Raw genomic sequence first — 107,129 nt, forward strand, 5'->3', positions numbered from 1 at the left:
TTGATATACAACGAAATATTGAGATACGATGGTTGCGATGAGTGTTAGTTGTATAGGCGACCGATAAATGGCGTTCAGTCTGTTTGTTTGTTGGTGCTGCATGTTAACACGTCGTTGTTTAGTTCGTTGTATTTGCGCCTATTTTTCGTGTTATTTTGTCTATTTTATTATTAACCATGGGTTTCAAAGCTAAAGACAAAGCAGGTGATAAGAAAAAACCCAAGAAAATTACTTCGATGGAAGCAAAACATGAAATTATAGCAAAGCATGAACGTGGCGTTCGTATCGTCGATTTGGCAAACGAGTATGGTCGAAATCCTTCTACAATATCCACGATCATCAAGCAGAAGGAAGCTATAAAAACCTTTCAAAGGCATCACCATTATTTCTAAACTACGAACTGATAAAAAAATAAATAAAAATAGTTTAGCAATGTTATTTCATTTGTGTTATTACGTAGTTTATTAGTGTACATACGTAAATAAAAAGAGAACAAATCGTTCCCTGCCACAGCCCTTCCCTACCTCCTCCCCCTGCTGGCCTCACGTCATCTTTCGTTGTGGTAAGTAAAATTCCTTTCTTTTTTTAATTGATTTTATTAACATTTATTATCATTTATCACATTGCTATGTTATTTTATCATTATGTGTGTTATTACTTGTTTATTTGTGTATAAATTGTGTATATTATATGTAATTTAGCTGTGTTTAGGTGTGGTTTCATATTACATTATTTTTAATGGGAAAAAATGCTTTGAGATACAACTGTTTTGATATACGACGATGGTAACGGAACAAATTAAATTCGTATGTCAAGGTTCCAGTTACTGGATAATGTCTCTCTTTGGATACTTCGATTTTGCCAAATCTTGAGGCTACAAGAACAGTTTGATTACTATTTACGTATCATATAGACTAATTAAAGTAAACGTATCTTTAAATAGGCTTATATTATTAGTATCAACAAAACATTTACTGGCATGAGTCAGAGGCCGTTTAATGAAACGAACACTTCTCTGTCCTTAACTCGGAGCGCTCTCTCTCTCTCTCTCTGATCAAATTACTGGATAATGTCTCTCCTTGGATACTTGGAATTTGCGTTGTAATCTAACCAGAAACTTCGTTTTGTTATTATTACTGGAAACAAGCAATGATTTTTTCATTATTTGCGCTTTTGGACTGTTATATGTAAACTCTGCGCACCGCAAGCTAGTATGTATTCATTCGCTCGGAAACTAGTTCCGCATATGAGGCGTCACTAAAAAACATTGAAAAATATGACATAAAAAGTGTCGAAAATCATCATAACCTCAAAATTTTTGTTGTAATCTAACCAGAAACTTATTTTTATTAATATACTGTGCTAAACTATAAAGGATTTTTATCATAGTATGCGTTTTTTAAAAGCGTCGTTAACTCGGAGCGTCGGAAGCGTCAGCGTCGTAACCTCGGAACAAGCGTCGTAACCCAGGACGGATTTTTCCATTGAATATTTAAGAAAAAGCGTCGTAACCTCGGAACGACGTAAGCCGGAACCGTCATAACCCGGGGACCGCCTGTAATGCTGAATGAATAAATGAAAGGTAAGTAAGCTTTACTGTATGGTGCTTTTAGGCAAGAAATTCAAACCAAAGACTATGGGAGATCATATTACAAAAGCTAAGATACATTCAAAGGTTTGGAAGGTTGGCAATATGGTAATCAGCTCATGTAAGAAAACTAAGCATTTAACAAAACTTAATTAGTAGGAGTTAAACTATACAACTGGTGCATTGTTCTGAAAGTTACTATAATAAAAAAATTAAACCATCACCTATTAGCAATGCTTCTTTCCTGACGTAATTAAACCTGAACGCTAGAGTCATTTGTACTCTAACAAGAATGGTAGAAATTAGTTATTTTCAAGTGACTAATAAAACTTTAATGAAAAGTGGGAAATAGTCAGATAGCTAAGCTGGAAGTGACCACATGAAACTAATGAAAGTACAAGGCACGAAGAAAAGAAGCTAAAGCCTGGAAGAGTGCTGCAAAGAACCTTTTGTACTGCTTACAGTTTGCTGTACGCAGCACACTGTAGATCATTGGCAACTAAGGAACATTCCTCTTCCTTTTTAAACCTGCTGCATCCAGGATGGCACTTCAAAAGGTAATACAGTACCAACCTCCTATATAATATTGTGCAGCCGAATATTGTACAAGTATAGCTATACTATGATATTGATTTCAGAGTCAAGTCTAATTATAAAATAGTTTCACTGTTCTCTTTGCTAATTCATGTCATAATATTAAAGTACAATACCTCCTTAAGCACCAGAGATCACTTATACACCACCCTCTTTATTTCTATTTACCATTTTAAGGTATATTTAGTTACATGAAAAGTCACACAAGACTGTGAGAACATTAATACTGATCTTAAATCCTAGAAAATGCTTACTGTTCAGATTTACCAATTTGGAAAAATCTTTGTTGATTCCAACTAGGAGTGAGTTAAGACAATACCTCAGCATTTGTCTAAGTTTGACAATGTTAATTTTCATCCAAAAAGTCTAAAATTCAGTATTTTGTCATTAAACTACAACAAATTGATTTAGATGATTGCCTCCACTTAAAAAACATATAATATACAGATTATGAAAAATGACAAATTTTTAACCAATTTGTATTTTTCATAACTTACATCTCAGAAACTGTCAAGAAAGGTTCTGATAGGAGGGAAAACTGCAATCTACAAGTGGAAACTAGTCAAAGATTTGGAAACTTGAGACTGAAAATAATTACCAGGACAATCACTTGCGTCAGTTAACATTTTGCAAACAATTATACAGTAATTTGACTAATTTATTTAGCAATACAGTACATATTGCATAGCTCTCAACAAAGTAATTTGAATTTAACACAAATTATGAGAAGATAAAAAGTATTCATCTAGCATGGAAATAGGCAAAGAAGGTTAGAATTTAATACCTTAACTTACCTCCTTCCATTAAAGATTGATAATGACATGTCTTGACAACAAAAACTACAAGATTTTTACTGTCAAAACCTAAGGCTCATGTAGTCCCTTTGATTTCAGTCTTCCTGAGTTTCTCGTGGATTTAATGCATAGGTGCAATAGCTGCCAGTCAATTACTGTCATGTATAAAAAATCATAGCAACAAAGTTCAACGAACCTTCAGCTGACCAATCTACCATTTTTAGTTGCACTGCAAAACTAAAAAATTTTCAGTCAAGAGAATTACAACAAACAATCACTCTTGCATTTAGTTCCCATTTTTTAAGGTCAGGCTACATTTTGAATGCAGTACACTTTACAGTCACAAATACTAAATGTAATATATTTTCTATCTTTAAAGTGGTTAAATTACATTAAAAAAATACTGTATCACAAATACTCATTGGCATCACTTGAAAAATCATTAAAGCTTGTCTCACACGCAGTTCCATTCCATAATAATCTTTAACTCTTTGCGGATAACTGAAGTTCCTAGAGAAAAGTGTGCATTGTTCAAAATATTACACAGGACATTCGATTCAAAATATATATATATATATTGTGCATTCATTCAGTTAGCCGCCATTTTACTGTGTCATACTCTACAAAGAGGTAAACATTTATCAGGCGACATCACAAAGTTTTACCATGATGCAGTGTTACCTGCTTCGTTCATCTGTCACCCATATAAGCTTCACATCAAGATTCCTTTGGCGAACTAAATCCTGGAGTTCTTGATACTCACTCATTGTGGATTCAGCCATGTGACACAAGCGACCAATGGTGCGAACTGAATTTTCATGGAGCAGCAAGAGACGTACTGTATTCAGTGTGATTGTCGTAGACACATTAAACCATACGTACTGAAAAGTTTAAAAAAGGCAATTTTATTCTCAAATCCATGCAACATGTTCCACAATACTGAGGAACACAAATATTTAAAAAATTCACCAAATCCATAAAGCAACTGTAAACTTATGATAAAAACTTTTCTGGGCTCAGCTCGTGTCGGCCTATGAAAGTATCCTTAATATCATTCTTTCTAGGTAAAATTAGCCTAAAATTACCAGAGAAAAACAAAATTAAGAAAATGTCAGTAAAACTGACTCGCTCACTCTTAAAAAGAAGTGTCGGTATGATATAGGGGCGAGTGTGGAACACTACCACGAGCCAAACACCAATTAGAACTTCCTATCAGAATCCCCCCAAGAGAGAGCTGATACCAACGGGCGATGCAGCCTCTACTACTACTACTAGAGGACGCCACGGACAGCAGCGCCCCTAGCGGACATCCTTAATTTTTAGCGCTAGCGACAAGTCGCCATTTTCTTGTGCTCGTGCTTTATTGGATTTTATCCGTACTATCTACGATGGAACGCTCTGCAATTGCCACGGCTAAGTTAAGTAACTCATAAGTAATATTTTACCACAGTTTTATCTTCCGGGTACCAGTATTTTCCTCTTAATAGGTCATATACGGTTCCCCGGTTGTCTCGTGGCGGCCATGCCGCCTCGTAAGAATTCCCGGTCCTCCATACTGGGACTTCTTATACTTATGGGCTTACTTTATCACATTCATTGTTTTACATCGAGTTTTAGCTAGTTCAGCCCTCCTACCATTCTCTTAGCTTGGTATTTAGGGCTATTATTAATTTTTCCGGCCCAGCATCCCGGCTCTTGCTCTACATCGGCTATCGCTGGCTCCGAGTAGGCTTCTGTTTCTTGGAACAGTCTGCCTCCTCCTGGGCTTCTTTCTCTTTTACTAAAAGTGTCTCTTCCACCTTTCGATGTATATTTTTTATTTAGGGTGTTAGGCTAGCCTAGGTGCTTGTTCCGTGTATTGGTACAGCTTGGTTCACGTGGCCCTACCACGGTTGTGTTGCTCGCGGCCTAGGCCACTTGCGGTCACGTGTTCCATAGCACCTTACCCTGCCCCTTCCCTCCCTTTCTGATATAGGGAGGAGCTGGGGGACCCCTTGGTTGTTATGACAACCTCATCACCTTCTCTCATCCTTTCGGAGGTGACCAGGGGTTCCTCCCAGCGGGGGGTATAGGGCGACCACATGAGGACCGGGTCTCCATGGGTCTCCATGCGGGTAGTTGGTGAGGCGGGGAGGAGTAGGCCATCCCTCCCTCCTTTCTCGCTCCCGCCGTGTTTCGCCGAGACCTTCCTCCCCCCCTCCCCAGTTGCTCAGCCACCTCCCTTACGATACGAAAGGAGCCTTCCGTCGCAGCCGGGGCACCTTTGGTTATAGGTTACTGGCTCCGCTAGCGGGCGGGGTGGGTACTACGAGTGGTCGGTTGCTTGCCTACTATATCCTTATATATCTCTCCCCCGCTACCGGAAGGGAGCTTACCCCTTACCTACGCACTCTTCTAGTAGACGGGCGGAGAGAGGTTGTTTTATTATTGTTATTTTAAGGATATTACCCTTAATTATACAATATTTTACAATGAATTGTGTGTTATTATTATTATTTTATCAAACCATCCCCGCCATTTTCCGTCGTGGTTTCCATTACCACCACTCCTAGTTGGTTGCTTTTTGTGCTTCCGCATCGGCGGAGCCATAGCCTATATACCAACCTGGTTACCACACGTATTTGGCGGGGCTCTGGTTTTATCTAACTTTATCGCTCCGGCACCAGCGGAGCATATGTTAGGCTGTAAGTGTTTACTTGGTACTCATGTACTTTTTCACTTACAGGCTACCAACTGCCAGGTCCCAGCCTGTAACGCGACGCTGTTCGACCCCTGTGGACATGATGAATGCAGGTCTCACGCCCCCTGTGCCACGTCGTTCAACGAGACGATCGTCTGGCATCCTGAAGCCTGCGCCATCTGCTACGACCTGGTCGGTCAGCTGGGAGATGGGGTAAGTCCATTATAGGCTTACTTATTACTTTACTAACAACTTCTAGTCGTAAGTTTGTTAACCCCGTTCCACAATTGACAGCTAATCTCACCTTTCTTTCAGGCTACCGGTGTGAGGGAAGTCGCCCTCGCCACCCTGAAAGCGTGGGTGGGCGGCTTCGGGAAGAACGCCGCCAAGGGCCAGCCCTACATTTTGGACAGGAAGCTGGCCGTCCAGATCTTCCCCGCGGGCAAGTCGACGGGTTACGTTGACCCCTTGTCCGCTGCCCCGCTGATAGCCTCCATCCAGCAAGACCTCCAGCAATCATTTGGGGTCGTAGCCTCCCAGGAGTCGGTCCCGGACGTCGCTGCCCTGGACCTTAACCTTGAGCCCATGGCGGTAGGTGGGGAGGATTTGTTGGTTGAGGTAGGTATGTCGGGCGCCCAAGGTCTTTCCTTGGGCGCTCCTGGATCTTCTCCTGTCCCCTCTTCTTCCGCTTCATTCCAAGGCTTTGCGGGATCTGAGATCCCTATTCGCTCTCCCGCTCTCTCTGTACCTCCTAAGGAGAAGGGAAAGAGAGAACCGAAGACTCTATCTAAGTCGACTTCTAGGAAAGTCGCCTTCGTCTTCTTCGGCTAGGAAGTCGTCGACTTCCTATGCCGATGCGGTGAAGGCAAAGCTGAGCTCTTCTCAATCAAAGAGCTCCAGAACAAGCAGGCTTCGAAGGAGAAGGCTCGCGCTCCCGCCGAGTCACTGCCTTCTCCCGCCTCCACTGCTTCCACTCCGGCTATGCCGGTAGGGGTAGCAAGCACCAGCACCTTTGATCCCTCTACTTTCTCAGCAGGGGTGATGGAACAGGTGGGCGTGCTAGTAGGCTCACAAATCTCCGCACTGGGAACGCGGTTCGAGCAGATTTTTTGCGCAGTTATCAAACAGTCTGTCTCAATCTGGACAGTCAAATCCAGGATCTCTCTAAAACAAGAATGACGAGGAAAATGATGGACCGAGTATGCGGGATAGCTCAGGCTCCTCCCCCAGTCTCCCAGCATCTAGCACGGGGATTCTTCAACTCCCGCCATATGACTCCTTGCCAGCGTTTCTCTATGGAGAAACCCATGGAGAGTAGCTGCCTACGCTCCATTCAAAGACGGAATGATCTCTATCTCGGAGTGTGGAACTCGAAGGATTGAGGACTTCGAGTTCTACCCTCCGGGTCTGACGCAGCCTTTCATCGGGTATGCTAGGCTGACGCCAACGGCTCTGACGAGAGAAGACAAAATCTCTAAGGAGTCAGTCCTTTATAGTAGAGATCACGCCCAGCGGGAATGGGTTCACTGCCTTGAGGACTGGGAGTGTACTATCAACACCCTAACAACTCCAAAACTCCAGGCCTACAAGAAGTCCCGTTTCACTATTTTCGCGACGAAAGAGGAGGTTTCTCTTCCGTTCGCCACGAAATTAGTGGAGAAGTCCCTTCAGGCAGTCCTCAAGGATGAGCCCATTCCACAGTTGAGGGAGGCGGAGTCTACTTCTCCGCTCTTCCCGGCCTTCGGAGAATTGTGGGAAAACTTGCCAGCTACGTTCACGCTGGGTAAACTCAAGCCGGACTGCGCCATGGACCAGTTCGGTGAGAAACTACCTAGGCTGCCGGATTCCCTAATCCAGGCAGAGTTCGATGCGCGAACTAGGTTTGGCAGGTCCCTCAATTCCCTCATCATCACAGAAATGGCTGCCCTTTCTTACGCTACGGAACCGCTGTTCAAGATTCTGGCGAAATCTCAGTTTCAGACGGTTCTAACGGACGCTTTTGACTTCTTCCAGGCTCAGGAGGAACTGCCGGAAGCATGTCTTACAGAGTGCACCATCAGGCATGAGCCTAATAGACTCTTGGCTGCAAGCATGTGGGGGAGCGGATCTCTTCCCAGAGTCCGCGGTGAACGAGGTACACCACGAAGCTGCTAGACTCAACCAGAGCCTTAGAGCTAGGTGGGGTATTTCCTCAAAGAGGAAACAGGAATCCGTTCCCACTGCTGGCAAGAAACCAAAGAAGGCTGGTAAGAGGTTCCAGCCATATAAAAAAACTCCAGCAACAGCAGCAATTTGTGCAGGCAGTCCCAGTTACCCAACAGGGACAAACCTTCCACCTCTAAGCAGAACCAACCTTTCCTCCTGGTGCCCCAGCAATCTCAACCATCCACTTCCTACGCTATCTCGCCGGCCTTCAACCCTGCTTATGAGGCTCAAGGATACTCCCCCCTCAACCGAGAGGTAGGGCGAGAGGTTACTTTGCGTCAGCGTGGAGCAGAAGGGGTACGAGGAGTAGACAGTTCAGAGGAGGGCGTGGTGGCCAACCCGCCCATCAGCAATGAGGCTCCCCAGGTAGGAGGGAGCTGTTCCTCTTCCGCCACAGGTGGGGGTTCAGCAATTGGGCACAGAGCATAGTGTCCAAAGGATTAGGCTGGAGTTGGATCAAGATCCTCCTCCAATCAAATCATTTCATCAGATACCGTCAAGGAATTGATAGATTACGCGGAAGAACTCCTTCAGAAAGGAGCTATTGCGAGAGTCAAACATCTAAAATTTCAAGGTCGCTTATTCAGCGTGCCAAAGAAAGGCTCAACAAAAAGAAGGGTAATCTAGACTTGTCAAAGCTAAACTCTTTCATTCGCTGCGACAAGTTCAAGATGCTTACCCTCTCGCAAGTAAGGACCTTACTTCCGCGTGGAGCCGTCACATGCTCCATCGATCTTACAGACGCATACTAATCATATCCCGCCTTAGCCAAGGCACTTCCGCCCATTCCTAGGATTCAGGCTAGGAAATCAGACATTCTCATTCAAAGTGATGCCCTTCGGTCTGAATGTAGCCCCCAGGGTATTCACAAAGATAGCAGAAGTGGTTGTACAACAATTGAGAGCTCAGGGAATCATGGTAGCGGCATACCTCGACGATTGGTTGATCTGGGCACCAACAGTCGAGGAATGTCTCAAAGCTACCAAAAAGGTAGTTCACTTTCTGGAACATCTGGGGTTCCAGATAAACAAACGAAATCCAGACTTACTCCGGAATCTCGTTTTCAGTGGCTAGGAATCCAATGGGATTTGTCTTCCACAATCTATCAATTCCAGTGGTCAAACGGAACGGAAATAGTACAAAATCTGTCAGGCAATTCCTCAAATGCAGACAAACGTCAAGAAGAAACCAGGAGAGAATCCTAGGGTCTCTTCAGTTTGCTTCGTAACAGATATCCTTCTGAAAGCAACGGCTGAAAGATATAAATCGAATTTGGCGGTCAAAAGCAAACTCCAAATATCGAGACAAGTTGTCAGTAATTCCACAGATCCTCCGCAACCAACTACGGCCTTGGTCAAAAGTAAAGAACTTAGCCAAGAAAGTACCCCTTCAATATCCCCTCCCAGTGCTAAACCATTCACACGGATGCATCCCTGTGGGCCGGGGGGGGTGGGGGGGATACTCTCAGTTCAAACAGGTTCAGGGGACTTGGTCAGTTCAATTTCGCCAGCTCCACACGAAAACGTGTTGGAAGCAATGGCAGTATTTCTTACTCTGAAGAGACTGCTTCCCCTGAAGAAGTCTCATCTAAGGCTAGTTTTGGACAGTGCAGTGGTAGTTCATTGCATCAACAGAGGAGGGTCCAAATCCAAGCATGTGAACCCCATGTCATGATAGCCATCTTTGCATTAGCAAACAAACACAAATGGCATCTGTCTGCCACTCACCTGGCAGGAGTAAGAAAATGTGATAGCAGACGCCCTGTCCCGGTCAGTTCCTCTGGAATCAGAGTGGTCTCTGGACGTCGGGTCATTCCAGTGGGTAAGCCGGAGAGTCCCAGGTCTCCAAGTGGATCTCTTCGCCTCACAAGCGAACCACAAGCTCCCTTGCTATGTGGCCCCCAACCTGGACCCTCTGGCTTATGCCACGGACTCCCTGTCGTTGGATTGGAATCAGTGGAGGAGAATTTATGTTTTTCCTCCAGTGAATCTTCTCTTGAAAGTCCTAGACAAACTAAGGTCTTTCAAAGGGATAGTAGCTCTGATTGCACCGGACTGGCCCAAGAGCAACTGGTATCCTCTTCTTTTGGAATTGGGTCTCCGACCTCAACGGATCCCCAATCCCAAACTATCACAATCAGTACAAATGAGGACTGTGTTCGCTTCTCAGGAACTCTCCAGACCCTAACTTTATGGACTTCATGAAGTTTGCGGCTAATAAAGATGCTGACATTGATCCACAGAATATTCTCTTCCTAGAATCAGATAAGAGAGAGTCAACCATTAGACAATATGACTCAGCTGTTAAAAAATTAGCAATCTTTCTTGAGAGAATCGAACACTACAACCATGACAGTTAATTTGGCTATATCCTTTTTCAGATCCTTATTTGAAAAAGGTTTAGCAGCTAGCACGATTACCACTCATAAATCGGCTTTGAAGAAAATCTTTCAAGTAGGTTTCAGATAGATTTGACTGAATCTTATTTCACATCTGATCCCTTAAAGCATGTGCTAGACTTAGACCTTCCCAGAGCCTACTACAGTTTCATGGTTCTTAAAATGATGTCCTCAAACTAGCTTCAGATACTGACAACTCATCTTGTACATTCATAATGCTCCTGAGGAAGACATTATTCTTATTAAGCCTAGCCTCAGGAGCTAGAATTTCAGAACTGTCGGCTCTATCCAGGGGGGATGCCCGGGTTTTCATGTGGAATTCCTCCCCCATCAGGAGAAGTTCTACTTGCTCCGGATCGTAGCTTTTTAGCCCAAAAATGAAAGATCCTCTTGCAAGGTGGTCGCCATTGGAAGGTTATCCCACTTCCACAGGATCCTTCTCTCTGCCCAGTATCAACTCTTAGAGCCTTTCTATCTCGTACTTCTTCTAGATCCTCAGGTGCTCTCTTCATGAGAGAAAAAGGTGGTACTTTATCAGTTTAAAGGCATTAGACAGCAAATCCTTTACTTCATTAAACAAGCCAACCCTGAGTCATTTCCAAAAGCACATGATATCAGGGAGTAGCCACCTCAATTAAATTATTTCAACATATGAACTTTGAGGATCTTAGAAAGTATACTGGATGGAAATCCCCCGACAGTCTTTAAACGGCATTATTTAAAGTCCTTGGAATCTTTAAAGTTTTCAGCAGTAGCAGCGGGAAACATAGTTTCCCCTGATACTGTTTAGTAGTTGTAGTATAGATGCTTCCAGGTCTTTCCTTTCTACCTACATCAGCCAACATGCCTCACCCTATCGTCAGGCTACTCAAACATCATAGCCTTAGCCGTTGTATATATAGTGGATTGTCCCTTATTTTTTTGCTAGGGACATCCACATTTGTACTGATAATGTACTTCAGTGTACCTACCCTTATTTTTATGCTAGGGTAGGACACAATATGTTTGTATATATTCACCATTTTGTATTTATGATGAACTTCAGTCACAATGTGTTTGTATATATTTTGGAATATTTGTATTGATGATGGATTTCAGTGTACCTACCCTTATTTTTATGCTAGGGTAGGACACATGAGTTTGTATATTTTGTAATTTTGTTAAGTAAATCTCCTTTTTCCTTATTTTACATGCATCTCTGTAATTTAACTGTAATTACCATTTAAGTACTTTAAGATTACTAACATTCTAATTATTTTACTGTTTAATATAAGAGTTTAGTTGTTTAAGTGCTTAATTTGTATGCTGTAATTGATTTACTTATATTATATCCATCATTTTAAACTGTTTTTCATTGTTCCCTTTTTTCCCATCTTGTCTGTTTCTCTGGTACTCTTTCATAGGCCGACACGAGCTGAGCCCAGAAAAGGGATTTTGACGAAGGAAAAATCTATTTCTGGGTGATTGGCTCGTGTCGCCCTATGAAACACCCCCCCTTTTTATGGTTTGTTTTCCCCCCCTTGCAGGACAAGATGTATTTAACTGTGTTTTAATTAAGGATGTCCGCTAGGGGCGCTGCTGTCCGTGGCGTCCTCTAGTAGTAGTAGTAGAGGCTGCATCGCCGTTGGTATCAGCTCTCTCTTGGGGGGATTCTGATAGGAAGTTCTAATTGGTGTTTGGCTCGTGGTAGTGTTCCACACTCCGCCCCTATATCATACCGACACTTTCTTTTTAAGAGTGAGCGAGTCAGTTTACTGACATTTTCTTAATTTGTTTTTCTCTGGTAATTTTAGGCTAATTTTTACCTAGAAAGAATGATATTAAGGATACTTTCATAGGGCGACACGAGCCAATCACCCAGAAATAGATTTTTCCTTCGTCAAAATCCCTTTATCGTTACAAAATTTTATATTCACTCTCCCATCATCAAAATGTATCTCAATTATCAAGACTAATTTCAGTTTTGTTTGGAAGAAAAAACTAAGCAACAAACCTGAAATAAATTTTACTTACCTCCAATTTTGTTAGAGGATTCTCATCCAGAAGTGTCTTGAACATGTCATCATGAAGCCATTCAAGTTCACCATCTAAATGTAAATTACGAACTGCTGGTGCATGGCTCAAAAGAAAACGTAGACGTGAATCGCTGACCACACCTGTTATGCTGAGGTTTTCTAGGTGCGGGTGTGCAGGAGCCTGGATCTCAAAATCCAAACAGTCATCACTCTCATCCAAACTATGACGGGCCTAAGCCAATAAAAATTGGATATTTTCTTTAAGATACTGTTAGAGCTTAGTACGTATTAATTTCCTTTAACAATACGTAAACTGTATCAACTAAATAAGCATCATTCTTCAAAACAAAGTGCTAACACCCAACCTTTTCAAGTACTTGAAAACAAACAACTGAATAACAGCAATAACTCAAGAACCCCTAAATCAACACCTTTTCATCAAAGCTAAATAATTTTTTACCAATAAATTTGGAGTACTGTATTTCATAATGATGAAACAGATTCTTAATGCAGTTCTTGTTGCCTATTGGAATAGTACACACATTTTAAAGAGTACAGTAGTATTAGTCTCCAAACCACACAACCAGATAAATGACACTCATTATCAAGGCCAGTGGCTCCACACAACACACAATGCACACTTACCTTTCCAGCTTATGCTAAGCTCTGTTTGAGATAACTTGCCTCTTCAGGTAAACATCAGCATAACATGAGCCTAGAATATTGTGGAAAAAATATATCCATACTTCATTTTGTGCTGACACAAATAGGGTGCCTGTTCGAAAGGGTTGCAGAAATGCCAGCTGTAACACTCATAAAACTAATTTTCATCCTTCAAGTGCTCTTTATGGTTGATGTAAAGCTGAACTTTACACCCTCATTCTTGAACAAGACACTAGTTCCTGAGAGCTAATTTCCTTACATTAAACCTTCAGGTACATGTGACGTCCATGAGAAATTTGTAGAGTCCAGACTTGTTCAAACTGATTTTAGTATGGTCTTTGACCCCACACCATCAATACAGAAGCTTTGCAACTTACAAGTTTGAGGCTATGTCATACTTTATCTCATTCACAGTATATCAGGTGACATGCCACAATAAAGCATACTACCTACAATGTGCCTTTTGTAGCACACTTTAGAAGTACTATTTCTTTGCAGCGTCCTCAGGTATTCCTTTGACTTCAAACTTTCCTCCATTCCTTTGGTCACTTCCCACATAGCTGCCCAACTAATTTAGCATCACCTTGCCCTGATTTTCACCTCTCACTAAAACAGAATCCTCTTACCAAGCCCTTGGAGAGTATATAAATGTGATTCAGTAGTTTTATAATGCTGTAATTATATAATTATAATAATTTAAAGCCTGACAACAGCAATTTGCTATTGCTGGCATTTTTATTGAGCCTAGACCTATCTTACCTACTGTTCCACAAGGTAGCATTCTGGGAGTATATTGTACGGTATAAAGATAAAAATATTCTTGCAGTATTTAACTACCATCAAGTGCAAAATGAAAATTTCTGTTTAACTCAACATATCTGGAATAGATAAGAGACTGGTGTAGTAAGTGGGACAAGTGGCTAATTACAGCAAAAACTAGGATGCAATAAAACCAGGTATTCTCACAAGGTATTCTTGCAATGTTCTCCCTCTCTTGTTATTTGACAATAAAGGAGAAAAAGTGAGCAAAACAGTTACAGATATATGACAACTAAGTAGGAAGAGACCATAAAGACTAGAGAAAGCAAAGGTGAAAACCAATGCTGTCAGAGGTCTAAAAGAATCAAGAACCTTCAGTATCATCTATAGTGCATTGCACTAGGCACACTGTAAGTGGTATGTACTCCCTAAATGCAAGTGTTAAGTTCCAGAATAACAAAGGTATATTGAAATATAAAATCTTAATTGCCACACCACTAAATATTTATGGTGAGTTTTACAAGTTCATAAAATGATTAAGCTTTTCCTTTATTAAGCTAATCATCTAAAATAACCAAATCACACGATATTAATCACAGAGACAACAGAAGTAAAAGAAAACCAGGGACAAAACCATAATCCTCTATTAGCTTACCCTAAAGACACGCTCCGAATCTGCCTTTTAAAATAACCAATTCTTGTTAGCATTTTTCCTATACAGTATACAAATGCAATATTGTATAAAAACAAAGGTTTAAATGCAGTAAAAATGAAATAAGATATAGCAAAGCAACATTAGCAATAGCTATTAAATTTGCTGGAGGACTATAAAAAATATTATCAATTAGGACACACACTATTAAACCATCGAATATTTTACATGTTTTTTTAAATTAACATTTTCAGATTCTGATGATGAAGACTGTCATCATCCATTTTTCAAGCAATGAGATCCTGATGAAAAAAAACTGTCATCATCCAAAGAAATTTTTTTAATAAATTTACCATAAAATGTAAATACGTCAAAGCAACAAAAACTGAATATGTATAGGACATATGGAATTTGTTGTTGTCATGGAAACTGCTATGCCAAGCATACAGCCTGCGAGTGCTCATACATGACACCACTCAAGGACCAGTCTGAGAGACCGATTGATCTTGCTTTGATTGCTGTGATTCATTTATTTTTTTCACATTCCTTACTATTTGTTGTTTGACACTAATTTTTTTTACTGAATTATAGTTCAGTCGTTGCCGATTAGAATAAAAATGCCAAAGTGCCAAAAAGCACTGTCTCCTTAAGGGAAAGAGACCCACAAAACTAAGTGGTGCTACATCAGACTGACCAAGTAACAACATAACGGTGCCAACTAAATTTCCTTATTCGCAATTAATGAATACTGGTTGCTTCTTTCATTTCTCCTTCCCATGTGCAGCTTGCAAAGTCCCTCTGTAGACATGTAATGTAAAGACACCTTCCAATTATATCACACCCAAAGAAAGTATTGGAGCATCAAGATGGGGAAGGGTTCCCATGGACTCTCACTAACATGGAGGAGGCAGACGTAGAGCAATTTAAGAGTGCCTCCTCCTCCTATTCATTGTGCAACATTATCTGCAAGATCTCCAAAAATCACATCAGTGTTGAAGAAGCACATTGCAATGATCAGGTTGTTATGGTGAGTGAGCAGAAAAATTTTATTTTTATAATAAAATAAAATTTTATATATTATACTTACTAAGTACTAATTACAAAACTGTTAGTTTCTACTTATCGTGGCAGATCAAAATTTTAAATTTGCGGCTGCGCTCTTTTGTTTTGGTATAAACAAATAGCACCCACTTTGGGGAAGAATAAAGGCACAACACAGCTCGAAGAGCTCGATTCGTTTCTGACCTATGTCCATGAGAGGGGAGGAGGGAGGTCTCTGATCATGTACTTACTTGGTAAGTACATATGAAACTTTATTATAAAAAAAATGTCATTTTTATACAAGTATCTTAAAAAGTAGCTACATAGCTGAATCCACATTGACAGGCGGTGGGATACATTAAGGTGACCAGATGAGAAAAAATACAGGGTTAATTTTTTTCGGTTCAGAGGTGTAAAAACTAAAAATTATATTGTTAAGATACAATAAAGTTTTGTACATACTTACCTGGCAGATATATACTTAGCTATAGACTCCGTCGTCCCCGACAGAAATTCGAATTTCGCGGCACACGCTGCAGGTAGGTCAGGTGATCTACCGCCCCTGCCGCTGGGTGGCAGGAATAGGAACGATTACCGTTCTAGAACCAGATTTTCTCTTCCACCTGTCCTCCTGAGGGGAGGTTGGGTGGGCCATCAATCGTATATATCTGCCAGGTAAGTATGTACAAAAACTTTATTGTATCTTAACAATATCATTTTTTTGTACATGGAACTTACCCAGCAGATATATACTTAGCTGATTGACACCCTTGGTGGTGGGAAAGAGACAACTATTTACTGAATAGACAGGTAAACAACATAACGTTGTAGGTATAATAAATAAAACCTTGGTTCCTACTTGATCAGGCGGAAGCCTCCATGGCTAATGCCTAGGAATCTGCTCGCCTCAAGAGCCTTCAAGCGAAGGATTGACCTAGTGGCTAAAGTTCTTGTGGGGTCTGTCGATGGGGTCTTATCCATTTTTTCACTCGACAGAGCCTCTTACATGACAATATGCCTATGCCTAGTGGCATAATTAAGGAGCACAACACCGATCCCGATCACCTGATCCTACAAACTAGGGTTAGTGCTTAAGTTGAAAAGAGTTATCTACAAACTCCTTTCAAACAACCCAAAGAAAAAACACGACGTTAAATAAAATTTAACTCACTAGTTAAGGATCAGTATCTGCTCCCTATCCCAGCAATGTATCCGCAGACACGTATCAACCAAGAGAGAAGGATCCCTCGAAGGTTATCTTGACATCCTTCGGATAATGGGAAGTCAACACAGAGTTGCATCTCCCGTATGTGACAGCTAATATGTCCTTATGACATATTGTTAGGGAAAGAACAAGAATTCGGAAAAGCTCGCACTTCATGCGCTTTTAATTCTCAGCTGTTTGAAGGAATCATCAATGCACTTATCAAGTGCTTAGGAGATCACAATGTCTCAAAGAAGGCCAGGGCGTTCTTTGATATAGATCTCTTCTGGGTGAAGCCTGGAGCCTGGCTAGCGCTTGGCAGGCGCCTAGCGCCTGTCTAGCGCCCCTCGCGCCTGGCTGGAGCCTTGCGCCTGAATGGCGCCTAGAGCCTGGCTGGAGCCTCGCGCCTAGATGGCGCCTTGCGCCTGGCTGGCGCCTTGCGCCTGGCTGGCGCCTAGCGCCTGGCTGGTGCCTGATTGGCTCCTCCTTCCTGGCTAGCGCTCGCGCCTGGCTGGAGCCTTGCGTCTGGCTGGTGCCTTGCGCCTGGAAGGCACCTGGAGCCTGCAGAAGACTTCATGATTACTGTCTATGAGTCTGCATGCCTCAAGAGTTTCAGCGAGGTAGGACCTATGACTGACAAACCCTTCTGGATCATGTCAATGGGGCTAGCCCGCCCCTTACACGACAGAGCCTTCTCGGATCGTGCCAATGGGGGCTGACCCACTTACATGGCAGAGCCTTACCTGTATCATATCAATGGGGGACTAGCCCTCTTAAATGACAGAGCTTTAGGTTTCTCTTTAACTGGAAGGAGCCTTGCGTCTGGATGGATCCTCAATCCTGACTGGAGCCTAGCCTTGAAGGAGCCTGGCACCTGGATGGCGCCTGGTGGCTCCTAGAGCCTGCTGGCTCCCATAGAGCCTGCCTGGCTCCTAGAGGCCATGCCTGGATCCTAGAGCCTGGCTGCTCCAGAGGCGGCCTGATACTAGAGCCTGGCTGGCTCCTAGAGCCTGGCTGGCTCCTAGAGCCTGGCTGGCTCTAGAAGCCTGGCTGGTGCTCCTAGAGGCCATGGCTGGCTCCTAGAGCCTGGCTGGCTCCTAGCCTGGCTGGCTCCTAGAGCCGGCTGGCTCCTAGCCTGGCTGGCTCCTAGCCTGGCTGGCTCCTAGAGCCTGGCTGGCTCCTAGAGCCTGGCTGGCTCCTAGACTGGCTGGCTCCTAGAGCCTGGCTGCTCCTAGCTGGCTGGCTCCTGAGCCTGGCTGGTCCTAGAGCCGGCTGGTCCTAGACCTGGCTGGTCCTAGAGCCCTGGCTGGCTCCTAGAGCCTGGCTGGCTCCTAGAGCCTGGCTGGCTCCTAGAGCCTGGCTGGCTCCTAGAGCCTGGCTGGCTCCTAGAGCCTGGCTGGCTCCTAGAGCCTGGCTGGCACCTCGCGCCTGGCTTGGCTCCTCCACACTTGCTGGAGCTTCGAGCTTGGAAGAGTCTCTAGGCTGTCTGACGATGTCCACATCGGACACTCTTATATCTGTCCGATTTGTTCGCCTCTGGCGCATTGCGCCAGTTGGAGGCCACCCGCTCCTTCTCAGTATCCGACCATGACAGAGTTCCGTGGAACTGTCCGCCTCTGGCGTTTTTCGCCTGTATTGGCATTTGGCGCTTGGCTGGCGCTACATTGTCCGAGAGTCCTGAACAACCACATAGTTTATCAGGAGACTGGAGAAGGGTGGAAGAAATTCTTCCCCTTTGAGCTTTTGGCCCTGGCCAGGGGAGGTGATTTTAGTCAGCTACACCCAGAGACGACAGGATATCTAACAACACGAGAGAGAAGAGTCTTCCTCCGAGGAGGATCCTTCGTGAACACTTCTTTTTTGCCAACGAGCTCTTCGTTACATGTTGATGAGGTTCCTCGTTGCAGAATCTTCCCTATCCTTGCCCGAAGGAAGGGAAGGAGTCTGGAAGTCGAAGGAGACTCTGAGCTGAAATTGGGCGGAACCCTGATTTCTAGCTCTTATTGTATCCTTCTGAATACCTTCTGGGAAGCATTTGAGCCCCCTCATCGCACCCCGAAGACTCTGTAGGCAAACGTTTATTTTAAACCATATCTTCTTCTGTAGATGAAAATGTAAGTACCCTGCCTGGGCAACTAAACTTCTCTCTGAAAGCGTTGCGTCAGGAATAGAGGGATTTATTTCTTTTGCCCGACATACTATGCTGGCAAGAACCCATTGCCGAGTCTCCATTGAATCTGATGCGAGATTCCAATGCACCAAAAAATTCACTTGTGTTCTTGGTCGTTTAGGGCTAAGAGAAACAAAGAATTCCTTCATAAAACTTCCTCAAAGAAGTCAGATGAGGAGCAGTTCCATTTTGTCGGAACACAGGAATCTGTTGGCCACACAAAAAAAAATCCATTCGAAGTACATGATCCTACTCTTGTCGTATTGCGGTATCGTATAAGATCCCGAGATCTTAATCCTCTGTTATCTCTAATTCCCTTTGTAGAGACAGAGTATGGCCTTTAACTGCGTTCTTTGATAGCAGATATTATAACATAGGTGATTCTTCCCTCTGAAAGTGAAGAAAAAAACCTCGCTATGTGGTTCACAGAGGTATCGGAAGAGGACAGTTTCCTCATTAACCCTAACGATCTGCAGCAATTCTATGTCTTAGCCATGACTATTGTCATTTACCTTGAAAAAACCTCTCATTCATGTCCACTTCTGGTCAGTCTGCACGCGGACAGACTCAGAGTGGAGAGGTTTTATAGGTCTATTTATAATAGATTCTGATAGAATATCCAGATACTCTTGGAAAAGCCTTACGAAACATGCTGTGAGAAGAACGTGACTTCTGTGAATCCAACCTCTCTAAGGCCAAAATGAGGCATACATACCTCTCTTCCTTTGACGCCCAATTATCTTAATATCTGTTAAGAATTTATAACTAGGGGAAAAAAGGCTAAAGTTTATTCCCCTTCTTTAAAATTTAAAAGATGTCTTATATTGCTACCTCTCTTGGTTCGAGGAAGAAGCAGTCTAAAGGAAGCCTGTTCGTCTTCTACCTTACAAAGAGATCTATGAAGAAGACTTTCCGCAGGTTCTCACAACTCTTTTCAATAAATGTTAGACATACGTTAACAGTTATTATCTTCGATCGAGAAGGTTCTCACGGACATGCAAAATCTTGCATCGAACCTCTTAAGGATCGTTACGTTCCGTGTCTGTTCCCAAATAGGTTCTTCTTTTGTTAACACGAACCGGGCGAAAAAAGAGATTCTCGATGCTCTTTGCGATATGAGAGAGTCGTGGAATTGGCCTAAGTGATTAAAATAAATCATTTCATCATTCCTTGTAAGCGACGACCCCTTTTCGATTAAATGGGTAACGAAATCAGGAACGAATCTTGCCGTTACCGAGCCTGCTGTCCGAGAGGCTACTGGACTCTTAAGTTAATAACTCGCTAAAACGAGAAAATATCTTGGATGGTGCTTCTGGCACAATTTGCGCCAGGCTGGCGCTTCCTTCTAGTTCATTTTTAGGTTATGTGCCATAACATCTATGCCTTTATGGTACCCGACATCCTTCCACATGTTAATTCCGTTCTAGTGGGAAAAAAAACTTTTATATAGTAGTATAGTCCATTCAGGAAACAACTTCTGCCACTAAAGAGAATGTTTCCATCCGACTCACCCAACTTCTCTTGAGCAATATCCGAATTTAAAAAGGGTGTGTGCGTTTCTCGAAAGGATGAGAGAATTATTATATATCGCGCGCTGCCGTATTAGAATCCTTTATAATACTGTCACATTGTGGTAAACAGCATTAATCTAGGAAACCTTTGTAAGGATACTAGGAATTCTGTAGTTAACCTCGGTATGTGCATAAGACTTGACCATACCGTAGTCTTAAAGTGAATTCTCTACACATTCATCTTCTCACTAAGCATGTACTCTAATAGCCATGCTTTTCGTAAGCATGAGAGCATTATACAATATCACTAAACATGTACTCTAATAAGCCATGCTTTCGTAAGCATGAGAGCATTATACAATATAGAGTTTCGCTGCGTTTTAGAATCCTTTAAAAATGTTACCTACGGTAAAACAGCATTGAAATGTAATATCTTTCTTATTGAAAGCTTCTTAGCCAAAAGGCAGACAATATTTTATTTATGTTTGCTTAACTATCCCCTCAATCCGAGGCTAAAACCACGATTGTAGGGGAGAGACACGGTTATTCATTCCATCCCGCAGGAGAGAGACATGTTACCGCCACTCTATGACCTGACACCTACATGATACTGCGTTGGTGTCTAAGCGATAGCAGCTCGTTAGCCGACTGGCCTTACTCTTCCAGAGTTGCCAGCTACTCCATTTAATAAAGGAATCTTATAACATTATTATCGAACTTCAGGAAGTTCTATAATGCATATCTAAGCGAAACAAGACTTCGATAAATCTAGAAGCTAAGTAGGTGTTGTCTTAACAATCCCTTTAAGCGTAGTCCTTCCTAGGAAAATTCCTGGAAGGATACTGGTAATTGAGTTGCTCAGCAAAGAAGTAACTACGGTATGTGATTATGATTTGCCATATCGTATTCTCATACAGCAGATACTCTACTACCTTCTTTCCCTGCGAGGCAGATAGAGAAAGGATATTCTGGCGCCTGGATCCTTGCACCTAGCGCCTGGAATGTTCCGCCGCGCCTGGAATGTTTTCGCACGCCTAGAAAGGAGACGCGCTCCTGGAACGTTCCGCTTGCGTGGAAGGTCCCGTGCGCCCTGACAGTTCCGAGCGCCTACTAGACCCTTTTAGAAAGAGAGCTCTTGCCCGCCCGGAAACGTTCAATGGAAGGATCGTTCTGATTGCCACTCTACTGTAGGCTCCTTGGCTCTAGCCGTCTGTTTTTCTGGCGCAATTTGCGCCAGGCTGGCGCTTCGTCTCTTTGAAGGCGCCTTGCGCCAAGAAAAATTTTCTAGAACGCGGCTCGCGCTAGTCTGTTAGCTGGAACGCGGCTTCCTGGCTGGCAGCGGCTGGCTCTTGCTCAGTGTTCTCTTAGTTTTCAGAGAACGCGCTAGATCACTCCAAACATACATTCTTCGTCTTTTCGGATGTAAGATGAAGAGACGCACACTTTTTTAGGATGCCTTATCAATAGCTATCCTTGGCAGTCTGGGACGTTCTACAGAACCTGCCGAGGGACGCTGACCGTGGGGTTCTCCCTAACCTTCCTGCGGCTGTCGACTTTCCTTTTCCTCCTCCACTGGGTCTGGGAGTTTGGGAGGAGAGGGTCTAGGCCTGGAAGCGCTACGGAGCCGATCAGACGCACCCTCCACTGCACTGGGAACCCCTATATTCACTTCTTACCTTTTTAGAGCTCGCCTTTTGAGCTCCATCCATTTATCTTCAAATTTGCACATATGAATTTGTAGATTCTGTGGAGAAGGTGGTGATGAGGATGCAACAACTACTAGAATTGTCAATACTCTAACTGCTCGTTAGTACGAGAGCTCTTAAAGCTTCTAAAGGAAGCGTATCTAGTTATATGCTTTCTGACTTCCTAAAGTAGGAAGTTAGATCTTATATTTCCTTCATCAAGTTCTAACACTTATACACGTATTAGTGAAAAAAAAAAATCAATATTTCCCTTATTGCAAAATATAAGTGTCTACCGAAAAATTCGGTAGTTTCACGTAATATATTCTTCGAAATTTTGAAGCCAAATTCATTAAAAAGTTAATAAAAGCGTATGCCAAACCAAAGACCCAGTACTTCCCTGCAAAAGACAGCCCAGAAGGTCGATGGCGATGAAAAAACGAAAATCAAGTCAGGAGGTAGCAACAACGTATGTTGACACTACCGCGACAGAGAAAATCTGGTTCTAGAACGGTAATCGTTCCTATTCCTGCCACCCAGCGGCAGGGGCGGTAGATCACCTGACCTACCTGCAGCGTGTGCCGCGAAATTCGAATTTCTGTCGGGGACGACGGAGTCTATAGCTAAGTATATATCTGCTGGGTAAGTTCCATGTACAAAAATGACATTTTTTCGTCATTGAAAAACTAAAACAGGGACACTGCCCTTACCATTCATAAAGCAGCATTCAAAAGTTTCTCTCACCCTATTTATCCTAAATTGCAAAGGAATTGAATGAAAATTCAATTGATTAACAATGAGTTTTTTCCTCTGATCAAATTAGCTGAGATCAAGAACACCCATAAAATCAGCTGCAAAAAATAGGTATCAGCCAGACACTTCACCCAAACTAAGGCCTTCTCCTTATTCCTGGCATTCTAAAATAGTGGAAATAAGAGCTCATAATGATTATAATCAAAAGGGACAGTGTTTGGATTTGAAATATTGAAAGTATTCCAATTTCTGACTGTTATTTCAATATTTACTGTCATTTGTGCTTTTTCAGGGTCCTAAAAACCCTGAATTTTTTATATTGAATCTAAATCAAGGTAGGCTATAATTTAATGACTACTTACCAATGACTGAACAGTATTAAAATTATCTACAGGCAAAACACCACTGGATGACAGAGAGTGGTACTGGCTGGTTGTTGGTAGGAAGGCAAGAAGGGAGTTAGGGACGTGCATGACAATACTGACGTCATGATGGTTCGGTGGGAAATTTGGTTTTGTGTTCTGGGAAGGTAATCTCGCAAATTATGCCATGCAAAGCAGTTTATCATTTCCTTAGTTATATACACTGCACTGTACAGTGCGAATAAGTACAGTGTACACCTATGTATAGTTTGGTCAACTTTTTATTTTTCTGTAAGACCTTTATTCCAATTTTAGATCTTTCAGTGAAAACTGGGGACATTTTAGGGGACAGCAGTGGGACAGGTCACTGAAAACGGGGTTTCTGGGGGACATCAGGTCACCCTAGGATATATGGACATAAACTACTCAAAAACACTCTATGATAGCCAGTGAGAGCGCTACAACAGGTAGAAACTGCCTCTGGTCAGTGCAGATCTCGACCTGTAGTGGCATGGCGGTATAGCCTTGGGATGCCTCTACTCCAGTGAGAGCTTTGCAATGAATGAGTACTTTGATGGCTATCAAAGCTTAACAATCTAAAACAAATGACCTCGCCCTGGGTGCAGTAGCACAAAACTGACCGCATAATCTTGCTTGCCTACCAATTTGGTAGTCCCAAGTTTGATTCCCCACTCTGCCAACATGGAATCAGAGGAATTTATTTCTGGTGATGAGAAATTAATTTCTTGATATAATGAGGTTTGAATCCCACAATAAGCTGTGGGTCGCAATGCTAAATAACCAGTTGGTTCCTAGCCACATAAAAATATCTAATCCTTTGGGCCAGCCCTAGGAAAGCTGTTAATCAGCTCAGTGGTCTGGTTAAACTGAGATATACTTAACTTTAACCATGCCATCCATGGATAACAGACCTCGAGTACTGTATTTTTCATACACTGTCTCCACATCACGTAAGTAATGCAGAGCGAGCACTGATCTGCACCTCCAATAGTGGACTGAACGATCATGGAGAGCAAATTGTTACATTTAAAAACCAATGAAGTGGAGACTGCCCTTATCTCATGAGCTTTTCCTTTAAATTTAAAGAAAACATCCTCTTTAATTCCTGAGTGCAACTTGGGTATTGCATCTCTCAAAAAGAAGGCCAAAGCATTTTTGGACAATGGACCAGAGGTTCTGAGAGAGGCCTCTTATCCTCTTAGTCTTCTTGATATAGTGCTTAAACACACTACTGGACAGAGAGCTCTCTCCTGGTCTGCTGGTCCAAGTTCTTGATGGTGAACGAATGGAGCCAGAGATTGGATGGAGTTTTGTTCTTTGCCAAGAATCCTAAAGTAAGGGAACAGACCACATCTCCTCGTCAAAAGCCCACCTATGTACAAGACATTTACAAAAAACATAGGTTGGCAAATATCCCTGTACATAATGTAAAACTTCTCAGCCAAGATATAGACACACTTTTCCCAAAAGTATCCATAAAAGATGTAATAATGTTATGGAGGAGTGATAATGGTGTAGTTACATTTCACAATGTCTTCGAGGGTTGCATATGAGAGAGAGAGAGAGAGAGAGAGAGAGAGGAGAATTGGGGAGAGAGAGGAGAGAGAGATCGTAATTGGTGGATGGATAATAAGGAGTGGTTTGATGACGGGTGTGAGCGTGAGTTGTCTGTTGGAGCGGTCGCTGAGGTAGTCGATGGCGAGAGTCTGTTAAGTAGAGTTGTAAGGAGTCAGTAAATCGGAAAAAACGGTTAGTCATAGTAACCAGCATTACATATTGGGTGTTTTCTTGATTGATATTTATGTTGTATGGTTGTTGTGTGTGTCCGTCTGGTAGTTGTTGAGCTGAAGAGGTTTGTTTTACTACTTGGTTTTGCATTTTGATGGTTTTGTGAGTAGTCTGTTTAGACAGTGTTGGAGGTTGTGGTTTGTTGTGCTGGTTTTGAGTTGTATGATTTGTCTTGTTGTTTTTGAGCTGTTGGTATTTGTTTGCGTATTGATTGGGGTGTTGTTTTTTAGGTTGTTGTATGGTTTTGGTGATTGTCTATCTTGGGTAATGAAATTTAGCGGCTATTGTTTCGACGACTAGCCTATATCCAGCAGATGGCACAGTGTCTAGCCCTGAATATATAGTTTGAGGTGAGTACATGTGTTTGTGTTTTGTGTTCTGTACTTCAGTAAGCCAATTGTCCTGCATGTATTTTGTAATGTGAAGAGGAAAGTGTGGCAGAGGGGAAAGTTCGTCAGTCGGAACAGTCAAAGTGTGGGAGATCTTGTTGCTTTACTTGTAATCCCAATCCCGCACAACTTTCCTAAAAACAAACTTGGGCCATTTGCTAGCCACTTCCCCCATACAATTGAATAAAATAATGCAACTTGTAGAGCTCTGAGTAACTAATAACGTCTTTTCCTTTGGTGATAACTTATGCTGTCAAAATTTTGGTTGCAGTATGGGGAGATCACTTAGTCCTGTGTTAGCAAACTTATATATGGAGTGTTTTGATATACGAATTATAAACCCCATCAAACCTGCAGATATGATTTGGTTTCATTATGCAGACGACATCTTAACATATACTGAAAAAGTGAGTAGGCCGATTTTGATGTCTTTCTACAAAAATTAAATCCCTTGGTCCTCAGCATAATATATAAAGTAGAATGGGAAAATGACAACCAAATCCCCTTTTTAAATGCCTTGCCATCAAAACTAATAACAACTACAAATTCACTGTCTACAGGAAAGCGACATTCTCACTTTCACACAAATTTTTACAGCTATCATGACATTTTAGTTAAAACTCAGCATAGCAAGTAACTTATTTCTTAGAGCCTTGAGAATTTGTTTCCCAGATTTTCTTAAAGAACTTGAAACAATCAGATATCAACTTATCTTCTTAAAATACCCAAAGCACCTAATAGAAAAAGCTATACATAAAGCAAAGAACACTTTTTACAAAGTCACACATAAATGGGATCTCTTCTCTCCTATTTATCGTGATTTTTTGTTTTTGTTTTCTAACATTTTTAAAACATGTCATGATCAAGTTCAACTCATCACCTTTAAAATAAAAACCAAATTCATTAAGGTGGCTTGAACGATAATGTTATGGGGAGCAACCAAAGAAAATATATATTTTCATTATAAAATTTAATTGGATACTTACCCTCTGTTAAAGTTAGCTTATATCTCCACTCTGATAAACAAGTCAGCATTCAAACAAAAGATGATGATCACTTGGCTGACCCGGAAGACTGTCTAGTATCTAGTTCACCTGTTCTCTACCAGGTATGTTCAAATGTTGTAGCTTTAGTCAGAATTCTCCTTGACAGCCCACTAAGTGTGGGGAGGATGGGTAGAGTCTACTTTAACAGTAGGTAAGTATCCAAATAATAAATTTTATTATGAAAATTAATATTATTTGAGATAAATCTTACCTACTGTTAAAGTTAGCCGATTCCCACAATGAGATAAAGAATGGTGGGTAGTGCATAGACAAATTCCGCTTTCAGCCAAGCAAGCTAAGAGCTTCTCCTATGAAACCCAAAATATTCTTACCTGATCTGGAATCCTACCTGGATAATACTGCCGCCAGAAGGTGGATTCTATTCAGGGTGTAAGGCTCCCATGTGTGTGCAGTCAGGAGCAGCCTTGCAGTGAAAACCAGTTTGTTTTCAGTCATAATGAATAGAAGTGGCATGGTGGGACCCCTGTGCCCGAGTCCAAAACCCAAAAAATGACAGCCAAGTGTACAAATAAATACCCATGATGCAAAAGTATGCTCCTGCACAACAAATGTATCTTCATGCTTCCTAGAACATCAACATCCGGGATTAAAAATAAAGAGGCTAAAAGATTGCTCTTTCATTTGGTTCAGTTCAGGAAAAGACTTTATCCACAATTACCAAAAGGCTGAGGGCTTTACAATTTTCAAACAATTTATACATCTTTAAAATAATGAGCAGCAAAAACCAAATTGCACTTCCACTGAGCTGCATTAATTATGTTGTCATGAGACAAATTCTTAAAAAAATCACAAGTTTTGAAAGTAAACTGTATTTTTCCTAACTATGCAAATCTGAGGTCCTTTACATAAGGAATTACTACCAGCACCAGCTGGACCGGTCGTAAGATTTAATTACAAGGTAGTTCGGCAGTAACTGCTTGTCCGATGGTCGGGTGCTTTAGGCCCAGGAACAGAGTGAGGGGTGGCATGAGGTGGGCCTTTATGTAAAGGAACTCAGGTTTGTGGAAAAATGCAATTTACCGTATATACTTGCGTATCTTGCGACTTTTGACGACCCAATTTTGGAGCTAATGTTCAGGGGGTCACATCATACATGATATAGAATTTGATATGTCATAATCACACATAAGTATCGTATGATTCATACATGAGATAATGAATCGATTATGTAATAATCACACATAGTATCGTATGATTCATACATGAGAATATAGAATTCGATTACGTAATAATCACACATTAGTAACATATGAAAAATAAAAAAAACATAATGGACATGCATTTTTTCCATGGATCTTTTAAAAACTTATGATTTACTTCACTGCATCCTATAATATATGTATTTTCATATTGCTATTTGTTTGTATTTTAAAATATAAACATAGCAATCACAGTTTTGGTTTGGAAATCAGCTGAGTATGATTGCGAGGTAAGTTTGTTTTGCTATACTGAACTTAAATTAAAGCAACTTTCTTGCTTCTAGTTAGCGCAAATGAATCTCAAGATACTCTATTTATATGGGACATGGTTATTTTACATTATACGAAATGTTTTCCAAGTCGAAATATCACTTAAAAACGTATTGTTTGTGAAAGAAATTGTTATTTTTTTCATCAGTAGATGGTGCTGAGGGTATGTTTATTGCAAAAACAAAAATTAACAGATTCCATTCAATATTTTCACTTGTTCTCATCAGAATAGTACGAGCTTTATGTATTTATCTTTCATTGGAATGAAAACAGTAAAATGTGTTCTTTCATGCCCAACAGCTCTGATTAAAACACATTTCTCTCAAATTTTGTTTACGGTAGAGTTTGATGGTACTATACCGAAGTTTGCGACAGTTTCATCCACATTGCCGATGCACGATAATGTCGTTAGTGGATAAACATTCTTTCCCCAAATTCAGCTAAAACTTACAGATTAAATTTAGCAGTATATGCCCTTGCCAATCTTTTATTTATAGCGAGTAAGGATATAATAATGTAAAAATATATCACTCCTATTCTTCTTAACGTCATTTGTAACATAATTACGGTAATTTTTTACTATTGCACGGTGGTTGAAATGCAAGCAAAGAGGCTGTTTTTATCAGAATCGGTTGTTCATAGCAAATCAGCTGTTTCTGGCTGTATGTGTTTTCAAAACAAGTATATCATTACTAATGATACTTTTGGCATTCTCTTTTATTTTTTTAAACTTAACTAGAAGATGAGATAGTTAAAGAGATGGAAGAAAAGGGGTTAGCCTAACTAAAAATCGGAATAGATAGAGGAGGAAAAGAGGTTAGCCAACTCTTTTTTGGTCTCAAATTTAACTCGCATAATACGTGAGATATGTGATAAAATAACTTTTTAAAAGGTGAAAATTTGGGGGTCGCATGATATGGGAGATCGTGTGTTACACGAGTATATTCGGTACTTTCAAAAATTGTGATTTGTTCAGACACATTATACAAACCATCGGTCCTTTACATAAGGAAGACTCACTTATCGGTGGGAGGAATCCGAGTCTTGTGAACAGACTGGTGTTTGCCCAACCTGGGTTCCCTCCCTGATTGAAAGAGTAAAGGGGGGGGAACCTAGTCTCTGTCCAACTGATTGGAGTGAGAACTGCAGGATCAACGGCCAGACCTCTGGACCAATTCATAAGAGGGAGGGATGCGTACCTCTTATGAATAGCAAGCAAGAACTTATGTCATAAGTAAGAAGCCAAACATAAAGCACTGGGTTTGTCTCTTACTGCTGTCTGCTTCCCCCCTCGCTAGGGAAGGGACGGATAAGTGCTTCTATCCCTAATTACGTAGCTTACCTGCACCGTCGTCCTGTCCAGCATGTGACGACCGCTACCCTCTGCCCGCAGGGAGAGGGAAAAAAGGGAGGACAGAGGAGCCAGTCGCACACTCATTCATTCTCCATTCATGCGATATCACAAGGACAAGATGCAACCTTGTCCTGTTAAAGAAGCTGGGTAAGCTACACAACTTGTTGAGCAGCCATCATGGGTCCCAATGAAAAAGTGTCCAAGGACCTATGGGCAATATCCCGAAGGTAGGAGTTGAAGGTGGTCTGGTTGGACCACATCACCGGCTTCAGCACCTGTGCAACAGACTCGTTCTTGCAGAATGCAAGGGTTGGACCAATACCTCTAACTTCGTGGGCTCTCGAATGAAAGGTACTGGTGTCGGCACTCCTCTCGGAGTCATATGCTTTCCTGATCACCTCATGAAGCCAGAAAGAAACAGTGTTCTTGGACACTTCTTTCTTGGTCACCCCGGTGCATACGAAGAGGCGTCGATTCTCAGGCTTGAGTTGTCGAGTTTTCTTCAGATAGCGCCGTACCACTCTAAAAGGACAAAGCGGCATCTCTTCCATATCCTTACCAGTGAAGTCCTCTAGGGAGGGGATCGTGTAGGACTCGAACCTGGCATCAGGGACCGAAGGGTTCTGAGCCTTCGCTACGAAATCCAGGACGAAATTGAGCTCAACTGATCCCCATCCCCTCGAGTGTTTGACATCGAAGGAAAGACCATGAAGTTCTCCTACTCTCTTCGCCGATGCCAGGGCCAGCAGAAAGACGGTCTTGAGGGTCAGATCCCTGTCTGATGACTCTCGGAGAGCCTCGTAGGGTCTACAAGTCAAACTCCTTAAGACACATCCCACCCCGGGGGCCTGAGTTCCCTGGGAGGGCAAGACCTCTCAAAGCTCCTCATCAGGAGAGATATTTTCATGGAGGAGGAAATATCAACTCCTTGCAGCTTAAGGACTAGGGCCAGGGCGGCTCTGTATCCTTTGACTGCAGAGACAGAGAGGAGCTTCTTTCGGCGAAGAAAGATGAGGAAATCCGCTATCTGCTGAAGCGTGGCTCTGAGCGGAGAGAGACCCTGTCTACACCAACCACAGAAGACAGACCACTTTCCCTGGTATACTGCTGCAGAGGACTGTCTGAGGTATCCAGCCATATCTGTTGCTGCTCGGCGAGAAAAGCCTCTCGCTCCCAAGAGACAGTGGATAACAGCCAGCAGTGAAGACACAAGGAATGTACTGCCTGGTGGTACCGTTCCATGTGCAGTTGGCACAGCAGGTTGTGCCGTGGGGTTATCTCTTGCGTTGCCTCCGAGAGAAGAGCCAGCAGGTCCTCAGGCCATTTGGGTGCCACCAGAATCATCCAAAGATTGCTGGTGACCTGCACCCTGCTGATCACCATGCAAATCATGCAGAACGGGGGAAAGGCGTAAACTACGAGGTTGTCCCACGGATGTTGGAATGCATCCTCTACAGCTGCCCATGTGTCTGGCACAACTGAGAAGAAAACCTGCAGTTTTCTGTTGCGCCGGGTGACGAACAGATCCACTACTGGACGCCCCCACAGGTCGAACAGCCTTTCCGCCATATCTGGGTGAAGAACCACTCTGTCCCAATCACTTGATTCTGATGACTGAGCTTGTCTGTCACTACGTTTCTCTTGCCTGGAACGTATATGGCTGACAGCTCTACCGAGTGCGCTACGGCCCACTCGTGCACCTGCATCGTCAACTGGTGCAACGGGAGGGACACTAGGCTTCCCTGTTTGTTGACATATGCCACTACTGTGGTGTTGTTGCTCATCAACACCACCGAGTGCCCCATGAGTCGTTCCCAGAATTCTTGAAGCACAAGAAACGCTGCCTTGAGTTCCAGAAAGTTGATGTGAAGGTGTTTGTCGTGATGGTTCCACACTAACAGAACCTGAATGTATTTGGTCATGCTCAAGGAAACGAGCCTTCACTTCTTGGACATTAACATTTTTTTTAACCTCAGCTTTTAGACAGACTGATGGTTCTGGGGTCAACCAAGGAGGCAACTTAGAGCAATATATTGTCTTAATTTTTTGGTCTTTAACAGACACACTGTCAACTGCACCATTAAATCTTACATGAAAAGGCTTGGATTCTTTACTATTTGCAAACTGCTGTGGATCATTTTGGTTAAGAATAGATTCTGCAGGGTTTTCTGAGGAAGCTCTAAATTTGACCATATACAACAGTCCCAGTTCCTCTTCATGCAAGTCTAGAGGGAGCTCTTCAGAGTCGGTATATAGACTTCAACTGGAGATGTCTTAAATGCACCAGAGCATATTCTTAGACCAGTATGATGACTATTCATAACTCCCACTCCTTAAGTTTGCTTGCACTTGCCAAAGAGTAGATTTGGCAACCATACTCAAGATTTGATTTACAGAGAGTCATATATCCATAAAAGTGACCTCCTATCAGCACCCCAGTTAATACCTGACCACTTTTAAAATGTTAAGGGACTTCTTTACCTTAATTTTCAAGGGGTCAATATGACTAGCCCATGTTAGTTATGATGACAATGATGATTTAGCGCAGTCCGACGAATGATGATACGCTACAACGGCACAGCGAAGCATCTCTTCCCATCTCATACAATATATGTTACTATATTAATAATCTTCCTCTGACATTTAGGCTCTTCCCCATAAGATTACAGAAGCAGGGCGTTAGGACCACTGCAATAAATTATGTGTATACAAATGTGCACTTCAAAAATTACTAGAAACACTACTCTTTAAACAAAAGTTAAGAGAACTGTGTGAGAGTAGGTCCAACAAATATGCATTATTATTATTAATAGGTGTTAGTTTTTCCAGACCTCTGAGTCTCAAGTAGACTCTTCTCGGGCTGGTTCTCAGGGATCAATCCTGAGAAAAAAAAAAAAAAAAAAAAATTAGACTTTATTTGAGAAACCCGTCTTATTTAAAAAAATTTATGATTTTATTAATTGAAAAATCCCTGCTTTCCGCAAGAATATTTTTCATTTCTGAACTCCGCAGATAAATAGATCTTTGCTGGGTCCAATTTGGGCACTCAACAAGCAAATGCTGCACTGTCATGGGTATTTGACATCTGTTACATTTCACTGGGTCAGCATGTGGTGTTGACATCAAGTGACCATGTGAGAATCTGTGTGTCCTATACGTAGCCTTGTTAGGATCACCTCTTTTGCTCTTTCCTCCTGTGAGGATGTCCTCCATGCATAGACTTCAGTTTTTATATTTTTAAGTTTGTTTGTTGTTGGCACCGAGGCCCATTCTTCTTTCCAATCCTGGTAAATTAATGTTTTAACTGATTTTACCCAGTCTGACACTGGGGCATATGAAATTGTTGGAGGGATAGTGCAGGCTAATTTTGCAGCAGAGTCTGCATATTCATTTCCTTTTATTCCCACGTGTGCTGGGATCCAACATATTTCCATTGATATTCCTGATTGGAGGAGTTGATGAATTTTTATTTGAATTTCCTGTACTATTTGGTTTCCTGATTTATACTGTCCTATTGCATCTATAGCGCTACGTGGAGTCACTGAAAATTACAGACACACTTGCTTTTTGCCTCAGATATCATATCTAGAGCCATCTGTATGGCTGTGACTTCAGCAGTAAATACTGATGATATTGAAGGTAGGCTTTTTTTACTTAACATATTTTTCGAATATGCAGATGCTCCTACTCCAACATTATTTTTGGAGCCGTCTGTATATATCATAAATTTGTCGCCTTTTCTTCTAATGTGGTTCCAAAGCATGTTGGCGGTACATTTCCGTACTTGTCATTTGTTTTTTGAGTAGGTAAGACAGGGAGGTACATATCTTACTCTATTTAAATCCATGGTGGTGGCAATTCCATTGGTGGGTGAAAAATTGGATTCATATTATGTAGTTCATTATGTATCTAGCTCTTTTTGGAAAGAGCTTGTACTATTAACTGCTGTTACTTGATTACAGTTTTGGAAGCAGTAAGTTGCAGGAGACGATCCCGCTTGCATTGAAAGACCTCTTTGTATTGTTATTAAATTACGGTGATGTGTTTTAAGGGCAAAATACCTGCCTCCACCAAAAGTGAGTTTGTTGGGGACGATCGGAAAGCTCCTGTGCACAATCGCACGCCTTCATGGTGCACTGCATCGAGAGATTTTAATGCAGATTCTGAGGCGGATGAATATATTAGACAGCAGTAATCTATTATGGATAAGACTGTTGCCTTATATATCATTAATAAAATGTCTCGCTTTGCTCCCCAATTAGTGTGTGATAACTTTTTTAATATGGCAAGGGCTTTGATGCCCTTGGCTCTAATGTATTTGATGTGCTCTTCCAATTTAAATGTTGATCAAATATTACTCCTAGATACTTGATTTTGTACAAAATTGTATTTCAGTGCTATAAAATGCAGTTTGATTGTTTGGTTCTTCATCCACCTTTTGTCTTTGTAGAAGACGATTGCTTTTGTTTTATCAGTTGAAAATTTAAATCCAACTGAATTTGCCCAACTACATATATTTGAAATGGCAGTACTAAGAACTCTCTGAGCGTGTCTCAGATTACTACTCGTATAGTAAATGACAAAGTCATCAACATATAAACTGTTTTTTTACACCACTTGGTAAATTTATAGTAATGTCATTGATTGCTAAAGCAAACAATGTACAGCTCAAGACACTACCTTGAGGGATTCCTTCTTCCAGTTTATAGGTTACTGAGTAGGAAGTTTTCTACTCTTACTTGAAAAGTTCTGTTTGTTAAGAAGATTAATAAATATTGGTAAGTGGCCTCTTAGTCCCTTGGATTTGGAGTTTTTGCATGATGTTATGTTTCCATGTTGTATCGTATGCTTTTTCTATATCAAAAAAAATATAGCTACTGTTAATTTCTTTTGTTCAAAGCCTTTTTTGATATGATCTTCTAAATGTGTTAAGGGATCTAGGGTTGATCTGCCAGCTATTGAACCAGATTGTGTTGGTGTTAAAATGGATTCTTTGGTTATTACATGCGTTAATCGTGCATTAACCATTTTTTCTAAGATTTTGCATAGGCAACTTGTTAGAGATATCGGTCTATAATTGGATGGATTACTTGCATCCTTTCCTGGTTTGTTTATTGGAATAATTATGGCATGTTTCCATTTATCAGGAAAGACACGTTTTAGCCAGATACTATTGTAAAATTTTAATAATATGATTTTAGCTATAGGAGCTAATTTTTCTATCATTTCAAATGATATTTTATCATATCCTGGTGCAGAGGGATGACAAGAGTTGATGGCATTATCTAGTTCATCCATGTTAAAAATATAGATTTATTCCAGGTCTTCAAGAGTTTCAAAATTGAGTATTATATTTTCTTTTTGTTTTCTGATACTTTGAAAATGTGTATCTAGGCTGGAGTAAGCACTGATGTTTTCAAAATGTTTCCCAATTATGTTTGATATTTCATAAGTATCATGGTATATTTTTCCATTTAAATGTATTGCACTTCTTGGAGGTCTTATATGTTTTCCATTGATTTTCCTTATCTTTTCCAGCCAGACATCCCTTGTGGATGTGTTTGAAGATATGTTTGAGGACATATTCCTTCCATGATGCGATTTTTTCAGCTATTACCGTTTTTCTAAATTTGGCTGTATATTTGTTATATAGTGGTTTAATGTGGTTAATTGTTATGTTTGTTATAACTATTTTGTTTAATATGTTATACTATAGGGCATTTTGTTGAGTGATTTAAGGCGAGTTTTTGAGTCTGTTTAGATTGCGACTCAATATATGTTTATTTTACTTAATGTTGTTAATGTTGGATTCCACCATGAGACAGGGGATTTTGTGGAATGTGTTTTGGTTTTTGGAATACTTTTATCTGCAGCATTTATTATGAAGTTTGAGAAGGATTCCACATGTAGTATTGTGATCTTCATTATGTGGGAATGGTGGTATGTTTCGTGTGTATAGGAAATATTTATCCCAGTTAGCTTTTTGGATATTATATCTTGTAGGTGGCAATATTTTGACATTACTTAAGTAGTTCAGAATGATTGGGAAATGGTCACTTGTGTATGAATCGTCTAGGACGTTCCATTCAAATTTCTCCGCTACATCATTTGAACATAATGAAATGTCAATTGAGAAAAGGTTAGGTGTGTATTTGAAAAATATGTTGGAACTTCACTTTCATTGAGACATACAGGTTGTGTTTCATTATAGTATTCTCTATGTTGATTCCGGATGTGTCAGTGGGGTTATTATTATCCCATAATGGATTATGTGCATTAAAATCTCCTACTATAAGTAGTGGTTCCTGTATACTTTTGCTAATAAGTTCAGAAAAATCACTGAAATTTGCATTGAAATTTGGTTGGTTATATAAATTACAATAGTAATTTTACTTTTATCAGGCATATACAGTTTAATTGATGTTATTTGATATGGCATAGATGGTATGTCAACAGGTTCATATGTAATGCTATTATGAACGTATATGGCTGTGCCTAATTTTCCACCGTCAGTTGGTGAATAACAGGCAATTTTATAGTGTTGGATATTTTGTAGGGTTACTTCCTATATGTTGTAGACATATGCACATTGGGTTGTGGTCTCGTATGATTCTTTTGTTTTTTATTCACCCCCAGACGTAGTCGGGTTAAGAGACCATTTATATTCCATTGAATGATTTTATATTCCATTATTGGGAGGAATTGGTGTTAAATTCTGTAAATTGATTGCTGATTTTACTTTATCTCGTAGTTTATATGCATTGAATTTATTTGTGGTTTTTAATCGTTGTATTTGTATGTTGGTTATTAGATTCTGCAGTTGTTTGTTTTTCATAGTTGAATATTAATAAGTCTATTTTTGATTTTATAATTTCCTTTTGTATTTTTAAGGATTCAGAACATAATTCGTTCTCATGTTGGTGTGTTAAAGGGCACCTCCTTAATTTTGGTAAAATTGTCAATACATTTCGTACTGTGTCCTCTGTCTTGGTAGTTAGTTGGTTATATGTACTTACAAAGCATTCATTACAACCACAAGATGAAGCATGTTTGGTAATGTTAATTATTGGTTCAGAAGTTTTTGGTCTAGCTTTAGAAATTTCTGGTTTTGTAATTCTATTGTTCCTTTTCTGTAGTGATAAGGACTGTTGGTTTGAGGGGTTATTTGTTTTGTTGTTGTTAATGGATATTTCGGTCTTGTGGATGGTTGGGGGGTGATAGTTATATTTTGGTTTGGTTTAATGGTATGATTTTCATTAGTATTATTTGATGGAACTTGTAAAGAGTGATCTTTACTGTCCAGATTGTTGGCTGTTTGATTGAGATTGAGGGTAATTGTTGTATTTCCACTTGTGATGAGGTTAGTTTATATCCTTTTTAAAATGTTCTCCCCTGTGTAGTTGAGTCTCTCTGGATTGATTGTAATTTTCAATATTTACCTTTTTTCCTTAGGTGGGGTTCTTTCTAGAATTCTTTTCTTTTTGCCAGTTCGATTATACATCATTATTTAATTCTTCTTCTATTGGAAGTTCTTTTCCATGGATAACTGAATCATCTATGTTAGTGGTGGTATTGGTTGTTGTAATATCACTTTTATTTTGTGTTTCAGTATTATTGGTATGAAATCCAGTTTCCCCCTGTTTATACTATCTTGTTTGTCATTGTGCTGTTTGATGTCTTGATTTTTAGTCACATTTGAAAAGGTGGGGGTTTTGGATGGATTGTTAACGCCTCTTACTTTTAGCTCAAGTCTGGCTTCCATGACTGACATTCCTGTCCTATTTATTAACAACTGAAGTTCTGTGTTATATTGGTAAAAATGAACACTCCTTAGATTTTGCGTGATGGGCTAGTCCACAATTAATACATTTTGATTGATTCAGTTCCCAATTTAGTGGTATGGTCATCTGATGCAGCACGACTGCACATATAGCTTTATTACGACGGGCATCTTTTGTATGTTTGTGTCCATACCCTTGAGCACTGTGTACATTGTAATGGTTTAGGAACAAAAGGACGAAACTTCTATTTTGTCCTAGAATTTTTATTTTAAATGGTAAGTCTTGGCCTGTAAATTTTATTTTGGCAATGTTGATATTTTTACTTTTATCTTTCCTACTTGAAATAAGAGTATATTTCTAAATAAGTGGTATTGTTATATCTCCAATTTTAGGGAGTCTAGGCAATAGTTGTTTTGAAGGAAGCTCCTGCTCGCTATTGGGTAGGATGACTGTACCCCTGTACATAATTCAATGTTTCGTGGCTTGTAATTATACCTTTATATTATTTATTTCTGTTATACTTAAAAAGGCAGTGGACTGCATTTTAATTGGTTTACTTGGATAAGCCATTCATTGTCCATTGGGGAAAAATGTTTCTTGCATTTCCATGGTCTTGTGATTGGATATATGTTAAGTAATTTGTTTTCTAGCATCGCTGCTGAGATTTTGTTGTCAGCTTTGAGGACTAGAAATCTTGACCAATTATCTGGTCCAAAGAGGTCATCAAAATGTACCAATGTGGGATTAAGTCGGTAATTTTTTTGTTTCTTTTTGGTCCTTGTTTTTATGTATGTTTGCTTGTCTATTATGATTTTTATATTTTTCTGTATTGCTGGGAGGATTATTTGTCTCTAATTCAGAATTATTGTTCATCATATATGGTTTCCATTGTTACGATATTGGAGTTTACCAATTTATGTTTGTTTGTTTCTTTTTTATTTATGCACTCTATTTGGTTTTCTGGTTCTGCTGCTTTACTTGAACAGGTGTTCCTTTGTATCTTTATAGTACTTTCACTACTTGTGGCAGTACCTAGGAAATTCGGGAGTGACGTGCCAATGGTCATCAACTGTGCCGTAGTTTTTCCATCATGGGGCCCAGGGGTACTCAAATCATTTATTTACAGTTCATAAATTTTGAGTTTTTACAACAAAAAAAAAAAAAAAAAAAAAAACCAAAAAAAAAAAAAAAAAAAAAAAAAAAAAAAAAAAAAAAAAAAAAAAAAAAAAAATTCTTGAAAAGATATCATTGGCCCTTCGCGAAGTTAAATCTTCTGCCAAAGGCACAAGTGAGAAAGGACTCCCAAATGTCCGCATCCCTACCCTACCCCAAAAGGGATGGCATAACATGATTAGTATGGCCCAAGTGTAAGCAGAACCCGCTTGCTAGGACTAAGAGTATTATGTTAATACAATTATCCCCATCCTAATCACATTATGGGCAAACTGGATAGAATGCCGAGAGTTCTATTCCTAGAACCGGCCAGGCCCCTGGAATCCGTGGTCCAGCTCCACAGAATAGTTCCGCCTGAAAAAACAGGTCCGAACATTGTCGGGTAGATGATGGATCTACCACAGTTCTCACTATTTAGCTTCGGATTTAACTCCACGTTAAGCCATGATATGTTTTCTCATTTATTTGCTTTTAAAAATTTTGGCAAAAAATGGAAAAGTCCACATAAGTTTACTCGAAAATATATAATGTCATATGGGACTCTTGGGTTCGAACCTGGGAAGAGATTCCTGAGGTTCGAGAGCCCCCTCACCACGTCAAGGTGGTCCCAAAATGAGGGGGCACAAATATGCATTGAATACTTTACTCACCATACTGTGCAACTATACATTTGAATGATTTTTTTGTGTTTTGTAAGATGACTTTGCAATGATATTTACAGTAAGCATATCTAAAATATGTGGGAAGTTTGTAGGAAGAGTGGTAACTGCTATTACTATATTTCCCTGGGCCATATATACCCATTATATTAGCAAAAAAATTTGCCTATTTGCAGTGTATCACTGAAAATATTCAGATTACTGTATTTTTATATAATTTTTGTGAATACATGCACTTTTTGTGATGAAACTATCAAAATACTGAGGAGGACACACATCCCTTGTGAATACAGGGGTTTACTGTATATTAATACATATTGATGAGCCTATGGCTTACAGCTAGTAGTCTACATACTACATATTACCATTCATGTGGTCACAGAGAGAGAGAGAGAGAGAGAGAGAGAGAGAGAGAGAGAGAGAGAGAGAGAGAGAGAGAGAGAGAGATTACATAAATTATATGGAATCACTAATAATCTATGTTAAGCAGTGCAGTCCGATGAATCACGATAGGCTACAACTGCACACTGAAGCATCTCTTCCCTTCTCATGCAATATATGTTACTATATTAATAATTATATAATCTTCCCCTGACATTTAGACTCTTTCCCATAAGACTTATTTTATTGATTTTTTTGTGCTTTGTAAGATGATTTTGAAATTATATTTACTGTAAGTAAAGTGTTCTCAGAGTTTACAGCATATCTACAATAAGTGGGTAGTTTGGAGAACAGTGTAACTACTATTACACTCTGTACAATAGTATGTACATACAAACAAACTTTGGGCTTGGTGACGTCACAGCTATCTTTGTACATATTTTTATTTTAATATTTCGTGAATGAATACTATACATTCACAATAAAAAAATTTAATGTATTGATTACAGTACCATACTGTAATATCAATGTAAACACAGCCAAATAAAGTAATCAAAGAGTACTGTAAAGTGTATTTTTGTCTTGAAAAATGTTTTCCCCAAGGCCAACAAACAGAGCAGAATACAGCTATATTAATTCATCTGCACTGTTTACATCCAGCATCGATCACTTAAGCTTCATTTCTTTCTAAAAGCCTTAGAAGTTTTGTTTTTATTGAAGCCTGATACAGATCTACGAAAGGTCTTGGAAATCCAAGAAGAGTCATGAGACAAGTAAGGACGAATTTTGACAGGAGGACCAGAAGGAAACGAAGAAGCAGTCCTTTTATTGGCTTCCTTAAGTCTGATAAATTCCCTATTTTCCTGTGCAGAATTATCCTCCCTTACTCCCTTAAATGAGACAGATTCAGAAGGTGATCCAAAGGGGAAATCAAAATTGCAGCCATCTTTTCAGTAGGAGAGACATTAGGCGAAAGACAAGAGCACAACTGTTCTCTCTTATTCAAGGCCAATTTAGAGAAAGCAAAAGAACATTCACCTTCTTTGTCCAAATTAGTCTCTATCTATGCATTCGACCAAAACACCTTGCCAGTCTCAAGAGTTTGTCTTTTTGTTGGACCAAGACAATCATGGAAATCAGAACTGTTGTTGATCATCATGAAAATCAGAACTGTGTTGTAAGAAGCAGCTCTCTGTGACTTGAAAAAACTAGGAAGACTAGAGCTGGCAGACTTAAAGGAAACTGTGACCCAGAATAAAAGATATTTCATCAAAACACGCTCTAATTTTAGGAGAAAGCTTAGGCTTCTTCAGACTCAATGGAGACTGAAATGCTAGAAGATAACAGTTACCTAGTCTCTACATAACTTCTTTCCTCCATCAAATGAGGATAAAGAGAAGAGCAATGTTCCAGCAAGTGCCGAACGACTGGGGACTCGCTGGACGAGTGGTTTACGTGCTCGCCTACAGGTTCGGTGGTCCTGAGTTCTATTCCCCACGCTGCCGACGTGGAATCAGGGGAATTTGTTTCTGTTGATTAGAAATTAATTTCTTGATTTAATGTGGTTCAGATCCCACAATAAACTGTAGGTCCTGTTGCCAGGTAATCAATTGGTTCCTAGCCACATAAAAATATCTAATCCTTCAGGCCAGCCTAGGAGAGTTGTTAATCAGCTCAGTGGTCTGGTTAAACTGAGATATACTTAATTTTAACCATAACATCTTTAGGTCAGTCCCTACATTTCGCATATACAATTTCTAGATTACACACTGTACCCCTGCAACCAGTAAAAACATCATGTTGATCTAACTCAAATTTAGGCATCCTGCTTACACAGACATCATTCCTACATAAACTGATGTTAACCGTTTTGCTTCCACTGGAAGGAATCCTAAGAAGATTCAAATTACAGTACTGTGACATGATTAAACAGCAAAATTCACAAAATACCATCAATCGCCTATACCCAATGGTGGCAAGGAGAATTCTGACTAGGGCTAAGACATTCCAGCATACCTGGTGGAGAACAGGTGAACCAGACAGTCTTCAGGTTCAGCCAAGCAGAGAACAGGTGAGCTAGAAAATCTTCTGGGCCAGCCAAGCAATCTTTTGTATGAATGCTGACTCGCCTACCAGCATAGAGATACAAGCTAACTTTAACAGTAGGTAAGATTCATCCCAAATAATCATTACTACACATTTTTGCTCAGTCAGTTATAGGAGTGTTTTCTGGTAGAGATATTTTGGCAACCAACCCAAAACCCTCTAAGGGTTAGTCATCAGGAATATATGTATGCAGAAAAATCCCTACTTTTGGAAAATACAAGCATCTTGTGTTTGATGTAAATCTGTACGTATGTCTCAGTAATTTTCGAATAAAAAATACCAAACACAAATCCATTACCAAAGAATCCTTTTCGAATAAAAGATGCTGATTCTTACAAAATGATACAGATGAACAGGAGATTATCTAGTTACTGAGGGTGACTGGCAATTTGCTCTTTTCAACCAAGAGACCTTGACATTAAAATGTAATATTTTATTATATTTGCTTGGAATTTATTCAGCAGTGGTTGTTAAACTAAAATGAGCTGTTTGCTCTGCCTTGTTGCAAGTTTATGAGATTTGACAGAGCCCAAACTAAAATAATTTATTTTACTCCATTCATGAATGAAATCCTATGGTTCTTGCAGGACCTTGGGCAAATTCATTTCTCTGTCTGGCAAGACAAACTGACAATTTTCTTGTCTTGGTTTTTCAGTTCAGCTATTACTATAGTTGTCATCTGGCTTTTAAAAAGAAAACATTACTCAAGGGTACCACTGTGACATAGTTAAGATTTATTATAGATAAATTTAAGTTATGAAAAATATTCATAAGTGTACACACAAGTAAATGAAAAAGTAATTTGGTAATCCTAAGTATACTTATTTATATTATAGTGCAAACTATTAAGTGAAAACTATTCTTTGACACTCACTTTGTAATCTCCTGAAAAACTTAGATTTACTAAGTTTGGACAGCAGCGAGCCACCACATTATGAACCTGCAAGGTAAAAAAAAAAAAGATGGGTCTGTATCATCTTCAAAGCATACAGAAAAGGATGGCAGACATTTTGTACTTTTTAAGGTAAATTTAAGATGCTGAGACATACATATATATGCCTCATTATGAAGAATTTAAGTTAGCCTAGCACTTTCCATAATATGACAAATTTACTAAGACAATTTGTATTTTTCATAGCTACAAACCTGAAGTCTTAACAATAGAATAATTTCTAACGCCTAGCTGGATCTGGTTGCAACGCAGATGAAAGCAAGGAATCTTGTGATATCTGGCAACGCATAAGTAAATCGGGGGAACAGTGGTAAAAGGCCACGCACCTTCGCCACCGTGTCAGTCTTTCCCAACTCAGGATGTCTTAACAAACAGAGGGGTGGCTAGAGGTGGGAAGTATAATGTTAAGACCTCAGGTTTGTAGCTATGAAACATACAAATTGTCTTAGAAAACTTGTCATTTGTTCATACGCAAACAAACCTTTGGTCTTAACAATAGGATAGACTCATACTTGGAGGGAGGTACAAGGCATCCTAAACTGGCTGGGGGCCTACCCACCAGTCCAACTCCAGAAGAAATGACTTCTGGAGAGGGAATGAAGCCCGCTAAGAAGCTAGATAAATTGATATCTAACCACTCAGACCCTGAGTGACATAAAATGATATATGGGAGAATCATAGTATAGGAAACCAAAGAGAAACTTTGACTGTCCAATAGCAAACCAATACACCAGGGTTTGTAGTGCTCTCAACTCCTTGAACAGAGGGTCTGATATTCATATATCAAGCGACCACACTATCAGTATGACTACCTACTTACCTGTATCAGACCAGTCCAGTGAATGACATGTCTGTTCCTTAACTCACTTGAAGGAAGGAGGAAAGGTACAAGAGAAAGGCGGAGACCAGCTAACTCACTCATTCTCTCATCCACACAATCATCTTAGGTAAGATACAAAAGTGTCCTGTTAAGGGCAACTATCAGTTACACAACCTGTAGGAAAGCCACCACTAGACCCAGGGATAGCGTGTCCATAGATCTGTGGGCAACATCCTTAAGATAGAAAGAGGTGAACGTGGACTGGCGTAACCAAGTACAAGTGCTCAGCACTCTATGTACAGCCAAGTTCTTTTTGAAAGCCAGAGAGGGACCAATACCCCTAACATCATGCGCTCTAGCCTGCACAAACGTGGTGGTGGAATCATCAAAAGCCAAGTATGCCTGTCTGATGGCTTCCCGTATCCAAAAAGAGATAGTACGTATTCTTAAACACCACTTTCTTCATATGGCCTGTGCTAACAAAAATTCTGCAGCAGCCTGGTATAAGGTGCCGAGTCCTTTTAAGATAACAATGCAGGGCCCAGACAGGGCACAACAAAAGCTCCTGAGCATCACCACCCAGAAAGTCATTCAGAGATGGAATGGAAAATGAAGTGAACCTGTCATCGTGCACAGAGGGATTTTGGGTCCTGGCCAGGAATTCTGGGACAAATTCGAAGGACATCGACCCCCAACCCCTGGTGTGCTTCATGTCATAGCTCAGACCGTGGAGCTCTGGTATCTTCTTGGAAGATGCTAAGGCCAGAAGGAAAACTGTCTTGAGCGTCAAGTTCCTGTCAGATGAGCGACGCAAAGGCTCATATGGACTTTTAGTGAAGCTCTTGAGAACCAAGGAAACTTCCCACCTCGGAGGCTTGAGCTCCCTAGGAGAACTCAACTGCTCAAACCCCTTAACTAGCAAGGAAAGTTCCCAGGACAAGGAGATGTCGATATCTTTAAGGTGTAACACCAAACTCAAGGCTGCCCAGTAGCCTCTAATGGCAGAAATGGAATAGAGGTTGCAAGTGGAGAAAAACACAGTTTACGACACCAATCACAGTAGATCACTCATTTGCCTTGGTAAACCACGGAGGTCGACTTTCTTTGACTGCTGGACATGTGCCCAGCTGTTCTCTGAAAAAAGCCTCTCGCTCGAAGGAGATACTTGATAGCCTCCAACCGTGAAAAGACGGATTCTACTAACTGGCGGAACCTTTCTGCTGCGGCTGACACAGGAGATGCTGCCAAGGGGGAATTTTCCTCGGAACCTGTGACAACAATGACAGCAGATCTGGGAACCATTCGGCCTGAGGCCACAGATGGGGCTACCAAAGTCATCCTGAGACCCTGTGAACTCATTAGCCTGTTCAGAACTTGACGGAACAAACGAAACGGAGGGAAGGCATACACCTCCAGGTTGTCCCAGGGATGTTGGAATGCATCCTCTGCTAACGCTAAAGGATCTGGGACCACTGAACAGAATATCTCCAGCTTCCTGTTGAAGCGAGTCGCAAAAAGGTCCAGCGTGGGTCTCCCCCTAACTTGGAAGAGCTTGTCTGCTACCACTTGATGAAGGGACCACTCTGTGCCTAGGATCTGATCCCGACGACTGAGTTTGTCTGCGACCACATTCCGTTTCCTTGGGATATACCTGGCTGAGACCTCTACCAAACTGCTGACAGCCCACTGGTGAACCTCAATGGTCAAGGCGTGAAGTTAATGAGAAACCAGGCCTCCCTGTTTGTTCACATAGGCTACCATTGTGGTGTTGTCTGAAATGAGAACGACAGAATGACCCTCTACCTTCTCCCAAAACTCCAGACCCAGGAAGGCTGCCTTCAACTCCAAGACGTTGATATGTTGGTGTTTGTCCTCCAAACTCCAAACACCTGAAGCAATGAGCCCCCCAACCTGCGAGGGAGGCGTCTGAGAACAGAAGGAAGTCCGGCGGAAGAGAACGCAGAGGGAAACCCTTCGAAAGATTCCAGTTGTCCAACCACCAACGAAGGTCTTCTCTCACTTCCAAAGACAGAGGAACCTTTAACGGGGTGAGTCCCCCGCCAGAGACCAGAATTCTCCCAGTCTCCATTGCAGAGACCAAAGATGCAGACACCCATGAGGGACCAGCTTCTCCAGGGAAGATAACACTCCCAGAAGAACCTGCCACTGATGAGCTAACTGATGTGGGTCCAACAGGAAGTCGCGTGCCACCACACGCAAATTCTTCAATCTCTGATCTGATGGAAAAACTTTTGCAACTGTCGTATCGATGACCATGCCCAGGTAGAGAATCCTTTGAATGGGTACGAGGTTCAACTTTTCCTGGTTGACTACGATGCCCAGTTCCAGACAAAACTGAAGTAGATGATCCCTGTCCTACAGCAGCTTTTCCCTGGAAACTGCCAAGACCAACCAATCGTTGAGGTACCTCAGCAAACAGATCCCCTGAGCATGGGCCCAACTTGACACGAGAGAGAAGACCCTTGTGAACACTTGACGGGCTGTTGTTAGCCCAAAGCATAGGACTTTGAACTCGAAGACCTTGTCCCCGAGAGAAGCAAAGGAACTTCCTAGACGTCGGACGAATAGGAATTTGGAAGTATGCGCCTCTTAAGTCTATCGACAACATGAAGTCGCCTTCCCTCACGGCTGCCAACACTGAACGCGGGGTCTCCATCTTGAACCGTGTCTTCCTGATGAAGTGATTCAAGGTGGATAGGTTGATCACAGGTCTCCAACCTCCCGACGCCTTGGGCACCAAGATGTGACTGTAAAACCCCGAAGATGGACATACCACTTCCTCTATTGCACCCTTGTCTAGCATTTTCTGCACTTCCTACCAAAGAGCCAAGAACTTCAGAGAATCTGGAGGATATGCCTTCCTGCGCTGCGGCTTGTCCGACAGAGGAGGAGAGAAATCGAATGGCAGTATGTACCCCATCTGAAGGGGTACAACTTGGCCCAATGGCCAGCCAGGCAACCCCCCACCCATGGGACAGGAGAGGGAGAGGCGACTAACATACCGACGGCCCCCTTTACCTCTGCCCCTTGGGCCCCTTCTTGGCTTAAAGGAATGAGAGCGAAAGGGACGTTGGTCCTCTAACCTAGGCTGAGTCAAGTGGGAAGGCCCTGCTGAAATCGAACTTCTCAACGGCCTACCAGGCGACGATCTTCTTGACTGTTGCTGGACAGGGGGATGAGGAGGATCCGGACGTCTCCGAGGACGAGAGACTGACTTAGATATGGCCTGGTGCACCAGTCTGTCTTTGGTGTCAGCCCAGCGCCGGTCTATTGCATTTTCCAGCTTGGTACGAGGAAACAAAAATTGGGACTCCAACAGATCACAGTTTCTCAATGCCAGCAAAGACTCTGTGTCAACTGATCTCTCCATCCTAGATAAAGCCTCGTCTCTTCTAATCAGGAGAAGGTTTGCCCAAAAATTAACACAGGTGAGCCATATACAAAAATGCCTTGCCTCCGGACTGCAACAGACTTGCAAGCAAGAATGCACTCACCAACCCTTCTGGGAACCTGTTAGAAGCTATCTTGGCAATGACCATAGACCTGAAGTCTAGCCAAGAAACCATCTGCAACATGGAGGCTGCCGAAGATTCCAACACTGAGGCATCCTGAGGAGACAAGAACAGAGCCACTGACCTCACCTGTTCCAAAGTCAATCCCAGCTTCAGGCAAATGACGTTCGGGTTAAGATGGAGAGACATCAAAAAAGCAGAGTTCGTAGCATAGTACTTCCTATGTCTCGTGAGAGGTGGGGGTAGTAGCTTGGCAGAGCCCCGAGAGTGAAGCGAACAGTCCCAGTCCGAAACAGAGGCATTAACCTTATGCAAGACCGACTGGACGTACCCCCACAAGAGAAGCTGAAAAGATGATTTGGGATCCTGCGTAGCTGCCAGCAAAGCTTCTAAGCAAGAAGGAGTGTAAGACGACAGAGCCTGAATCCTACTTTCCAAATTGTTGAACCCATGAATGAGATTGACAACTTCTGATAAGGAAGACAAAATCTCTTGTGTCTCCCCCTCATCCTGCTCCGGCAATGGAGACTGACGATGAGATGGATGTGTAGGCTCCTCTAAGGCACCTCCCTCATTTAAATTAATGGAAGGATAAGCAGTCAAACAGCCCAAAACACCAACTAACCTGTCTGGGCTGGGTCCACGCGCCAGCTCCCGCGACGAACCCACTACAACACTAGGAACATCACTACACACTCCTCCAACAGATGATTCTTTAACATGTCCGCAAATGGTCACAGGCGTGGCAGATGTACAAACGTGAGATGGAGAGGAATTCTGAACACTCAAGATTGAAGGAGAATCCCCTAGAGTCGAACTCTTAAAAGCACCAGGGAGGGGGGCAGGCAAACACTCTTGCTGCACCAACTCTGCACTCACCACCTTAAACCTGTTGAGAGGCGCCACGAGATCCTTACGGCAACGAATAGGCCCTGGAGAAGTAGGCACACTTGCATCATATGCACGGACAGGGGAGGTTGCAACATGCTCGCGATGTGCACGGACGGGGGAGGTTGCAACACGCTCGCAATTCGATGCAGAGGACAAAGCAGCCACTGCAGATTGCACATGGGAAGATACACTAACACTCTCTGAAACACCAACACTCTCGAGAACACGGCCACGTTGTTCCTCTCTCGTAGGCGAAGAATGAGCAAAGTCCTTAGCCTTCCAACACTTAATATGCTGACGTGGCGTAGAGGGGGAAGAAGGAGAGGAAGACAACACTGGTTCCTTGAGCGATCTCTTCGAAGGAGGCGGGGACGTTGCAACACGATTCCTTCGTCTTCCCAGCCGACAAGACAAGGCTCTGATGACATGGAAGGGAGATGCATTGAACTGGGTGGCCGAGATGACGTCACAGCTGAGAGAGGCAGTGCAGAGGAGACAACTGGGAGTGATGTCATCGATGGAAGTGACACCACAAGTGGTGATGATGTCACGGCTTCCCCTCAGCCGAAGGGGAAGCAGACGCCACTGGCGGAGGAATACAAAAAGACTGATCCCATGATGTCATTAACGGGGCTGATGCCATGGCTTCCCTCCGACTCAAAGAAATGGCAACAGTCACATATGGCCAAAATCCGTCGACGATAGGCACCATCCTTGAGCAGAAGGAAGCCATCAAAGCAGCTACACCTTCCAAGGGCATGACTATTTTTTCCATGATGAGATGGAGAGGCTGCTTCTTGTATGGATTAAGGACAAGGAAATCGCTGGCGATACGATAACCGAGACGGCAATCTGCCCGAAGGCCAGCGCCATTTTCGGTGATCTGAGTGCTCAGGCCGAAGACGACGGAGGAGAAGGGACATCGAAGGCAACCCCAGACTTCAAGGCTTCTCGGGGTTGGTTTGATAAATTTCGTAAACAGACTGGCATCCATTCGGTGGTGTGGCATGGGGAGGCTGCCAACTCGGACACGAAAGTGGCCCAAGACTTTGTTAAGATGTTTGACCAGATGACAATCAAGGAAGGTTACAGTTCTCAGGAAGTCTTCAACTGTGACGAGACTGGCCTTTTTTGGAAAAAATGCCTCATCGGACGTACATCACGGAGGACGAGAAGCAGCTACCCGGGCATAAGCCTATGAAAGACAGCCTTACGCTTGCACTTTGTTCTAACGCCAGTGGGGATTGTAAGGTCAAGCCCCTACTTGTGTATCATTTCGAGACTCCTTGAGCCTTCAAGGGCCACAAAGTGCTAAAGGAGAAGCTTCCGGTGATGTGGAGGTACTAATGCAAAAGCCTGGATAATGAGACTTTTGTTCATTGAGTGGGTAAATCTGTGTTTTGGCCCGACAATGAAGAAATTCTTGGAAGAGAAGCGCCTCCCTCTGAAATGTCTGCTGTTGATGGACAATGCCCCTGCTTACCCTCCTGGCCTCGAGGAAGATACCCTAGTGGAGTATTTTTTCATCAAGGTTCTTTATCTTCCGCCTAGCACCACCCTTCTCCCCCAGCCCATGGACCAGCAAGCGATATTGAACTTCAAGAAGCTGTATTCAAAAAATCTTTTCAAGATATGTTTCGACATCACCAATACCACAAACCTCACCCTGCGTGAATTTTGGAAGGTGCATTTTGAAATTGTGTTATGTATCCACCTCATCGATCAAGCTTGGCAGGAGGTTTCAAGGCGAACCTGCCGTATCCACCCGAGACTTCGAGGGATTCAACATGGGCGAAGCTGATGCAGATTCAGAAACAGTTGACGATCCTAAAACCATTTTGCAACCAGATCTTGATGAGATTGTTGTACTCGGCAAGTCCTTGGGGCTGGTTGTCGATGAGGACGACATCAATGACCTTTTCGAGGAGCACCAAGAGGAGCTTACGACGGATGAAGTGAAGGAGTTGGAGGCCATGCAACATAACATCAATCAAGAAGAGTCCTCTAGCAGCAGCGAGGAGGAGGAGGAGGACCCTATGACAATGTTAGAAAGTAAGGATGTTTTAGCTGCTTTTCATAAGGCGCAAACATTTGTAAAAAAGACACACCCTGAAAAGGCTTACACAGGTCGTATGCTTGCACAGTTTGATGACGTTTGCCCGAGTCATTTCAGGAACACTTTGAAAAGCAAGCAGAAGCAACCTTCCTTGGATAGTTATTTTTTAAAGAGGCCTTTAGTAGTAAGCAAACAGGAAGGTCCAACTGATATGAAAAAACAGAAAATTGGAAGTGGTGAAGAAATTTAAATTAAAAAAAAAAAAACGTAAAGTAAAAAAGTATATTTAATTATAATCGTGAAGTTAAGTTAATGTTCTCTGCCATTTGTTAATGTGTTTCGTAAAGTTTAGTGTTAATGTTTTCTGCCATTTTTTAATGTTTCGTAAAGTTAAGTGTTCATGTTTTCTGCCATTTGTCCTCCTCCTCTGTCGCTGCTTTCGAACATCACCTCACCCGAAAGGCAAGGTTCCACATTTTACTACATACGTACACACAGTATTTCTTGTACCCTGTGCACTAATACACTTTCTTTACAGGTACAGTCACTGTTAGGTTAGGTATTGAATGGTCCAATTGTTGTATTTCATTGTTTATTAGTCAATGTAGCTTTATTATAAAATTTACTGTGGTGTTTTTGTAGGGCTTGGAACGAATTAGGCTATGTACACGTAAAATGTAGTTCTGGATACGAAAAAATTGGTTTATGAAGGCCGATTCAGAACAGATTAATTTCCCTGAGGCACTACTGCATTTCATTCCTTTACACTCTTAATTAAATTTTCTAACATTTTAATAATACAAAAAATGTGAAAAGGGGGAATTCTTGGGTTGGCTGGAATGTATAATCCAGATTCCCTTTATTTCTTATGGGAACAGTATTTGTTTCATATTTCGAATAAATCATACTTTGAACAGCCTTCTGGACTGGATTAAGTTCAAGGTCTGAGATACTACTGTATGTATGTTTTTTGCTGAAATTTTAGCTTTCCATAACTTATCTACCTTGCTCCTTTCCATCCTATGTTGTCTGCATTTGAATATCAAAGTGCTTTTTCTTTTATCATTTCTGATTTTGAGAGTATGTATACCTGAATGGATAGTTTATACTAATTCAATTTTTAATATCTTCATTGTAACAGTTGGGGTTGCGAACATTGGGAGATGTGAGCTTCACCATGGTCCTGAAGATACTAATGAGGCCCGAGCCAGGGTGGCCATGGACCTTGGTCCCTTACTTCATACTGGCTCATATGATGCTTTCCTCCCAAACCCCCAAGACATTGGTGGGAGGAGGTTGGTGGAAGATGGTCACAGAGGTGCCTCACCAGAAGGGAGTCGGCCACCCTTCAACACAAAAGAAAGTTGTCGAGTTGGATGTCTAAATGCGAGAACAATGTATATGACAGGAAGATCAAGTTTAGTGGCACAGGAAATCAAGAGATACAACTTGGAAATTGCTGGATTGAGTGAAACTAGGTGGCTTGGGTGTGGAAAAGTAAGAATAGAGGATGTGTTGTTCATCTATTCTGGTAAAGACCAGGGAGAACATGAGAGAGGTGTAGCAATTGCTTTGAGTAAGAAAGCTGAAAAAATGTTGGAGCATTATGAATGTATTGATGAGAGAATAGTCACTTGCAGGTTGCGAGGTAAATATACAAACATCACCGTTATACAGGTGTATGCCCCTACTGAAGAGAGTGGAGAAGAAGAGAAGGATGAATTTTATGAAAAGCTAACTGGAGTTATACAGAGGGTTAGAAGACATGATATGTTGTTACTGATGGGGATTTTAACGCTAAAGTAGGAAGAGAGTATGATGGCTTTCAGGGAACAATTGGAAAATTTGGAATTGGAGCTAGAAATGATAATGGGAGAAGACTCCTAGAGCTATGTGGTGCATCTGGGTTATCTATAACAAACACATATTTCAACCATAAATTAGAGCACAAAACTACATTGGTGTCGCCAAATGGATTGGTACAAAATTTGATAGATTATGTTATTGTAAATCAGAAATGGAAAAAGTCTATATTAGACACCAGAACTTTTAGGGGCTGCCGTGTTCCTTCTGACCACAAACTCGTAATATCCAAGATTAGAATAAAGTTACAGGCCAATCAAGAAAAAAGGAGAACTATAAAGTTTGATGTGGATAAGTTGAGAAATGAAAGAGTTTAAACAACAGTATGAGGTGAAGGTAGGAGGCAAATTTGCGGCATTAATTGGTATGGAAAATATGGATATGGATTCAGAGGAATCCTGGGCAATATTAAGTTCAGATACTAAGGACGTAGCAACAGAGGTGTTAGGTTATAAGAGAAGTAACAGCAAACCTTGGTTTAGTGATGAAGCAAAAGTTTTAAGTGAAGAGCAACAAAGGTTGAGAGTTCAAATGGACGATGAACAAGACTTAGAGAAGAAACAACAACTAAAAAGACGAAGAAATAGAAAGCTGAGAGAACTAAGTGATAGGATGAAGCATGACCAAAACATGTTTTGGAAAGAAAGAGCTACCGAAGTTGAAGTAGCTATGGAAATTGGTGAGAGCAGGGCTATGTTTGCAGCTGTGAGATTCTTGAGGAACGCAAGCCAGAAAAAGTTTGGAGGGAGTGATGGCATGTTGGATGAAGATGGGAACTTGGTCACAGACGAAATGGAGAAAAGGAATCTGTTTGCAAGATATTTTGAAAGACTCCTAAATGCTGATACTACTGGTAGGGATGAGTGCATTGCAGATTTAAACGAGGCTCTGGAGGTACAAGAAGAAGACATTAGTGCAGAAGAGGTGAAAGAGGCCTTAATATCTGTAAAAAATGGAAAAACTGCAGGCGTGTGCGGGATAACTGCAGAGATGCTAAAAGCAGGAGGACGAATGATGATAGAGGCATTAAGAGTTGTTTTAGCATAAGTTTGAAAACAGAGGTGGTACCAAGTGATTGGAAAAAGGCAATTATGACACCAATATATAAAAATAAGGGAAGCAAAAGGGAGTGTGGTAACTATCGGGGCATAAGTTTACTGTCAGTCCCAGGGAAGATATTCATGAGAGTAATACTTAACAGAATAAGACCTATAGTAGAAGAGAAACTTAGAGAACAGCAGTGTGGTTTAGAAGTCGAAGGTCAACAGTGGATCAAATTTTCACCTTAAGACAGATAATTGAGAAGAGATGGGAGTATGCAAAGCCAATATTCTGTGCTTTTATAGACTTGGAGAAAGCGTATGATTCAGTATGGAGGGATGGAATGTGGAGAGTGGCAGAACACTATGGTATACCACTGAAAGTGATAAGGATACTAAAGAACTGGTACCAAGGAGTGTGCAGCTGTGTACAGCTGGATGGACAGCAAAGTGACGGTTCCCAGTTGGAAGTGGGCTAAGACAGGGATGTGTTATGTCACCCACCTTGTTTAATGTATATATTGACCATATAATGAGAAGAGTGATGGAGAATGAAAACAGAGGGGCTAGTATGGTGGAGAAGTTTTTATGGATTTGACTTTGCTGATGATGTTGCGTTGGTTGCTGATACGTGGCTGGAGCTGGTAGGTATGGTAATGAGGATGGAGACAGAGACACAGAATTTTGGCTTGAACATCAGCACAAAGAAGAGCGAGATCATGGTTGTGAGTAAGGATGATGATTGGGTGCACATGGAGGATATGACAATCAGAGGACAGGAACTCAAGCAAGTTGAGAAGTTTGTTTACTTGGGAAGTGTGGTAACAGCAGACGGGAGGCAAATTGAAGATATACAAAGAAGAAAACTAGGAGCAGCAAGAGCTTTTGAGTTTCTGAGAAAAAACGTTTGGTCAAGGCATGAAATCAGCTTGAGAACTAAGATGAGAATATTCAATGCAGTAGTACTACCAGTCCTGATGTATGGCTCGTCCACCTGGGCACTGACCAGAACAGAGGAGAAAAGGTTGGATGCTTTTGAGATGAAGCTGCTGAGAAGGATACTTGGCATTAAATGGGATGATTATGTTAGAAATGAAGACATCAGGGTGAGATTGAGGCAAAGGCCAGTCAGTACCAGGTTGAAGAGAGGAAGGCTGAAATGGTTTGGACATGTTGAGAGGATGGATGGGAATAGAGACCCCAAGAGAGCACTGAGAGCAGTACAAATAGGAAGAAGACCGCTGGGTAGACCAAGAACGAGGTGGATAGACATAATTGTCAGGGATCTTGAGGATGAAATCCAAAACTTAGAGGAAGCGAGGGAAATGGCTCGGGATAGAGACAGATGGAGAGGAACTGTATCAGCCTTATGCCACTGGCCAGTGGCGGGAAGATAAAGAGTAAAGAGTAAAGAGAGAACTTCTACTTATTTCTGTTTACACTCTACCATCCAGTTTGCTTTGTAAAAAAATAAAAAATAAGAACCAGCACCTTTCTCTTATCAATATTATACGTGCATTTTTGAGATATTATAATTCAAATAAACAAATTTGCCTCTAAACTTGTACCTTAAATTCAATTTACCCCTAAACAAGTGAATAATACAGGATGTTTGCACAAAGCATCAGCCTCTCGTTAAACAAAAACCAGGTCTGAAACTTAGCTTACTCTGCCATCTCTATGAAAAAAATATCTAATCACTTTATTTTCAAAAATTATATAAAAATATTTATAAATCATCTGCCATATACAAACCTGAGCAGCATAAAAATAATCATCTGCTAAATGAAGATCAAGAGTGGTTAGTTTACACCCACATCCCTCAATCATTTGGGACACCAAATCCACAACACAGCGATCATACAGATTAGCTTGAAGCTTGTTGATCTGGAAATGATGAACGCCATTAATTTCAAACATCACATTACAATAATTCGCAATACCTAAAATTCAATTCCATTACATGTTCACATAAGGGTAATTTTTAATAAATAAATAACTGTATTCTTTAATGTACAGTGAAGGTAGCAAACACTATTAGTATGTATACCAGTGACAACTGGATGAGAAAAAGAAAACTGATAACAAAATACTTACTCTTTTACATTTAGAATCATATATGAGACATAATCACAATAACATACCATGCCACAGATATAGTTGGTGATATGGTAAACATAATAACCTACCATCAAGATCTAGCTTTTAAGCTAAACCATCATTAAATACAAAGTGGCCTCCCTGGTGAGTTGCCACAAGGAATCACAGTGCCATGCATGCAACTCAATCTTTATGAGATCAAAAGGAGGGATAAGTTGACAGATGTAATAGTTCACATTAAAATCCCACAGTTTGCTAAGAATCTAAGTTTTATCACAGCAGTAAATTTCTTGGAGGATATCTCTCTTGGTTAACAGTGGTCATTTCAGTCTCTCAGTAACTAGTATTTCAGAGTGGAAAGGTTCAAGGAGTTCTCTCTGAATTTCTTTGAAGAAAAGGAACCACCAAAGAAAATTATAATGAACTGTATTATAACTACAACCTAAGATGCCAACCCGGATAAAGGCTTTTAGATTGGTTTTATGAATGATGGGAATAGTGTACAGATTGAAGACCACTTCAGAATTTTTAAACTAACCTTGCATGCCCAAAACCAGTCTTTTTCCCAGATGAATGTCCTTCTTTACAAAACTGAAGCTTTTACTTTTTGCAGTACATCCTGTCAGAGGATCTACCTATGAACTTCATATATCTATTAGATTATGGCAAAGGATTTGATAACCTACACATTTGATCATAACCCCTTCTTTGATCTTGCTTGATTCCTAGAGAAGATAAGTGGGAACAGTATAACTACAGTCCTGTTCCTTGCTACAGGCTTAGCATTATCCTTAAATGTTAATACTATATTTTTCCCAGGATCCAAAGGAGGACGAGTATTTTTGAAAATGACCTGCCAAGTCTTTCTTGAAATTGCTGATTACATCTTACAATAAAGTATGTTCAACAAATGAGCAGTTTTAAAGAGCTTTATACAACACATTTGAAAATGAACAGCAAATGGGTCTACTGAATACCATTCATTTTTGTACAGATGTTACTTTACTGATTAGAATCTTAGTCATGCTTAAGGATTCTTGGTATCAGCACCAACTTTGCAAATAATTCACCTCATTCATACCAAGTTCTTTAACAAACCTGACTAATGCTTGAAGGAATTACAGATATATGACAAAGGACTTAGACATAGAGGCAAATGAAATATCTCAGCTACAGAGAATGATTCACTAATATTCTTTCTAGTCTTGAAACATGAGCAGTACATCTTTAGTTTATTGACAAAATTCACAAGGAGCTTATAGCACTTAATCACTGCATAAAGTAATCAGCTGGCACCTAAAAGCAAATACAACCTGACAAAACTGTTATTACTGATGATCCAAGACAGAATCAAAAGGTATGAAGTGCCCACTTCTGACAAAAAATAACCTGTTGGAGTCTATGGTGAGGCTGAGTATTTTATGGCAGATACTAAACCAGGAAGACTCGCAGGTCATCTTCAAGAATCATCATCCTCCTTTGGATCCTGGGAGACCTATATTAACATTTGAAGAAAATGATAAGCAAGATTAAAATGTCCTTTAGATAACTCAGGAAAGGTGTAGACAACTGAAAGGCTAATACCAAGGGCCAGGGCAAGTTTCCTTAAAAAGAAGCCAATGGAATACTTGAAGTAATCACTAAACAGCGTGCAGGTGCAGAGCTTGTCACATTAAAACAATGAAATTATTATAAACTTATCTACTGGATAATGCTTGAGCATCAGTGAACTTAAAAGGCTAGGCCCAAAGCTGATAACTGTGGAAACTGCTGCCTTGTAGTCTTGCTTTTAAGTAAAAGGCTAGGGCCACCGCAAATAATTGTGGAAACTGGTGCCTTGCAGTCTTACTTTTTAGTAAAAGGCTAGGCCCAGCACCAATAACTGGGGAAACTGCTGTCTTGCAGTCTTACTTTCCAGTAAAAGGCTAAGCTAAACCTACTGCCAATAACTGTGGAAACTGTTGCCTTGCAGGTGGACTATTTAGTCAAAAGTGAGGCCCACCGCCAATAACTGTGGTTGATGACAGCAAGGGCATGCGGTCATAAAAACCCCTTTGCCAAATAATGAACCACGACTGATGTTTTAGGGCTCATTAGGCAACCGAACCCTTAATGTAGGGATAATGGTGGTTTTCAGAGAACATCTTAGCCCATCAGTCAGCCCAAGTAAAGTGTTGGTATGGTATATGTCATCTGCTTAATATCTTAAGGGGCAAGAATATATCCTGGACATTATGTGACCATATCTATTATACAACACAGTACATGGTATTCAGTAATCATTTGCACCCATTCAGACAACAGGTAAAAAGGTAGGGAACCTAATCCTGTCAAATTTCAGGGTCAGTCCATTTGTGTTTGATGAAAATAAAACTTATATAGTAGCCCCTCATATTTGCAGAGGACGGGTCCCAGACGTCCCCACGAAAAGCTAAAATCCGCAAATACTTAAAACCGTTCTAAAAAGGCTTAGAACTGCCTATTTATGATAGTTGAAACAAAAAAATTCTAAAAATGCTTATACCGGAGTCTAAGTACATTTAGTCATGAAAATTATATGAAAGTACAGTAATCTGTGAATGTGTCTTGGTGAAAAATACCGCGAACAGGCATATTTTCTGCAAATAGCGGGGGTCGACTGTAATATATTCGTTTGCAGACAATTCTATTGAAAAAAGGGAGCAGATCTCAGGTTTCATATGCTGTGACCATCTTACATAAGATCAAGAAAAGAATGCTCAGTAAAAGAAAGAAGTGGGTCCCATACCCTGGTAAGTACAGTATTACTACTAGTTAGATTACATTTCATTACTTGCTAGACAGGGGTAATTGGATATGCTCTGCACCTTCCAAGAACACAAATCTTGGCATCCAGTGATAAAATATGAAAGGTTTCTACTTACCATTGGGATCTGAGATATAACTTCGACATCAGGCTCTTCAGTCAAATCTTGAAAGATAAAATCCATCCGTAAAAATTCTAAATGTGGACACAGAAGCATTGAAAACATATCTTCTGTACGAGGATTAAAAAGCCAGAAGTTTTTCAGACTAAATACATTTATCAATCCTGGAGATCCAACCATTTCAACAGGTTCATTTTGGCGATTAACCTGCTGCTTGATACAATCAAATAACTGAGCTCTGGATTCAAAGAGGAGAGCATCAGAATTACAATTAAAGGCACAGTGTTGTAACCATGACAAAACCTTGATAGAATCAATGATTTTCCAGCATCCTTTTCCAGTAATTCTTGTTCCAGTAATGTCTAAGCACTTCAAACTGACACATTTTGCTATTTCACTACAATCCTCATCTGTTATCCTTTCAGATCCTTTGAGATTTAATTCCAAAATGTTTGGACAAGCATCTGCCAATCCAGTTATCATTTCTGGAGTACAAATATACTGAATTTTCAAAACAGTCAGTTCTGGAAGACTTTTAAGTTTTGAGCTCAAATTTTCAAATACACCAATTCTCCAATAACAAGATCTCCCTATATCTAACGTTTGCAGTCGAGATGCATTTTCCAGATGATCAAAAATTATCTGCAAGAAGAATACCAATTAAAATGGCTTATTTCATGTATATATAAAAGGTTTAAAAATTCTACAACAATGGTACAATATTTGCAACTTAAAATAAATTGTAAATTCTCAGTACACTTTACTAAATAAAAGAATGAACTAAAGGAAGGGGATAAGGAGGAAAAAAATATCGTCCCAGAGCTGTTTTATGTATATCTTTTTGCATTTTCTCACATTTTGAAAGTACTTCATATAATGTTACTGTTCGCACACAAACATTTTCTGGGTAGGTGGTACTCTGCTACCTTTAATCAACGGATCTGGTTAAAGCAAGATGTATAATAGATTTCTACAGTCATCAAATTTCTTTTCAGACTTTTTATTAATCTGGCTGATTCTATACTTTTTCTTTGTCAATTTCAAATTTGACATACCAAAAATCCAAATATATTACCTACAATTACGATGTAAATGAATTGACATGCCTGAAAAATGAACCTACTTTGCTATCTTCACTTTACAACCACATATTGTTTGTTTGTTTGTATGGTTTTTACGTTGCATGGAACCAGTGGTTATTCAACAACGGGACCAAAGGCTTTACGTGACTTTTGAAACAAGTCGAGAGTCAACTTCTATCACCAGAAATACACATCTCTAACTCCTCAGTGGAATGCCCAAGAATCGAACTCGCGGCCACCGAAGTGGTACGCCAACACCATACCAACCACGCCACTGAGGCACTTTTACAACCATATAAAAAATTAAAATTCTAAAGTCAAACAAATGTCTAAGTATTCAAAAGTTTGTCAAATTTATATTTTTTCTTCTAGTTTTAATCTTTCCAGACACACAGAGGCTGTCCATTGTGATTTTGGAAAGCCAAAACCATCTGAATGGCTTATCTCATTCACCCTTAATGGACGGGCATCATCATACGAGTACAGTGGACCCCCCGTATTCGCGTTCTCCAGATTCGCGGACTCACACATTCGCGGTATTTTTCTATGATAAATATCCACAAATTCCTGGTTTTTTTTTTATCAATTTCATCATAAAATGGACTTTTTGTGATAAAACTATTAAAAAAACCAAGTATGAAAATTTTGTGTGGTTTTTCTTGAGTTTTAACTAACAAAATAGCCTGTTTTTAGTGTTTTATAGAGGTTCCAAACATTCGTGGGTTCTAACTATTCACAGGGGGGTCTGGTATTCACGGGGGGACCACTGTGTGTGTGTGTGTGTGTGTGTGTGTGTGTGTGTGTGTGTGTGTGTGTGTGTGTGTATATATATATATATATATCTATATATATATTATATATAGATATATATATATATATATATATATATAGTAATATATATTTAAAAAATCATTGTTAGGCGAACAATGTCCAGTCTGGTAACCCGAGTGAGAAACAGCAGCAAACTCACTCATACAAAGCATCCTAAGGAGTGAAGCAAGAAGATCTAAATTGTGGGAAAGATGGGAAAATGAAGCTTTTGTCCCCTAAAGGACTTAATCTCTGTATTGGCAAGATGTCATCTGCAGTTTTTGTCATTATTACATTTATTGCTGATATTTTAATTTTTCTTTATTACTGTGTGTTAGAACTTTGCCATTTCCTTTTGTTTTGTTTTTATTCATTATCTTTTAGTTTCCCCTATTTTGCTATTTATTATAGTATCCCCATCAGGGTTTGAGTTTTCTTCCTACACATTTTAGTTACCATTCTGTTTTTGATCCTTGGCCTGTTTATTCCCAGAGTCCTGTTTTCGGTCTCCTTGGAGCATTCCGAGGTGACTTTGGAAGTCCCTGTGCCCAGGTATGGCAGTCTGTTTCTGGCCTTCGTGTTGATACCACACCATATGGATTACAGCAAGTTCGTTCCTTTATTCTGCTACGACTTGAGCGCTCTTTATCCCTGGAGCTTGTTGCAACGCTGCTGCTTCATCTTGCTGTAGCCTTGGGCCAGTATTAGCCTGGGGGACCTCTCCGTGAGCAGGTATAGAGCCTTTGATTTTTGTGACGTCTGGAGGGACGTGTATTTGTGACGTCTGAGGGACGAGGATCTTCCTGAAGAAGGTCGGGCGTTTACTCTGCCGCTATTTGGAAGAATTAAGCGGGACATACCTTCCCCGTTCCTTCGATATCCACGACGTCGTTTCTGGATCAATTACAGTTCTTATAAGAATTTGTGGGGATTTAAACTCTTAGTGGCCACTTTAAATTAGTTAGGTTAATTTAGTTTTGTTAATTGTTAGGCTTCTTTCTGGCCGTTATTTTCTCTTTTCTTTCGGGACCCCCTTATTTTGGAGAATGTCTGGTTTGATACTGTAATTAACAGTGGTGTATTCAATAGTGGTTCATATTGTGTGATTGCTTTTCATTTAATTTTGTATTTATAGAGGTTCCGTTAATCATTTCTATCTATGCTGTGTTTGTAAATATATTATATTATTTTTACTTGTGGTATTAGTTTCCCTCATTGTTAATATTTGCACACTGTCTGTTATTTCACTTATCGTGACTTTAACTTTGGAGAACACCAGTTATGATTGATAGCTTTTCTGGAGTCTGAAAGTAGCCCTTTGAGGAGGGTCCTGACATATTTGGCGACCTTGCCAGGATTTCGGTCCTGTTTGGGTGTTCTCAGTGTGCAGTATTAACCGTGAGGGTGCTAGGCATAGATCTAACACCTCTTTGGATTACTTATATTTTGTATTGGAAGTTTTCGGTTCAAAATGGAGACTGCTGCAATTTTGGATGTAATTGGTGGTGAGGGCTGGCAAGAGAGGTTGGCGAGTTTAAATAAGGATGAATTGAACACTGTTGCTAACTATTTGGAGATTGAATTTGACCCCTCTATGAAAAAGGGATTATTGTTGTTAACAATTTATGAAGGGATTAAGTCAGTAAAGTCTGATGGTGATAAGGAGGTGAAGTCTGCGGTAACCGTAGAGTTGGTGGAGAGACAAATTCAATTGCAGACATTGGAATTTGAAATTGAAAAATTTAGGGCAGGTGAGCGAGAGAAAGAAAGAGAGTTTGAAAGAGAAAAATGGTTGGCTAACCCGTCTTCTCCCTCCCAGTCTTCCCCTGGTGTCGCTGTTGGTCCTGCTATCAATTTGGTACAGGCTTTGAAGTTCGTTCCCACGTTCCAAGAGTCGAACGTAGCAGAGTTCTTTGTCTCTTTTGAAAGGATGGCTGCTAGGTTGCAGTGGCCAGAGGAACACTGGACCACTTTGGTACAAAGTAAATTCAATTGGTTAAAGCTCGAAGGTTTTATGTAACCCTTGATGAAACCTTGGCCTCAGATTATGAAAACGTCAAGGCAATTATATTGAAGGCGTATGAGTTAGTTCCCGAGGCCTATAGACAACAGTTTCGCAATTTGAGGAAAAACTCTGATCAGACGTTTGTGGAATTTGCCAGGGCGAAGCAACAGTTCGCTGAGGACTGGCTTAAGTCAAAAGAGGTGGATACCTTTGACAAATTAAAGGAGTTAATGTTGATTGAGGAATTCAAGCATTGCGTCCCAGACAAGTTAAAAACACATTTAGAAGAGTTAAAAATGGATAAACTACAGGAGGTGGCTGTAACCAGCGATGAGTATGTATTATCGCATAAAGTAGAATTTCAGAACTCCATGTCTGAGGGAAGGTCGGACTGGAATAAGGCCAGTCGTGATAGTTATAGAGAGAATACCAGTAGGAATAATTATGGTAGTAAGAGTAGTCCCATGCGACAAGGTAATTCTGTTTCTTTCAGGAATAATGATAATACTACTTTCAGGAATAATGACAAAGTTTCTTTCAGGAATAAAGTTAATAATTCTGGGACGAATGTTGTCTGTTTCTTTTGTAAAAAAAGAGGTCATGTAAAAAGCAGGTGTTATGCTTTAAGAAAATGCAACAGTCCAGGCAAAATCCGGGGTGATGGGTGTCGGGAATGAAGAGGCTGTGTCTGCTAGGGCCAGGACAGGAGATAAATGACTACCCAGCAGTTTCGCTAAGTTCGTCTCTCAGGGTTGTGTATCAGCCGTAGGGTCACACTTAGAAAGGGGAGTGCGAATTTTGCGAGATACGGGTGCTGCGCAATCTTTGATTTTGAAAGAGGCATTGCCGGTTGACTTTGAACCTGTTGGGGAGGAATTTGTGATCTTGTCTGGTTTTCCGGATTCAGTTAAATCATATCCTATCAGCATTTTTCAGTTGGATTGCCCGTCGTTTTCTGGGGCTATTAAATTGGCAATTGTAGAAAAATTTCCTGTGAAGAATATAGACGTTGTTTTGGGCAATGATGTTGTCTATAAGAATACGACTTGTCCAATTTTGATGATAAAACCCTGAAATGTCTGTAGTTACTCGTTCTCTAAGTAGGGTTGTTGACGCTGCAGAGTCAACAACCGATTTAGATATTAGTACCTTAGAACGTAGTGATAGTAATAGTGTAGTAATAAGGGATGGTTTAATTAAGCCTGATTGGACAAGAGAAGAGCTTATTAAAGCTCAGAAGCAAGAGTTCCTCAGTTTGCCCAAGGAATCTGGCCCTCTGATTGACTTAACAGTGCCTCACTACCGAATCATTAACGAAATTCTGTACAGGTGTAGTAGGCCTAAAGAGGCAGGTAATGACGATTGTGAAATAATTCGCCAGTTAATGGTTCCTTTCAGTTTCAGGTTGGGATTAATGTCGGTGGGCACATGAAAAATCCTTTGTCAGGTCATTTTGGCATTCGAAAGACTACGTTGAAACTTCTGTCCGACTTCTGGTGGCCAGGTTTGAAATCGGACGTAAAGAAGTTTGTCAACGGTTGCGATATTTGTCAAAAGGTAGGAAAACCGAATCAGTTGGTTCCAAAGGCGCCGTTGATCCCTATTCCTTTGGTGTCAGAACCTTTCAAGGAAGTAATTATTGATGTGGTTGGTCCCTTACCTAGATCTAGGAGTGGGAATGAATACATTTTTACTATCATGGATAGAATGTCCCGTTTTCCCGAGCTATTCCCCTCTGTACAATCAAGAGTGTAAAGATTGTGGATGTCTTAATAAATTTCTTTACCAAGTTTGGGTTACCTAAAGTAATTCAAAGTGACAATGGTTCTAAGTTTTACCAGTAGATATTTCAGGAGTAAGATGGCAGAATTAGGAATTAAGCATGTAACTTCGTCCCCATACCATCCGGAGACTCAAGGCGTTTTGGAGAGGTTCCACCAAACTTTGAAATCGATGCTGCGGAAATATTGTCTGGCTCATGGATCCGAGTGGGATAAGGAACTTCCCTACTTACTGTTTGCTTTTCGTTCATCTCCAGGTCAGTCATTGGGTCTGTCTCCTTTCAACTTAGTGTTTGGGCATAATGTCCGTGTCCTTTGCAGGTCATAAGAGAAGTGTGGGAAGGTGACAGTACCGAGGTTAATTTATTGGATTACGTCTCTGGCCTTGGGGATAAATTGTCGAAAGCTTGGGAGTTTGCCAAGAAAAATTTGGTGAGTAGTCAGAATAAAATGAAATATTATTTTGATCAAAAATCCAAACCACGTAGTTTCGCTGTAGGTGAAAAGGTTTTGGTATTCTTACCTTTGTCAGGAAATTCCTTAAGGGCTTCATTTTCAGGTCCCTGGCGATAATTAAAAAATTAAATGAAGTTAATTATTTGGTGGAGACTCCCGAACGCAGGAAACCCTATCAACTCTGCCACATAAATATGCTGAAGAAATTCATAGATAAGGAAAATGCGCTTCCTGTGACCATTGTCGGGAAGGGTGATGATAATGATAATGTTTCCTTTTCAGATTATGGTCTTGATAAAGGTAATTCTTTTGACAAAGAGTGTTGGCCTTCTGATAATCAAAACTCTTTGAAAAAAAAATTTTGATGATTTAGTAAACCATTTAGATGGGGGACAGCGGAATGTATTGAAAAGGTTAATGTATGAATATAATGACTTATTTTCCGATGTCCCTGGTCGTACGTCTATTTTAGAGCATGATATAGACGTAGGTGATGCTTGTCCAGTCAAATAGTCTCCGTATCGTTTAAATCCTGTAAAAGGTGAGGTGGTGGCCAAGGAAGTAGAGTATATGTTAAGACACGGTCTTATAGAGCCAAGTAATAGTCCTTGGTCCTCACCGGTGGTGTTGGTAAAGAAAACCGATGGTAGTTATAGGATGTGTGTGGACTATCGGAAATTAAACGAGGTCACCCGTTCCGATAGTTTTCCTTTGCCTCGTGTGGAGGACTGTATTGATCGTTTAGGTCAAGCAAAATATATTTAGTAAGTTTGACCTCCTCAAAGGTTACTGGCAGGTACCCCTGTCTAAACGGGCCAGGGCCTTGTCCGCTTTTGTCACCCCCCAGGGTTTGTTCCAGTGTCGTGTAATGCCTTTTGGGTTAAAGAATGCCGCCGCCACTTTCCAAAGGTTAATGAATTCTTTAGTTTATGGGCTGGAAGGTTGCGTGGTTTACATTGATGACATTGTGATTTATTCTGATGATTGGGACACTCATCCTCAAACGTATCTTAAGGCTCTATTTAAGTTTTTTAAGAAGAGCTGGTTTAGTGGTAAATTTAAGTAAATGTGATTTTGCTAGGGCGGAAGTGTGGTTATACTTGGGACATACTGTTGGTAATGGGAAAGTGGCCCCTAGAGGGCTAATGTAGAGGTAGTAGAGAGTATGCCAGTGCCATCTTGTCGTAGGGATGTCCGGAGATTCCTCGGCTTAGTGGGATACTATAGGCGTTTTGTTAAAAACTTTTCAGATATTGCAGATCCTCTTACTAACCTCCTTAAGAAACAGGTTTCATTTGTATGGGATGACAAGACTCATAATGCTTTTGAGTCCCTCAAAAAGGTATTATTAAGCTTTCCAGTGTTGAGAGCCCCCAATTTCAACATTCCCTTTTCTCTTGCTACGGATGCAAGTGATGTTGGAGTTGGGGCTGTGTTACTGCAGCAGGATGAGCAGGGGATATCTCATCCGGTAGCTTATTTCTCAAAAAAGTTAACGCCTCCCCAGAGGAAATATTCCACTGTAGAGAAAGAAACTTTGGCCTTGGTTATGTCAATTAATCATTTTAATGTATACCTTACCTCCACAGAATTCACCTATATAGTCTTAAACGGATTCATGAACCCTTTAAACCTTTCCTTAATCGGTTTAAGAATAAAACCAAAGGTTGGCTCGTTGGAGTTATATTATTGCAGGAATGGGACCTGCAATTTAAACATATTCACTGGCAAAGATAATGTTTTGGCAGACGCTCTTTCTCGGATGGGGGTTTGAAACCTTCAGTGGCTGGCTTTGCGGATTTGATCTATTTTTTTTTTTTTTCTAATCTGAATGTTTTGGGGTCGTGAGGGAGAAGATGGTCGTAGCGTTTTTTGTATTGGATTGATTCATGGTATCATAGGATATTGTTTTGATTATGTCTAGTTTTGGTATAAGAGTTGACACTGTTAAGGGTAACGATAAGTTTCATACAATCAACTTACCTGTCAGATATATACACAGCTAAGACTCCGTCGTCCCCGACAGAAATTCAAATTTCGCGCCACTCGCTACAGGTAGGTCAGGTGATCTACCGGCCTGCCCTGGGCGGCAGGACTAGGAACCATCCCCGTTTTCTATCATATTTTCTCTGTCGCCGGTGGTATCAACATTGTTGCTATTACCTCCTGACTTAGATTCTTATTTCATCCTTTGATCATCGTTTATCGGCTTTTTGGTGACGTATCTGGATCGTGTTTTTGGCATTCGCTACTGTGGACCGTTTTTGGAATTGCTTTTTGGATTTTTCTCAGTATGTCTGATTCAAATGTGAGTGTGAGAATGTGTGTGAATGTAGGCTGCAGGGTGAGGATACCGAAAGCTTCGGTTGATCCTCACACTGTATGTCGTAAATGTAGGGGGTTTCAGTGTTCTGCTACTAATACTTGTCATGAATGCGAGGGATTAAATCCAGAAGAGTGGAAGACTTTAACTTCTTATTTGAAGAAGTTAGAGAGGGATAGGGTTAGACGTCTGAAAGGTGGAGTTCAAGGCCTATTGAGCCTTTTATTGATACTTATTCTAATCCTAATGATTTAGATTCTCCCTATGTGTCTAATTCACAAAGTGTACTTTCGGAATCGGCCTCGGAAATCGCCGATCTGAAAGCTACTATTCGAGACATGAAGTCCAAAATGGCGGACTTACAAGGTAAGGCTAGTGAAAGTGAGCATTACAGTGAAGTGAGTTCTCCCAGTGTTGTGGAAGGGGGGCGTTTGATCGTCCCTGCGACGCTCCCAGGCCTAGACTCTTCCAAGCTCCCATGCCCAGAGGAGAAGGAAAGTCGAAAGCCTTAAGGAGGTCGTGGGGAATCCCAACGGTCATGACGTCCCTTCAGCAAGCTCTGTTTCGTGGCAGGCTGCTCAAGGGCGCTTTAGAAAAAGCGTCCTTCGTGAGTGTTTCTCATCCTCTCCCTCTCCCTCACCTAAACGAGGGTGGAAGGAGTCGGATTTATCGAGGCCTCTGAAACGGCATTTGACCCGAAATTGATTCGAGCCCAGAGCGTTTCTCAGATGACGCTCCCTCTTCTATTAAGAAGGCGAAGGTGGCGTCAGCGTCACCCGACGAGGAGGCGCAGAAGAACCCTTTCCTACTTCTCCCCCCGATTGATGACGAAAGGCGTCAGCAGTTGACGTGGGAGAAGCTTCAAGGAAGATTATCATGGCAGTACAAGAACAACTGGCCTCTTTGGTGGGAGTTTTAGCGCCTCGTAGGAAGGACGTTGCGCTTCCAATCAAGAAGTCTCGTCCTCTCTCCCCTGCTAAGCGAGAAGCGTCATGCAAACGTGAAGCTTCTAAACATATCGCAGAAGCTTCGGGTTCGAGAGCGAGATCGGGAGCTACGGAAAGACCACGTAACGCCAGAGAGACGTGAGACGTCTTTTAGGCATGAAGCGTCTTTGAAAGCTGATTGTAGACGCGAAGCTCCAACCAATATTTTGGCGCCAGTTAGGACGCCTTTTGAGAGCGGAGCGTCTTCCAGGCGCGAGGCGTCATCCGGATGTCAGCAGCCACGTAAGCGGGAGGCGTCAGCCAGGACGCTTGGCGGACGAGAAGCGTCATCCAAGCGGGAAGCGTCTTCTATTTATGGAGAGAAGCCTGAGCTTTTTGGCGCCTTCCAGGGCTATTAAAGCGGGGAAGAGGAAGGGAAGAATACATTCCCTTAGCCCCTCTCCTATTAGGAGTTTGTCTCCTCCAGAACGTACGGAGTTGGGAGCGGAGACTCATTTAGATCCCGAGTTAGAAGTAAAACTCGGACGAAGAATATCAAGGAAGAGAAGGACTGTCGAACTATAAAGTTTTGACTGCCTTGCTTCTAGAGGAGTATGGAGACGACCTGACTCCTGCCGCTCCTCCTTCTCCGCGCTCTCTGATTTCGAGTGCTAAGACGAAGAAGTCTTCGTCTTTTCTCAGATGAAGCCCGCCATTTCAATGAAGAGGGCTCTTCAGTCCTTAGACTCTTGGATGAAGTCTAAGAAGGATTAGTCAGAACGGTCTTCTGCATGCCTCCAGCGAGACTAGCTGGTAAAAGAGGCATTTGGTATCAGACGGGAGAGAATATGGGTATTGCTCTTCCGTCTACGTCGGAAGCGGACTTTTCGACCTTAGTTGACGCTTCACGTCGACAAGGTCTGAACTCGGCACGTATTACTTGGGGCATTTCTGAACTGGACCATCTCCTCAAGGGACTCTTTCATGTACTGGAAGTTTTCAACTTCTTAGATTGGTCCCTTGGGGTGATGTCCAAGAAAGCCCATGATTCTGAAGGAATCGAACCAGAAGTCCTTTTGTGCATATTGTCTTGTATAGACAAAGCGGTGCAGGATGGCTCGTTTGAGATCTCCTCTTTGTTTGGAGCAGGTCTTCTAAAAAAGAGGGACGGTATATAGTGCCTTTTTAACCAAGGCAGTCTCCCACGCTCAGAGGGCAGCGCTGCTGTATTCGCCTTTGTCCCCTGACTTTTTGTTCCCTTCTCAGTTGGTGAAGGACATTTCTCGTTCATTAACTGAGAAGGCGACTCAGGACCTTCTGACTCAGTCAGCAAGGAAGAAGAAGCCTGCTTCTACACCTGACAAGAAGAAAGGACCGAGTACATCGGTTCAGCCCTTTCGAGGTGGCCCTACCTCCAGACCTCCCGCAAGAAGGAATAAGGCTCCTGAGAAGAGAGGTAGGTCTGCCTTTCGTCCCTTTAAAAAGGGAAAGTGATGCTTCTCTCCTCCAAGCACCAGTAGGTGCCAGGCTCCTGGGATTTGTGGAGGCCTGGACACTTATAAACGCAGACGCGTCATCGTTGTCTGTAATAAGGAAGGGATATCGTATCCCTTTCCTGTACACTCCTCCCCTAACGTCAATTCCACGGGAACTAACAGCCAAATACAAGGATCCTGTGCTGAGGATCTCTTCGATCGATGGTGGAACAAATGTGGGACAAGAGAGCGATAGAAACTAGTACTGGATCAAAACTCCCCGGGGTTTTACAATCGCCTTTTTCTGGTTGCGAAGGCCTCGGGAGGCTGGAGACCAGTACTAGACGTCAGCTCTCTGAACAAATTTGTTCGGAAGAAGTTCTCGATGGAGACTTCTGCCTCAGTCCTTGCGTCATTGCGACAAGGAGATTGGATGGTGTCTCTAGATCTCCAGGACGCCTATTTTCACGTCCCGATCCACCCTTCATCGAAGAAGTACCCTCCGTTTCATGACTGGGGGGAAGGATCTTTCAGTTCAGAGCCTTGTGTTTCGGCCTGTCCACAGCTCCTCAGGTCTTCACAAGCCTGATGAAAAAATGTGGCGAGGTTTCTTCACCTCAAAGGAAAATATCTCTGTATCTGGACGACTGGCTCATCAGGGCCAGATCAGAGAGACAGTGCTTGGAGGACCTGACGTTAACTTAGATCTGATCAAAAGCGTTGGGATTGCTCGTGAACCTCGAGAAGTCGCAGCTGACCCCCAGACAGAACTTAGTCTATCTGGGGATTCAGATGGATTCTCGGGGTTTTCGAGTATTTCCTTCGCAAGAGAGAATCGCAAAAGGTTTGCAGATAGTCTCTCTCTTCTTAAGGAAGGAACAGACGTCGGCGAGGGAATGGTTTGAGCCTTCTAGGGACCCTTTCCTCGCTCGAACAGTTCTTCCCGCTAGGAAGACGTTCATTTACGTCCGCTTCAATTCTTCCTCAAGAAGTCTTGGAGTTGGAAACTGGACAACTTCGACGCCTTTCCCACTCCAGTGGAGATAAGACCGCACCTGGAATGGTGGTTGCCCCCTCTGAAAGAGAACAAAGGGATCTCTCTAAGAACCCCAGAACCCAGACCTAGTGTTGTACTCCGACGCGTCGGAGAAAGGTTGGGGAGCAACATTAGGCTCGAAGGAGGTGTCAGGCACCTGGGAACCAGCGCAGGTGTCTTGGCACATAAACTGCAAAGAGCTCTTCGCCGTGCATCTGGCTTTGAAGAGTCTAGAACCTCTGGTGGTCGAACAAAGTAGTGCAAGTAAACGTGGACAACACCACCGCACTTGCCTACATTCGAAAACAGGGAGGGACTCACTCCTCGTTCCTTTACGAGCTGACGAGAGACCTTTTGCTTTGGACGTCTCACAGGAACATCTCCCTTCTGACAAGGTTCGTTCAGGGAGTAAAGAATGTGAGGGCGGACAGACTCAGCAGGAGGAACCAGGTCCTTCAATGCAGAGTGGACCCTACACGAGGAGGTGTGTCAAGATCTCTGGTCGCTGTGGGGGACACCTCATGTGGATCTCTTCGCCACATTCATCTCCAAAAGGCTGGCAGTCTTTTGCTCGGTCGTGGAAGACCCAAGAGCTCTTATGGTAGACGCCTTCCTGCTAGATTGGTCTCGCGTAGACGTCTATGCTTTTCCTCCATTCAAAATCCTGGGACTAGTACTAAAAAAGTTTGTGGCGTCAAAGGAGACGAGGGATGACATTGATAGCCCCCCCCCCTTTTGGCCGGCCCAAGATTGGTTCACGGAGGTGGTAGAGTGGATCGTAGACTTTCCAGATCCCTACCAAGAAGGATGGATCTTCTCAGACAGCCACTTCTTAAGAGGTATCTCCAAAAAACCTCCCGCTCTCGCTCTGACTGCCTTTCGACTATCGAAAGACTCGTCAGACCGAGAGGGTTTTCTCGCGAAGTTGCAAGCGCGATCGCGAGAGCACGCAGAACCTCCACTACGAAAGTATATCAGTCGAAGTGGGAGGTTTTAGAAGGTGGTGTAGAACTAAGAAGTTGTCCTCCTCCACTACCTCTATAGCGGAAATTGCTGATTTCCTTCTATTCCTGAGAGAGCAATCTCATCTAGCTGTATCCACAATAAAGGGATACAGAAGTATGCTCTCGGCAGTCTTCAGGAATAGAGGATTAGATCTGGCAGATAATAAAGATCTCCACAATCTCATAAGGTCCTTTGAGACTTCAAAGTCGAAGGAACCGCCCTCCGAACTGGAACCTAGACGTGGTTCTCAAGTTTCTTTCATCTGAAAGATTCGAACCTCCTCATCTAGCTTCGTTTCGAGACATCACCAGAAAATGCCTATTCCTATTATCTTTAGCTACGGCAAAGAGAGTTAGTGAATTACATGCTCTGCAGGATAAAGTAGGTTTCAAGGGAGACTCAGCTATTTGCTCGTTTAAGACCCTGTTTTTAGCTAAGAATGAGAATCCCTCCGAATCCCTGGCCTAAGTCATTCGAAGTCAAAGGCATATCGAGTTCATAGGAAGAGAAGCAGAAAGATCTCTATGCCCTGTAAGAGCTCTAAAGTTCTTACCATTCAGAGAAAAAGCATCAGATGGGAGGCTCTAGACAAGGTCTTTGGTGCGCAGTAAAAGACCCCACAAGACTGATGTCCAAGAATGGCTCTGGCATTCTTTGTGAGGAACGTCATTACAGACGCGCATAAGGTCTGTTCTGACGAACAGTTACGACTGTTGAAAGTTAAAGCTCATGAAGTGAGAGCAGTAGCGACGTCTCTCGTTTCATAAGAATATGTCGCTTAAAAACATCATAGATACGGACATTTGGAGATGCAACTCAGTATTTGCATCTCAATTACTTGAAAGACGTTCGTGTGACATATGAGAAGTGTTTTTCTCTAGGTCCTTTCGTATCGGCGGATACGATTCTGGGTACGGGAGCCGACACCAATCCTTAAAAGTATATACTTTTCTTCTTTTTGGATATGGTCTGGAGTCTCTTCGAACAATGGAGGACTTGGTTTAGCACGGGTGGCCGTCTATGTTGTTCAGTAAGAGAATCTTGTCATATCTAATTAGATGAGTATAATTTTTTTTTAGAAATTATGTATGTGTGCGTAGTGGTTTTTGAGTTACGGTTGTTGTGAAGAGTTCGGGGATAACTCTGAACAATCCTTAGTTCTAACATATGGTTAGGATCAGGTGGTCGGGATTGGTTGTGTGCTCCTTCATAAGGTGTATTGTCATATAAGTGGATCAGCACCCATTGACAAAGTCCTTTCAGGCTCTGCCGAGTAAGCGGATAAGACCCCATCGGCAGACCCACAAGAACTCTTGGCCATAGATCATATATCTCGCTAAAGTTTCTTGAGGTGATGCAGACTACTGGGCAAACACCCACGAAGTCTACCACCTATCAGGTAGGAACCAAGGTTTTATTTATACTACCTACAACATATGTTGTTTACCTGTTTATTCCATATAGTAGCTGTCTCTTACCCTCCACCGAAGGATGCCAATCAGCTATGTATATATCTGACAGGTAAGTTGATTGTATGAAAATGATATTGTTATGTTACAATAAAGTTTCATACATACTTACCTGGCAGATACTATATACAATTAAAGGCCCACCCAGCCTCCCCGCAGGAGACAGGTGGAAGAGAGAAAATATGATAGAAAACGGGGATGGTTCCTAGTCCTGCCGCCCAGGCAGGCCGTAGATCACCTGACCTACCTGTAGCGAGTGGCGCGAAATTTGAATTTCTGTCGGGGACGACGGAGTCTTAGCTATGTATATATCTCCCAGGTAAGTATGTATGAAACTTTATTGTAACATAACAATATCATGTTAATAATAAGGTTTACTGTAAATGGTTATAATTAAGTTTAGTGTAAGTTCATGGTGGTGGTGAACTATGTGTTATTTTTAAGGTGTTTGCTGAGGTTTGAGTCCTCATTACACGTGTCAGAGCAGTGTTGTTGAAATGTCATGTTATTGCTGAAATGTAATGTTAATATAAGGTTTCGGGTATACCCTCAGCTGTGTAAAACCGTTTTTAGGATCATGCTTCATAATTTGCAAGTGGTTTATCTTGTGGCTTACGAGCCCGGTGTAGAAATGTATTTCACTGTTAATGTGATTTGGTGCCTGAGATAGCAAGAGACTATCGTAGTTAAAGTGATTAGAACCAGGACAAAATATATGGTATCCTATAAACTCTGCTTTAGAGAAACGGTCTTTGAGTGCTGAAAAGTGAGTTAAATGGTGCTCTGTATTTTTTTTCGTGTAAAAAATGTGTTTACTAGTTTTTCATTAATCGTGTCTAAATTAATTTTGTAAGTAGACTATTTTTGCCATACATCTTTGTTATGTTAAATCTTGTAAACTGTTACATTTTTCAGGTGTTTCATAGAACCTTAAGATTTTTGTCAACTTGTTTAAAAAAAAAAAAAAAAAATTTTTTTTTTTTTTGTATGTGTGGGGAGGTGTTAGAACTTTGCCATTTCCTTTTGTTTTGTTTTTATTCATTATCTTTTAGTTTCCCCTATTTTGCTATTTATTATAGTATCCCCATCAGGGTTTTGAGTTTTCTTCCTCCACATTTTTAGTTACCATTCCTGTTTTTGATCCTTGGCCTGTTTATTCCCAGAGTCCTGTTTTCGGTCTCACTTGGAGCATTCCGAGGTGACTTTGGAAGTCCCTGTGCCCAGGTATGGCAGTCTGTTTCTGGCCTTCGTGTTGATACCACACCATATGGATTACAGCAAGTTCGTTCCTTTATTCTACTACGACTTGAGCGCTCTTTATCCCTGGAGCTTGTTGCAACGCTGCTGCTTCATCTTGCTGTAGCCTTGGGCCAGTATTAGCCTGGGGGACCTCTCCGTGAGCAGGTATAGAGCCTTTGATTTTTGTGACGTCTGGAGGGACGTGTATTTGTGACGTCTGAGGGACGAGGATCTTCCTGAAGAAGTTCGGGCTTTACTCTGCCGCTATTTGGAAGATAGCGGGACATACCTTCCCGTTCCTTCGATATCCACGATGTCGTTTCTGGATCAATTACAGTTCTTATAAGAATTTGTGGGGATTTAAACTCTTAGTGGCCACTTTAAATTAGTTAGGTTAATTTAGTTTTGTTAATTGTTAGGCTTCTTTCTGGCCGTTATTTTCTCTTTTCTTTCGGGACCCCCTTATTTTGGAGAATGTCTGGTTTGATACTGTAATTAACAGTGTGGGTGTTTTATTCAATAGTGTTCATATTGTGTGATTGCTTTTCATTTAATTTTGTATTTATAGAGGTTCTGTTAATCATTTCTATCTATGCCTGTGGTTTTGTAAAATATATTATATTATTTTTACTTGTGGTAATTAGTTTCCCTCATTGTTAATATTTGCACACTGTCTGTTATTTCACTTATCGTGACTTTAACTTTGGAGAACACCAGTTATGATTGATAGCTTTTCTGGAGTCTGAAAGTAGCCCTTTGAGGAGGGTCCTGACACTGTGATTACTATCAAGTTAAAAAAAATTTTTTTTTACATTTAATTTTTGTATTTAGCCCTCTGGACCTGACTACTGTAACCACCTAAGGTCTCTAGTTGAAATTTAAGTTATATAATTTGTGCACTACTATGAGATTCAGGGCCTCTGTAACACGGTTTTTTCGCAATAACTTTTTATCTATGCATTTCATAAATATAACGCTTATTCAGAATACATATTATATCAACACATAAATTTTGAGTGTATTCTGCACTACGTAGGTTGAATAAATTTGGTACTTATAATGTAAAAGTGACCTTTTTTGAAGACGGGCCAACTTACTCAGAGAAAAGGTTTCGAACGCACTCGTTACGTAACTTATGACATAATTTCTTCCCTCTTTCTCGATGGATGATTGGCTATACGTAACGAAGGCTAAACCTCTGGCAACAATGACATACAAATTTAAATACAAGCAAAGCAGTACACCTTTATGAACTCTGGAACCTCCCCACTGATAATTGTCATAATGAACAAACCAACAAAATATGTTAATAAATACAAAAACACTTCGATTATTAGTCTAACTCCCAAAATAAGTTTCCAAAGAAATTACAGTCTACTTTATAGGTCACAATCAGATTGACAAGATGTAGGGAATATTTGTAATTACCAAAAACATGTTATTGTTATTATACAATTAAGTTTGTTCATACTTACCTGGCAGATATATATATAGCTGTATTTTCTGACGTCCGACAGAAATTTCAAAACTCGCGGCACACGCAGTGGGCGGCCAGGTGGTAGTACCCATTCCCGCCGCTGGGAGGCGGATATCAGGAACCATTCCCATTTTCTATTCATATTTTTTATTAATGCCTCTGTCTCCTGAGGGGAGGAGGGCGGGCACTTTAATTATATATATCTGCCAGGTAAGTATGAACAAACTTAATTGTATAATAACAATAACATTTTGTTCATGCACCTTACCTGACAGATATATATATAGCTGAATCACACCTTCGGATGGTGGGAAAAGACAGAATAGGATTTTTTGGGAAACTAAAATTAAGTAGATGATATACATCTTGGTTCCTTACCTGTTTGCAAAGTAGACTATGTGATTACTGTCACGTAAGGCTGCTTTTGCTTAATTACAGAGTTGCCAGCCAGGTGGAGACCTGTAGTGCTGGTGCGCTCTGGATGATCTGTCAACGGGTGCGAGACCTCAGCGTGACAAGATCATCGAGGCCATACAAATGAGGGCAACGAAGCAACTGACCACCACCTGACCAACTATACACAAAAACCCCTTAAGACTAACTAACGGATGGGAGATCTTCACATAAGACTCACCACAACCTAAAAACACAACAACCTAACTTAACCTAACTAAGGAATAGGGAAAGAGCTACTTCCGGACCCCAATACTGTGTCCGCAGAAACGTATGGCGGCCCCAGTGCATTACAATCGTACCATAGATCGTTCTCACATCCCTTAGGTAATGTGAGGCGAAGACGGAGTTGCTCCTCCAAAAGGTGCAATCGAGGATGTCCTTGATTGACATGTTCTTTTGGAAGGCAAGAGAGGTAGCGACGGCTCGTACTTCGTGCGCTTTTACTCGGAAGAGGCTCAAATCAGTCTCTGGAAAGATGAATGAGCCTCCCGAATGGTGTCCCTTAGAAAGAAAGCCACAGCATTCTTCGATAAAGGTAACTCTGGCCTCTTCACAGAGCACCAGAGGTTACCTGAGGGACCTCTTACCTCTTTAGTTCTATGCACGTAGAACTTGAGAGCCCTTACCGGGCAAAGGACTCTCTCTGGTTCTTGGCCCACCAGACTTGACATACCCTTGATCTCGAAAGTCTTCGGCCAAGGGTTCGAAGGATTTTCATTCTTCGCCAAGAAAGATGGGTTCAACGAGCAGACAGCATTGTCCCCTTTGAAGCCCATTAACTTGCTAAACGCTTGAATTTCACTAACTCTCTTAGCCGTCGCAAGAGAAGTTAGGAAAAGAGCTCCTTGTCAGGTTCCGAAGAGACGCTGTCTGAAGCGGTTCGAAAGTGTTCGACATAAGGAATTTCAGACTACATCCAGATTCCATGAAGGAGGTCTCATTTGAGGAACCTTCGAGGTCTCGAAAGACTTCAAAAGGTCATGAATATCCTTGTTGTCAGACAGGTCTAGGCCTCTGTGCCTAAAAAAAAACCGCTGACAACATGCTTTTATATCCCTTGATGGTAGGGACCGCTAATTTCTGCACATTTCTGAGAAATAGCAGAAAATCAGCTATCTGGTTCACAGAGGTCGAGGAAGAGGAAACTCCCTCCTTTTTACACCATGCCCTGAAGGAAGCCCACTTCGACTGGTAAACAGCTCTTGTGGAAGCACGTCTCGCATGTGCGATTGCTCTCGCAGCTGCTTTCGAAAAACCTCTCGCTCTGGCCAACTTTTCGATAGTCTGAACGCAGTCAGACTCAGAGCGGAGAGGTTTTGGTGAAACCTTTCGAAGTGAGGCTGTTTGAGTAGATCTTTCCTCCAGGGCAATGTCCTTGGAAAGTCTACAAGGAAAGACATGACCTCTGTGAACCATTCTCTCGCTGGCCACATCGGAGCGATCAGGGTTAACCTTGTCCCTTCCGAGGCCGCAAACTTCCTCCTGACTTCCCCCAGAATCTTGAATGGAGGGAAGGCATAAAGGTCTAGGCCCGTCCAATTCCAAAGCAAAGCGTCTACCGCCGCGATTGCTTCTGGATCCAGGACCGGGGAGCAGTAAAGAGGAAGTCTCTTGTTCCTTGACGTTGCGAATAAGTCGACCAGTGGACGTCCCCACAGCGTCCACAGGTCTCGACAAACGTCCTCGTGCAAGGTCCATTCCGTCGAAGGACTTGGTCCCGACGACTGAGAAGGTCTGCCCTGACGTTTTGCACACCTGCAATGAATCTCGTCAGGATCGTTACCTCTTTCTTTTTTTGCCCACAGCAGAATCTCTCTCGCTAGGGAGTTACAACGTTCCTGGAGTGTGTTCCTCCCTGGTGGTTTTAAATAAGCAAGTGCTGTGGTATTGTCCGAGTTTATCTGAACAATCTTGTTCTCCAAACTCTTTTCGAAGAACTGCAGGGACAGAAATACTGCTGCCAGTTCTTTGACATTTATATGCCAGGCTACCTGTTCCCCTCTCCAGGAGCCTGACACTTATTCCCCCTAGTGTTGCCTCCCCATCCTGTGATGGAAGCGTCTGAAAACAACACTAGGTCGGGGCTCAAAAAGACTTAGGGACACGCCCTCTTGAAGCTTCTGAGGGTCCAACCACCATCTTAGGTGGTTCTTGATTGGAATCGATATTCTCAATACTGCATTGAGATCGTCTTTGGCCTTCCACTCGTCTGCCAAGAAGAATTGGAGAGGCCTGATGTGCAGTCTTCCCAAGGAAACAAACCTTTCCAGCGAGGAAATGGTCCCCAGCAGACTCATCCATTCCCTCGCCGAGCAAGTCTCTTTCCTTAGAAAGGCTGAGATCTTTTCTAAGCCTAGCCGCTGACGTTCCTGGGGGGACGGAAACGCTCGAAAAGCCACTGAATCCATCTGAATCCCCAGATACACGATGGACTGTGTTGGGGTCAGATGCGACTTTTCGAGGTTGACCAGAAGTCCCAGGGACTTCGCTAAGGCTAAAGTGAACTGCAAGTCCTTCAGACACTTCTCTCTCGACGACGCTCTGATCAGCCAGTCGTCGAGGTATAGGGAAACTCTTATTCCCGAAGAGTGTAGCCACCTCGCTACGTTCTTCATCACTACTGTGAACACCATCGGAGCCGTGGTCAGTCCGAAACACATCGCTCTGAACTGCCATACTTTGTTGTTCAAGACAAATCTTAGATACTTTCTTGAAAGAGGGTGGATCGGGATGTGGAAGTACGCGTCCTGCAAGTCTAAGGATACCATCCAGTCGCCCGGTCTCAACGCTCCCAGAACAGAATGAGGCGTCTCCATCGTGAATTTGATCTTTTCCACGAAAAGATTGAGCCTGCTTACATCTAGAACTGGACGCCAACCTGACGACTGCTTTGGTACTAGGAAGATACTTAAAAGCGAGTCAATTTCCAAAAAATCCTGAGCAGAGGTCTGTAAACAGATGTTTACCGACCGGCGACAGAAAAAAAAATATGAATAGAAAATGGGAATGGTTCCTGATATCCGCCTCCCAGCGGCGGGAATGGGTACTACCACCTGGCCGCCCACTGCGTGTGCCGCGAGTTTTGAAATTTCTGTCGGACGTCAGAAAATACAGCTATATATATATCTGTCAGGTAAGTGGCATGAACAAAATAGTGGACAAGCTTGATTTGATAACTGCTATATCCAATGTCAAGCAATTTTTATTTATTGGCTATCTACCTATTTACTGAAAAAAATAGCCGGTACCGTACATTGGCTTTAAACCTTCACCAATAATTATCATCAGAATGGTGACTTCATGAGGCTCCACCCACTTTCGCCTCGTTATAATTCAGGATAACACTGAAGGCTACCATGGGCATTGTTGGATTAGAAAATTTAACTTCTGGCTATAAAAAAAAAAAAAAAAAAACTAATTTTCTCGAGTAGTTGTAAGAAGTGCTAATGATTCCATCAAGGATCCCAGCAGTTGGTCTAAACGTTTAATTCATGTATATTACTGCTATACTGTTGCGGCACTACTGCTACAGTAGTACGTATTACTACGCTAGCACTGATACCCCACCCACATCTATGTATCGTTCCGCCATTCATAAAGTCTTTGGGTTTCAGAGCCGATGGCATTTCTGTCTGGTGGATGGGCAGGGCAACATTTAGTCAAAAGGTGTTTGTTTACCTTGCTTACGTAATGAATGTTTTTCGACTCTTGGCTCGTAATCATTGGCCATGGCGTCGGCTACTTCATTTTTACTCTATAAAAATCAAAACTATCGGGTTTAGGTTATTGATAATGCTGACAAAGTTTGTGTGTGGTTGTAAAATATACATATGTCAACTTTCAGCTACATCCGATGCTTTGACAAGGAGCAAAGTCCAAAAAACCGATTTACAGAGACCCTGAATCTCATAGTAACTGTTAATATCTCAATGCATATTTTTTTTTCTCACCAATATTATTACTGTTATTACCAGTATTATGATTACTAGCTTTTATGCTACCTCAGCTATTTTGTTGATAAGTGCCGATTATTCATTTTCCTGTTCTTTTTTATCATGTCTCATGTATCTAGATTGTGTATGTTACCATCTGTATTTTTTATATTCAATGTATATGGCCCTGAGCTGAAATAAATCATATTATTATTATTATTATTATTATTATTATTATTATTATTATTATTATAAAGCCTTCACATGTATCATAAGTGGCACAAATCCTCTTTTTCTCTTGTATGACATTTCAGGCTTTACAAATCTTTTACTCCATGTTTATTTTGTAAATTCTGAGCACTTCATTTGACACCATTCTATGCACAGCACATTCCCAAACCTTAGCCACGATAAAGCACAAGGCATTTTTCCTAGCTATACTCTTTTCTTTGCTCCCATTCGAGTCACTGTATGCCCGTTTTGCTTGCATTTAATTTCAGTTCTCTTCTCTACATTCCACTCTTCTACTTCTTTTATGTTTCAACCACCTTTTGCTGAAATTCTGCTGTTAACAATGAACCATGTGCATAAAGCAGCTCTGAGGAACTCCCTTTTCTCCACTCCTTTGTATCTGATGAAGACCAAAAACGTTGATAAAGTGGGAGAAAAAACTAATAGGGCTGGCCTGATGGGTATGATCTTAAAGATACTGCATCTTCTAAAAAATTACAATAACATAAAAATTCAAGTTAAAATGCTGAGGATCGTCAAACTTCTTACACGACCCTGTTTCAATATTTACATCTATTATTGGTTGTGTGCCCCAAAAAACCATACACAAGACTTACAAAAGTGAAGGGAATGCTATAAAACATGTCAAACTTAACAAAAATGTTTACCTGACACATTTCAGCTTCTGAGAACATTCTTGACTTCCCAAAATCCAGTTCCCTCAGGCATGAATTAAGAAATTTGGGCACTAACTTTTGAATACAAGGTCGTAATTTCTTCTTGGCAATGTAATAGTCGCTGCATTTTGATACAAAAGCAGAAAACAGCTTGTCATGAAGAGACACAATCTGAATGTGAAGTCAGCAGACTTATAAGCTCTTTCTGTACGTTTCAAGTCCTGAGATGAAGAATAGAAATTGTAGTTGTACCTATAATAGTTCCTGAAGTGATCAAACACAGTTTATTACACCACTAAATGCATCCTTATGACCTGTATACCAGTCAGTCTTACCAGAACTAAGATGATCAAAACTACAGCATGCAAGTAAACATCTTGTATGTACATCTAGATTACTGATTAATGGGATAACCATAAAAGGGAATTTGTATATCTAATCAATGGTAGGGATACCCTTTGAATGATATAGTACTGTAATGTGTTGCAAGCATACATGTGACAGAGTAATTGATGATTTTTCAAGTGAATATGCAACTAAGTGTATCTCAAGTTTTTTTTTAGTATTCTGTAGTCAGCATTTATTTAGTTTGGTTAGCCTAAAGTGGCATGGCTGATAAATTGAAGATAGTGAATATCTGACTTTGTGAAATGAAGCAATGAAGGAAAATGTGCCAAAAGTATTGCTGATGTGCAAAGACATGCCTACTCTTTCCGCATTAAACTAATGGCGGGGGAAAGTGAATACGGGACTACTTTCCTTGGGCTGGGCATTGAATATTGCAGGTACAAAATACTTATATATTTCTGATACTCTTTTTTATTTTTTTTATTTTTTCATTTGATTTTAATTTTTTGTTTAATATCTGTATGAGAAGGTATTCTGAGTATGTATTTGAAGCATATTACAAACAAAAATGATTATGAGAGAGTGGTGAACAGGGTTGTGATAAATGGGCAGGTCTTCGAAGCATCAGTGCCTTGTCGACACACTGGGGTGGAACAGAGTTGAAAAGGAGGAAAAAAAAAATAAATAAATAAAGGAATACCTGGAGCATGGATGAACGACAGACCTAGACTGCACTGGTAAATACTAATGTCCAATAAATAAGACCTTATTACCATCTAACAATTATCAACATTTGCAGTCCTATAACAAACTATGTACATACTCTAGCTTCATCTCTCCCATAACCTTTAGTCATGGGTTTGTTTGTCAATTGAGAATCATTTGAAAAACTTACTGAATACTTCCATTGCCATGCAGCATTTAATAGCACAAAAACATAAATGTCTTTTCATAATCAACAATACAATATGAAAAAAATACTCACTTTCATCATTCAGTTGATCACAACTTTCATCCTTATCATCAGCTTTTGGCTTGATCTCTAATGCAGATGACTCGGCTTCATTCTGGGCATTACCATTTTCTTGACATTCCTTTGAGATATTACTTTCTGAATTACTACTATCTTGATTTTCCTTTACTTTACTAGAGGAAAGTTGCACAATATCAACAAGATGTTGTGTGATTTTCTGTACACACATATTTTCAAGAGGTATGACATCTTTGAGAGCTGGCATTTCACTGAAAGTAAATTGCAATGAATCAGAAACTACAGTACGTATTCAGAAAAAATATCCATCCAGATTAAAATAAAATGTAAATTCTAGGAGTTAATTAGGTTAAAAAAACCTATCACTTTAGAAGTTACTTATTCAAATTGAAGGATTATAATGAGACTGGCTCAATTTTTATATACCATGGCTCATGGTCCCCACAAATAGTAGAGTTCATGAACTCTGTATCCTAAATAAAGTGGATGATGAACAAGATTACCTGTGGCCATGGCTGAACTTGCAACCATGAATGGCCCAGTGCAAGTCAAATGTTCATTTAAGAAAAACATCTTACCTGATAATGGGGTCCATGAAATATGATATTGTTAAACTACAATAAAGTTTTGTACATACTTACCTGGCAGATATATACTTAGCTATAGTCTCCGACGTTCCCGACAGAATTTCAAATCTCGCGGCACACGCGACAGGTAGGTCAGGTGGTCTACCTTACCCGCCGCTGGGTGGCGGATGTACGAACCACTCCCGTAAGCTTGTCAGATTTTTCTCTTCCACCTGTCTCCTGAGGGGAGGCTGGGTGGGCCATTAATCGTATATATCTGCCAGGTAAGTATGTACAAAACTTTATTGTAGTTTAACAATATCATTTTTGGTACATGAACTTCCCTGACAGATATATACTTAGCTGATTGGCACCCTTGGTGGAGGGTAAGAGACAGCTCAATAATACAGGTAAGACGGGAAACAACTAATGTTGTAGGATATAACAACCTTGGTTCTCACCTTTTCAGGATGAAGACTTCATAGATACTATCTCTGAGTCTGCATTGCCTGGAGAGCTACAGCTAGGACGTGACCTGATGCTGAAAGACTCTCGGATCTACCACTGGGATATGTGATCCCCTATTGTGGTAGAATCCAAGTCGGATGCTGTTAGAGGGACCTTGTCCGCTTACCTAAACAGATCCTTACCACTACCTCTTGCAAGGAGCCAAAACCCACCAGACCACCTAACCAAAATACAAAGGGTTAATATTACGACAAAAAGAGGTGCCTCCTGCAACCTCTTTCAGACAACCAAAAAACAACAATATAAAATATAGGGTAACATATAAAAAAATTTACACAGATAAGTTTCAGCTCCCGTGCCCAGCACCGAATCCGCCGATACGAAAGGACCCAAGGCGAAGCATTTATCATATGTGATTTTCACATCACGTAGGTAGTGGTTTGCGAAAACCGATTGGCATCTCCAAAAAGTCGCCTCCATCAAGTTCCGCACAGACATATTTTTTCTGAATGCAAGCGAAGTTGCGATGGCTCTCACCTCGTGAGCTTTTCACTTTCAGTAGTCTAAAATGATCTCCTTACAGGCAACATGTGCCTCTGTAATAAGGCTTCTCAGAAAAAAGGAAAGAGCATTCTTCGACATGGGCCGAGTGGGATCCTTTACGGAGCACCAAAGTACATCTTGATAAGCCTAAGTGTTCTTCCTCTTAAGGAAATATTCATAATCTCATAGGGCAAAGGAGTTCTTTCAGGCTCTCCCCTACTGGAAAAGATAACTACGAACTTCAAAGCTCCTGGGCAAGGGCGTGATGGGTTTCATTCTTTGCAAGGAAACTTGGAAGAAACGAACACACCATAGAATCTTCCTTAAACCCTACATTGCCCTCAATAGCTTGGAGCTCACTCACTCTTTTAGCTGTAGCTAGGGCCAAAAGGAAGATAGCCTTCTTCGTCAAGTCCTTGAAAGAGGCTAAGCCAGGAGGTTCGAATCTAGACGATCCAAGGAATTGTAGGACTACGTCTAGATTCCAGTTCGGTACTCCATGAGGACGCTTAATGGTTTCAAATGATCTAATAAGATCATGCAGGTCCTTATCATCGGATATATTTAAGCCTCTATGTCGAAATACCGCCGCCAACATACTGCGGTATCCCTTAATAGTTGACACAACCAGATGACATTCTTCTTTGAGGAAAATAAGGAAATCCGCAATTTGGGTCACAGAGGTACTGGAAGATGAAATGTTCTTCCTCTTGCACCAACGTCTGAAGACATCCCACTTTGACCTGGTTATACACGCAAGGTGGGAAGGTCTTCCTCGCTCTTTTGCCCCCCGATTGCTTTTAGCAGCTGCTGCTGAAAAATCCCTTTCGCTCTGACCAAACTTTGGACAGTCTGAAACCAGTCAGACTGAGAGCGAGGAGATTTTTGTGGTACCTGTCGAAGTGGGGTTGTCTGAGTAGATCGCTCCTTAGCGGGAGCGATCTTGGAAGGTCCACTAACCATTCCAGTACCTCTGTGAACCATTCTTGGGCCGGCCAAAAGGGAGCGATTAAGGTCATTCTCGTTGAATCGGACTCTACGAACTTCTTGATAGTTAGCCCCAGATCTTGAAGGGGGGAAACGCGTAGACGTCGAGTCCGTTCCAGTCTAGAAGAAGAGCATCTATTGCTTTACTGCCTTTGGATCCGATATCGGAGAGCAGTAAGGATCCAGCCTCTTGTTCGTTTTGACGTGGCAAAGAGGTCTATGTGTGGCCTGCCCCATAACTTCCACAGGCTCTGGCATACATCCAGATGAAGGGTCCACTCTGTGGGAAGGACCTGATCTTTCCCTGCTGAGGAGATCTGCTCTTACATTCCTTTCTCCCTGCACGAACCTGGTGAGAAGCTAGGGGGGGGGGGGGGGGGGGGGGGGGGGGGAGGAAGGAGAAAGAAAAAAAAAGAGAAAGGGGGGGGGGGGGGGGGGGGGGGGGGGGGGGGGGGGGGGGGGGGGGGGGGGGGGGGGGGGGGGGAGGGGGGGGGGGGGGGGGGGGGGGGGGGGGGGGGGTGAATTCCTCTTTCTGCTGCCCACAGAAGAAGGTCTCTTTGCTGTCTCGTACAGGGAGAAGGAATGCGTCCCCCCCTGTTTCCTGATGTATGCCAGAGCTGTAGTGTTGTCCGCGTTGACCTGCACTACCGATCTTCTGACTTTGGGCTCGAAAGCCTTCAGAGCCAACCACACAGCCATCAACTCCTTTCTGTTGATGTGCCAGGCTACCTGGTCCCCCACCCAGGTACCTGACACTTCGTTGGTTCCCAGAGTTGCACCCCACCCCATGTCCGACGCGTCGGAGAACAACACCAGGTTGGGGGTCTGTGATTGAAGAGACAGTCCCTTCGCAAAGAGGTTGGGATCTGTCCACCATAAGAGATGTTTCTTGATGTCCTGTGATAACGACAGGGAGTACGTCAAATCCTGAGAACGACGACTCCAATTCCGATGAAGAAAGAATTGGAGCGGTCTCAGGTGCAACCTTCCTAGGGAAACGAATTGCTCCAGAGAGGAGAGTGTCCCCAGCAGAACTCATCCACTCCCTCACTGTGCATACTTCTTTCCCTAAGAAGGTTGTTACTCTCTCGAATCCTCGGGCTATCCTTTCCTGCGAGGGAAAAGCCCGAAAACTCAGAGAGTTCATCTGTATCCCGAGATACACACACTCTTGCTCGGGAATTAGTGATGACTTCTTGAAATTGACGAGAAGTCCCAAAGCCTTCGTCAATTCTAAAGTTACTTGTAAGTCCTTCAAACAACGATCTTCTGAATTGGCCCTTATTAGCCAATCGTCGAGGTACATGGATATCCTCACCCCTTTCAAATGAAGCCATTGAGCCACATTCCTCAAAATCCCCGTGAACACTTGAGGGGCCGTCGAGAGGGCCGCAAACACAGAGCCCTGAACTGAAAAATTTTCCCCCCCATCATGAATCTGAGAAACTTCCTCGAGGAACAAGGATGGATCGGTACGTGGAAGTAAGCGTCCTGTAAATCCAAGGAAACCATCCAGTCCCCTGGACGAAGTGCTGCCAGCACTGATGAAGGCGTTTCCATCGTGAACTTCTTCTTTTCTACGAAGAAGTTCAGGGCGCTTACATCCAACACCGGTCTCCATCCCCTGAGGACTTCGGAACTAGGAAAAGGCGGTTTGTAGAAGTCCCGATGAATGATGGTCTGACACTAGTTCGATAGCCTTCTCCAGCATCTGATCTACTGCTAGATGGAGAGCTTGATTCATGATGGGGTCTCTGTACCTGGCCGTCAGTTCCCTTGGGATGGTCGTCAAGGGAGGTCTTTCGACGAAAGGGATGAGGTAACCTCTCCTCAGAATAGAAAGGGTCCAAGGATCCGCCCCTTTTTGGGCCCAGACTTCTGCAAACTCTAAGAGTCTGGCGCCCACCGTTGTTTGAAGGACTTGCAAGTTATTTGGGGGCTTTAACAGACTTGGCGAAAGTCTTACCCCTTCTTGAAGGTCTACGACCTCTAACGTAGAGGTTCTTGATGAAGATGCCCCTCGAAAGGGTTCTCGAACACTTGCCTTTTCCTTCTTAGCCTTGGTAGGGAAGGAAGGGCGAGGTTTGTTTTCTTGCCGACTGTGCCAAAAGGTCCTGGGTGGCTTTGGCCGAAAGTGACCTCGAAATGTCCTGCACTCGATGTTTCGGAACAAACTGAGTAGACAGAGGAGCAAACAGCAAAGAAGACCTCTGAGCATGGGAGACCGACTTCGTTAAGAAGGAACAATAAACCGACCTCTTCTTCACGATCCCGGCCCCATAAAGGGAGGCGATTTCACTCGCTCCGTCTCTTACTGACTTGTCCATACAAGACAAAACACACATAAGATCATCTGGTGAAATTGACTCTGGCACTTCAAATTTCTTGGCTAGGACTCCCAACGACCAATCAAGGAAGTTAAATACTTCTAGCACTCTAAACATACCTTGAGCAAATGATCCAATTCATTCATTGCCCAAGTCGTCTTAGCAGAGTTAAGGGCAGTTTCTTCCTTCCGTCGAATCTACCAGCGCCGAAAAAAATCCGAATCAGCCGAAGACGGTAGACCCAATCCTAAGGGCTCTCCTGTTTCGTACCAGAAAACCAGCGCGTCCTGATAACTTCGAAGGAGGAAAAGCGAACATCGTTTTCCCCGCTTCTTCTTTGGAAGCCATCCAGGAACCAAAACTCCTCAGTGCCTTCTTCATAGAAAGAGTTGGCTTCATCCTCACACAAGAAGAACTCTTCGCTGTCTTCGCCGTTGAAAAAAGTGAGTGAGGAGAAGGAGGAGCCGTAGGCGTAAGGGAATCCCCAAAAACTTGTAAAAGTAGCTCTGTAAGCTTCTTGTAAGAAGAGACAGCAGCAGAAGTGTTCGGTTCCTCATCTGAACCTTCTAGGACCGTCTTGTCGAGGGCGAGCGCGAAGATCCTTAGGTGACGAAGGGATCCTAGCAGGAGTTGAGCGAGAGGTTGGAGAACGCCCATCTTGAGAAGAGTTCACATCCACTGGAGAACGATGAGAAGATCTGGGAAAGTCTACGATGAGACTCCCTCTTCGAGGTATACGGAATCTCAGCCGAAGGAGAGGTAGGGCTCCTACTCCGAGAATCCTCGGAAACATCCGCAGGGCGCTTACGAGGAGGCGAGCGCCTACTATACTCTATGGGCACCTATCCTGAGGCGAGTCGGCTTGCCGAGGAGTAAGAGCGGCCTATCGAGAGCAGAGGCGCTTGCGCGGTATCTCCATGACCTGTCCAAAGTTGCTGTACGATCAACGGAAGTTTCGACTGGAAGGCGAAATGCGCCTACTAGGAGAAGGCTGCTTGCGAGACTCTTGACGTCTAACAAGAGGGTAACATTCAGGAGAAGGGCGCTTCAAACTAACGAGCGCCTACTTGTTGGAGAAGCTTCCGGATTCCTGGTGCCTACCAAGAGACAAACGGTCAGGAGAAGTGCGCCTAGAAGCGGGAGAGCGCCTACACGGAGAAGGGCGCTTGAAAGACTCTTGTTGTCTGCCCTTAGGAGAATAATCAGGCGTATGACGCCTTAAAAGAGACGAGCGCCTATTAGGAGAGCTATGTGCAGTAGGTCTGGCGCCTACCTTGCGGGAGCGGCTAACAGTAGGGCCGTATATCATGCACACGACTCCAACAGACTCCTAGATGCCTGTCAGGAGAGAAGTCACGATCCGATACTGAGGAGAGTGACATCTGGAAGAAGAACGCCTACTTGTATAAGGGCGCCTTCTATAATCTTGAGGCTGCTGAGGAGAAGTCTCACACGAGGGAGTTGAAGAAATCGCGTGATGAGCAGGTGCAGTGCGCTTACCGGAAGCGGGAATCCAATCTGGAGAAAAACTTCTTTCTCCATAGAGCGTCCTACCGATGTTTGGCGCCTTGAAATTGAAAGAGAGCCAGGCGAGCGAGGGCGCTCCCGCGAAGCGAGGGCGCTCCCGCTTGAGCGAGGGCGCTCACGCGAGCCCCCACCTCATACGAAACCTCCCCATATGAAGGAGAAACGATCCTCTGAAGAGCGGCGCCTAGATCTCTTGATCGGAAGAGAAACGTCCTTCTTCCTACGTGATCTAACTGCTAGAGAGTCTGCTAGCGCCGTGATCTGAGCTTGAAGTCCCGCGAGTACTCTCGTAGGAGAACTTCTAGTTCTTCCTCGGAAGCAGGCGCCGAGCGCGGAGCGCGAGAAGAAGAACGATCACAGGATTTCTTGGGTTTCTTCGCCTCCACCGACGATTCTTCGGGAAAACCTCCGGACTAGAAGCCAAAGGACTGCAGGGAGCCTTCCAAGCCCTCTTCAACGGGCGCGACGCATCCGGGGAGTTCCAACCATCTCTTCGGAGAGGGAGACGAAGAGGAGAAGCATTGGCGTAGGAGCTCCTTCTTGTAACGATCCGAGGCAGCCTGGGAGCGTACTTCAGGATCTGCCCGAGGGGACGCCTGACCGGTGGGGGCTCTCCCTAGGCCCTCCTGCGGCTTTCGACTTTCCTACTCCACTGGAACTGGGAGTCTGGAAGAGGTCTAGGCCTAGAGGCACTAAGGAGCCGGTCAGACGCACCCTCCACAACACTGGGGACACTGCACTGATCACTAACACTCTCCTTACCTTCCAACTGACGAATCTTCTGATCCACAGAACGATTCTTGGCGTTCAGAGCTGACCGCCTCCGAAGGCGAATCTTCGGCTTCGGTGCGGGGAGCCGGGGCTGCAACTTTGGGAGAAGGTTCTAATTCTACGTTAGTCCTATTAGGATCCACATCCAACTCACTCATTCTAGATCTGCTAGAACTTCTAGAGGAAGCCTTACGCACTCTATCACGTTCCAACTTCCTAACATAAGAAGAGAGAGCCTTATATTCTTCTTCATTCAATCCCTTACATTCACTACAAGGTTAGCAAAAAGCACATTCATTCCCCCTGCATTTCATGCAAACCGTGTGGGGGTCTACCGAAGCTTTCGGCAACCTCACCTTACATCCTTCATTCACGCAAACCCTAAACAAAACCGAAGTTTTAACTACCGATTCTAGATCAGACATCGTTAAAGAAAATCAAACTCAAAATCAAACCGGTCCACAATCAGCGTATGCCAAGCCAAACAAAGCGAATACGTCACCAAAAGAAGTCCAAATTAACTCCAGGCAAGCGAGAATCGAAAAACTATCGAGAGGTGGAACGACAACAGTTGTTATCGTTCCCGCGACAGAGAAAAAATCTGACAAGCTTACGGGAGTGGTTCGTACATCCGCCACCCAGCGGCGGGTAAGGTAGACCACCTGACCTACCTGTCGCGTGTGCCGCGAGATTTGAAATTCTTCGGGAACGTCGAGACTATAGCTAAGTATATATCTGTCAGGGAAGTTCATGTACAAAACTATAATTATATCCTTTAGTTTCATGACTGACACAAATATATAATATATTATATTATATATATATATATATATATATATATTATATATATATATATATAAAGGTAATGCCAAGGAGGAAAATGAAAAAACGAGAACTGCCGACATCTTTCGGTCTGACCCTTTACTAATGCAATACTGATCAGAACAATGAGAGAGTACATGTAAGCATATACAAATGGACATTACAGGATTAATATAGGGTTAAATTCACTTTAAAGAAGTGAAAATATGCATGTGGGCTAGATAAAAAGATGGAGTTGGAACTGTTGTATTAATAATAATATATATATATATATATATATATATATATAGATATATCTATTATATATATGTGACGGTACTGACACTTTCGCACACAGCCCTAAGGTAACGTGCGCCGACTTGGAGGCTGTACTTTGGAGATTTAGACTTATATAAATTTTTCTTACCTTGCTGAAAGCTCTTGATATTTAATTAGCAAAAAGGGTTATAGTTTTGGATGAGAAATGAAGATTGATATATTCTTAACAGGTTTATTCTTCGCTGGGGTACTTATAAAAGTTTCCACCTTCTGGGCTCTTGGACTGATAAAACTGAATTGGCACTTGTTGCAATTACGAGTCTATAGGCACGAGGGAATTTCACTGAGTATTAATTGTCACATTCACTGTCTATAGATTGATTCGCACACCACACTTTGCGCTTATTTCTTCTTCTCTGGATTCTTCTTTGCTGCTTCTCTGTCTCTTCTTCTTCACTCGTTCTCTGTTCGGCTGCGGCACCACTCTTTGTAGTTGCTCGTGCTCTCCCAACGCCATCTTGAATTGCTCTCCGCTTTCTTCTCTCTCTGTCTGCTCTTTTATTAGGAAGATATCTTATTTAGCACTCCCTTGGATTTTTGGGATTTTTGACTGGGAGTGGTAAACTTTGAAAGACTTCTTGGTGTCCTTAGTGGCTACCAATTGTATACAAACCGCCTTCCTGTCCCATGCTTCTACAATGATTCGTAGGCTCTGAACTTTGTAATTTACGCCCCTCCTTCTTCATGTCCTGGCTTCTTGGGGTGTATCCATTTTGTAACCTCATAGGTCATTCGTTGATACCCCTTTTGGGCTGTCTTATGACCAACACTCATGGCTTTTGATTCGTCGAAGTCCTTAGGTCTATCTTGAAAGGGTGGGGCTCTGAAGAATTTGGCACTTCCCTCTTTCTAACAACGGGTCATAGAATTCCTTTTTAACGTATGCCAGATGGCTCTCTCTGACCTGTTCACGAAGGGAACGGCGATTAGTCATAGGCGCTAATGAGAGTAGTTTCCAATTTCTCGAAGATGCCTGGGCGATATCGCTGGTCACTAATCGCCGTTACGGACAGGGGTTTATTTTGGGGAGATGAAAACCACATGGCTGATGGCTAAAAGCCTTAATCGTTTGGAGTAACAAAATCCCTTCGCTAAGAAAAATCATTATCTTATTCCCTTTTCTTCTCTTATTATCCGTTCGTGCTTTATTTTTCCTTAAGTATTATTAAGTTATTGTCTTTTGTAATAACGTCACTGTGCCACACTATGACAGTCTCGGCCCGCTACCTCGCTGACTCCGACAGCGTTAACTAAGCTGAAGCAAATATTATACCTACAAGAGGACTCCTAACTTATGCTTCTTGGAAATCTAATTGAAAATTCAACTTAAAAACATCAAAAGTGAATGTAAACATGAGCAAATCCTTGATTAAGTAACGTTAAGGGCAACAATCAAAATTGAATGTAAACATGAATAAATTCTTGAGCAAGTAACATTCAGAGAAACATAAAAAAAACTGAATATGAATATGAACAAATCCTTAAGTAACGTTAAAAGACATTAAGCTGATATAAACATAAAACAAATTCTTGATTTAGTAATATTAAAAGAATCATCAAACTGAATTCAAATATGAGTAAATCACATTAAGAAACATGAAAACTAAATGCAAAGAAAAATAAATCACCAAAAAACAAGAAAACTGGAAGTTAAACATACATTAGCCCTTAAGTCACATAAGTTATATAAATGCATGGTAGAAGCAAAAAAAATTATAACTATCCAAGTTTACAGTATATGATTGGTACAGTCCTCTGTCCTATTCTATCTAGGTGGATATTGCTTTTCTTTATGGAAAAAAAATAAATTTCGTTCTTCGTTGACGACACTTGATGACTTCTTATTTGCTGCGACCTGCTACTTGGGACAAGTCCTGGGAGATAATATCCTTGTGTATTTGTATGCAATAACAAGTGTGTCCTTGACTTCCTACTGAGATAGTGTATTGTGTTCATGCAAATATTCATTGAACCTTTTTACTGTAATTCTGAGTAACCTTGTACGTTAAACCTTATAACTTTACTGCTTGATACTAAAACAAAATTGGCAACTCTGTTAAAGGAACTGGTTAGTGGTTAATACTTGTAGGTTTCTTCTACTGTGACAACATTTAGTAAGTTTTTACCAATCAACGTCTTGTTAGTAAGTTCTCAACAACTAATACCTTGTTAATTAAGTTCTCATCAATTACTATCTTGTTAGCAAGTTCTCATCAATTAACATCTTGTTAGTGAGTCTTTGTCGATTAATATCTTATTAGTAAGTTTTCATCAATCAACATCTAATAGATTTGAACAAAATAAGTGTATTAATTACCCCTTCAAAATCATAATAATTTCTGTAACGAATTCCCTTATCTTAAAATCACTTAATATCTATCTTAACCATTTCCTCTTTATTCTTTCAATTCTAAAGGTGTTCTTATGGAACAATTAAACTTCTTGAAATTCTTATACTATGCCATGAACTGTTAATTCCGTACCCTTATCACTTAAATATTCCCCTTCAACCCAAAAAAAAAACTAAGTTCGAAGTTAGCGCGCATAACCCCGAAATTTTGCTACAAACCAACTAATTAAAGTAAGAAATGCAACAAATTAAAAAATTATTCCTAAGTCGACCCTTGAAGGTAAACTTAGCAATAGAAAATAAACGAATACATGGGAATGATAAGATGAATCAATGGGTTTGTCCTTTTTTTTTTCACTAAAAGTGAATCTTCTAATTCTTAGGTTATACCTAGTCCTTCTTCTGGGACTTCTGGCTTCTCCAGTCACATGGAGTTCTTCATCTTCTTTTAATTCTTTTGACTTTACCCTGGTACTGGGTTTTAGTTCTTGTCCTTCACTGAAAAGTGATTCTTCTTTACCATAGGCTTTGCTTAGGCCTTTCTTCTGAAATTTCTTCCTACTTTACTTCTGACTTTTCTTCTGACTTCAGTCGCTTCAGGATTTCAACAACTTAGTCTTCTCTTGACCTTATCTTTATCTTTATCTGCCCGAAGGCCTTCTTCTTCGAATGATTTAACATACGAGAAAGGTATTCGATCATTCGTCCTTTCACTTTTATCTTGTCTCTTGTACATCTTCGACCTTGTATGGTCCTGTGAATTAGTGGCTATCTTATAACTAATACCACTTCTTACTTCCTTCTTAATATAGACTTTGTCGCTTATCTTTTAATCTGCTGGGTTTAGCTTTACTTGATGCGTGTTCATCATATTCTTCTGTACTTCCGAATTCTTGTGTAATCGCTTGTGAATTACATACATTAAAGTTTCTGATGCTTATCTTCATAATGTCTTCAGAGTAAGTAGGCTCTATTGGCTGATTCAGCCATGTATCAGGTATCTGGACTTATATCCATCAAAGCCTTTATGAGAGTTGCTTGTGTACTTGTATGGTACTTGGCGTTTTATGAATTTGGGCCAAAGGTAAATCGACGTCTCTGTCGGGTTCCTGTGTTTAAACTTCCTTTTATTCCTCTCTTGTGAGCCGTTTCCAGCTGAGTGATACTATTGTATCGCAATCTCCTTCTACCTTGTAAACATTTCGAGTTTCTTGGACTAATGCGTTGTACATCTTGATCCCATTATCTGAAGTAATGAGCCGTGGGCAGCATATCTGCCTAATTTCTTATAAAAGAGAGCGGTTGCACATTCTTAGCTTCTTTACTAGTAATTGGTATTAACTCTGTATATCACATGAGCGGGTCAATACACACTAGTATCTTCTTTTACCTCTACACGTGGTACGAGGTTGAGTGCTAAAACCTATAACTCCTCCTTTAGTAGGAGTCAGTGGGATATAATAATTCCCTTAGGTATTTCCTCGTTCTTTCTTCCCTTTTCATCGATGCGTATGTTGCAATTCTTCACATGAGTACTAACTTCCTTGTGTTAGTCTGTCTCATCCCTTCTTGGGTGAGATCTCATGTCATTGTCAAGCGTTAGCTCAACGACTTGGGTTCTTGGGCACTTAGGCGCTACCCATCTATGGAGTACACCTGTGAACTGACCAAATGGGTCATATTCGTGACGTCTATAAATTAATACGTCGTCTATATCATTAATGCATCTGTGGAACGTTCAACCTTTCTCCTCACTTTCTTGATTCTTGGGAGCTAACTCTCTTTATTCTCTCGCACTTGGAGATCACTTTTAAATCTTCATCTCTTCTGGTTCCTCTAATGAAACCCTTTTGCCGGCAAGGCTTCTTTGTATAATTGCACCGTAAATACATTTGTGCCACTGCATATAGTTTCGCTCTGTTACTCGTCTCGACTTATCATATTCATACTACATATCACTTTGCACAGCATGTCTTGCTCATGCGTCTGCCGTTTTATTTGTCTTTCCAGGGTCCTACGTTCACCTCTATATCGTAGTCCTTGGCTGTCATAAATCTACGGGCTCTACCTTCGGAAAATTCGGATTTCTTAACTTTCTTCGGCAGCTGAGTGATCAGTGCACATTGCTATCTCATCTGCCTCTGTGGGCCTTAATTTCCTACTGTAAGATGCTATAGACTGGTTATTTATCAACGTATTCTTTGCATTAAGCACGCTCCTATTCCGGCGCGGCTTGCTTCGGTGGCTAATAGTTTCTTTACGAAAATCTGGGAAACTAAGTGCGGGGATGCGTTAATCCCTTCAATTTCGGCAAATGCTTCTTGTTGCTTTCGCTGTCCACGTGAATGGTAACATGTTCCTTTTCCAACTCTGTCAGAGAAGCGGATATGATTGCTAAGCTCTTTGCATATCTTAGGTAAATACCGACTAAACTGAAAATTACTTTACGTCCTTCTAACGTTGAGTGTAGGGTATTCATTAACTGACTTAATCCCTAATTAGTTTACTTGTACACCGCTTTCAATTACTATAAGTCCAAAGTAATCTATTTGCCTTGTAAGGAAATTGAATCCCTTTTAACCTTAGCTTGAGGTTTGTGTCTTTTAATCTTCTTAGGACTTCTCTTACTACTTCCGTGTTCCACTATGGCATCTCGCTGTTATTACCAAATCGTCTATGGGGCAGTGCACTCTTTTGCCTATCAAATTACCCAAATTCTTATCCATTTTATCTTATAAAGTTACGGGGCTATACCTTAGACCAAAGGCATCCTTGCACATTGATACTTGTCGTTTCTAGTGGAGAAAACTATCGAAGGTTTACTTTCTTCGTCATAGGGGTTTGCCAGAATCTCTGCGATAAATCTATAGTGGTGAATTATTTCTTGAACCTTATTGTGACGATAAGATCTCTAATTAATCGGTATTGGATAAAGATCGTTTCCGGTAATTTTATTCAATTTTTCTGAAATCTACAACTACTCTAAGGTTTTTTTTCGTCCTTTGAATACTAGTAATAGTGAAAAGACTACGGGGATTTTGATGGTTCTATTATTCCTTGTCTATCCATTCCTTGTACTTCTCTTTCAAAGATCTCCTTCTGGGAATGTTCTACTCTGTAGGCTGATGTGTAGATTTGCTTTCTGTTTAGTGGAATGACCATTTTGTGCGTTATTTCGCTCGTATCTCCTCGTGTCGCGACTATATCTTTACATTCGCGCTAAGTCTGCAATATCCCTTCTGGCAAGATTTTTCCTTATATCCCTTAAATGAGATTCCAACTTAGCCCTTCTCAGTTTTATGAGCCAAATTTTTGTTTTCTTACTGATTGCTGCTACTGTTTCCCCTTCTACGACTCGAATAGGTATGGTGTATACTTCTGCTAGGCCTTCATGTAAACTAGAAGAATAATGTATTCCGTTTACTTGCGTCCTTTCAGTAAGCGTGAGAATTTCCTTCCCTTCAAAAATTGGGTTTACTGTACGTCGTTTCCACATACTTTCTCCAGGTTTAAGTTTAACTCCCCTTCTAATATCTTAAGTGTCTTGATTTGATTCTAAGAAGTTATTGATCTGTTATGAACTCGTATTACATTCTGGATATCTTCCCTCTGTCATATCCTTCTTCAGAATACTTTCAATCAAGGAATTCTCATCAAGTCTAGGTTCTTCTAATTAGCTTGCACATTGGTATTCTAGAAATCTTACGGACCCTCTTTTCTAAATTACTAACTGCTCTCTAGGTGCGTCAATGTTGACCCCTTGTCTATTCATGATTGGATAAACTATTAACAAATGGGCAAAGCTAACTGTTTATTCGTTGCTACACAACCCTTCTCTTTTAATGAAATTCTTTCTGGCTTAGAATGAACAATCTAACAGGCTTATTACCTAGATATTATTACAGTGAACATCTGTGATTTTACAGTCTACCTCTGAGTTCGAACTAAGTGAGAAAAATATAACCGATTCAATTCTTTGCTGACCTTATATTTTTATGACTACCTCTGTTTATCTCTTACTATTTTCACTAGATTCAAATTTGATCTTAATTTCAGGCAAGTCGAATTTGCTACTATTAATTAATTTCTCAACTTTTTCCCCTTCTTTACTTTGACTAGCGGCGCCCTATCGCCGTCAGTCTCTGAACCTCGTTGCTCTAGTTATCCTGTCTTCTCACCTTCCCGTCCTGGGTGGTTATGGGTGGAGACAGATCATCCCCTTCAGGGTTGTTACCTAAGATTTTCCAAACTTCTAAATCAATTTCAGCTACATCATCTGTTGGTCCCCATTTGCGGTTCATTTTTGCGGTGACCGCTTCAGGTAAAATTCCCAAGAGCAAAGATAGATATATCAATCTCTTACAATTCTTAAGTGTTATTCCTTGTTTATCCCCCTTTGTAATTATCCACTGATTATTTGAAAATGCCTTATCCAACTCATCGTCATAGATCGATGGGTCAATAAGGCCCTTGCGTGTTTTCATATCGCGGAATATGCCTGCAAGACGGATCACCGGATCGGTTTCATCTTGTGGGGAATATATTTTCCTAAGGAACTGCTTCAGTTCTTCCCAATTCCTAAGCCCTTGATAAGTCTCTGAACGGACATATTGTTCTAAGTCTCCTGACTCCAGGTCGAGATAGCTCTTGGCTTTAAGAAGTTTTTCCTTGTCTGTACCCGTCATGCTGCTTAAGCGTATCTCTATTTGTTCTATCCAGCTTTCTAATTTACAGGTATCCTGACCTTCCCTTCTTCCGAAAAACTTAGTTATGTGAACAATTGCACGTCCCCTACATGTTCCCTCAGCCATGTCTAATTTCCTCGTTTGACTTCTAGTGGGAACAAGAGTTCTTGCTTTCTTATTTCGGGCCGATCTCCTTCGGACCATCTTCTCGTTAATTAAAAAGTTTCTTAAACACTGCGTATCTCTAAAATTATTAAAGTTATGGTAGTAATATCCCGTAAGTAGTAATAATTTCCCGTTAAAGAGCTGATGAAATAAAATACCTTTACTTGCGTATCCGATCACCAAAATAAAAGAATTTTCCCCAAGAAATATTCTCAAAGTCTTACGTTACCGGTAAGCGATTCTTAAACAACAACAAAAACCCTCTTAACAGTTCTGGTAAAACGATACTGAACTGACCGTAAAGTGTACGCTAACGAGAGACATCCCGTGGATTACCCTGGTTATCCTAAACGTCCTTTAAACAAACAATATAAAAACAGATTGACATTCACTCGACGTAACCAATAAGAAATAAAAAAGCAAATGTTGAAACAAAAAACAAAGTATAAGAAATCATAAAACAACCAAAATCACAAAAAACAACATAAAATGACACAATCAAAATTCAAATTCAAATTTAAAGTTATTGGTTAGTAAATACAAATGTTCGGGAAAAGGTCTTAGTAGCTGATTAGTTATAATTAGTAAAATGAAGAAATATCGTAGTTTCAGTGTGAAAATCTTTTAATACCAAACTGGGAATCTTAAAATTGTCTAACTGAAATGCTAATCGCCTGACAGCTTGCGTTTAACTCGCGTTGAATGATGTGTTGGTTCGTCTCTGCGGGAAAGTGGGATCCCTCTCTCTCTCTCTTCTTCTCTTCGGGATGGGAAAGGAAGCGCGTTGAATTGGGCGTTTTCTGAATTGTGCTTTCTTTCCTCTTGATATTTTCTTCACACGTTCGACATCTCGTATCTTCTAGTGGAAGTTCTTTCGACTGTTTCTTGTACTTCGGAGTGGAGTTTTTCTTCGCGACGTGTGGGTGTTTTTTTTTCCTTGGTGAAATGCTTTTGTGGTTACGACTCGGTAACTGTCTTTGTGTTTGGGAGGAGCACTGGTAACTGCCTTTTGGGGGAGAACCTTCTATTTCGAGTGGCGTGAATGGATTGAAATTTCTTATGCCGACACTACACTTTTGATTCAGTTTCGCTACGAACCATTTAACTGTCACTGTATCTCTTCCTATCCTACTGCTCGAAACCAATTAATCTTGTCACTATATCAATCTTTATCTCATCGTATCCCATCGCTCTGCCACCAATTGAACTGTGACGGTACTGACACTTTCGCACACAGCCCTAAGGTAACGTGCGCCACGACTGGAAGGGGAGGGGGGGGGGGGGGGGGGGGGGGGACTGTACTTTGGAGATTTAGACTATAATAAATTTTTCTTACCTTGCTGAAAGCTCTTGATAATTAATTACAAAAGGGTTATAAGGTTTTGGATGAGAAATGAAGATTGATATATTCTTAACAGGTTTATTCTTCGCTGGGTACTTATAAAAGTTTCCACCTTCTGGGCTCTTGGACTGATAAAACTGAATTGGCACTTGTTGCAATTACGAGTCTATAGGCACGAGGGAATTTCACTGAGTATTAATTGTCACATTCACTGTCTATAGATTGATTCGCACACCACACTTTGCGCTTATTTCTTCTTCTCTGGATTCTTCTTTGCTGCTTCTCTGTCTCTTCTTCTTCACTCGTTCTCTGTTCGGCTGCGGCACCACTCTTTGTAGTTGCTCGTGCTCTCCCAACGCCATCTTGAATTGCTCTCCGCTTTCTTCTCTCTCTGTCTGCTCTTTTATTAGGAAGATATTTTCTTTTTAGCACACCTCCCTTGGATTTTGGGGATTTTGGACTGGGAGTGGTAACTTCTGAAAGACTTCTGTGTCTAGTGGCTACCAACTTGTATACAAACCACCTTCCTGTCATGCCTTCTACAATGATTCGTAGGCTCTGAATTTGTATACGCCTCCTTCTTCATGTCCTGGCTTCTTGGGGGTGTATCCATTTTGTAACCTCATAGGTCATTCGTTGATACCCCTTTTGGGCTGTCTTATGACCAACACTCATGGCTTCTGATTCGTCGAAGTCCTTAGGTCTATCTTGAAAGGGTGGGGCTCTGAAGAATTTGGCACTTCCCTCTTTCTAACAACGGGTCATAGAATTCCTTTTTAACGTATGCCAGATGGCTCTCTCTGACCTGTTCACGAAGGGAACGGCGATTAGTCATAGGCGCTAATGAGAGTAGTTTCCAATTTCTCGAAGATGCCTGGGCGATATCGCTGGTCACTAATCGCTGTTACGGACAGGGGTTTATTTTGGGGAGATGAAAACCACATGGCTGATGGCTAAAAGCCTTAATCGTTTGGAGTAACAAAATCCCTTCGCTAAGAAAAATCATTATCTTATTCCCTTTTCCCTTTTCTTCTCTTATTATCCGTTTCGTGCCTTTTTCTTAAGTATTATTAAGTTATTGTCTTTTGTAATAACGTCACTGTGCCACACTATTACATAAATATATATATTATATATATATATATATATAATATATATATATATATATATATATATATATATATATATATATATATATATAATATATATATGATATTGTTATGATACAATAAAGTTTCATACATACTTACCTGGGCAGATATATACATAGCTATCGACTCCGTCGTCCCCGACAGAAATTCAAATTTCGCGGCACTCGCTACAGGTAGGTCAGGTGATCTACCGCCCTGCTCTGGGTAGCAGGACTAGGAACTATTCCGTTTTCTAATCAGATTCTCTCACCTGTCTCCTGCGGGGAGGCTGGGTGGGTCTTCAATCGTATATATCTGCCAGGTAAGTATGTATGAAACTTTCTTTATTGTATCATAACAATATCATTTTCATACATTCAACTTACCTGTCAGATATATACATAGCTGATTGACACCCTTTGGTGGAGGGCAAGAGACAGCTAACTAACTGACTAGACAGGTAAACAACATATGTTGTAGGTATAAATAAACCTTAGTTCCTACCTTATTAGATGGAAGACTTCGTGGCTACTGCCCAGGAGTCTGCTTCATCTCAAGAGCCTTAGCGAGATAGTGATCTGTGACCAAGAGTTCTTGCTGGTCTGTCGATGGGGTCTTATCCACTTACTCGGCAGAGCCTAACTGGCGTTTGTCAAGGGGTGCTAATCGCTTATATGACAACACGCCTTCTTTAAGGAGCACACAACCGATCCCGATCACCCGATCCTAACCCGTGTTAGTTTCTAAGATTGCTAAGAGTCATCCCCAAACTCTTAGCAAACAACCACAAACTCGAAACTCATACATAAAAAATCAAAATAAAAATATTGTACCCCGCTAATAGTCAGCTGTCACTCGATTTCCTAATGAAGCGAAGTGAAGGCCGCCAGTGCGACATCTGACACTCCCATGCACAGGAAACACGAGAACACATCCGACAAGAGGGTTACGTACACATATTTAAGGATCGGTGCTCTCTCCTTTACCCAGAACCGTCTGTGCTGACACAAAACGGACCTAAAGAAAAACATTTCTCATACGTACTCGCACATCTTTTAAATAATGAGATGCAATACTGGAGTTGCATCTCCAATAGGTTGCGTCCAAAATATTTTTAAGTGACATATTTCTCTGGAACACAATTGATGTCGCGATTGCCCTTACCTCATGAGCTCTTACTCTAATAGATTAAAAGAGGTCATCTGGGCAGTTCTTATGAGCCTCGGTAATTACTTCTAACAAAGAAGGCCAAAGCATTTTTAGACATAGGTCTCTTGGGGTCTTTCACCGAGCACCATAGACCATGTTGTGAGCCTCCCAACCGCTTCTTTTCTGTCCCAGAGAGAATTTCACCCCCCCCCCCCCCCCCCCAGTGGGCTCTAACTGGACAAAGTGATCTTTCTATTTCTCTGCTACTAGGCTAGTAAGTCCTTTTACCTCGAAACTCCTAGGCCAGGGATTCGAAGGGTTCTCGTTTTTGGCAAGAAAAAGAGTCTGGAATGAACAAATCGCAGAATCTTCTTTGAAGCCAACTCGTGACTCAAGGGCGTGCCAACTCGCTGACACCTTTTAGCCGTAGCCAGAGATAGAAGAAATATACACTTTCTAGTGATATCACGGAATGAAGCCGTATGAGGTGGTTCGAACTTTTCCGAGGATAGAAATTTCAGAACCACATCTAAGTTCCAGCTCGGAATCCTAGGCTCTACTGACTTGGACGTTTCAAAGGAGCGGATGAGATCGTGCAAATCTTTATTATTCGTCAAGTCTAAGCCCCCCTGTTTCTAAAGACTGACGAAAGCATACTTCTGTATCCTTTAATTGTTGGTACAGAGAGATGTGACTTTTCCCTCAGGAAAAGAAGGAAATCCGCAATTTCGGTTACAGAGGTATTGGAAGAGGACAGCTTCTTCGACCTGCACAGTTTCTGAAAACTTCCCACTTCGATTGGTACATCGCTAAGTAGATGATCTGCGGGGTGGGCTCTAGCAATTGCGCTTGCCGCCTTGCGAGAAAAACCCTCTCGCTCTGACCAATCTTTCGATAGTCGAAAGGCAGTCAGAGCAAGAGCGGGTAGATTTTGGATGGTAACCTCTCGAAGTGGGGTTGTTTGAGCAGATCTATTCCTGTTTGGAAGAGATCTGGGGAAGTCCACTGTCCACTCCATCACCTCGTGAACCAAATTCGGATGGCCAATATGGGGCTATCAGAGTCATTCTGGTTCCCTTCGAGGCCACAAACTTTCTGACTACTTCCCCCAGAATCTTGAATGGGGGAAAAGCGTACACGTCTAGCCCTGACCAGTCCAGGAGAAAGGCGTCTATAGCATAAGCCCTGGGATCCTCTACCAGGGCGCAAAATGTGTCTATCCTTTTGGAGAGAAACGTGGCGAATAGATCTATCTGTGGTTTCCCCCAAAGATACCAAAGGGTCTGACAGACTTCCGAGTGGAGGGTCCATTCTCTAGGAAGGACCTGGAACCTCCTGCTCAGTCTGTCCGCTCTCACGTTCCTCTCCCCTTGAACAAATCTCGTTAGAAGAACCACATTCCTTTGATTTGCCCAAATCAGCAGATCTCTTGCCAGTTCGTATAGGGCGAAAGAGTGAGTTCCTCCTTGTTTCTTGACATAAGCAGAGCGGTCGTATTGTCGGAGTTTATCTGAATTACTTTGGTCTCTGACTATCTGCTCGAAGCTCCTTGACGCGAGGTGAATCGCAAAGAGCTCCTTGCAATTTATGTGCCATGACACCTGCTCTTCCGACCAGGTGCCTGACACTTCTTCGGACCCATAGAGTCGCACCCCAACCTGTCTCCGACGCGTCTGAGAACAATGTCAGGTTTGGGTTCCGAACTTCTAAGGATACTCCTCTGTTTTCTTCCAAGGGGGTCAACCACCACCTTAATTGTTGCTTTACTTCTAATGAGATTGGAAACGTGTCCGAGAGCTGTCCTGTCTTCCAACTCCAACTGCTTCTCAGGAAGTACTGAAGCGGACGGAGATGCAGTCTTCCTAGAGGAAAGAACTGTTCGAGCGAGGAAGGGTCCCCAGAAGGCTCAACCATTCCCTCGCTGAAGTACGCTCTTTCTCTAAGAAGTTCAATACTATGGCACAGCCTTTCCTTACTCTCTCTTGAGAAGGAAATACTCGAAAACCCCGAGAATCCATCTGAATCCCAGATAGACTACGTTCTGGCTGGGGACCATCTGGGATTTCTCGAGGTTCACAATTAATCCTAATGTCTTTGTCAATTCCAGGATTGTTGACAGGTCCTCCAGAACACTGCTTTTGAGACCTGGCCCTGATGAGCCAGTCGTCCAGGTATAGGGAGACGTTTATCCCTTTCATGTGAAGGTGTTTTTGACACATTTTTTCATCAAGTCTGTGAAGACTTGGGGAGCCGTAGACAGGCCGAAACACAGGGCCCTGAACTGATAGATCCTTCCCTCGAACATGAACGAAGGTACTTCCTCGAACGAATGGTGACTCGGGACGTGGAAATATGCGTCTTGAAGATCTAGAGACGCCATCCAATCTCCTTGACGGAGAGCTGCAAGTACTGAGGCAGACGTTTCCATGCTGAACTTCTGTTGTTGTACGAATTTGTTCAGCGAACTTACATCCAGTACCGGTCTCCATCCCCCCGAGGCTTTCGCTACGAGAAACAAGCGATTGTAAAACCCGGGGAGCTTTGATCCAGTACCAGCTCTATTGCTCTTTTGTCCCACATCTGCTCCACCATTTGACAAAGAGTATCCATCAGAACAGGGGTCCTTGTCTATGGCTGACAGTTCCCTCGGTGACGTTGTCAAGGGGGGTCTGTCCTTGAATGGGATATAATAACCCTTCTTGATTACTGACATTGACCAGGATCGGATCCTATGTCTTCCCATGCTCCGCAAAGAATTGTAAAACCTGGCTCCTACAGGTGTCTGGAGGAAAGATTTCTCATTTTCCCTTCTTAAAGGGACGGAAGGCAGATCTTCCCCTTTTTTCAGTTGATTTCCTTCTGACGATGGATCTAGCCTGAGAGCCTCATCGAAAAGGGCTGCTTGTTGTGAGTTGGCTTAGATGCTTTCTTTTCCTCACTAGCTACAGGTCTATTCTTTTTCCTTTGGAGGATTGCCTTAAAAGATCCTGAGGGGCTTTCTCAGTTAGCGAATGGGCAATGTCTCTCACCAACTGCGAAGGAAATAAATGCTCAGAGAGAGGCGCATACAGCAAAGCGGATCCTGCGAAGGCGAGACGGCCTTAGTGAGAAAGGCACTATGAACCGCTCTCTTCTTTAGTATTCCCGCACCCCGAGAGGAGCACACTTCCGCCGATCCATCTTGAACCGCCTTATCTATGCATGTAAGGATCTATGCAAGGTTTCAGGGCTTAGTTGTTTCTTTTTCATGGGACTTCTTAGCAATGACCCCAAGGGACCAATCTAGGAAGTTAAATACTTCTAAGGTATGAAAAAGTCCCTTGAGGAGATGGTCCATTTCCGAAAGACCCCTGTTGCTTTTGCTGAATTTAAGGCATGTCTCCTCGACGAAGGGTCTACGGAGACTGGAGAAGTCCGATTCAGCTGAAACGGGCAGAGACAATCCCATGTTTTCTCCCGTTTCGTTACCATATGCCTCTCCTGCCCCTTAGTTTAGGCGGGGAGGCATGCAAAAGATCGTCCTTCATAACTCCTTAGTCTTGATCCAGGAGTCCAGAGATTGTAAGGCCCTTTTCATGGATATGGCCGGCTGTTTCATTTTTCAGGAAAGACGAAGACTTGTGGGCCTGTTCGTACTTGAAAATAGAGAGCGAGGAGAAGGAGGAGACGGCTGGAGTTAATGCATCTCCATATTCTTCTAAGAGAAGAGCAGAAAGAACTTTGTAATTCGAAAGCCCTTCTCTGTTAGTAACTTCGTCCTCCGAGACGTCATCTAAATTAATAGGATCGGAAGGAGAAGGCTCCCTTCCCTCCTCTGTCTCCTCTTGATTTCTTCCTTTCCGAAGAAGAAGCACTTCTATAAGGAGATGGGGCTAGGAGTAACTCTCTCCTTACGTTTATCATTAGGCCGAGTCACGTATCATTCTGCTACGCCTGTTAGACTCCTGTCGGATGTCAAGCTCTTCACGAGGAGAATGCGCCTGGCGTTTAGCAGGAGTATCTCGCTGAGAATACTCCTGAGGCCTGGTAGGAGTATCCTGTTTGGAATACTCTGGCGCCTGACAGTCGTTACACTCTTCGAATACTCCTGCCGTCTGGAAGGCGCATCTCGCTCCAAATACTCCTGGCGTCTGTTAGGAGTATTAAGCTCCGAAGAAACTCCCTTGGCGCTTGGTAGGATTCGCATCGCGCTTTCGGTAATACCTCCTGTCGCCTGGTAGGAGTAAAAAGTCCAGAATACTCCTGGCGCCTGGGAGGAGTATCGAGGCCAGAGTAATCAAGGCGCTTGGCAGGAGTATCTCTTCCCGAATACTCCTGACCTATGGAAGGCGCATCTAGTTCCGAATACTCCTGAGGCTTGGTAGGAGTATCGCTCATGGAATGCGCCTTTCGAATAGCAAGTATATTGCCGCTTAGCCGGGCGCTTATAACTCCTATCAGGAGTTCTCTCTTCTCCAGTTGGCTTCTTGTTGCTTGGATGAAGATCTGGGCCTAGAATGATCTACAGTAAAAGTCAGGCTCTTTGCGCCTACTTGGCGCCTGGCTCCTAGTTGGCGCATGACGCTTGGTAGGATGTTACTTCCTTTCCCACATCTCGCCTGCCTAACGCACCGTTCCCCCACCCCCCAGAGATGGCCGCTTGTGCGACAACTCCCCTGGAGGGTTCGTCGCGCCCGACAGGAGATCGGTATTTGGATCTCTTAATCGGAAGCCATGTCATCCTTTTACGAGTAGGCTCTTTAGAAAGTACTCCTACCAAAGACGCTATTTGCTCCTGTACATTCATCAAAATTCTCCTGGTCGAAGGCTCATTCGAATCAGGAGAAGGAGATCTGGAAGGCGCTTGAGAGTCTTTTCCCTTCCAAGGATCTAAATCCTTCTAGCTTTCTTGATTACCGAAGGCGCCTCCTCTTCAGAGAAGCGCTCGGGCTAGAATTAAGCTCAGGTTCTTTCCAGTTCCTTTTTAGCGGACGTGAAAGCTTCGATTCCTTCCATCCTCTTCTCGGAGAAGGCGAACTAGAAGATGAAAAGCACTCACGAAGGACGCTTTTTCTATAGCTGTCCCTGGCAGTCTGAGAGTATAAGATTCTGCCGAAGGGACGCTCTGACGTTGGGATTCCCCCCGACCCCCGTAAGGCTTTCGACTTTCCTTTCCTCCTCTGGGCCAGGGGACGCTTGGAAGAGGTTCTAGGCCTGGGAGCGTCGCAGGGACGACCAGACGCCCCCTCCACTACACTGGGACACTAACATCACTCGAGAAACCACATTCACTTCTCTTACCTTCCAATGCTTCCATTTTCTCTTGCATTTTTTGAAGGGAAGCTCTGAGTTCCGCTATTTCTGAGGCGGAATCAGAGGGATAAACTTAGTGAACGGGCTGAAATAGAATGGGCATAATTAAGAGAAGAAGAAGAAGCTATAGAACTACTAGACATTTTCCGGCTTTTGTAAGCCGCCTTCCTCTCTCTATCTTTCTCTAACTTCTTCAAGTAAGAAGTCAGATTCTTCCATTCTTGCGCACTCAATCTCTCACACTCGTTACACGTATTCTCAATTGAGCATTCAACCTTTCTACAACCACTGCATTAGTGTGAGGATCTACCGAAGCTTTTGGAATCCTCACCTTACAGCCTTCATTCACACACACTCTGAAGCTAACACTAGAATCAGACATATTCAACCGAAAATCCAAAGCGAAGTCCAAAAAAACCAGTCCACGATAGAATGCCAAACAACGATCCAAGTACGTCACCAAAAATCAGTCGAAAGATGATCAAAAGCGTTGTGAAAAAAGAATTCCAGTCAGGAGGAAGTAACAACAATGTTGATACTACCGGCGACAGAGAGAATCTGATTAGAAAACGGGAATAGTTCCTAGTCCTGCTACCCAGAGCAGGGCGGTAGATCACCTGACCTACCTGTAGCGAGTGCCGCGAAATTTGAATTTCTGTCGTCGGGGACGGACGGAGTCGAGCTATGTATATATCTGACAGGTAAGTTGAATGTATGAAAATATATATATATATATATATATATATATATAGATATATATATATATATATATTATATATATATATATATATATATATACAGTGGACCCCCGTATTCGCGTTCTCCGGATTCGCGGGACTCACACATTCGCGGATTTCTCTTGGGAACGTTTCCCTGCATTATTCGTGGAAAAATTCGCGCATTCGCGGTTATTTTTTCCTATGAGAAATATCCACAAATTCCTGGTTTATGTTATCAATTTCATCATAAAATGCACTTTTTTGTGATAAAACTATTAAAAAAAAACCAAGTATGAAAATTTTTTTAGTGGTTTTTCTTAAGTTTTAACTAACAAAATAGGCTGTTTTTTAGCATTTTTATAGGGGTTCCAAACATTCGCGGATTCTAACTATTCACGGGGGGGTCTGGTTACCGCATCCCCCGCGAATACGGGGGGACCACTGTATTATATGTGTATATAGATATATATTATATATATATATATATATATATATATATATATATATATATATATATATATATATTTATTTGTACATTAGTAAATTTTTACAAAAAGTTCCAACTCCATCTTTTTATGTCAGCCAATCAAGCAAAGATTGAGGTGTACCAATAAAGATGCATATGTATTCAGTTTGCACAGCGCAAACATCCTTAGAATTCTATAAAAGCCAGTGTAAGCTTCTGATTAACCAACCTAACCTTAACTGGATGCTGGGTCCTTCCTTCTTGGTCAGGTTTTTAAACCTTGGTTAATAAAAAAAAAATTAAAAAAATAATAAATAAATAAAAAATTAAATTAAAAATATAAAAAGTGATTTGTATTGT

General features: G+C 41.8%; 1 protein-coding gene across 2 annotated transcripts; it reads right to left on the reverse strand.

Annotated features, from left to right (window-relative positions):
- Positions 1-893: 893 nt before the first annotated feature.
- LOC135198466 (uncharacterized) lies at positions 894-79,966 on the reverse strand. 2 transcript variants are annotated; one of them, XM_064226036.1, is made up of 7 exons: positions 79,795-79,966; positions 57,421-58,065; positions 54,173-54,304; positions 42,137-42,202; positions 14,352-14,375; positions 12,273-12,506; positions 894-3,857 (listed from the first exon to the last, which is right to left on the reverse strand). In XM_064226036.1, exons 1-7 carry the CDS (start codon positions 79,819-79,821, stop codon positions 3,654-3,656), a joined length of 1,332 nt encoding a protein of 443 aa, XP_064082106.1. In that variant the 5' UTR covers positions 79,822-79,966; the 3' UTR covers positions 894-3,653. The 2 variants fall into 2 exon arrangements, with proteins under 2 accessions (XP_064082106.1, XP_064082107.1); XM_064226037.1 differs by lacking the exon at positions 14,352-14,375.
- Between the last annotated feature and the right edge of the window lie 27,163 nt (positions 79,967-107,129).

This window comes from Macrobrachium nipponense, chromosome 22, assembly GCF_015104395.2.
Source record: "Macrobrachium nipponense isolate FS-2020 chromosome 22, ASM1510439v2, whole genome shotgun sequence".
Classification (NCBI taxonomy): Eukaryota; Metazoa; Arthropoda; class Malacostraca; order Decapoda; family Palaemonidae; genus Macrobrachium; species Macrobrachium nipponense.

What these genes read in the sequence shown, in the direction of transcription:
- LOC135198466 (XM_064226036.1), bottom strand. Translation starts at nt 79,821, where the DNA reads ATGTTCTCAGAAGCTGAAATGTGTCAG. An exon ending in TTATATCTCAGATCCCAATG is followed by an intron (nt 54,305 to 57,420) that starts GTAAGTAGAAAC and finishes CATCATTTCCAG; the next exon opens with ATCAACAAGCTTCAAGCTAA. An exon ending in ATTATTTTTATGCTGCTCAG is followed by an intron (nt 42,203 to 54,172) that starts GTTTGTATATGG and finishes TTTACCTTGCAG; the next exon opens with GTTCATAATGTGGTGGCTCG.